The sequence below is a fragment of the Quercus lobata genome, chromosome 1 (assembly GCF_001633185.2).
Source record: "Quercus lobata isolate SW786 chromosome 1, ValleyOak3.0 Primary Assembly, whole genome shotgun sequence".
NCBI classification, from domain to species: Eukaryota; Viridiplantae; Streptophyta; class Magnoliopsida; order Fagales; family Fagaceae; genus Quercus; species Quercus lobata.
The window spans coordinates 12542930-12687108 of record NC_044904.1 but is presented as its reverse complement, the minus strand read 5'-3'; the positions used below and the strand labels follow the sequence as shown (position 1 = coordinate 12687108).

Below are 144179 nucleotides of genomic sequence, written 5' to 3'. Positions count from 1 at the left end.
AACTAATCAGGTTAGATTGAATTGATTTGTAGGTTGTATTTATGTAATTCATGTTTAGGAAAAAAAAAATAGACTTCTATAAACTATTTAGTACTTTTTTTCAATAAATTATTATAATTTATGTAATATGTTTAAATTATATTCCAAAATTTCAAACTCATCAAACTTAATTCTCTAAATAGCCAAATAAATCAAATTAACATATTAAAATAAGGGTAGTAAAATAAACTTATATATGGTGTGTTCAGTTAGGTCAAGTGGGTTGAAAAATTATCAACCCGAACCCAACCCGAGGCTCAAAATAAAATCTCAATCCACCACACCAACCTAAGGCATCAAGTTGGGTTGGATTGGGCTGGTTTCATTAGGCTAGTGAGTTGGATGCACACCCCAAAATTTTTGTGTATAGAAAATTTGAATAAAAATAACAAGAAAATTATGCACAAGTTAAAAATGAGATGATCGTACCCAGTGTATAAAACTCTTACTTTTGTAGAGTTTGAGAGAGGTCATAACAGGTAGTCGTATCCTAGTTTTCTAAAGAGATTGATTCTCTGACTCGAACATACAACCTATTGCTTTTGATGGAATGCACTTGCCAAGTTATCATTATACCAAAACCTGACCTCTAAGTTGGTAAAAAAAAAAAAAAGAAGGAAGAGAGATGGCAAGATATATATATATATATATATATATAGCGTTAATTTATGTAGCTGACTAAGTAACAGCATAACATCAACTAATATAAAATATAAATATCATTGCTATATTGTTTCATTCACAATATATTTTTTAAGGAAAAAAGTCTCTCCTTCTTTGATAGCTGTATTTTAGAATAAATAATAACTGTAGAGAGGGAAAATTCCCGACCTATCACAAGCTGACACGTCACATTATCAAGTCCACAAAATACAGCCAATTACAGAGCACCATGTATTGCTGCTAGGTTTTGCTATCACTATTCAGAAGCCAACAGAAATTTGCCAAGTGTCATGCAAGAACCAATCATGCATCAGCGCACGTGTAAGCAATGACTCAAGCAACCTCGCACGTGTAAGCGATGACTTAAGCAACCTCGCACGTGTAAGCGATGACTTAAGCAACCTCGCACGTGTAAGCGATGACTCAAGCAGTCCAGCACGTGTAAGCGATGACACAAGCAGACCAATCAGGTTGTGACATGTGTCACCAATCATGTTTCGCCACGTGTCGTTCACCCACCCCCAAACTCCTATAAATAGAAGCCTTCCTGAGACATTTAGGAGGACCGGATTCAGAAGGGAAAAAGCTCTGCTGGAATCAAACCCTGAAGCCTCCAGGAACTTCAAGAACTTCAACCCCAAAATCGGAGAACATTCGAAGCAGAATCATCCAGATCATCTGCTTAGATCCTAAAGTTTGCGGGAATCAAGCTCAAAGGTCCGAAAACATCAACAAATCATAAATCAGTGAAGCTCTACGGATTCAAGCCTCTAAAGCCCCGAAGAACTTCCACCACAAACCTTCAAATACAAAGAACATTCGAAGCAGAATCATCCAAACTATCTGCCTAAATCTCAAAGTTCACTGGAATCAAGCTCAAAAGCCTCCAGAAACCTCAAACAACCACAAATCAGTGAAGCTCCACGGATTCAAGCCTCTAAAGCCCCGGAGAACTTCCACAACAAACCTTCAAAGACGACGAACGCCCGAAGAACACACGAAGAACACGAAGAACAAAGAATTTCTATAAAGCTCATAGCCAGAGATTCATTGTAATTCTGTTCCAAAGATCTTCAATCCATTCCTCAACCAAATTGAAGGATATCTTGTGTTCAAAACAAAATCACATCATCACAAATCCAATCAACAAATCTTTTAAGGAGATCGAATCAAAGGATAACTCTTTTGTAATCACAGAGAATTGTACCACACAATCATTAATACAAATTCGCATTTGTGAAACTATTTCACTTGTTTGATTTATTTCGAACAAGAGATTTAGTCCCTTACAAATTCTGGCACGCCCAGTGGGACATCTCTGCCTTTCATCTCATTCTCCTTCAAAAAAAGAAATCAACATCACCATCTTGCTACCAGCTCCAATGGCTTCTAGCAAGAACATTCAAGCTTCAACAATAGCTACTTCAACTAAACTTGGTACGGCTACCACCAACAACTGCATTGGTGTAATCAAGTGTAGCCAACCCAAAGCAAACAATCAACTTCAATATCAAACAACCAAGGAAGCCAAGGTCCAGACAATCATCTCCTTAGACCCTCTTACAAGAAACAAGGTCATCAACAAGGACGTCTCCACCTTGGAACACCTCAAGTATGGGGGCAAATCCCCTTCTTCCTACACAAGAAGTTGGTCGCACGATTTCTCTCCCACTGAAGGGAATCCAAAAGATGAGATTTCACGTGCTCACATCAAATCACTTCCTTCTCCATCATCTTTGGAAGTTGTGGCAGTCATGATGACTAACACCTCTACCATGGAAGAAAAGATGGCCGAAATGGAACAAAGGGTTGTCCTTCTCACAAAAGCACTTGAAGATAAGGACCTCCAAATTGCAACTTTGATGAACAAACTCGAAGTGCAAGATCTTGGTGAATCAAGCCATGGTCATAAATTCACATCTACGAAAGATGACGAAGGGAGAGAAATTGAAAACACTCCCCGACGAGAACAATCTACTTCAGTTGCTTCGTTGTCAGTCCAACAATTACAAGACATGATAACAAATACCATCCGAGCACAATATGGAGGTTCTTCTACAAGTTCTCTCACATATTCAAAACCCTACACAAAGCGCATCGACAACATGAGAATGTCAAATGGGTATCAACCCCCCAAATTCTTGCAGTTTGATGGCAAAGGAAATCCTAAGCAACACATTGCTCACTTTGTAGAAACTTGTAAGAACGCAGGGACTCAAGGAAGCCTCCTTGTAAAGCAATTTGTCCGTTCACTCAAGGGAAATGCCTTTGATTGGTATACAGACTTAGAATCTGAGTCAATTGACAGTTGGGAGCAACTCGAAAGAGAGTTTCTTGACCGATTCTATAGCACACGTCGCACGGTGAGCATGATGGAGCTTACTAATACCAAGCAATGGGAAAATGAGCCTGTCATTGATTATATCAATCGGTGGCGTTCTTTGAGTCTAGATTGCAAGGATAGACTTTCTGAAATATCTGTTGTAGAGATGTGCATCCAAGGCATGCATTGGGGACTTCTTTACATTCTTCAAGGGATAAAGCCCCAAACATTTGAAGAGTTAGCAACTCGTGCCCATGACATGGAGTTAAGCATTGCTAGCCGCGGAAGTACAAACCCTCCCATACTTGAGGAAAGCATAAAGGAAGTAAAGAGGAATGACAAGAATGCAAAAGTCAGCCTCAAAGACCCAATGGTTGTTAACACTGCCGTAGTTAAGGTTCCAAGAAGAGGAGCAAAGGCAAATGAAGAACAGCTTGAAGGGTGGCAAAAGAATGAAGTGCGTCGCCTGACTTTTAAGGAACGTGAGCAAAAAGTATATCCGTTCCCCGATGTAGATGTGCCAAACATCTTAGAACAACTATTGCAATTGAAGCTGATTGAATTGCCAGAATGCAAGCGGCCAGAAGACATGGGGAAAGTTGATGACCCTAACTACTGCAAATATCATCGCATCATTGGCCACCCAATCCAAAAATGCTTCGTCTTCAAAGAACAAATCATGAAGCTTGCCAAAGAAAGCAAGATTGATCTCTTTGATGAAGTTGTTGGGTCAAACCATGTGACCGTTGCTTGTGATGTACTTCCAACTCTCAGGCAGGGGGCAAACACCATTAGAGCTTACAAATTAATTGACAATAGTGGCATAAGGATCGGCCCCATCAATGGGAAGTTCCTTAAACACTTCTACACTTGAAAATCGAGGATTGCTCCTCGGTAAGAGCTTAAACTACCCACTATAATGCTATAAGGGTACATGATGTCTTTCCATTACCTTTGAAAGCGTACAAATAAAGAAAAATGAATCCCACTCTATGTCACCATTTGCGAGTGTGGCGTAGTGGTTGGATGCCTATGTCGCCCTTGAGGTCAAGGTCTCGGGTTCGATTAGTGGTGATACCCACTATGCGCAATTGGTACCCATGAAATACCGTGGGGCGTAGGGCGAGGATTACACACGTGAGCCCTCCTTTTTTGCCAAAGAAAACAAGATTGATCTAGACTTCAATGAAGTTGTCTGGTCAAACCATGTGACCGTTGCTTATGATGTACTTCCAACTCTCAAGCAGGGGGCAAACACTAACCAAGCTCACAAGTTGATCAACAATGACGATGCAAGGATCGGCCCCATCAATGGGAAGTTCCTCAAATGCTTCTATGCTTGAAAGTGTGCCAATAAGAAGAAATTAATCCCACTCCATGTCAACAATTGCGAGTGTGGTGTAGCGGTTGGACACCCATTTCTCCCTTGAGGCCGAGGTCTCGGGTTCGATCAGTGGTGATACCCACTATTACACACTGCGCCCCTTTTTTTGCAAAAAAAAACACATAAGAAGACAAAAAAAACAAAAATCTTTTAAACTACGTGATGACTTGATCCCTCTCTAGGGTACGTAGGCAACTTAGTATCCTTTGCTGAGTTCAGTCACGCATTAAAAAAAAAAATGAAGGAACAGAGAATAAAGTCTCCTTTATTGATTGACGAAAGGAAAATAGTACAAGAGGAAAGCATGATGACATGTATGAAGGGAATTAAAACGAAAGAAATTATGACATCCATTTCAAATCTTTCAAGCTAGAACGATTATCTTCCAAAAGGACTCGTATCTTCTCTAAAGCCTCCATATCTTGGTCTTCAAGAATGGGGGCAGATTTGACTTCTTCAAGTTGTTCTTCTAAGTCTTGCACAACACTGTCTTGTTCAACTTGATGAGTCTCAATTTGAGAAAGCGATTGCTCTAGTTGGACGAGCTCGGTTTTCAGGTCAACCATCCTCAATCTAATAGCATCAAGTTCGGTCTTCAAAGATGCTTTCTTCTGCGATGCTTCAGAAAGGAGGAATTCAACTTCAGTCTGGCTTTGAGATAAGATAACAGGACTTGGTCGTTTGTTTAGAAATTCCTTCATCTTCAAATAGTCTGCGATACCCTCACAATATTTGTCAACATTCTCACGCAAGTGTTGAAGGTCCATTCCAAAACTTTCAACCCCACTATAAATTTCATGTACTTCAGCTTGTGGGAGGATGGTGTCTACAGAAAGATTCGAAAGCCTATTTAGAAGAACATCAGCATAGAAGCCCCTTTCCTATGCACGGAAGAAATATGCGCCTTGGCTTGAAACACAGAGACTTCCGGAGGTTTAGTCGGTTGCAGGGATGGGAGAGGTACCCTTTCTGTCTCAATCGGAAATTTGGACGACGTACCAACATCAGCAAACTTACACCTCCTGAGATCTGAACCCTTCGCAAATGGCTTTGAAATAGAAGACTCACTGTTTGCAAGAAGATGCGCATGATTAATAGAATTCTCTGCATCAACACCCTCCATTGGACTCTTCGAATGTCTCCAATTGGAGCCTAGGTCATTACACACCTCCTCTTCAGAAATTTTACTAGCATCCCTAACTGGTACAACAAATGGACCTTTGATGCCTTGACTGCAAGTGACTTCGTTATGTTGAGATAAGTCCTTTGAATGATTACCGTCTTCAAGACGACGTCGTGCAAACTTTGACAAAGGCTGTGGAATGTATGGGTCTTGTAGTTCCCTCTTTCCCTTTTGAGGTTTGTTAGATGTTACTAACTTAATAGGTAAGGAGGCAATGTCAGCAAGAAGATTTGTTCCTTTGGTAAAATCATTTCCGCAAACCCTTTCCCACCATTGTTTGTAGCTATGTCTGACTCGACTTCCAAAGTCAGTGGCAAAAGCTGAAATGAGTATCTTAGAATCTGTGTTGCATCGAGTGAAGGATTGGTAGAATTGGCATAGGTCTTTTAAAGAACCTGTATGAATTTCTTCCTTCAAATCACCTGGAATGTCTTGATGAAATCCAAAACGCCGACTGAATCTGTGAGGACTATATGGCTCTACAATGTGTTGATCTTCACATCGAAGTGACAAGTACCCCGAGCGAAGGCTCATAAATTAGTCAAACTTCTGAATGGATAAATGATCATTGTCAATAAAAGTCTGGTCGTAGTTTTTCTTGAAAGCAGTTCGGTGCCAAAGAAAGTTGGTGGCGTTTCGTATGTGCTTGCGTGCAGAGAATTCGTTGAACGGAGAGGCATAGCCCACACTAGAATATTTAGTCATCAAAGCATCAGATGGTTTATCATGGGTAAGGCGATTGCTTAAGAAGAAATGACCTACCCACGCATAAAAGTAGTGGATGGCAAAACTAGCTCCAGACTTGCTCGGGGTAGGAGAGGAAGAAATAATGTTAAGTCCACGATAAATGCTAGCCAATACTGGGGAAGCAAGGCCGAATGAACGACCATTAGCTATGGAACTAGCAATCTTGAAAGTGCCTGGACGGATACTGTTCTGATCCTTGATAGGAAAGACAAATATGCTCAGCCAACAGGAAAGAAGCGCCAATAAGTAGGTCTCCTCCTTTAAATCACCTTCAACTTGAAGATCCGCAAAGACCCCGTGTTCTTTATCAAGCCATGGTCCATGCTCCTTTATCTCGCCTGAGGGATTCTGACTACACTTGGGAATGGTTGTCCGTCTCGCTGGTTTTCTAGGAGCTGGGTACTTGCTATTTCCTCTATACCAAAAAGTAATCCAGTCGCGAACACTTACTTTCCCTTGTCTCTTCAGCCGGTTTTGAAGATGATGATACGTTAAGAATAGGTAGCGACAGCTGTACGGCAGAAAGGGTCATCCCTGGTCATTGATTCCATCCAGTTCTTGCGCATTGGGTACTACTTCGTCATAAAATGCACCGGTGCAAGGAAGTCCACCGAGAACGAAAAGATCCCATGGTGTGATGGAAATTTTCCCAACTGAGGTATGGAGGGTATTGGTTGACGAACTCCAACACTCACAAAATTCTTTCATAAGATTCTCATCATAATCATATGTGAACAAAGAAGCAAAGACAGCACTGTAGAGGTGGGTTACATCAAGGAGGTGTTTACACTGACTGAGCACATCTTCTAGCCAATCCCAATAAAGGGAGAAGTAGGAAAACCCTCCATTCACGCTAAAGGAAAAATCCCAATCCGCACGTTTTGCAATTATCTCTCGTCCTAAAGTGTTATACGGCTTTGATCTAACAACATTTTTGTGATGTGAAGCAAGAAGGATAGTTGTTTCCAAGTTAGAGCCGCCATCAGAAGGAACGATCTGTGACCATTTCGGCAAATTGAGAGGATAAGAGTTACGACCCCATTTTTCTGAAAATCTTCCAATTATGGGTGGACGAACAATCAAAGTCGTAGCCTTCGCATCCTTGCCATCTTTTTTCTTATAAATAAACAAAGCTGATTCTTCGCCAATCTTCGAATCTTTAAAAAAGAGCGTCATGATAGCTGTGTACCAAAAAAAAAATATATTATTATTATTATTATTATTATTATTATTATTATTATTATTATTATTATTATTATTATTATTATTATTATTATTAATTATCAAAATAAATAAATAAAATAAAAAGGAGGGTGGGCATGGTTTCTCCATACAGAGTATTATGTTACTATAGAGTATTCTGTTTTTTTTAGAGATTATGTTTGTACAAGTTAGTGCATGCCTGACTGGCTTTATATAGTGATCCACAGAAGCTTCTTGTTTTACTGTGTCACCAACTCCTTGAGAACAGCAGAGACGCTCAGTGGTTACTCTGGAACCACTCCCTGCCTGGATTGTCAAGCGTTGTCAGAACGGCCACCGCCAATGTAGACCAAGGTGGCAACAAGTCCAGCAATGCTTGCAGTCTCCCATTTCGGACCGGTGAAGGGAAGCTTCCTGTTTTTACTGTGTCACCAACTCCTTGAAGAACAGCAGAGACACTCAGTGGTTACTCTGGAACCACTCCCTGCCTGGATTGTCAAGCATTGTCAGAACGGCCACCGCCAATGTAGACCAAGGTGACAAGCAATCCAACAATGTATGTGGACTCCATTCTGGATTTCTAAAGTTTCTGACAAGATTTCACAAAGAAATCAACCCACAGAAATCTTCTAAGGACTTTGGTGTATAAAACCCAGAAAAATCTTCAGCAACGGAGCCGCCACGCACCGCCACGAGCGGCCACAAATTCCTAAACGTTTCGCGAAGTTCCTCGTTCAAATCTGCACAAATCTGAGAAAATTTTCACAAAATGGGTGCCACCACTAGATCCAACAGCCCACGATCTACAGAACCCAAAAATTTCAAGCCCAGAAACGGCCGCATCCGCCTCCATGTGCCGCCACAATCTCTCAATGAACCACGACCTAAGCCTTCAAGTTTGTGCAAACCTGCTCAGAAATTTACAAAACTGACCATACAGGGGTCTTATACGGCCTTAGATCAACAAAACCCAAAAATTTCAGGCCCAAAAGCCCAAGCACGCGCCGCCACGCGCCACCAAAAGATTTGGCAGCGCGACCTTCAGACCCACGCGCCGATCAAGACCGCCAGAGTTCGCACGTGCCACACGAGTCCTATGACATCATGGATGACGTCATCCTCCACACGTGCCACACGTTCCAGCACTGTGACGTCATGGATGACGTCATCCACTGCTGACCCGTTTGTCCAGGTTCAACCCGGACCGACCCGGAAATCTAACCCAGTCCGAACCGCCTTAAAAAAAAAAAAAAAAAAAAAAAAAAAAAAAAAAAAAACCAAGCAGACTTTTGACCTTGACCAGAAAATCAAAATTTTCAAAACAGACTTGCCCCACTCGATTTTTCGAGTACATTCCGATTTTGGGACCCGTTTCTTCATTCGAAGTTCAGAAATTGTGCAAACGTCCAATTTCCAAAAAAATTGACTTTTGTGCAAATGTTGACCAGAAAGTCAAAATTTTCAAAACGGACCTTTCCCACTCAATTTTTCGAGTACATTCTGATTTTGGGACCCGTTTCTTCATTCGAAGCTCAGAAATTGTGCAAACGTCTGATTTCCAAAAAAGTTGACTTTTGTGCAAATGTTGACCAGAAAGTCAAAATTTTCAAAACGGACCTTTCCCACTCAATTTTTCGAGTACATTCTGATTTTGGGACCCGTTTCTTCATTCAAAATTCAGAAATTATGCAAACGTCCAATTTCCAAAAAAGTTGATTTTTGTGCAAATGTTGACCAAATGTCAAAATTTTTGAGATGGACCTATCTTGCTCAATTTTTCGAGTACATTCCGATTTTGGAGTCCGTTCCGTCATTTGTGACTTGAAAATTGCAAAAATGACTCAATTCCAAGTGTTCAAAACTTAGGTCCTCAAGAACAGAATTTGAGATTCATTCATTTAATTGGGATCCCCGCAGGGTTATTCTCCAGATTTCATCAAGGCTTGCCTTTCAAAGTACAAATAAACTCTCACAAGTGTGTCTTAAAATTACACTAGGTCATTAGTTCAATCTACTATTCCCGTTCGGTGCCTATCAGTCTCCAACTTACCATTCCCGTTCGGTGCCTACCATTCCCACCTACCGTTCCCACCTACTATTTCCACCTACCGTTCCCACCTACCATTCTCACCAAAAATTCTCAACTACCATTCTTAACCACCTACCTACCATTCTTCATCTCTCTACTATAAATAGGAAGGCCGGGTTCATCAAAAACTCATCCGAAAAAAAAAGAGAGAAAAAAAAATAATACGCTGAATCATGAAATGAAGAATTGCTTCTTTCAGATTTTCAAGTCCTCCTTTTCACAACCATTTTTCACTATGACCTCATCATTCTCAACACCTAGCAACCGATTTTGCTTCATAATCGGTTTGAGATCAACCCTCCCATGGTTCGGTCGAAACCCTATTAACAACATCATTGCAGTTTTGAGATCCAAGCAAGTTTTGTTTCCCCCCTTAATGACAGCATTTGCCCATAAAATTACTCATAACAAGGTCTGCATTTTGGTTCCATGTTTCCTTGGACTTGGTTGGCCAGGAAATCCAAGTCCAGCAGACACACCTGTTCCTAACTTCAGGGCTCCTGTAGTCTCTTTCCAATTGCTTGGTCTTCCAGCAGAAGCAGTGGTTCGGAATAAACAGCAACTTGGCTGGTTTCTAAAGACCAGAATCACAAGTTAGCTCCATCTTTCATTTTTCTGTGCTTTTCCAACAAGTGGCAGTAGGTGAAGATGGTAAAAAGTGTTAGGGTATCCTACAAATTGTTTTCCATCCAACACTTAAAACAACCTCCAAGGTGCCAGCTCATCAGAATTCAGCCTTTGGTGCCGATAAATGGTCACCAAAGCCTTATTCCATGTCCCCACTACTATGGGACCCAAAGGTCATCGTTGCTGGTACCTCAAAACTCATTTTCTGGAATTACTCCAACTTAAAATCAGCTTGAAGAATTTCATAAGGTACTCTTCTAAAATTACTTTAACTTAACGTCCGTCGGCATGGTCCCATCACACAGGCACATTCAATAACTTTCCGCCGGACCTCATTCAGCATACAGTCAGTCTCGTATTCAAAGGTGTACTTCCCATAAACATCTACACCAGAAGGGTCCCAGCATACAGGGCCAGCACCATGGTGGTGTAAGTTTTGCTCATTTGCTTTACTTCATCTCCATCTTCTTCATTGCCACCACCAGCATACCCAGAATACATAAGCTTCTGAAATTACTTCGACTTAACTTGAGTGATACAATTATGCAGGCGCATTCAACCACTTTCCCACCTATCCTCGTTGTAATCCAAAGCATGATCTTCTGAAATAACTTCACCAGAAGTTCTTAAGAACACGAGGCTAGCTCCATAACCCTGCATGCTGTATCCAGCCACCATTCTCTTATCTTCCCTATCTTCAACATCTTGTGATCGCCGCCAACGATCCAAAATACTCTTTTGAAACTACTTCAACTTAACCTCTGCTAAGAAGGCTCCATCACGCAAGTACGTTCAAATACTTGCAGACCCTTTTTCAGTCTCATCAAAGCCTTTCATATGGGTGGGTCTACTCTTCAGAAATTATCTCATCCTTCTGAAAGCTCCACCACCTTCAATAGCTCCACCACCTTCAACAGCCCCACTTAAAGAGTCAAGTACCAAAAATCCATTTTTTTCGAAACTCATTCCCACACCACACTCCGAGACTGTGTGCCTGAACGAGTCTCGAGGGGGCATTTGTAGAGAGGGAAAATTCCCGACCTATCACAAGCTGACACGTCACATTACCAAGTCCACAAAATACAACCAATTACAGAGCACCATGTATTACTGCTAGGTTTTGCTATCACTATTCAGAAGCCAACAGAAATTTGCCAAGTGTCATGCAAGAACCAATCATGCATCAACGCACGTGTAAGCGATGACTCAAGCAACCTCGCACGTGTAAGCGATGACTCAAGCAGTCCAGCACGTGTAAGCAATGACACAAGCGGACTAATCAGGTTGTGACATGTGTCACCAATCATGTTTCGCCACGTGTCGCTCACCCACCCCCAAACTCCTATAAATAGAAGCCTTCCTGAGACATTTAGGAGGACCGGATTCAGAAGGGAAAAAGCTCTGCTGGAATCAAACCCTGAAGCCTCCAGGAACTTCAAGAACTTCAACCCCAAAATCGGAGAACATTCGAAGCAGAATCATCCAGATCATCTGCTTAGATCCTAAAGTTTGCGGGAATCAAGCTCAAAGGTCCGAAAACATCAACAAATCATAAATCAGTGAAACTCTACGGATTCAAGCCTCTAAAGCCCCGAAGAACTTCCACCACAAACCTTCAAATACAAAGAACATTCGAAGCAGAATCATCCAAACTATCTGCCTAGATCTCAAAGTTCACTGGAATCAAGCTCAAAAGCCTCAGAAACCTCAAACAACCACAAATCAGTGAAGCTCCATGGATTCAAGCCTCTAAAGCCCCGGAGAACTTCCACAACAAACCTTCGAAGACGACGAACGCCCGAAGAACACACGAAGAACACAAAGAACACGAAGAATAAAGAATTTCTAACGAGCTCATAGCCAGAGATTCATTGTAATTCTATTCACATCATTGTAAACAAGATCTTCGATCCATTCCTCAACCAAATTGAAGGATATCTTGTGTTCAAAACAAAATCACATCATCACAAATCCAATCAAAAAATCTTTTAAGGAGATCGAATCAGAGGATAACTCTTTTGTAATCACAGAGAATTGTACCACACAATCATCAATACAAATTTGCATTTGTGAAACTATTTTACTTGTTTGATTTATTTCGAACGAGAGATTTAGTCCCTTACAATAACAAATAAGACAAAAGGAGGTGTTTTTTTTTTTGGTTGAGAAACAGACAAAAAAGGAAGTGTGAAAGGTATATTAAAACGATATTTGGTGGTCCTCTGTACATAAATTAAACAGCCACGTGACAGATAAAATGACATAAAATGATTTTTTTTTTTTTTTTTTTTTGGTTAACCAAGCTAATAGCATAAATTAAGCAACAACAAGTCTATTACAAAAAAGCTCAGCTTTATCAAAAGCTAGCATATTATCCACCATAGGCGGCGATTCATACAACAAAAGGAAATCAATAAGTGGGGTTACTCCCATGTTAGCAAGCTTATCAACATATCTATTAGCTTCCCTAAAGATGTGGGTCACTGTGCAGCTAGGGAAGGCTTTGATCAGGTTCTGCAATCATTCAAAAGAGGTTCTAACCTGAGATTAAGAGAGGAGGGGTTGGTAAGTAAATGTACAAGAACATCAACATGAAGTTCTATATTAATATTAAGAATCTCTAATTGCCAAGCTAATAAGAGGCCATCTTTGAGGGCCCAAAGTTCTACCAATATGCTGGACATACTCCCAAGTTTTCTCTTAAATCCAACCACCCAATCTTCATTGCTATCACGTAACACACCACCTCCCCCAGCCTTTATCGAATTTCCAAACACAGCACCATCAGTGTTGAGCTTCACCCTGTTAGGAACTTTATCTGCATTGGTGTTGTATTAGCATTGTAGTGTATAGCAGCTAAGCAAGTGGCATGTGTGTGTAGTGTATAGCAGCTAAGCAAGTGGCACATGTGTGTTGTATGAATTAGTAAGGGGTTAGTCAGTGAGGAAATGACTAGCATTCTGTTAGGTAAGGTAGTTTCACAGATATATAGGAAGGATTGATTTTGTATGAGGGAAGCAATAATACTTCAAGCATTCTCTTACTCTGATCTCTCTATCTTTCTATGGAGGCCTGGTCCCCTTGAAGTGACCACATTTCTCTTTCTTTTCCATTTCCTATAAGCAGAATCATATCATTTGGTATTAGAGCAGTGATCCAAGATTGGGCAACATGACTGAGACAAGATCAAATTCCCAGAATTCCAAAAAAAAAATTGCTGCTTTATCCAAGATTACTGACAACCATGAACAAACCCTCCAAGAAATCAAGAAGCAATCACAAACCCTCACCACATTTATGCAGAAGTGGGTTGATTCTGAGGAGCAACGTCAACAATCACCACAATCTAGAGGGTATTTGGTTAATGCTACGGTTTCCAATGAAGGCCATGAACATTTACCACTTGGACCAATCAAGAATCTGAGGCTTAAGTTTCCAAGATTTCAAGGAGAGGATCCTACTTGCTAGATATACAGAGCCAATCAATTTTTTTCATATCACAACACTCCTGAGCATCATAAGGTGTTAATGGCTTCATATCATCTTGATGGTGAAGCTCTAATTTGGTTTCAAGAGGCTAAACAGGCAAGAGGGCTTGCAAGCTGGGAAGTGTTTGTTCAAGCTTTGCAGACACAATTTGGGACCATTGCCTATAATGACCCTATGGAAGCATTGACAAGACTCAAGCAGATGACTTTTGTGGTGGCTTACAAAGGTAATTTCGAAATTTTGTCTAATAGAATCATAGGGTTATCTAAGTCTCACAAATTAATTTTTTTTTTAAGTGGATTAAAGGATGAGATAAGATTGACTGTTAGAATGTTAGTTCCTAAAACCCTTAATGAAGCTTTTGGGTTAGCAAAGATTCAAGAAGAATACGTTAACAGTAGTAGGAAAGGATTTAGGGGTGTAACTAATAATGGGAAGGCTTCAATTTTAGGTGCCCTTAAATTGGAAGCTAGGGTGGAGCCAAGAACTAAGGTCCCATTGTAGAGGTTGATTGGTGCACAAATGGAGGAAAGGAGGAAACAAGGGTTGTGTTACAAATGTGATGAGAAGTGGCAAATGTGGACAAATGCAAGGGAGCTAAACTGTTTTTGTTGGAGGAAATATCCATGGAACTAGAACCTAGAGCTTCAGGTGTGCAGTTGGTTGAGATTTCCAATGATGAGGTGCTGTTAGAGCCTCAAGGTGCATTTCAAAGGAGTGGGGTTGGCAAGGATGGCATTGACCCTGCTGAGATTACTTTATATGCATTACTAGGGTGCCCTACTTCTAAGACCATGAGGGTAAGGGGAAGAATCAAGAAACAAGAAGTGGTGTCTCTTATTGATTCTAGGAGCACCCACAATTTCTTGGATGCTTCTGTGCTACCAAGATTGCAGCTACAACTTGATACCTCTCGGGTATTAGAGGTTAAAGTAGTTGATGGCACAATCATCAAGACTTTAGGTCACTGTCCAGGAGTCACTATCACTATACAAGGGTATTAGTTTGTCATAGACTTTAATGTCTTACATTTAGGAGGTTGTGAGGTGGTTCTTGGTACTCAATGGTTGAGTTCTTTGGGGGAGATTAGCTGGGACTTCTAGTTATTGACCATAAAATTTATGTACTTGGGTAAAAGGGTGTTTTTGCAAGGATTATAGACTACTCCATCAACCATTTCAGAAGCTGCAAAGGCTGATAGGTTTCTTAGTGGTTCAGAAAGGAAAGGCCTAGTGCTACATATCTCAGCATCTCCTACATCTGCTGCTGCCCCTGCTCAGTCTCAATTGCCTGATGTGCTTGCTGCTTTGTTGGTTGAATTTTCAAAAGTGTTTGCTATTCCCACTGGTTTACCACCTGTTAGAAGTCATGAGCATGGCATTGTCCTTAAGGAAGGCTCCCAACCTGTCTATGAAAGGCCTTACAGGTATCCTTACTTCCAAAAATCTATAATTGAGAAAATTGTGAATGAGTTGTTGGAGTTGGGTTATATTCAGCCTAGCCAAAGTCCATTTTCTTCACTTGTCTTACTTGTAAGAAAGGCTGATGGTAGTTGGAGGATGTGCATTGACTATAGGGTTTTAAATAAGGCAACCATTAAAGATAAGTTTCCAATTCCAATGGTAGATGAATTGTTGGATGAACTAGCAGGTGCTTCCATTTTCTTTAAACTTGATTTAAGGTCAGGTTATCATCAAATAAGAATGAAGAGTGAGGATGAGCCCAAGACTACCTTTAGAACTCATGAAGGACACTATAAGTTCCTAATCATGCCCTTTGGGCTAACTAATGCCCCATCCACCTTTCAAGCATTAATGAATTCTATTTTTAGACCCTATTTGAGAAAATTTGTTCTAGTATTCTTTGATGACATCCTTGTTTTCAGTAAGTGCTTGGATGATCATGTTTCTCATTTAAGGACTGTTTTAAGGATCTTGCTTTCTAATCTGCTTTATGCTAAGCAATCTAAATGTGTCTTTGGGTGTTCTGAAGTAGATTATTTGGGTCATATAATCTCTGGAGAGGGTGTTAAGCTAATCCTAAGAAAATTTATGCAATGCTTCAGTGGCCAATACTAGAAAATGAGAAGGCTTTAAGGGGTTTCTTAGGTTTGACAGGGTATTATAGAAAGTTCATTAAGGGTTATGGCTCAATTGCTCAGCCCTTAACTGACCTTCTTTGAAAAGATGTTTTTCATTAGGATGACAAGGCTTTGGCAACATTCACCAAGCTAAAAGTAGCTATGACTCAGCCTCCTGTGCTAGCTCTTCCAGACTTTTCTAGACTATTTGTCATAGAGTGTGATGCATCTAGTTGTGGTTTGGGAGCTTTGTTAATGCAAGATCAGAGACCAATTGCATTTCATAGTCAGGCTTTGAAAGGGAAGAATCTTCATTTGTCCACTTATGAGACTAAGTTACTAGCTTTGGCTACTGCAGTCAGGAAGTGGAGGTCCTATTTGCTTAGTAGGCCCTTTGTGGTTAGGACTGATCACCAAAGTAAAGTTGTCATTGGAACAAAGAATTGCTACTCCATCTCAGCAGAAATGGCTAGCTAAACTGTTGGGATATGCCTTTGTGGTGGAATATAAAAAGGGCAGTGATAATAGAGTGGCAGATGCTCTATCAAGGAATCCCACTTTCACTTCTGAGTGGTTAGGTCCTATTTCTAATTCCAGGACTAGTTGCTTGTTCCTGCTGTCAGTCCCTGACCCTACCTAGTTGTCCCTATTAAGAGATAGTTATTCTCAAGATGCTTTTCTTCAGAACATTATTGCTGCCATTCAAGCTGGAAATCCACCTAAAGGATTCATCTTCCAGAATGAGTTATTGTTTTACAAGGGTAGGTTCTATATCAGTCCACATTGTTTTCTCAAATCTCAATTTTTGCATCATGTCCACAGCAGCCCCTTGGCTGGTCACTCCGGATTCTTAAAGTCTTATCAAAGAGCTAAGAAGGAATTTTATTGGCCTGGAATGAAGTTTGATCTTAAGAAGTTTGTGAGGGATTGTGATGTCTGTCAGAGGATTAAATCTGACACTACTTCCTCAGTTGGACTACTTCAGCCATTGTCACTTCCCACCACTCCTTAGACAGATGTGAGCTTGGATTTCATAGAAGGTCTTCCTAAGTCTATGGGGTATGAGGTGATTTTAGTAGTTGTGGACAGATTAACTAAATATGCTCACTTTGTTCTAATTTCTCATCCCTATAATGCAGCCAAGATTGCTTCCCTCTACATGCAACATGTTTTCAAGCTCCATGGTATGCCTACATCTATAATTAGTGACAGGGATGCTCACTTCTCTATTTTGATCTGAATTGTTTAGGCTTTAGGGAACTGACTTGGCTATGTCCTTAGCATATCATCCTCAGTTAGATGGGCAGACTGAGATTGTTAACAAGTGCTTAGAACAGTATTTGAGAGCTTTCACCAGTGACAGACTACATCAGTGGGCAACCTGGCTTCCCTTGACTGAGTATTAGTTCAACACTTTCTTTCACACTAGTTTAAAGTTACTTTGTATGGTTTCCCTGCCCCTAAGCTACAAGCCTATATTCCTGGCACTACTAGGGTGGATGCCTTGGATTCCTTATTATGTCAAAGACAGGTTGTTTTGGACACCTTGAAGACTCATTTGGTTGCTACACAAGCTAGAATGAAGTTTCAGGCAGATAAACATAGGCAGGACAGATCATTTGAAGTTGGGGATTGGGTTTTTTTAAGATTGCAGCCATACAGACAGCAGTCTTTGGCTTTCGAGGGGAGATGGAAGCTTTCACCAAGGTATTTTGGTCCATTTCAAGTCTTACAGAAGATTGGTCTTATGTCATACAAGCTGGATCTTCCTCCTGAATCAAAAGTTCACCCTGTGTTTCATGTTTCTTGTTTAAAAATGAAGCTAGGACAACATGTTACACCTATTCCTACCTTACCACCTGTTGATGAGTCAGGACAGGTACTCTCAGAACCTATTGCCATGTTGAAGACTAGGACAAAAGCTTTGAGATCTTGGGTTATTATTGAGGTTTTGGTTCAATGATTGGGCTTTTCAACTGCTGAAGCTACTTGGGAATCCCTGCATCTGTTGCAGCTTGCCTCTCCTCACCTTGTGGGCAAGGTGCTTTGAATGGGAGGGGTAATGTTAGGAACTTTATTTGCACTGGTGTTGTATTAGCATTGTAGTGTATAGCAGCTAAGCAAGTGGCATGTGTGTGTGTGTGTAGTGTATAGTAGCTAAGCAAGTGGTATATGTGTGTTGTATGAATTAGTAAGGGGTTAGTTAGTGAGGAAATGACTAGCATTCTGTTAGGGAAGGTAGTTACATAGATATAAAGGGAGGATTGATTTTGTATGAGGGAAGCAATAATACTTCAAGCATTCTCTTACTCTGATCTCTTTATCTTTCTATAGAGGCCTGGTCCCCTTGAAGTGACCACATTTCTCTTTTTTTTTCCATTTCCTATAAGAAGAATCATAACACACCCAACCAGGCATGGGTTTCTTCCAACTAATTTGGATTTGCACTCTAGGCAGCTTGTTTGAATAGTCTAGGAAGAGAGCAAAAAATTCAGCTCCTTTCTTAATGCTTTGAACATGAATGTTGGCCTCCTTTCTCCCTGTCTAAAAGATGAACCTATTCCTATGGAGCTAAATCTGCCAAACAGCTTGGGTAAACACAAACTTCCAAGGTATACAAGGTTGCAAGAGAGATTCATGGGATTCACAATTGTTTTTTATCCAATCCACCGAAAGGGTGTCGAAGAAGTCCTGTCTAGCATCATCAATACCCAAATACCTCCAAACTTCCCTAGCCACACTGCAATCACACAATACATGAATAATGGACTTCATACCAACTCCACAAAGATCACAAGTATTATCAAGATTAAAACCCCTTAAACCTAGCACTTCCTTTGTAGGGATACTAGAGTGAAAGCATAGCCGAAGGAAGAATTTAATTCTAGGTGAGGTTTTTGCCTTCCAGACCCAAGGTTTGTGACTGGTCAAGTTCAAGGGGTTTAAACCCTTAGCAAGAAGATAAGCTGACTGAAGATTGAAACTTTCATCATTAGAGAAAGCCCAAATAAGAATATCTTCTTGAATAGGATTGGCAGCAAGTGGCACCCCTTGAATTTCCTTTAGGATTATTACTAGGAAGACATAGGACGAGTCTAGAACATTGGCAAGGAACTCTTTAACTGATTGCTTCCCTTCCTCTTCTAAGAGAGGTCCTTGAATTTACTTCCTAAGAGGGCCTTAGGCTAGCCAAAAATCATCACAAGCGCTCACTGCCTCTCCATTGGAGATGGACCACTTCAAGCCTTTATTAAAGATAGCACCTCCATTTTTGCAAGCTACCCAGGTACGGGAAGCACGTAATCTTCCTCCCCTTTCACCTAATCTGACAGGGGTAAGGTATTTTGAAGTGAGCATTTGTGCCGAAACTGCCTCCGAGCTCGAAGCAATCCTCCAACATAACTTAGCAAGGATGGCAGAGTTCCTAGCTTTCGTTTGAAAAATGCCAAGACCTCCTAGATTGGTTGGGGCAGTAACTTTATCCCACCTTACTAAGTGGAGCTTCCTTTTCTCTTCCGTGGAGCCCCATAGAAAATCCCTTGTAAGTTCATCAACTCTGTCACAGACTTTGGTGGGCAGCTTGCAGCACTGCATAGTATATTCAGTAATGTGGGTTACAAAAGCCTTGATAAGGACTAGCCTACCAGCAGGTGAAAGGCATTTAGTCTTCCATCCAGCCAACTTAGCATGGACTTTGTCAACCACAGATTGGAACTCATTGCGATTTCTACCTTTGTGCTTGAAGGGAAAGCCTAAGTATTTCCCCAGATTGTTGGTTTTATTGATTCCCAACTGCTGATCCATGGCAACACAAACTTCCTATGAAACATTTGGAGAGAAGAAGATTTTGGACTTCTCTTTGTTGATTTTCTGAACTGAGAGAGAGAAAAATTCCTCCAAGACATCCAAAATGGCCTCACAGTTTTCTTGATTAGTTTTCGCAAACAACAAGAGGTCATTTGCAAAAAACATGTGGGAAAAGCCAGGTCCATTCCTAGAAGCTTTCACCTTATCCCAATCTCCATCCTCACTTCTTGTTGATGAGAGAGCTAAGAAGTTCCATATACAGAATAAAAATTTACGAGGAAATTGGGTCCCTCTATCTGAACCCTCTCAAAGGTTGAAATTCCTCTAGCTGCTCTCCATTAAACAGAAGGGAGACAAAAATGGGGGAAATACAGCTTAGGATAAGCTCCACAATGGCATTATGAAATCCTAGACTAAATAGGACATTTCTCACAAAGCTCCATTACATACGATCTTATGCTTTCTCTAAATCAGTCTTTATGATCATATACCCAAATTTCTCTTTCTTCTTTTCTAAGGTATAGAGCAATTCTTGGGCCACTATAAAATTATCTGATCCTCTTCTTCCAGCAATAAAAGCTGTTTGGGAGGGAGAGACAAGCTTAGGCATGAGATGCTTCATCCTTAGGACAAGGATTTTAGACACAACCTTATAGACGATGTTGCACAAACTTATGGGACGAAAGTGGCCAAATAACAAATTATGAACTTATATCACAATTATGAACTATTAATTTTCAAAGAGATCTGAAATGCAACTTAAATATAGATAAATGGCTTTTTGGAACATGGAGTGGTCCACTAAAATAAGACATATCTTATCTTGGATTATTGGGCCTAATTAGCATTTTACTCAACTAAATTTGATCTAGTCCATCTTACATAGACCTAATCTTTTAATTTTGTGTAAAACTTAGACCCAAAATTAGACTTACTGATCTTCTAATAAAATTTCTATTGTCTACACCACAGTACTTTTCAATCCAAAATTAAGAAGGAAAGAAAAAAAGAATTTGTGTGCCTTACGAAAAGAATCAATTTAATCCTCAATTAGTCCAAAATGGACCTAAGTGAACTGAAATGGATCGAAGGAGGCTGAATTTTGACCGAAATGGACCAAAGTTAACAGAATGGACCAAAATGAACCGAATTGACCGAAGTGGACCAAAATAGACTTAATTGGACCGAATACTATGCTGATGTGATTCAAAAGGAGCGTAACAATAATAAGGGGAAATTATACTTTACCACCATAAACTATACCTCATGTTAGACTTTGCACCCTAAACTTTTTTAATGCACTTTTTACATTCTAAATTATGACATTTGTACCCTAAATTATGATACTTTGCACCCCGACATTAAGTTTGCCGTTAGCATAGATGGAAAAATATGATACCATGTGAAAAGACCTAATTGCCCCTCTTCTCAATACTTTAAAATCAAAAGATAAATTACACTTTACCACCCTAAACTATATTCCTTATTACACTTAGCACCCTAAACTTTGAATTTTCATCCAAGTTAATAGCGAACTTAACGGCAGGGTGCAAAGTGTAACATGGATCATAGTTTAGGATGCAAAATATGCATTCAAAAAGTTTAGAGTGCAAAGTATAACAAGAGGTATAGTTTAGGGTGGTATAGTGTAATCTCTCCTAATAATAAATGATATGCTTCAACTTTTAGATATTATATAGATTTATAAGACTTATATATCGTAAAATTTATACTAACTACAATATCACTAAAAAGTAATTATGTTTATAAAAGAAAAGTAATTATGAATTTGTTTATTATGTTGTTGATGCGAAGCAAATTAATCATGTCACTTTGTAAATTTTTTAGTTAGTAAAAGATAACGTTTAAATGTTCTTTTTTTTTACTATCAAAATTTTAAATAAAAGCATTCATAAGATGCTTTATTAAAAAAAAAAAATTATTGTTAATTACTATTAATTTAAAAAATTCTTAAATGACTTCATGTACTAATATATTTGAACAATATAATTAAATTTAACTCATTTAGTTATTTACTAATAGATTTTACAATTGAAATGTACCGAAGTGGCCCAAATGAACCTAAATGTTATGTTGATGTGGCAAAAGTAACAATATATGCTACACTTCAGTTTTTAGATATATATATATATATATATATATAGAGAGAGAGAGAGAGAGAGAGAGAGAGAGAGAGAGAGAGAGAGAGATTAAATTCTATAAGGATGGGATGTAAAACTCATGTTTTACACCATCCAATAAGTGATTGCCACATCAGTATTTTACTTAAAATTCAATACATCCTACCACACCTAATAACATCTCGATAAATTTTTAATTTGATTGGATTTATATATGGGTATTAGAATTGATTAAGTATGATTGTGTTTATTCTTAAATATATGATAAGATGATTTGGCATGTTGGGATTGGAGGGGTAAAACATGTGTTTTACACCACGTCCTTATAAAATTTAATCTCATATATATATATATATATAGATTATGTGTCTTCTAGTAAAAAAAGTAAAGAGTTTCCATTATGTTTCCAATGTTACTTTTTAGTTTTAAGAGCTTTATAAATCTTGAAATCTTAATCAGTTATTGCAACAACCCAGCTAGTCACTCCTTGACGAAATTCCAATGTCAAAAATATATGGTCAGTTTTTCTACATAAACCAACATGGTTACAAAACCATTAAGCAGAACCAAAGAAAACCTGGAATATGAGGTTGCACCAGCTTAGAATTGGATGAGTGGCTAACCAAAGAAGAGATGATGATGAAGCAAAAATCCAAAGAGTTATGGCTTAAGAAGGGAGACATGAACACGAGATTCTTCCATTTGTCAACACTCAAAAGGCGAAGGAAGAACCGAATCACAAAGATTAAATTGGACAATGGTTAGTGGATAAATGATACAGAAGACATTTAGCTTTATTTCAAGGAAAAATTCAGATCTCTCTACCAGTCATCCAATCCGCAATTTCCAAACAATTTGGAAGGTCTAATCCAGGCACGTGTATCAGAGGAAGAGAACAGCAAACTTTGTGAGGTTCCATTTGCAGAGGAAATTAAAAGAACCGTCTTCAATATTAATTCTTGGAAAGCTCCGGGTCCAAACAGGCTTCCGGAACTATTTTACAAGCATTATTGGGACATTGTGGGGAACTAAGTTATCTTGACAGTACAAATTTTTTTTAGGGATGGGTGGATGTTGAAGGAATTAAATAAAACTTTTATCACCTTGATCCCCAAAAAGAAAGGAGCGCACAACTTTAATCATTTCAAACCAATCAGCTTGTGCAACGTTTGCTACAAAGTAATATTGAAGATAATGGTAAATAGGATGAGGCCACTGCTAAATAGAATGATTGACCCTGCTCAGGTGGCTTTTGTTCCTAATAGAGGAATTACAAAGAATGTAGTTTTAGCTGTTGAAAAATATGACTAAATAAACAAGTTTTGATTCAACAATACAAACCCTAAAAAATTAGCAATGACAAAAATAAATAGATAGAGTTAGAAAGATCTCACAAACTATAGAATCACGCAAAATGCATTGTCTTTAAAGGTTGATTCGTGCCACCCGGAGTAGAACTCGGTGTGAATAGCTCTCTTGGCCGAACAACCCCCCAAGATTAGACTATAGTAATTTCTTCAAGTTGATCACACACTCAAGCAAGAAGAACTAGGAACAACCTTACTCTTGCCTTTCCTTTACTTAAAAAAAAAATTACTGAAGCTGAAACTTTTGCAGCAAAACAGAGCAAAGACAGAGGGGATATGCGGCTGGAGAAGAGAAAGAAAAATGATGTATGAATAGTGTGTGTTGTAGGGTTTATATGCTTACTAAGGGTCAGTTTGGGAGTTTATAAAGGAATGGAATGGAATGATCATTAAAGGAATAGAATGGAATGGAATGGAATGGAATTTAAAAATCTTGTTTGAATGTTATAAAATAAATGAATGGAATGGAATGGAAAGTAAGTAATAGCGTTTGGAAGTGACATTGAAAGGAATGGAATGGAATCATTTTATAATAACATTACTATTATACCCCTCATTTTAAAAAACATAAAAAATAATCAATGAGAACTTATTATTGCTTTGAAATGTTTAGTATTTAGTGGATGATGTGAAACTAGTTAGCCACAATTGGGTCTGTGTTAGATTATTGAATTACAATATAGTTTTGTCAAGATAATGGCATGAAAAATTGACAATAGCACAATGTCTGTTACAATATAGTTTCTGTTATGTTTGCTTCCTAATCAATAATTTAACAAATGAAGATAATGGCATGAAAAATTGACAATAGCACAATTTCTTTATTTCAATTTGAAAATATATGACAAGACATGAAGTAGGAAGCAAACATAACAGAACTTGTAGAAACATAAGAAAAAGAAAGACTTACTTGTGAGCAGTAACCAAAACTTGCAGCAGTCAAAGAATAACGTGTAACTATGTTGATGAACAACAGTAGCTTCAATGGTGTCTCATGAAACAGCAATAGCTTCACTTTGTAGCAAATAGGCAATAACGTGTAGCCATGTTTTTTTTCTTACGGCTGATTGAGAAAAGAATGGTTGATATTAAAGGGGTATTTAGGGGTTTTAACAAAAATTTCATTAAACCTAAACTCATTCCCTCCCATTCCTCCCAATTTTGAGGGAAACAAAAATTTGAAGTTTGGAGGGAAAAGGAAGGAATGAGCATTCCCTCCTAACCATTCTATTCCCTCCCACTTAAACTCCCAAACAAGAAGAGGGAAGAATATTCTAAAAATATTCCTTTTTTTCCATTCCATTCCCTCCTCCCAAATGGACCCAAAGGAAGATAAGTGGGCTGACTAAAGGGCAAGTCCTCCAACGGCTACTATGTAGATTTGGTGCCCAACGGGCTGCTCAGAAGCTCACCAACGGACACAACAAAATCAAATCAAGTTTGGGCTAAAAGAAAGTAAGGAAAAAGGTGAGGCCCAAGAATGATGTAATAAACCCAAACCCAAGCCCAAGCCAACACCTAGCCCATTGTGATCCAACTTACCACCTAAGATGTGCAAAGTCTTATAAACTCATAACAAGATTTATTCCTAACCAATGTGGGACATAAACATACCTTAAGTGTTTGAAACACACATACTCCAACATTAGCACAAGAAATGGTCCACAGTTTCAGTATTACAAAGAAGAAAAAAGGTTTTCTGGGGATTAAGCTAGATTTCATAAAAGCCTACAACAAAATAGAATGGAGTTTTCGAAAGGCAATGTTGAAGGCTTTTGGTTTCAATGAGAAGTTCATTAACTTGGTTCTTCAATGCCTATCTACTATTAACTTTACTCTTTTAATGAATTATGGTATTGTATCAAGCTTCACTCCCCAGAGGACTAAGGCAAGGTGACCCAATTTCCCCTTACCTCTTTATTCTTGGCTGTGAAGTGCTAATGAGGTTGATGAACAGGAAGATAAGTAATGGGAACTTAAGAGGAGTTAAGGTTGCTAGCTCAACCCCACCTATTTCCAAATTATGCTATGTTGATGACGTTTTGCTATTATGAAATGCTAGAATGGATGAGTTGACAACCCTCACCTGCTGCTTGGAAAATTATTGCAATTGGTCTGGCCAAGAAATAAGTATTGAAAAACCAGGAATTTTTTCCTCAAAAGGTGTATCCCACCTCTTTCTGAACCAGGTAAAATGCAACTAGGTTATTAAAAAACTATCTCAAAACTCCAAATACCTTAGTGTCCCTCTCTTTTTGTCAAATAAAAAATGCAAGGATCTCACCCCAACAATAGAAAGGCTTGATAGTAGGCTGGCATGTTGGAAGAGCAAGAACCTTTCATGGTCTAGGAGAGCTACTCTCATCAAATCAATGGCACAAGCAATACCTACCTATGCCATGTCAACCATTCAATTTCCAAAAAGTCTATGTGTCAAAATGAATACTGCGGTACGCAGATTTTGGTGGAAGCCTAAGGGAGAAAACAAACATTTCCTCACACTGATGGCATGGAATTCGCTGTGTTGGCCTCGAAAGGAGGGAGGGCTAGGATTTAGAAGTTTTTTGGAGTTTAATCAAGCTCTCCTCTTAAAACTTGCTTGGAGGGTCCTGTCAAGTAGGAACTGTCCATGCATAAATTTCTTGCGTGCAAAATACAAAGGGGAAATTGGCTCACTCACAAGACTTCAGGAAGCCCATCTTTTGTGTGGAAGAGCATTGAAGGGGTTAAAGAACTAGTTGCTAAAGCAACTTGTATAATAGTTGGAAATGGCAACACTATTAGAGTACGGGAAGACCCATGGATCCCGGATTCCCCACATTTCACCCCATCCCCAAGAGCTAGTGCAAACTTGGATGACATCATTGTGGTGTCTCAGCTCATAACAAACAATGGATCTGCTTGGGACAAATATAAACTATTTGCCTTATTCAATGAGGAGAGTGTTGCTGCTATTATTTGCAACCCAATTTCCCAAGTTGTGCAAAGGGATGTATGGGTATGGACCAAAACTAGTTCAAGAAAATTTTCAATTAAATCAGCCTATTGGCTCAATTGATACTCCCCTTCTCAGCACCAAGATAGAGTCAGAAGACTCATTTGGAAATCTAGAATTCATGAGAGATTAAAGATGCTTTTATGGAGGATAGCAACAGATTGTCTTCCCACAAGAAGCAAAATTGGCAGGTTTGTTGATTTGTCTAAAATTTCTTGTCCATTATGTCGTTGCGATGATGAATCTGCTCTCCATATCTTCTCTAATTGCTCTATGGCTAGAGGTTTATGGTTTGGAAGCAACTGGGGGATTAGGATGGATTTTTTAAATCTCTCATCTATTTCCCAGTTTATGAAGCTCATTCTATGTACAACCAATATCTTGAATTTGGAAGTAGAGGAAAATGAGATTTTGTTATTTGAAGCCCTCTTGTGCAATCAAATTCGGAAATACAGAAATAAAGTGGTGTTTAAGGGGAGGTCCCCTTGCTTTGTGGAGATCAAATCCTCATTGGAAAAAGCACTTATCGAGCATACTAGTTTGAGGCAGCAGGTAGCTTTCAGAGGAGAGAAATGAACTTTTGAGAAGTGTTTTTAGCTGAACCAAACCAACTAGAGGCACCATCAAAATTAATGTAGATGCAGCAGTGAGCCATTCTTATTCCGTTTTAGCTGTGGTGGTTAGAGACCGAAGAGAGGACTTGATATTTGCTTGCTCAAATAAAGCAAACTCCAACTCCCCTCTCCAAGCTAAAGTTGAGGCATTGAGATGGGCTGTATCTCTTGCTAACCAGATGAATTCATCAACCATCACTTTTGAAGGAGATTGTCGAATTTGCCTTAACGTCATTTCTAAGCATTGCCAGAGGTTCCAAGGAGGATTAAAACAATCACTCAAGAGACTATTGCAACACTAGAGTCTCTACGTAATCCAACAGTTTGTTGGGTCTCTAGGAAGGCAAATATGACAACTCATACTCTGGCGAGATGGTCCCTTCTTAATAATTTTGTAGGTTCCTTTGATGTTATGAACTGCCCTCCTTGTTTTGGTAATGTTATCAAGGTGGAGGCTAATTTTCTTTCTACTATATAATCTCCTTTCTTTTTGCTGTGTTTTCTCCGTTTGGAGTTTTTTTCTTCGTAATAAAAATTTGTTCATCAAAAACAAAATTGCTTCCAACTTTTCTTAGCTAATCTTCATTTGTTGTTCATCAAAAAAAAAAAAAAAAATTGCTTCCAGCTTTTCTTAGCTAATCTTCTATTGGTTTCAAAACCCTGCTGCATACTAAAAAATAAAAATCAAAGGCATTGATCTCACCTTTCAATAGATAGCCAATGAGCGCAGATCATTGCACTTCATGCTTTGCTGAAGCCGCAATGATAAAATACTATCAATTAAATTACTCGTTGCAAGTTATTTTTATTCAATCTGTGCATCAGGCCCATACTATGAATACATGTTAGAACGTAACTCATCCAGTAAGGCATGAGGGCCTTGGAAAGAAATTCTATTTCACATTATGGCTAACATTATACAAGACAAAAGATCAACCAAGTTAATAGCAGAAAACCAACTATGCGAAGGCAAATTTGAAATTTCTGGCGCATCAAAAGTTAGATCTGTTTCAAACCCAGGTGCAACTTCAGGGAGGAGCTCAAAGGAAATAGACCAGGTAAATTCTGTAGAGGCTCGTTTACACTGCACATATCCTCGGAACAAAAAGCTGAAATGGGCAAAAAGAACCTCAAAGCAAAAGTTGGTATGTTCCTATGTCAGACATTAGCTCCAACTGCTAAAAGATGCAGAATTCAAGAACCTGCATCTTTTGCCTGGGGGGCCACATTAACTTGATCTGTCACTAGTGAATCTGAATTAACTTGATCTATTGTTGTTGGAGCAGATTTTGCTTGATCTTTTGTTAGCTGGGTTGAGTTCTTTTGAAATGTAGCTGCAGGGCCAGAATCCATACACTCTACTGCTGAGGGGGTTGAATCCATCTGATCTACTACTGGTGGTGCAGTCTCTCTTTGATTAGTTGCTATTGGAGATGATGATGGTGGGGAGGGATTTTTCCGGTCCACATTACTGTCAATGTTCTCATATTCAGAAAGGAGATCCATGAACTCATTAAGCAATCGCTGGACTTTTCTATTTGATGCCATTGCCGGAAGAATATCCTCTCTTAAGAGTTTGTGCTTTCTCAGACCCTGCAAAGACCCAAAAGAGTAACTTACACAAGCCCTAGATTTCTTTCTTTTTTTGCTTATTAGTTTTGGTTGGGGAGATTTGAACCCCCTCCCCATGGGGGAAACCAGGCAGTGTAATTGAGCCATTCAAACATGAGAGAAAGATTTTAGATACTGATGCTGGGGTCAGGTAAGAAGTACGATTCTAGTTCTTTGTTGTACCATAAAGCAAGGGTGATTTCACCCTGCAACAGAAGCCTTACATTAATTGACATCTCCTTAAAAGCACAAAGTTACCCTGAATTCACTAAACCAACCTCTGTATAGTACTGGGCAGCTGCTAGGTTCACTATTACAAAGCACCAAAAAAATGCCAGGAAAAGAAAAAGGTGGTTTGTATGTGATGTGGAGTATGAAAAACAAAAAGAGAAAATTCACACTGTGTGTTTGGCTCCAGCTTAAAAAACCAGCTTATTTTTACTACTATTCATAGGCCCCACTGTACTTTTTAGTACCATTTATGAGTTCACTGTATTATTTTAGCTAACTTTTACCTTTATCTACAGTACTTTCAGCAAAAAAATTTCAGTTTTAGCAAAATAAGTGGATCCCAAACAAACCCTATATCCATGTAAAAAGAGTATATTTCATGCAAAAAGAGTAATTTTTTACATGAGTGATGATAAGCTCCATTATTTTTTTAACAGGAAATAAAAAGTTTCATTTAATTTAAAAGAACATTTATAAAAAAAAATAAATAAAAAAATAAAAGGCCAATAAAAATAACCCTATCTCAGATATTTGGAAAAAGAAAGAGCTGTGGTGGGAAGGACCGACTCTTCACTGGAAAAATCTCAAGCAATAAGAGTAGAATTGAACAATCTCATAAAATTAAAACAGCAATTGAGTTCACTCCCATCACATCAACTGCTCCATTCTACTGATGCATTCCACATTCAAAAACAATGGACCGAAAGTCAATATCCATTGGATGTTTAAACACTCGCAAAAGGGGTAGGAGTGTGTAATACTTTATCATGCCTTCCAATTGCAGAGAAACTCCAACCCTTTAAAAACATAAGAATCATCAACTATTTCTCTAGAGTCTCTAATTCTCTATGCATCATGCATATGTTGGGGCCATTTATCAAAGCAGTTCACTAACAGAGGCATTGGCTCCAATTATGAGGTGTTCAATTCAAGGAGATAAAGAATCTCAGAGCAATGCTGGGTTGATGCAAAGTATGGTCTCACAGATACATATAGGTGCATCCAATGTGACAAACAATGTAAATGCAAAATAGGGGAAAATAAGCAGAATGATTTCATATAAATCATTTGTATGATCTCAGATGTATCATACAAGTAATTTCCTAAAAGACCAAGAAAAAAGGGTACTACCATCCAAGGTATAGTAAAAATCTTACCAGAACACAAGGATCCCATGCCAGGTTCCTAGAATCTGAAGATGTATCTTCAGCCATCCCAGTAGGAGGTCCAAGAAAACTCTCACAGACTTCTCGCAAACGAGACTCATCAGCTTCTCTGCAATCAATAAAAAAAGTTGTTATGTGCACTGTTACATTGATTTTTGCTCTATAAGTTGACTATTTAATATTTAGATTCTCAATCATTCAGTTTATAACACTAATTGGCATAAACTTGGGACAATATCTGACAACAAAACTTCTGGTTCACCATTCCCCCTCAGAAATAGAGCCCATATGTCATTTTCTATGATTGAAAGCACAAGGTGCACTGCAATTGTTCTTTCAATAAAGAATGCTTAAGACAAAAAAAAACTATAGGAGTAATACTGCAGCATTATGCTTATAAGATGATTGCATCCACAGGAACAATTTTTTGAAAACCTCATTACAAACCTCTGATTCAACTGAAAACAATTCGAAGTAACCACCAATGAGAAGAAATACAAAAGAAAATATAAAGATAGTAGGTAATGGCATTTATATATATATATATATATATATTGTTAGTTTAAATGATAAAGTCTCTTGTTTTTCGAATAAGAGACCTAAGATAAAATCCCACCTACACCAAAATAAGCCCATTAGTGTCTTGGTTTAATGGTAAAACAACAATCATCACTAAGCAGACACCATAGATTAAAATCCTATCATATCTATCAAGTACATATAACATAGATGGGAGAAACAACAATTGGACAGCATCTCATCAAAGTTGATGTGGGGGGTGGGGGGCACAACCCTTTTTATGCAGAAAGGAGAATTTTTGTTGCAAATTAAACCATTCAATACAATAAGCATCTCTTATATGAAATATAATTGAATGAAAATTAAAAATTCACCACTTATCTTAACTAGAAAATAAAGGTTATTTTTTGCCTCATTTTTACTTATTGTAAGCTGATTTTTTTTTTTCCTAAAAAAAAAAAAATAAAAATAAAAAAAAATAAAAAAATAAACCCACCTTACAAATATAAGTACAAATATAGATTAGTGAAATTTTCAAAATTGTACACTTATGCTTTATAGATTTGTTTGAACAGTTTAGATCTATACATAATATTGTCAAATAAAAAATGGGTCTGGCACTTCAACTTTAATGAGACACCACCCTATCATAATTTCTCCCTATGCATATGCCACTATGGCAGCAACAATTTTAAGAAGCAAGAACCAAAGACAAATGATGAAGCCACCAGAAGAAGGAAAAGCAAGAGCGAAACAGCAGCAAAATCCAACAGGAGGGCCCATAATGTGCATGTCCATGCACATATCAACTGTAATAATGGGGAGCAATGGTACTTTTTTTATTAAAAAAAAATTGGCAGGTTACACACGCCCCCGATGGGTCTTAAAACCCATGGCCTCATCCTCCATCTTGCTTTTACAAAGGGAGGAAATGTCATTTGAAAATATAGTTCATTGGCACTTTCTGATTAATTAAATGAGAAATAGCATTATACAAGTTAAGTTACGTTGGTGTCCAACATAATATGTCAGGAGTGTAACCAAATGGAATAATAACAAAAGGAATCAAAAAACCATGTTTATGTATTGAGTCTATTGACACACAATAGGAGGGACAAGGAGGGGGAATAAGAAGACAAGCAGTTATAGGCTTATAGCAATATATTTATAAAATCCATTCACACAACTTGAACAAACTAAAAGACTGTACACAGTGTTGTTAAAAGCGTGCTTAAGCACAAAGCGCACAGGCCTGGGGGCTTTTTCCCTCTAAAGCAAGGCGCCCTCACAAAAGCTCGCCTTAAGCATGCTTTTTAGAGCTTTTTTATTAAGCAAAAAGCGCAATTTTTTGAGCTTTTTGTTTTTTTTTTTTTTTTTAATCCTGATTTGATTTTTAGCCATTAGATCTAAATATGTTTGATACAAGCCATTGATTTAATATATATAAAAACTAAGAGTGTGGTGTGCTACCATACACCTAAGCCAACCTCTTTAGATATTTTAGACCTTTAGGATTAGGACTACAACCACACAAACAAACACTCAAGTCAAACAACCCCAACCCCACTGAGATCAAGAATGGGGCCACTAGGGCAAGCAACAAGTTCACGTTCTAGTTTACAACATGCTCCTCATGATGGAGATGAAAATGATGAGGGCTACAAATCTTGTGATGACAATATGATGGTCCCTTGCTTAATGAGGATGATGATTATGTAGATAAGTATTGCATTGCATATTTGCATTGATTTTGTTAGGCAAAGATAACATTATTTAACATTCTAGTACTTTTTAGCCTTTGCCGTTTTGGTTCTATACTTCTATTTTGATTCAACCATGTTTTGTAATCATGGCTATCAAATATCATGGTTGCATATATATATATATATATATATGAGATAGGTTCAAGTTACACCTGGTGTAACTTCTTAAGAGTTACACCTTTTTTGTACCATAGATTTCTAATAAATCCAACGGTTGAAAAAATAGCATTAAATGATTATTGCTCTCCACTTTATTTTTCTAATTAATAATAGTTTTTCTCGATCCTCATTTATTACTTTCCATATACCTCATTGAATGTTGTTTAACTGTGTCCCGTCTTCCTAAAATTGCTGGATATATATGAACCTAGGCAAAAAAACAAAGACTAAAAAAGTTTAAATTTTTATTCTCTCAAAATCCTTGGGTGCCGGCCTGCTGCATATGAGGTTCTCAGCAATGAAGAAAAACGAACGAGATATGATAGAGGAGAAGACGTTGAAGACATGGGGGGCCCAAAGAAAAAGTGTGGTTATATTGATGAGGAGCCCAAAACACCAATGTGACTAATTACTGACTGGTACATGGCGGTAAATATTTAGGCAACCCAGAGAGGCTTGTTACTTGAAAAGTGTATCCCTTGAGAAAGATTTAAAGATATATAATTTGTGATTTTATAAGTACACTGTGTCTGCAGAACTGCCCCTAAACAATTCATAGAATGAGCAAGAGCCTTGTGGTTTCCAGTTTCAACGCATTATAGCAAAAACACATGACAAAACTCAAATCTATTGAAGATAAGGCGGATCTGAGATCAAAAAATAAAATAAAGAAGGGAGCAGGACAAGAAGAGTGTCTATGTAAAGAAAGCATCAGATTTTGTGGAGTGTAAGTCAATGGGAGAAGGTGGTTGAGTGTCAAAACTATGTTCTATAATAAAAACAATTTTCATTACTAAGCTTGCAAAAGTTTTTTTTTTTTTTTTTTTTTTTTTTTTTTTTTTTTTTTTTATGGAAGAAAGGGACACAGTTAAACAACATCCAATGAGGTCTATGGAAAGTAATAAATGAGGATAGAGAAAATCAGTTATTAATTAGGTAAATAAGGTGGAAATCCTTAATCATTTAATGCTATTTTTTCAACCGTTGGATCTATTAAAAATCTACGGTACAAAAAAGGTGTAATTCTTAAGGAGTTACACCAGGTGTAACTTGAATCCATCTCTCTATATATATATATATATATATATAGACAAAACTCAGAGGATATCCAATTAGATTTTAATTGAATTTTCAATTTCGCGCCACATGCTTCATTTAATATTAGCTTCTCTAAGGATATGAACAAAATCCCAGGCAGCAAAGGAGTGAAGGAGAGATTTGGCAACCCCACGAATTTTTAATTTTGTGCCAAGTGAATCATTGAGTGCAAAAATCGAAAAGTCCAAATCTAATTAAATTCTAAATTAGATTTCAATTGGAGTCCAATTTTCCGCCACATGTCCATTTATTTTTTTAATTTTTGTAGCAAGTGAATTATTGGGCGAAAAAACCGAAGAGTCTAAATCCAATTAAATTCTAAATCATATATATATATATATATAATGAGAAACTATTACATATTTTAAAAATGTATGGTTTAAAAAAAAAAAAAACACTTTGAATCACTTCTAAAAAAAAATGTATAATTGTGATTGTTTTTAATTATACCCGTGCATATGCACGGGGTTACACACTAATATTTTGCAAAGCACAAGAGAATTATATAAATTTTATATAAATTATGTAAAATGTTTTATTGTAATTTATAGGATTAATTGATCACTTGATTGTTGTATCGACCATTAATAATTTTTTTTTTAAATGAGCACTTCACATCGATCAGGGGCGTACTTGCGCTTTGCGCTAGGCTCCAAGAGACCTTTGCGCTTAAGTGCACTCAACGCTTTTAACAACACTGACATCTCAAAATCATAGGGAAAAGCTTTTATCCAGGCAGAACTAGAATATCACTCTACACCAGGGTCAATTATAGACGGGAAAAACTAAAAATTAGAAACATATTGACCAAGGGGGATGGAATTAGACCTTGCAAGAAAGCGTATATATGACAGGAGGCACTGCCGATATTCATGAGGGGACTTCAAAGCCAATGAGGATGCCAACTGAGCTTCCAAATGAGCGCGTGTCTGCACTCCATCATCAGTCACTCTGTAACAAAAAACAATCACCAGTCAATTGTAGGAGCAGCATGCCAAAATTAATTATGGGCTTCAGAATGAATTACTAAGAAGAGAACTGAAGAGGTGCTAATAAACAGATTCTTCAGTACTTTGAAAGTCATGAATCAATCTAGAACTTGTCATTCACAAATCACGAGAACTTCATTAAAGAATTCAGGATGTTTAAAAGCCAAGCATGTTCCACAAAATAAAAAAGGAAAAGGAAAGAAACACTGAGCTGGTTGTCATTCTGGAATCCATTTGAAAATGGATTAGTAATTATTCACGGCATAAAGCTTAATTCTATTACTCATGTTAATAATTTTTCATAAAATCCAAGTACTGTGCTTCTTTAAAAATAAGAGAAACTTTCACCCCTAAATTTTAACTTTAAATCCAATTATTGAGGTCCATCTCTTGACAAATGGCAGTTAAGTACAACACCCATCATGAATTCATGTTAAAAAGGTACAAACCTGCTCCAACCAGGCTTTCTTGCCACATACTTCCTAACATCCACCTGCAATGCAGCCAGCTCGCCACTCTGAACTGAACCCAAATTCCAGGAGCTAGCAAAGTTTGAAGCAGGGAAGCAGTCATCTGCAACCCTTAGCCAACACATGAGACTCATATCAAAAAGGAAGGCATGGCGAGTGGCCAGAACAACCAGAGGAGAACCGGACCTTGATAGCTTTGCAGATATAACTTTGATTGTGCCTGGAGAGAGTGATTAAATGAAAAGACACACAAAGAGTCATCCAATTAGAGGGCACAGTTGTCAAGAAATTAAAGAAAATTTCCAAAACTCAATTGGACAATACATGGTCTCTCAAGTAATTATTATAAACAATAAAACCATGGTCATATAAAAAGGCAAGAGTTTAGTGATACCTGCATCTTTTGCAGAAGAGTTAGGGTTCAAGGCAACCAGAGATGCCAATGAGTCATGAAGGAGACACTTCTGGTTATATAGATCCCAAACATACAATGATCCTTTCCTCGTGACCAATAACAGCTTCCAGCACTCATCACAATCTATAAATGTTGCTGCTGATCCCATCATCATGGTTGGCATAGCTCGTCTCCCACACTTCGTGTAAACCTTTCCAAAAAAAAAAAACAGACATTAGCATATGGTATAATATCTCTAAGCAATTATTGCAAGTTTAACTTCTATGTCCAAGCTTAATATCCATGTACATTCCTCCTAAAATTTATACAACAGAAATTTTCAGATAGAGCATTTACCAAACAGTTTGTAATAGCCTTGATAAAATTTCAAAATTCAGCAATCAGCCAAGGGACCCTACTAGTGATTGTTAGGTTAAATGATTAAATTCATCTTTTCCTAATGGCTTAAACTTTTAGGACAATCTGTAATTTAACATAATATCATAGTAGGAGGTCATGGGTTCAAACTGTCTCCACGTTACCTCCCATGAAAAAAATTCAAGTGTTGGGCCCCACTTAATAAGTACAGTTTAAGCCCACGTGTGAATGGGGAGTGTTAAATTAAATTCACAATTTCCTAATAGTTTAAACTTTCAGGACAATCAGTAATTTAACGGTGATGTCTAGAAAAGCTTGTCAATGCCAAATTCTTTTCTTTTTTTAATAAATAATGATAATAACTAAAAGGATCCCTATAACAAAATAGTTTGGAAGAGAAAGATTTGTATCTACAAGGCATTAGAAACAACATACAACTAATTCAGTGGTTCAAGATAACAAAAATCAACAGTTGGGCCTAATAAATGATGCACAGATTTGGATTGCAATCATGAAGAGTAATAATCAAAATATACCATGCAGTCCCTTAAATTATAGCTAAATAAAATGTTGAGAACATTTCAAAACTAAATACAAAACAAAACAAAACATCGAAACTTCAAGACATACCTGTAGGCATCCATCTTCACATCCAACTGACCAGAAGTTTGCATTTCCAGCTAAAACAGTGACTTTCCCTGAGATCCTATCAGACCAAAGAGTTTGAGACCCACTAGTGCAAACAATTTCTGTTTCTTTCATCATAAATGTATTTCCCACCCCAACAATATCACTTGCAGCATGTTCTCTAGGTCGAGCTTCCAAGCAAATTGGTAAGGCATCTAATCCTTCTTTCTTATCAAACACCCTGATAGAAAGAGATGTATTAGAAGCAGGCAACAAAGAAGTAGAAGCCTTAAGGTTCCCTGACTGTTCCACGTTGATGCTTCCATCTCTGCCCGTAGCAACTGGAACTTTCTCAATAATTAGGCTATCAGAAATTGTAGCCCTTGCAGTGACCCCTGAACGCTCCTTTAAATCAGAGCTTCTGCCTAGTGTCCCCCTGACAGAACTTTCTTTAAAGCCACCCTCAGTTGGAACCAACCCATTATCATCCTTTCCATGATCAGACGACATAAGAGGAAAGTCAAGCACCTGGATCTGAGCCCCGACAGAAAGATTTTCCTGCTGAACAGGCACTCCAACTGCTTCTGGAATAATCCTCTTTCTGCCATCAGGGCGTCTATATTCTCTTTGTTTTACAGGACTGGAAATCCGGGCAGAAGTTGACACCTTATTTAACCCATCACCAGCAGTTCCAGCACTCTTCTTTCCGTCATCAGCTTGAGGTTCAGTCTTTGTTGCAGCCCCTGCATCAACAGAAGATTTAACAAGTATCTGCTTTTGTTGAATGTCTGGAACAACTTTTTTGCTTGCAGTTTGCTTAACTGAAGCTTCTTCAAGCAATAACTGTGCCGGGCTTTCTGCTAAGTTTGCCTGTCGACCTCTCACATCTCCATAACGATTTCTTTTTAACTCATCCAATTCAGTATCACTTAGCCTGTGGCCAAGTTCTTTCACCTCAAAATGGAAAGTAGCCACGGACCCATCCAAGGAACAGGCAAAAAGTGAATATCCATCAGGAGACCTGTTCCCAAAAATAGAAAATGGAAAATTATAAAGAGGAAGAACAAAGAAAGAAGAATAATTAAATAATCAAGTTCAAAAAATAAATATGCAAACCAAACATAATAGGTTCCACACTTTCTGGGAAGTACAAACATACCAAGATAAATCCACAACACTTTGAGTAAAGAAATGCTTGGCCACAAAGAGAGGACGAGGACTTGCAGTAGTCCAAACAGTAATAGTGCGGTCCTGACTTCCAATTGCAATAACATTATATGGCTGTGATTCTTTGCCTCCAGTCTTAGAAGCCCCATTACTCCACCCAACAGATGCAGATTTCACTTCCTGAGCATTGGTCGAATTCCTTCTGAACATTGAATGATTAAACTTCACCACAATAACTGGGGCATTATGTCCTAAGAAGTCAAACGTCGCAGACCATTCCCCTCTCTCCAGAACGGGTGCAGAATGCCTAGGCTTCTGGTAACCATGAGTGGTAGTGATAAAATGGCCACAAGGGGACCATCCAAGCCGTCTGAAAAAGGTAGATCCGAGCTGAAAAGAACATAATCCCATTAGAAAAAATAGAAATTAAAACTGGAACAAATAAATATTCACCGATGATGAACAAACATACTGATTTAGTCCAATGACCATCTGTCCTGTGAGCAAGGCTCCAATCACTTGTTCGCCAAATAATCACTGTCTTATCGTCTGATTGGCTTGCAATGAAGGAGCCAATGGGATCCCAAGTAACGCCTTTAACCAAGCTAGAGTGACCCCTAAGAACAGCAGTACACATGCCACTGTTCATATTCCAGATGTGTATAGTATTGTCCAAACTCCCACTAGCCAATGCCAAGTCATCAGGAGACCAATTAAGATCCACCTACTTTAAGCATGGAAAAAAAACTCCCAGGTTAGATGATACACAGTGAGAACATATTCATGTAATAAACATAAGTGGCATTTCATCATACAGAAAAATGAAAGTCCTTTCTTTTGTCTACCTTCTTTTCACCATGGTGGAAAATCCATGCTTTAAAGTGAAAATCAACAAATAGTAATAGAAATGAATTCAAAAGCTATAAACAAACAATAAAAACTAAACGTGCAGCAAGATAATCTCATTCAAAAGATCACAGAATGAAAGATACTATCTTTGCATGCTGACATAGTCTCACATTAGTAAAAGCAATTTCATTACCACATCTGCAGTGTGTCCTCTCAAAGTCATTGCAACTTTCCAGTTCTCAACATCTGGGGGCTCCCCACTGCCAAACTCAGTGGTTCCTGAACCAGGCTTCCTTTCGTGAACTAAAATCACCTGATCATCAGACCCTGATGCAACATACCTACCGTGCTTAGCCCACCTAACACAGTTGACAGAACCGAAGTGATCACGGAGGGTGGCAAGAAGCCTGTGTGTGGATTCATCATTTTCCAAGTCCTTTCCAACAGATTTCATGTTCCATATACGAACCTGCATTCAATAATGGGAGGGAGGGAAGCAAGCTGTCAAATTTAAGTACAAAATAAATAATGTTGCGCAAACCACTAAATTGAAAAATATCATTGTAACTGTGACCAAAAAGGTCCAATGCAAGATCTTCCCTCATATGTGATATTTCTGGTAAAGGATCTAGAAGCATTGCCTTAGAATGATGTGCAGATTAGGTTTCTAGAAGCATTCCCTTAGATAGGGCCAAGTGGCAATCCAACCCCCAATTAGTTAGGATTAAGGCTTGTCTTGTCTAACAGAATTGCCCTGTTTGGAAACTGAGACTTATCTATATTATGCCAGGGTGATCCACAATGGAAGCCATTTTCTAACTTAGACGTCTAATGGAAAAATATAGAGAAGCCTAGAGATCTCCATATGATTGTTATTAACCTAGAGAAAGAACATGATAGGGTACCTAGAAAAGTTATGTGGTAGATTTTAGAAGAGAAAAGTGTTCCTCTAAACTATATTAATAAGTTTTTTTATGAGTAACAAAACTTTAATAAAACCCCTAAACTAAATTAATTAGTTGATTAAGAATATGTATGACAAAGCTGCAACTAGTGTGATAACAAGTGGAGGTAACACAGTGAGTTTCCAATAATTATAGGTTTGCATCAAGGATCAACATAAAGTCCATATTTCTTTGCTCAAGTGATGTATGACTACCTAGATCAATTCAAGATGAAGTCCCTTGGTGTATAGTTTTTGCAAGATTAACTCGAAGGGAGGTGCATGATTGGGAGCTGGATTCGGAGACCTCATTTTTTACCCATATTTACTCTCAGGTACCTAATGGGGAGGAAGGAGATAGGATGAGATGGTCTTTGAATGGGTCTAGTACTTTTGATGTTTGCCCGTTCTATAAGGCTATTGGTGGTACAGGGGGTATTCCCTTTCCTTGGAAGAGTATATGGCGTGTTAAATCTCCAAGAGGGTTTCTTTTTTATGTGTACTGCCACTTGGGATAAAATCCTCATTGATAATCCCAATAAGAAGGTCTCTCTTTAGTGGGTTGGTGTTGTTTGTGTAAGTGCAGTGGGGAAATAGTGAGTCATTGATTGCTTCACTGTAATTTTACTAATGCCTTGTGGTGTGAAGTTTTCTCCATGTTTGGGGTTCACTGGGTAATGCCAAGGACAGTTTCATCCTTATTATTTGGGTGGAGGAATTGGTTTCACAAGCACTCCTCGATAGTTTGGAATTTGGTGCCATCTTTTTTGATGTGGTTAGTATGGAAGGAGCACAATTCTCACACATTTCAGAATGTCGAAAGATCTCTCAAACAGTTAGTCCAGGCACTCTCCCTTCCCACTGAGACACCCCTCCAATCTGGAAGTACTTGTTAGAATATGTTATCTGAATTTCCAAGCCAATAAGGTAAGAATGCACACATTTGGGACCCACAACTTTTCTAGACAACCAAAACAAGGTTCAAAAAGGAAAAATCAGAAGTCAAAAAACAATAAAATCAAAGCTTTTAGAATCAATTAGGAGATTGTGTAAGGCAATGAGAGAGTAAACTACACCCAACACACTTGCCCTGGCCTCCACTTTCATACCACTATCATCATTTTTACCTCCAATATCACTAACCCCACCAAATATGTTATTCCAGTATTATATCCTCCAACATACAATTTAACCGCCCTTACCAAAGATACAACTGCTTTAAGGAATTGCCAAAACAGTCACCAAGTTTTGAAATATTGGAAAACTTTCATTAACATAAAACACATCCATATGAGCCCCCCAAAGGTTTACAATACCAACTATGTTTGATAACATGAAGAGAAACAAGGAAAAGAGAACATAACTTCAAAGACAAGTTACAGTTCTCAGTTTCTGAATGCCATAAAAAGGATATTTTAACATTCAAACCTGATGTCTCTTTTCCTAACCCAAATTCCTCAACAACCAAAGAAGCACAAAATATGTAAAAGCAGACCAGCTAGACCGAATAACTGTATTGGACTAAGTTTAGTATGTTGTAGTCCTAAAATACAAACAATGAAAACTCAAAGTTTGAATGTCTCCTCTCTTCCTAGATTTCCTAAGCAACTACACAAACCAAGAACTTATAAAAATTCTCTCGTGAAACAAAAAAGCCAGAAACAATGAGAAAGGCTCTGCTACTTAAGCAAAAGAAATAAATCTGTGCTCAGTAAAGTATGTATTTTTATTGTCCCCAATCCCAAATGAAGAACCTAAAATTCAAAATCCAAAGCATTCCCCTCTTCCTGAATTTTCTCAGCTATTAAACAAAGAACAAAGGATCAGATAAAAAGCCATACCTTGTGGTCACCACCACCAGTAGCAAACCTAAGCCCTCCAGGCTGGACATCAATGGAGAAAATTTGCATCCCCTCATGCCTAATCCAACTGGGTTTCTCTGCAATCATCTCTGCTTCTTGCTACTAAAACCCAACACAGGCTTTTGCAGTATAATTTTCCCAAATTCGCAGCTTCACAGCAAGAACGCCCTTAATTGAGTAATTTGAAGAAAACCCAATAAGTTTCCAAAGACCAAAAACCAAGAGAAACCACCAAAAGGGTATCCAAATTTATAGCTTTGGAACCAAAGAAAAGACTAAAAAGAAGCTATATCAGAAAAACCCCAGATGAGTGCATAAAGCTAAAAGCCCCCCAAAGACAAAGCCTTTGACCTAGTTCTTTGAAAACCCAGCAAAATGCTATGCAAATTCAGGGTTTTGGAAAGAGAAAAAAAGGGTATCCAAATTTATAGCTTTGGGGCCAAAAGAAAAGACTAAAGAAGCTAATAAAAACCCAAGACAAAGCCTTTGACCTAGTTTCTTGAAAACCCTTCAAAATGCTATGCAAATTCAGGGTTTTGGAGAGAGAAAAAAACCCTTAATTTGAATAAGCAGAGGAACCCTAAGAATTTGAGAGCAAGCAAAACCCTAGGGTTTGAAAAGGACAAAACCCTACCAAATAGAAAGTGACTCTCCAGTTGGGCGCTGGAGAAGATCAAGGTATAACTTCCTTTTTAACGGTCAAATCTAGAAGAATGTTGCAAAGTCTTTATAGATACGAAAAACAAGAGTAAAGTGCAAAAGAGACTGAGGAGTGAGGACAGTGAATTTTAGGTTTTTTTTTTTTTTTCTTTTTTTCTTTTTGGCCTTTGGGGAACAATGTCTCTTTCTTTTTCTTTCTTTTTCTCACTTTATTTTAAGAGAAAAATTGTGTTTAGAAACTACTTATTTTCACAATAACTTTATTTATATTGCTAAAACTAACTTAGTTCCAAAAAAAAAACTAAGAGTTAAACTGTTTGAAAAAATTGAGACGGCTTCCAAAAAAAAAAAAAAAATTTTGAGACAAAAAATATATTTATATAACTTTTTATATTATTAATTTTTTATTTAAAAATTTTTTTAATATAAAATTTATTGTATTAATTAAATTTTTGTGTTTAATTTTGATCATATCTCATTTTTATTGGTAATAGATAATCCATCTATCTTTTTATGATGTTTATGATTATCAACCTTGATAGGATATTATTCACTATAATTTTTTTTTAAAGATGTAGAAACAAGATATACATGCATTGGGAGAAACAATTCCTTTTTATTAATATGAATTATTATATTACATATTTGAAGTTTGAATGTATAAGAATTTTCACTGTGTATTATCTCGTTTTCTTCTATCTTTTTTTTTTTTAATGAATTTCTTCTTCATTTGTAAAGTTGTCATCTATATTGTTGTTCAAGCTCTTCTCTATAATGTAATCATTGTTTTTCATTCTAAATAAAGTTTGATGTTTTCCCATAAAGAAAATTGTTAATTTTTTTTTATATTACTTCTAACAAGATTAAATTAATCTCTCTCTCTCTCTCTCCAAATTGACTTCTAAACATTATTTACCAAATAAAAGAGGTATTGCATAATATATAATTATTATATCACATAAAAAAAAATTTTGAAAGTGTAAAAAAATAAAATGTAATTTATTAAATGCATAATTGCAACTTTGAACACTTTATAATAGAATATACCATGTGAGAGATTAGTTAACAAAAATTATAAAGTCTTAAGCTATTAGGGAAAATAGACTATTAATAATGATTCGACATACTTGTAACATTTTTTTAAAACAATGCAAACTTTTAAAAGAGTTGGATATCTATTAATCTAATATTTTGGAGGCATTTTTTGAAATGGGGAAAAGTGCGAACAACCAACCTATTAAAAAAAAATCTAAATATCATAACACAGTTTCTTAGGCCTTCTAATAATGGGCCTTAAACCTAGGCCTAGAGTAAACCGCATCTAGGAGGGGCTAGGATTTTGGTTAGAGCATTAGCATTGGAGAATGCTAATGCTATATCTAAGACCAATTTAACATTTTAAGCTTTAAAATCCTTTGCATCAGACAGTGCTAAACTCAACTATTGCAAATATTTTTGCAATAGTGCTACAGTACAATTCTAAAGTTAGAATTGTACTGTAGCAAGTATTCTAAAAAAAAATACTTTTTTATTGCCTTATGCCCAACGGACCCTCCTTCAACAACAGGACTTCCTACTGTCCAAAATCACAGAAAATTCCAGACCATGCCCAACGGACCCTCCCTCAACAACACCGTTGGACTTCCTACTATCCAACAAAATCACAGAAAATTCCAGACCAAACTCGCTGCCTCTCTCTCTCTCTCATGAAACCAACATAAAACCCCACTCTCTCAACCCAACTCCATCACAAACAACCCAAATCAATAACCAACGTCCTCCACTGCGAGCTCCGCCACAAACCCAACTTCAGCTTCAAGCACAGAACCCAATCATCGATGAAACCAACGTTTAAGGCTCAAGCACCAAACCCAATCGCACCACCAAGCACCACAGTGGCTCAGTTTTTCCGGTGGGTTGCAATCCGGCGGTTCTGTGGTTGCTTTTTTTTTTTGGGCGTGGCTGACGGCGTGGGTCACTGTGGTGGTTGTGGTTTTTTTTTTTTTTTTTTTTTTTTTTTTTTGCTGTGACAGGTGCCTAAAGGGGTTGTGGGTCGTGGTTGGGTCCGGTGATGATTTTTTTTAATGGGTTTGCTCCGGTGGGTTTCAAATCGGCGGCATGGGCTGATGGGTTTTTGGTGCCGTGGCTGTGGTTGTGGTTGTTGATGGTTTGAGGTGCCGTGGCTGTGGTTGTTGATGGGTTGAGGTGCTGATGGGTTGAGGTGCTGTGGCTGTGGTTGTTGATGGATTGATCGGTGGCTTGAGTTGATCGGTGGCTTGGGTTTTTGGTGCCGTGGATCGGTGGCTTGAGTTGATCAGTGGCTTGGGTTTTTGGTGCCGTGGCTTTGGTTGTTGATGGCTTGTGTGTTGCTAGAGGTTGAGGGAGAAGTAGCGGAAAAAAAAAATGGTTGGAAAGCCTAGGAAATATGGGTCTGAAAAAAATTGGCAGTTATAAAGAAATATTAAAAATTAATATTTTAATAGAAATAGAGTTTTGGGATGTAGAAGTATTGTAAAATAAGATGGTATAATGATAAAGTGGGTTTTTAGAATGGTAAAATAGGATAGCATTAGCATTTTCCAATGCTAATGCTCTTAGGGGGAAAGATTAAGATAAAATACTTAAGAAAAAATTAAGTGCAAAAATGTTTATTTAAGAAAAATTAATTTTTTAAACAAGATATTTGATTAACATAAAAATATAATCTAAATGTAAATTATAAATTCTTTTCTTGTGCTTGGTTTCAATTTATTTTTTTAGCCTAGTATTAGAGTAAGTATAATAATTATTATGCAAAAGGAACTTCATAATTTAAGCTGACTATAAATATATATTTCAAACAAGTAAATAAATAAATAAAAATAATCAATAATACTCATTAATATATGGTTAAAATATTAATATAAATATAAGTCATAAAAAAATTTATTTGAATACTTAAAAGTAAAATGAAAATATTAATTAACTTAGAAGTATTGACATTATGATCATATACTCAAAAAATTTTAAATGTTCTATGCGTGCCTTGATTTTATAAAGATGTTTTATAACATTATTATTTGAATTAATTTAAAAATACCAATGTATGATTTTAGATTTTAATTCCAATTTGATAGCTAATTGCAAAAAACCTTTAAAAAACATATAGCATTGTAAAAGATTATTTATATACATACATACATACATATATATATATATATATATATTCTCACAAAATGCATGAAGGCGTTTCTTATGGTTCAGAACCCAGAAAAGCAACATCCCTTCGAGAATGTGTCCCAGCAAAAATAATATTTTCCAGTGGTAATGTGGCCATCACCTTAGAAGAAGTTTTATCCAGGACCTTACATTTCACAAATGGAGTGTACACAAATCTATCACCCTCCATTAAAATCATCCTAGATAACCTTCAGAGGGCCTTTACCCAAAGCAACCATCGTCTTTTCCAAAGAACCCTTCTGATGAAGAAGCAGATGAAACAGTTAACCCTACAGCTGAAATGGTACAGGAACCATCCAGTGAGAAGTTCTTAGATACCATCAGTAGGATTAACTTCCAGAAATGACACTCCAAAGTTAGGATTGTCATTAGCAAAGATTTTGAATTTGAGGTAGTTGCCTTAATAAACTCAGGCGCTGATCTCAATTGCATTCAAGAAGGAATTATTCCCTCCAAATACTTCAAGAAAACCAAAGAAAGGTTGACTTCTGCAAGTGGAGGTAAAATGCAGATCGAATTCAAAATCTCAAAAGCACATGTTTGCCAAGACAATACGTGTTTCAAAACCACATTTGTTCTTATCAAGAATATGACAGATAGGGTCATCTTAGGAAACCCTTTCATATGTCTGTTATACCCTTTCACCACGGATAGTGAAGGAATCACTACCCATCCTTTTGGCCAACCAGTTAAGTTCAAGTTCCTTAAGAGCCCAGAACCTGGAGAGATTACCAGTCTCCAAGAAGTCTCTGTCTCTAAGACCCTTAACCTCATCAATGCCAAAATATCCTCATCAACATTTCCAAACAATCCCCATCAAGCCAAGAGCCTTGATCAATATGCAATTTTTATCCCATTTATGATTGATAATTCTTTTAATCAAACAGTCTAAAAAACCATGCATAAAAGTATTTGCTCCATGACATTTCATGATTTTAACAAAAATGCTTTTGAAAATAACCATTTTGTTAATACATGGCAGGAAGAAAAGTAAAAAACCCATTTGTTATATATATATATATAATTTTCAGCACATTTGTTAGGAGATATTGCTATAATATAATATAAAATGTTAAAAAAAGAAATATAAAAATCATTGACCACATTAAAGGAGTTAAAAGCTATTTTCAATTAAGAAATTTTGAGTTTGTAATTGTAGGGTTATAATTTGGAGCCCAAGCCCAAAATGTATGGAGTCTTGGTCCAATGAGCCCAATACAATGAATTTGTAGAGAATGGGTTGGAAACTTGGACCTTAGCGAATCAGATGATCGACCAACAGGTCTTGATGATAAAGAAAGAAAGATAACATAAGTTTAGTAGGGAGAGACGTCTTCGGATTTTGCCTGAGGAGGTTGATTCTTAAATAAAGTTCGTAATACTTTGTTACAAGTCTGGTCTCCAGATTTGCTCCCCCCCCCCCTATTTTTTTCCCTTCTCCTCTATTTTATATTATCCTCCTCTCATTTCCACCGTCCACGTGTAGATTTAGATTAATAGTGCTGATACTTGTCCCATCAGCCCCTCCCCAAAGTCTTTGGGAGTGGTTGTAAAAGCTGAAAAGTATAGTTCAGTTAGTTGCAGAACATTTAATGCAATAGTAGCAGTTTTCTCTTAGATATTTCCATGCCTTCTTTTGTCCTGTTCTTTTTTAATACTTATCCTCTTTCATGGAATGGTCGGAAGTGTCATTCTCAATGGCAAATTGTTCCCTTTGTCCTCAGCCTTGCCTGGCTGAGGAGGAGTTCTTCCTCAGAATGGCCCCTTGGCCCAACATATATATAGGTATGGGCTCCCTGATCTTTCACCTCCACAGTAATATTAATAAATAAATAAATAAACTGGAATATCTTTTTTTTAAAGAACCAATATTTATGTTTATATGTTTTTTTATTAATATTTACAAGAAACAAAATTTACAACTTATTCTCATTGGAGTGGATCATAAAAGATAAAACAGTACAAACAATTCAACTGTTTGTTTAGTTGTGCGTTAACATCAAGGAAATGTTGGTTTCAAAAGGCTTTACTATTGAGCAAGCTTGCAGTATATGTGATCGTCCAAATCCATAGTGCATGCTCTAAGACCTGATGGATTCGATTAGGCATTCTTGTTTATTTTAGCGTCATCTTTCTCTTTGTCCCTTGTTGCATTATATATACAAGAATTGTTCTATACTCTTACCATCATAACGTGCCATGGATTGTAGCATTTCTTATTAGAAAAAGAAAATGTAACTCTATGCCATGTTAGAAAAGACATGGTGTAGCTTTGATGGCATGATGAAATATATGAGAAAATATGAAAAGAAAATAAGGATGGCAGTGAGAGAGAAACATCTGACATTTGATTCCCGCCAAATACAACACATAATGCAATGCGGCACAAACCTCCACAAAGCTATATTGTGATGCCTGCTGAAATTTCCCAACCAAGAAGTAAACAACTCAAAGACCCTTTGCTGCATAACCCAATGAATATCAAACAAGCTAAACACCACTATTCACAACTCATATGCTATATGACAATGAAGAAGAAGGTGATCCACGAATTCTCCACATCTTTTGCACATACAACACCAATCTATCACAATAATTTTCCACTTTTGAAGATTATCTAAAGTTAAAATCTTACCCTAGGCACCAGACCATGAAAAGAACGCCACCCTAGGAGGGACTTTCGTACGAATTAGAAAATAAAAATGAAAAGATACAATGCTCTTTCTACCTGTTACAAATTCATAGCCGGCATCTTCAAACCATTCCCAAGGAATCATACATGTAATTACTTGGTGCATGTGAGACGAGAGGATTACATTTACACGTTCGAAGAGTTTTGAACACCCATGTTAACCCAAAAAACTAAAAATAAAAAGACATTACTGTTGTTGTAGAATAAATGGTAAATCATTGCTTCAACAGGTTTATTTTTTCTCTTTTTTTTTTTTTTTGATAAAAAACTAAAAGGACTTTTTTTTTTTTGATAGGTAAGTGTAAAATGTGCTCCCCCCTAGGTCGAGGGTTTTACATGGAGTCGCCACTTATTTAATTTAAAAGGAAAAACAAGAAAACCTTTAATGAAAAATACTTCTGTTGTATTAATGTATATGACAATTTACATCGAATTTTGTAACAAAAATTTACAATGCTTTTTGTCCTAGATACAATCTAAGAAAAGTAAATTACATTGCTTTATTTCCTAGTTACATTCTAAAAAAAAGTAAAATTGTAAATACAAGAGCATTGTCTAGAACCCTTGATCTTGGTTCGGAGGCTAATTTACGAGATGGGAAGGGATTAAGCACCCATCTTGCCCGGTGAAACCGGTCTCCTAGGTTAAGGTGGCCAATGTCATGTCATGTCAAACAAATACAAAAAATATGTCATATAAACATGTGATTTGCAGGAAGTGTAAATAAACATATGTTAGGGGTATTTGACATAAAGAGAAAAAATAAAAAATAAAATAAAACTTGTTAGATAACAAAAATGAAGGTAATGGCATGTTCATCCAAGAGATCAATATAAATAAAGAATTCCTAGTCTAGACATGTTCATCTAAGCATGTGAGGGAAAAAAAAAATTGTCATGTTATTTGTCATCAACATAATTGCAAAGAGAAGCAAATAAAAATAAAACCTTTAAGCATATTTGATCATCCAAGCAATTATGAAGAGAAGTAAAGGAAAAACCCTAGACATGTTTATCTAGACAAAATCAAAATACTTTGACATGTTTGTTCAAGCATTTAAAAAAGTAAAACAACTACCTAGACATGTTCATCTAAGTATTAAAGAGAAAATTGTGTTTTAGCCTAGAAGTGCTCATCTAAGCATTCAAAAGAAAATTGTGTATTGGCCTAGAAGTGTTCATCTAAACATGTAAGAGAAAACCAATAAGACATAGGCATGTTCATCCAAGCATAGAATAAAAGAAGTGAATAATGATTTGTAAGCATTTATTCTAGCATGTATAAAGAATTAAAAAAAGTTAACTACTTACCAGCATAAATTAAAAGGGGAAATGATCACCTAAAGGGCTAGGAAGAAAGCAAGGAAGTACTCAACTACAACCAAAGTAAGAACAATGGTTGCTCAATAGCTTTTTTTTTCTGCTTTCTCACTAGCTCTCTAGAGGGAATTCGGGGTCTAGAGAATGGAAGAGGTCTTCTATATTTATAGGGGAAGGGATGGCTTAGCTTTAAAGCTAAATTATTAGCTTTCTTCTGAAGCTAAGGGAGGAGATAATCTGTTTAAATGAGCTGGGGACGGATTTGGTGTTGATCTCCATTCAAATTTTGAAATGATGCTGCACCTGCTTCGTATTTTGCCTCTAATTTTCCGTTCAAAATTCCAATTGATTCAATATGGGTGTCTTTTGAAAGGAAATTCAATTATCTACAACTTTTTCAGAAATAGAGAAAGCCAAATTTCAACGTTATCCATGCCAAAAATGTGTTTCAAATTGCTGCTGAAAATAGTAACGTATTTTGAGCATTTTTGAATTTTTTTATAGGCTGTATCTGTTTTTTTACCCAATTTGTTTTTCAAAAATATTTCTTCTGAAACAAAGGGAAAGGATAAGTCTATTAGATAGGCTTGAACAGATTTGACGTTGAACTCTTTTGGAATTTTGAGAGAAAATTGAAGATAATGCTGAATTTATGTTGTCTTCTGCACCTGTTTAGTATTTTGGCCATAACTTGCTGCTCAAAATTCCAATTGATTCGGAATTGATGTTTTTTGAAAGGAAATTTAATTCTCTACAACTTTTATAGAAATAGAGAAATCCAAATTTCAACGTTTTTCTGACCAAAAATGTGATTCAAGTTTCAGCTGAAGATAATGACGTTTTTTTTTAGAATTTTTCTTTTCTTTTTTTTTTTGAATTTTTCATGGATCATATCTCCAGAATTTTTTCAAAAGAGCAGATAAGATGCCATAAAGAAAAGCATTTTTTTTTTCTTTAAAAAAATGAAATAAAATGAAATCCAATCAAAAATCACACTTGATTAATTTTAAATTAATTCTTGTGAGAACCAATCAAAATTAAGTGTTTAGAATAGGACGCGATCAGGCCCATCGTGTAGGCAGGCCATGATCATTGAAAATTGCTTGTATGATAACTTTTGATCAGGTGGTCCGATCAAAACCCATGACATACCATTATGATCGTTAGAACATCAAGATTTGTTTTGTATCACAAATCTAAAGATCTACCGGTTGGTTAAATGCAAGTTATAAAATTGGGTGTCTACAGAATGCCCCTCATTGATAGAGCTTGAAAAGTGAATGTCAATGTAAAAGAAAGACACCAAATTTTGCAACTTGAAATTTAACCGATGTGTGATGAAAATTTGTTAAAGTTTTGGGAACTTGTTGGTTTCCAAAAATTTTGATCCAAAAATGTGTAGGCAATTTTCTCCAAAAAAAAAAAACTTTGTCGGGCTTTTTTATTTGAAAACTCTGTTAGGTTTTCTTGTAAAGATCTTGGCAAATTTTCTAAAAACTTGTTTGTTTTTTGAAAATTTTTGAACCCAAAATTTGTTGAGAATCTTGTTGAATTTTCTTTTGAAAATTTTGATATTCTTACCAAAATTTGTAAACAATGTTGGGCATTCTTGGAATGATCTTGTCATGTCTTTTGGAAATTTGATAAAAACCTTGTTGGGTTTTCTTATGAAGATCTTGGCAAATTTTCTAAAAACTTGTCTGTTTTTTGAAAATTTTTGAACTTGAAACTTGTTGAAAATCTTGTTGAATTTTCCCTTGAAAATTTTGATATTCTTATCAAAATTTGTATTTGTGAAAACATGTTGGTTATTCTTGGAATGATCTTGTGATGTCTTTTGAAAATTTGATAAAAACCTTGTTGGGTTTTCTTATGAAGATCTTGGCAAATTTTCTAAAAGCTTGTCTGTTTTTTGAAAATTTTTGAACTTGAAACTTGTTGAAAATCTTGTTGAATTTTCTCTTGAAAATTTTGATATTCTTACCAAAATTTGTAAACAATGTTGGGCATTCTTGGAATGATCTTGTCATGTCTTTTGGAAATTTGATAAAAACCTTGTTGGGTTTTCTTATGAAGAAGATCTTGGCAAAATTTCTAAAAACTTGTCTGTTTTTTGAAAATTTTTGAACTTGAAACTTGTTGAAAATCTTGTTGAATTTTCTCTTGAAAATTTTGATATTCTTACCAAAATTTGTAAACAATGTTGGGCATTCTTGGAATGATCTTGTCATGTCTTTTGGAAATTTGATAAAAACCTTGTTGGGTCTTCTTATGAAGATCTTGGCAAATTTTCTAAAAACTTGTCTGTTTTTTGAAAATTTTTGAACTTGAAACTTGTTGAAAATCTTGTTGAATTTTCTCTTGAAAATTTTGATATTCTTACCAAAATTTGTAAACAATGTTGGGCATTCTTGGAATGATCTTGTCATGTCTTTTTGGAAATTTGATAAAAACCTTGTTGGGTTTTCTTATGAAGATCTTGGCAAATTTTCTAAAAACTTGCCTGTTTTTTTTGAAAATTTTTGAACCTAAAATTTGTTGAAAATCTTGTTGAATTTTCTTTTGAAAATTTTGATATTCTTGTCAAAATTTTTATTTGTGAAAACATGTTGGCCATTCTTGGAATGAATTTTTCATGTCTTTTGGAAATTTGATAAAAACCTTGTTGAGTTTTTTTTGTGAAAACTGTGTAACATTGTCAAGCGTTCTTTTTCTGAGAGATGTTTGAAGATCTTGCAGGATTTTCCTCGACTTTTGAAAAAGATGCTAAAACTTTTTGAAAATCATGTTTGATTTTTCGAGAAAGTCATGAAAACCTTGTTTTGAAAAATTGTTAACAAACCTTGTTGGGTTTTTTGAAAATTTTGTTCACAAACCTTGTCGGGTTTTGAGAATTTTATTAGAAAACCTTGTCTGGTTTTTTGAGATAGATGCTAAAATTTTCTGAAAATCTTGTTTGTTTTTTCGAGAAATTCATGAAAACCTTGTTTTGAAAATTGTTTCGACAAACCTTGTTGGGGTTTTTTGAAAATTTTGTTCACAAACCTTGTCGGGTTTTGAGAATTTTATTAGAAAACCTCGTCTGGTTTTTTGAGATAGATGCTAAAATTTTCTGAAAATCTTGTTTGTTTTTTCGAGAAACTCATGAAAACCTTGTTTTGAAAAATTGTTGACAAACCTTGTTGGGTTTTTTGAAGATTTTGTTCACAAACCTTATCGAGTTTTGAGATTTTTTTTTTTTGAAAATTTGTTAAATAAAGTATGAAAAACTTGACGGGTTTTTGTTGAAAATTTGTAAGAATTTTGAAAAACTTCCAGGTTTCCTTGAAAAAAAGTTATGAATTTTCTGAAAATCTTATTGGATTTTTTTTTGAAAACTTTTTTGTGACTCTCAAGAAAAAAAAACTTTGTCAAACCCTAGAGCCTGAGATGTTGGACAATGAATGCAAGAGACTCCTTAGTCGAGCCTTGTGTGATGTGGGAGACTTCTTAGTTGATCCATGTGAGATGTGAGACTCCTCAGCTGATTTGGTGATCTGGACTTGAAGTTGTTATTGAATGCTGAGAGATTTTTGCTTAAGTCCTGCAAAGATGAAAATTTTCCTTTATCAAGCTTGTTAGAAACAAGTTAATTTGAACCAATGCCCCTAGTATAAACATGCTTGCATAGAAAAATAGATGAAAAGCTTGCAAATGAAAACTAATGGGCCAATGCTTAATGCAGATAAAAAAGGGGCCAATGCCCCTAGTTTAAAGCTATTTGCAAACAACTTTGGGTCATTGTCTTGATTTGGTGCCTATTGTTTACAGAGCCCTTAACAGGTTGCCTACGCACTTTTCTTCAGAAGGACCAAGTTAGACATAGTTCAAGTCTGTAGGGAAGACATCTAGTCCACCCAAAAGATGATCATGGCTTCCAACCAAACCTTTCATTGCATTTTCAAAATGGACTTGATAATGAAAAATTTTGCTTTTGAAAGAAATTGATTTTCTTCTTGAAAAACCATTTGGTGAATAGTGGTGCCTTTTGAGAAAATTCTTTTTCTTTCCCAAATGACCATGAGATAATCCTTTCAACGACTATTTTAGCATATCATACTGTTTAGGAGTCAAGTCAATCTTTTTGACTAAAAAGGAACAAAGTCATTGAATGCATGTAATCAAATTTGCTTCTTCTTTTTAAACACTATTGGATTAGGTCTTCAAGGACAATCAAAGAAATGAAATGTAGAGATGTTTGAGAGTCATGTGATTTTTTTTTTTTTTTTTTTTGAGTGCTTCAAGTTTGGGAGACACTTTTTTTTTTTTTTTTGGGATAGAAACAAAGAGGAGTGCCCCAAATTTGGGAGTCACATTTGTTGGAAACAAACAAAAAGGGAGTGCCCTCAATTAGAGAATTCTTTCAAGTCATTTGAGAATTTGAGAAACTGTATCATGGAGATTATTTGCCAGTGGGGCTTGATAACCTCAAGCATTTTTCCTTTTTAATCCAAGGGAAAATATTGCCAGAGTTAAGGGTGTGCCTATGACTAGCAAAACTTCAAGGAGGGCTTTATGCATGGGTTGTAATGTAGGCTAGGTTCAGGTTATGAAAGAAATGATATAAAAAAGGCTCAAAATCCCCTGTAGATATTCCCCTCAAGTGTGCAATACTGAAAAGTTAGGCATTAGAAGGATTTTCTTGTTTCTCCCTTTCTTGACATTGTGCTGATATTCTCATCATTCTTGTCATCTACTCACTGGTCATCATGGATCATTTGTATCAATGTTATATCATGCTTGTTTGCCTTGTATTCTTCTTAGGCAACTCTTTTTTGAGCTTTCAAATTTTCTTCTTTGATTTGAATTTGTGCTGAGGTCTTTGTTGTGATTGAATTTTTCTGCCTTTCTCTTCATTGATTTATTGTATGAATGTGCTTTCATGCTTGTTTTTCAAATCTCTAGAATTTCATCTTGACAAATCTTTCCTCTTCTTTTGGAACTTGTGACTAGGCCGCCTTTTCAATTTTCGACCTTCTTTGTTCTGCTTTTTTTCTCTTCTTTTGAAACCTATGACAAGGTCGCCTTTTCTTTTTCTCTTCTTTTGGCAATTGTGACTAGGCTGCCTCTTTGATTTTCGACCAATTGGACTTCTTTTGTCCTCTTTCTTTGATAGCAAATGAATGAATGATTTTTTTTTTTTTTTTTTGATATGACCGTGCTTGAAAAAGCTGCCTATGTACCTCTTTTAAAAGAAGGATCAAGTCATCCATAGTTCAAAATAATTTTTTTTGTGCCTTAATTTTTGCCTAGACTACCCTTTCAGGTTTTCAATCTAGCAGGCTTTCTCACACTCGATTTTTTTTCTTTCCTTTTGCGTATACTGCCCTTTTAGGTTTTCAATCTACCATTGTTTCTTTTTTTTTATCCCTAATTTTTGCCTAGACTGTCCTTTCAGGTTTTCAATCTAGCGGGATTTTTTTTTTTTTTTTGGCTTCATGCTTTCTGACTTAATGAGCTCTCATCTCTTTCCGTATGATGGAATCTCTTAGCTTTCAACTTGATGAAGTCTTGTCTTCTCATCTTGATGGAGTATTATCATCTGCATTCTCAAATGTGATCTTCATTTTTTCTTCTAATCTTGATGGACTCTGCTTTTCTTGATGTCTTCATTGAAGCTATGAGATTGTCCTCCTTAGCATAAAATTTGAGTATGCACACTCGAATTTTCCCACCCTAGGTTTAGGTTGTTATGAGTTCATGAAAAAAAGGATAACTGTTTAATAGTTCAAATGGGCTAGCAATGGATGATAATTGTAATGGGTGTCAAGGAATAATGTGGCTAATTCAAAGATGGCCTCCTATCCCTAGTAAGGCTTGTTTATAGGCACGGTAACTCAAACTCTTTTAGTAACTTCCTCTTGGAATAAAAATTATGAATGCTTCAATATTGTGACACAAAAAATGTTCTAAGATTTGGATTGAGTGTACATTGTTTGAGAATTTCTGATCGGTGGAATCTTTTTTTGTTGAGATTTCCTAATAACTGGATTTTCTTTGATTGCCTTTAGGACCTTCTCTTCTTATGTTCTAAGTGATTTAGCAAAGATCCTTACATGAATCAGATGAAATTAATTCTCTCTTTGTGCACATTGATTGGTTGGCCCATTAAGCATTATGATTTGCAAAAGCTTTGCCAAAGGAATTCTCATGTAGTACTTGAGGAAAATAACATTTGAAAATTTTGACCTCTCACACTCTTTCCAAGCGGACTGGGCTTTGATGAGAAGGTTAAGCCTTACATTATTTTTGAAAATCCACCAAAGGGCCCAATGCCCCTGGTTGGAAGATTTTTTTTTTTTTTGAAAGTTTTCCTTGATTTTATTTTATTATTTTTTTCTTTTTGAAGAAAAGCATTTTTGTAATATTTGAAGGATTATCATGAACAAGTCCATTTTGACAAAAATTGTAGGCCTCAAGAAAACCATTTTCAATTGGGTTTTGAAAGGAGTCAGAAATGTCACTAAAGATCCCAATGCCCCTAGTCCAAAGTTTTCTTTAATTTTTATTTTTTTGAGTTTTTTGAATTTTTTATTTTTTTAATTTTTGCATCAAACACAGCCTGAATAACAAAATGCATCAAACAAGAAATGAAATTAAAAAATGGAAACAAGTAAGGAACAGACAAAGCTTGTAATTAAAAAATTATTGAAAAACCCATTATGGCTTGGCAACTCATGAAGTAGAGTTAGATTGATTGGTAGATGCTAGTGCAGCAATGATTTGTTGGTCCATGAGATCTTGGATAATCCCACTGTTATTGATGGCATCTTCAATTTGGGTTCCAGCAACAATTAGGGTCTTGAAGTTGGGAAAGTATCGAGCAAATAGATACTTGTTGTAGGTCGGGAGGAGATTCTTCACAATCATGTTCAATTGTTCTTCCTCATTGGGCCTAACGGTCACCTGGGCTGCTTTTTTCCTCCACCTTGTGATGAATGCATGAAAAGATTCACTGGAATCTTGCTTGGTTGTCTCAAGGTCTTGCTAAGTGATGTCCACCTCAGTATTGTACTTGTATTGCTTGTAAAATTCATGGCACATATCTTCCCAAGTCCGAGTTCGAGAATCCTCCAAATTTAGGAACCAACGTAGGGCAACTCCGGTGAGTGTATTTTGAAACATTTGGGCCAGTAACTCTTCATCAGCTCCCAAGGGTTGCAATGCTCTTATGTACATTTTCAGATGGGCTTTAGGGCAGCTCATGCCATCAAACTTGTCCAATGTTGGCATCTTAAACTTCGGTGGGGCCCTTGCTTGAGGAAAGAGCAAAAGTGAATGCAGATCCATAGCTTCTTCAACCCTTCTAGATCTCATTAGGAGCTTTTCCATTTGGTCCATTTGTTCAACCATCTTCTTCTCATTTTCAGTCAACACCAAGCCATGGCTTTCTTTAGAATTTCTGGGTCCATTATCATTTTGGGCCCTAGAGGATTCATGAGAGTTCTTGTTCCCCATTTGTTGGATCAATGCTTGGATGTCCTTTTGGAGTTGGGCTTGACCTGCTACCAAAGTGTTGAGTAAATCTTGAGTGGTGAGAGGCGGTTGTTCCCTGTGATCATTCATGTGTCGATCTTCTTGGTTGTTGGCCATTTCTTAATTGGAAGCCTTGGTTTTGATGTTTGCTAAGGCCTTGCACTTTAAGATTGGTAGCTTTAATCTTGATGTCTTTAAGCTTGATGATCTTGAGCTTTTAGATATGCTTTGAACTTGGTGGGCTTGAACCTTGATTGAGATTCTTTGGTCTCAACCAAAATGCATAAGTTAGATTTTTTTTTTTTTTTTTAAGAAATCTTAAACAATTATGATGGGCCTAAGCATTGGACTAAGGCACATCATGGATCAAACAATGGCCAAACACATTCATGGGATGCAATGTATTTTATAGGATTGACCTAAAGATTAGTTCTATGGCTTCTTACATGAAGGTAAAAGGTAGGCTAATAGGTTCCCCAAAAGCTAGGACGTTGTACCTCCCAACTTGTGACGTATGAACGCCGCGTTGGTCCAAACAGTAGAGTTTGTCCTTTACGAAACACAAGAAAGATCAAGCGAGTCTTAGGCGATGGGGTGGTAGGTTCACCACTGGGTACACGAATCCAGGAGGACCGCGATCCATGGCTACAATTACCGTGGTTTCCGGGCAAAAACACAATTCATATCCAATTCCAATTATGCAAATGATGTTATGGCAAGCAAATATGGCATGTTATTAAAAGCAATAAACAAACAAATGACATGGTTGGCCACCATAACCTAAACTGGAGTCTAGCCTTCAACATCCCCAGCGGAGTCGCCACTGTAAAAATGTGCTCCCCCCTAGATCGAGGGTTTTACATGGAGTCGCCACTTATTTAATTTAAAAAGGAAAAACAAGAAAACCTTTAATGAAAAATACTTCTGTTGTATTAATGTATATGACAATTTACATCGAATTTTGTAACAAAAATTTACAATGCTTTTTGTCCTAGGTACAATCTAAGAAAAGTAAATTACATTACTTTATTTCCTAGTTACATTCTAAAAAAGGTAAAATTGTATATACAAAAGAATTGTCTAGAACCCTTGATCTTGGTTCGGAGGCTAATTTACAAGATGGGAAGGGATTAAGCACCCATCTCGCCCGGTAAAACCGGTCTCCTAGGTTAAGGTGGCCAATGTCATGTCATGTCAAACAAATACAAAGAATATGTCATATAAACATGTGATTTGCAAGAAGTGTAAATAAATATATGTTAGAGGAATTTGACATGAAGAGAAATAAAATAAAATAAAACTTGTTAGATAACAAAAAAATGAAGGTAATGGCATGTTCATCCAAGAGATCAATATAAATAAAGAATTCCTAGCCTAGACATGTTCATCTAAGCATGTGAGGGAAAACAAAATTGTCATGTGATTTGACATCAACATAATTGCAAAGAGAAGCAAATAAAAATACAACCTTTAAGCATATTTGATCATCCAAGCAATTATGAAGAGAAGTAAAAGAAAAACCCTAGACATGTTTATCTAGGCAAAATCAAAATACTTTGACATGTTTGTTCAAGCATTTAAAAATGTAAAACAATTACCTAGACATGTTCATCTAAGTATTAAAGAGAAAGTTGTGTTTTAGCCTAGAAGTGCTCATCTAAGCATTCAAAAGAAAATTGTGTATTGGCCTAGAAATGTTCAACTAAGCATGTAAGAGAAAACCAAATAAAACATAGGCATGTTCATCCAAGCATAGCATAAAAGAAGTGAATAATGATTTGTAAGCATTTATTCTAGCATGTATAAAGAATAAAAAAAAAGTTAACTACTTACCAGCATAAATTAAAAGGGGAAATGATCATCTAAAGGGCTAAGGAGAAAGCAAGGAAGTACTCAACTACAACCAAAGTAAGAACAATGGTTGCTCAATAGTTTTTTTTCTGCTTTCTCACTAGCTCTCTAGAGGGAATTCGGGGTCCAGAGAATGGAAGATGTCTTCTCTATTTATAGGGGAAGAGATGGCTTAGCTTTAAAGCTAAATTATTAGCTTTCTTCTGAAGCTAAGGGAGGAGATAATCTGTTTAAATGAGCTGGGGACGGATTTGGTGTTGATCTCCATTCAAATTTTGAAATGATGCTGCACCTGCTTCGTATTTTGGCTCTAATTTTCCGCTCAAAATTCCAATTGATTCAAGATGGGTGTTTTTTGAAAGGAAATTCAATTATCTACAACTTTTTCAGAAATAGAGAAAGCCAAATTTCAACGTTATTCATGCCAAAAATGTGTTTCAAATTGCTGCTGAAAATAGTAACGTATTTTGAGCATTTTTGAATTTTTTCATAGGCTGTATCTGTTTCTTTACCCAATTTATTTTTCAAAAATATTTCTTCTGAAGCAAAGGGAAAGGATAAGTCTATTAGATAGGCTTGAACAGATTTGACGTTGAACTCATTTGGAATTTTGAGAGAAAATTGAAGATAATGCTGAATTTATGTTGTCTTCTGCACCTGTTTCGTATTTTGGCCATAACTTGCTGCTCAAAATTCCAATTGATTCGGGATTGATTTTTTTTTTTGAAAGGAAATTCAATTCTCTACAACTTTTATAGAAATAGAGAAATCCAAATTTCAACGTTTTTCTAACCAAAAATGTGATTCAAGTTCCAGCTGAAGATAATGACGTTTTTTGAGAATTTTTTCTTTTCTTTTCTTTTTTTTTGAATTTTTCATGGATCATATCTCCGGAATTTTTCAAAAGAGCAGATAAGATGCCATAAAGAAAAACATTTTTTTTTATTATTTTCTTAAAAAAAAATGAAATAAAATGAAATCCAATCAAAAAAACACACTTGATTAATTTTAAATTAATTCTTGTGAGAACCAATCAAAATTAAGTGTTTAGAATAAGACGCGATCAGGCCCATCGTGTGGGCAGGCCATGATCATTGAAAATTGCTTGTATGATAACTTTTGATCAGGTGGTTCGATCAAAACCCATGACATACCATTGTGATCATTAGAACATCAAGATTTATTTTGTATCACAAATCTAAAGATCTACCGGTTGGTTAAATGCAAGTTATAAAATTGGGTGTTTACAGTAAGAAAGTAATATTATTAAAAAAGAAGAGAAGAAAAGATACATAGAGTTCATGAGTAGTGAACAAAGAACAACATAGAAACAAAGAGAAATAAAGGAATCAAAAACCTATTCTAAGAGACAAAAGAAAATCAATAATAGTAGAACAATCCGAAAGACCCCAACACCAAAACCAATCGAAGAGAGTCCACTAGCACAAATCTAACAACTAAACGGATTTATTGAAAAAGAAAGGAGTACATCAACAAGAGTGGGCTTGCTCCTGGAGAATAACATTAGAAAACTCAGCAGGAACAGCACCAAGAGCAAAACATACTCCAAATCTGTTACATTTAGACCAAGAAACTAAAATATGAGCTGATCTAAAACTAGTGTTGGTGTCACGTGCGGGGCATGTGCTTAGGTCATGAAAAAGGTATTACTACATTAAGATAAATATGGTACATTTTGTCAAATGTAATTTCATATCAAAATTTACATAGTATATATGAATTGCAATATAATGACATTGAACAAAAGTGAATCATTTGCAATATAATAACATTGACCAAAAGTGAATCATTTCTATGGTTATCGCATCATTTTTAGGACAACCTTCTCTGTTTACCTAATATTTTTGTTTTGGTAAAAGAGGAATCTTTATTGCAAAAACAGAAAACTCTATTTGCATAATCAAAGAGTTTTGATATAAACTTTATTTATATCATGCCTCCCCTGCCAGATTTCATATTCCCCACACTACCATTTTTCATAAACTCAACCTTCAATTACACATTTTTTTTTTTGATAGGTAATATGAGTACTATTATTGATGAAAAAAGAAGAAAGAAACATACAAGGTGTTCATGATGATGAACACAGAAAAGCACTAACAGTAAACAAAGAGAAGAAATCAAAAGGCTTCTAAGAGAAGAACCTTCAATAATACATTTAGCGACATCACAACCAAAAGTAGTGTAACAAAGTGAACACTAATAGTTAAGCTGGACCAAAAGTAGAAAATATCAGTTCCAGGAAAGCAACAAGGCATCAATCATGGATCTAATAGAACATTAAGTAGAATAAATTAACATGTATCTTATAAGCTAAGGATCGCAATAACATCGAAATCAAGTTTTATACAACAACTCACAGAAGTAGCCAAAAAGGCATACACTAAAGTTGTAATTGTATGAAGAACTAAAAAATTTATGTGATCTAAATGTGTAAAATGTGATGGAAAAGATGTAATGGTAGGCAATGTAAAAATTATTAGCGGACGTACACACAATTGCAAGTAATAACTCTATCAAGGTGACTTTAGAATTAATTGTTACTGTGGGGTCTAACAACAAGTAGTAACAAGTCATTGTAGAGCAAATGTTCTAAAAATAAGTTGTCTACAATAAGATTTCTTTTTTTTTTTTTTTTTATGGGGAATAAGAGAATTTCATTCAACTGAAAATGAATTACAAAGGAGAAAAAAAGCTTGAGCTTTACAAACAGAGATCCTCAGTAAGAAGATGCCCAAGGAAACTTGGAAAAGACATTTTCCAAACCTGTGAAACACCAGAATTCCCAGCTGCCTTTGCAAGCTCATGGGCAACTCTGTTGCCTTCCCTTTTCAGATGTTTAAAAGAACACCAAGAAAACACAGCAACCATTTCTCTGATGTTTCAGATTATGTGCCCAAGCTCACCACCATGGATTTCATCATTAATTGCTAGAATAATGGATAAGGTGTCGGACTCAAAGATAGCGTGGGAGACTTCCATTTCCGCTGCAAGAAGCACACCATCTTGCATGGCCAGAGCTTCTAAGATCTCAGCCGAGTATGATGCGGGTAGAACCTTGTTTGATGCTGCTATAACTTCACCCATATTATCGCGAACGACTACACCGATGCAGGATTTCCTCCCATCTTCAAAGGCTGCTGCATCAGTGTTAATTTTAATGAAGCCCGTAGGTGGAGCTTTCCGCTTGGACTGAGGGATGGACTGAGAAAATCTTGGACAGGAGCAAGCTGCCTTGAATTCGGCCAAGACTCCACTTGCCATTTCCCAAGCATGTATTGGAGGGGAACCCAAGTCCTCATGGATTGCTTGATTGTGATTCCACCAAATAGACCAAGCAACGACAAAGAAAAGCTCTTAATCATTCGGGGAGCCTTTTGCAATAAAATCTAAGGCAATATCCACCAAGTCACCATAAGAGGAAAAGAGGTCCACAGGACAATTTTACCAAAATGCCCAAGTCATTTTTGCATGATCGCAATGAAGAAGTGCATGGGCTGTGGTCTCAATGGCTTTGTCACATAGGGGGAAGAAGCTAGAGCAATGAACACCTCTGTGGTTTAGATTTTTCATAGTTGGAAGACCGTTGACACAAGTCCTCCAAGCAAAAATTTTGATCTTCGGAGGGACTTTTTGCTACCGTATCCGCTTCCATAAAAGGGACCATGAGCTGCTTGAGGTGCTTTCACCATCCTCCATTGAATCCACAATACATGAAGCTATATGATATGCACTTTTAACTATAAACTCACCCCTCTTGTTGCCTATCCAAATAAGACAATCTTCGGGCAAATTATAGTTTAATGGGATTTTAAGGATGGTGCTGGCTTCATGGGGCAGAAAAGTAGCATTAATTACATCAATCTTCCACCATCTAGTGTCAATGTCTATGAGGGAAGACACCTAAGGAAAGTCTCCATAGCCAACTTGGGGGGAAATCACCTTGTGGGTTGATGGTGTTGGCAACCATCTATCATCCCAAATATGGATTCGCCGGCCATTGCCTACCCTCCATCTTGTGCCCCTTTTAATAACCTCAAGACTATTGTGGATGCTTCGCCAAACATATGAGGGGTTACTCCCTTTTTTGGAATTGAGGACATCATCAAAAGGAAAGTATTTTGCTTTGAAAACTCGGGCCACTAGGGAGTTAGGGTTTGTGAGAATTCTCCAACCTTGCTTAGCTAGCATGGCAAGGTTAAAGGCTTAAATGTTTCTGAAGCCCATACCTCCATGGAGTTTAGATCGACACATCTTCCTCCAACTAACCCACGCAATCTTGTTCTCTTTGTCCTTTTGCCCCCACCAAAAGCTCCTCATCATACTTTCCAAGTCTTGGCAAAGAGTCTTAGGGAGTTGGAAGCAACCCATAGTGTATGTAGGCACTGCTTGAGCCACCGCTTTGATTAGGATCTCCCTCCCACCAATTGAAAGGAGTTTACCCTTCCAACCGGCAAACTTTTTTGCCTGTCTTTAACTTCAGCAAACACCTGAGCTTTAGATTTCCCAATGATGGAAGGCAGCCCTAAATACTTGTTATGTCTGGAATCTTGCATTGGGCCGAGGATGTTTAGGATGCTATCCCTTAATTTTTGTGAAGTGTTCGGGCTAAAGAAAACTAAGGATTTGTCAGTGTTAATTTTCTGCCTCGAAGCCTCTTCATATCTGTTTAGGATACTGACAAGTGTATGACATTCTTGCTCCTTTGCTTTACAAAACAAGAGGCTATCATCAACGAAGAAAAGGTGAGTAATTAAGGGGCAGCCTCTACAAATGGAAAATCCATTAATTTGCTGATTCATAGCAGCTTCATGAATAAGAGCTGAAAAGCCCTCGGCGCAGAGGAGGAAGAGGCAAGGGGAGAGCAGATCCCCCTGTCTAATGCCCCTTGAGGGAGAAATGTTCCCACAGGCTTCCCCATTTATAAGCACTGAATAAGAAACATAAGAGACACAATTCATAATAATATCAATCCATTTTTCCACAAAACCCAATTTCTCCATCACACCTTTAATAAAGCTCCATTCTACCCTATCAAAAGCTTTGCTCATGTCCAATTTGATAAACATGTAATTTTCTTTTCCTTCTTTTTTATGGTTTAGATAATGCATGAACTCGAAGGCAATAAGAACATTATCCGTGATCAAGCGATTAGGGGTAAAAGCACTTTGGTTTCGGATATGATGTTTGGTAGAATGTCTTTAAAGTTTAAACCTATTGGCAAGGACCTTTGAAATGATTTTATAGGTGGTGTTACAGAGACTAATGGGACGGAATTCTGTCATTCTAGCTGGCTGGTTGGTTTTTGGTATGAGGGAGATGTTGGTTTTGTTTATTTCAGTCATGGGCAGATTTGAATTCAGCACATTTAAAACCATGTTTATAATGCTAGGTCCAATAATGTCCCAATAATTATGAAAGAAGATCGCGAACATATCGCCAGGCCCAGATGCTTTGGTGGGGTGGAGTTGTTGAAGTGCCTTTAAGACTTCCTCACTTGTGAAAGTTTTGGTGAGCTTATAGTTCATTTCATCTGTGATACGCCTAGGGATTGCATTAGTGACTTCATTGATTCCGGCGGGAGAAGATGTAGTATAGATTTTCTCAAAATAAGCTATGACAGTGGCTGTGATACTTTCCTTACTTTCACACCAAACACCCTCCTCATTCCAAAGCCCCAAAATGGAATTCTTCTTCCTCCTCTCCGAAGCACGGGCGTGAAAAAATTTCGTATTTCTGTCACCTTCCTTATACCAATGGACTTTGCTACGTTGTCGCCAAATGGTCTCCTCACTGTCTAGAAGGTCATTTATTTCCTTTCTAAGCTGATTAATTTCAGCTCCTCTGCTGCCTTGCCGATCAACCTTTGTAATGGAGTTAAGAGTTTTTCTTTTCTCGGCTAATTTCTTTGGAATATTGCCTACTACATTCTGATTCCAGCTTGCCAGTGCACTTGCACATTTTTGGAGATTTGAAGCTATCCCTTAAAGAGTGGCAGAGAGAGTACCGGAGTGCCATGCAGCCTCAATCACATCATGACAATCCTCCCTTTTGACCCACATAGCTTCGAAATGGAAACGACGTTTACTTCTACGGGATGGAGGAGGAGAGTCAGTGATGGCAAGAATGTAGTGGTCAGATGTGGAATCAGCCAAATGGTGAATAGTAGGGTCCTTGAAGTGTCCGAGCCATTCATTAGTAGCAAAAACTCTGTCAAGACGAAGCGAAATCCTGTTACTCCCTTCCTTCATGTTGCACCAAGTATAATCTGGGTCACAGTATCCTAGGTCCTTAAAGCCACAGTGATTTACAATTCTACAAAAGCCATCCATTTGATTTTAGGAACGTTGAGCTCCACCATCTTTTTCAGCCATTGAAAGGATTTCATTAAAATCACCACAACAAAACCAAGGTAAATTAAATTGACTATGTAGATAGGAGAGGATTTTCCAAGATTCTTCCCTGAGGTAGGTCTCCGGGTATCCATAAAACCCGGTGAATCTCCAAATAAGACCAGTGTCTATCTCTGTAATTATCGCATCAATGTGATGGTTAGAATAGCTCTTAATCTCCAGCTTTGTGTCACTGGACCAAAGAAGAGCAAGCCCTCCACTTCGGCCCCTACTCGATACACATAATCCATTTGTAAAACCAAGTTTGAATTTTATTTTTTCCATACGTCTGCATTTTGATTTAGTTTCCGAGAGGAAAACTAAGTTGGGATTCCAGCGCCGCACATAATCGCTGAGCGTATAAACTGTCCGGGGGTTCCCAATTCCCCGACAATTCCAACAAAGGGAATTCATTGTTTTCAGTGGTGTGACCATTCTATATTTTTCATATCTTAGTCTATACAAAGTGAATCCAACCAAGAGTAAAAATGCCCATTGAAACAAACAAAACATCCAAACAGAACCAAACAATAGATAATTCCAAATTCAGAGCCTAGAAGCAATAGAGAAATACAAATCAGAATTACCTTTAAATGCCGGTGAATCGCCCAACAAATGATCCTTGCAGCAGTTGCATCAGGCAGAAAAGCCACCGAGAATCACCAGCACTAGATCAAAACCCACCCAGACCAAGAAAACCCACTCTCCAGAAGAACTTTGCTCATACGGCGAGAGAGAAAAGCTCCAAAATGACCGGGATTTTTTTAAACAGATGCCGACCCACTTCCTTACTAAATTTGATGATTGAGGCACTAAAACCAGCAGACAAAAAAAGAGACAAATGTGAGAGATATGGGATGGTGGATGGTTGATATGCAGCTGAGAATTTTGGGATTTAGATTTAGGGATTTTCAGAGAAATAGCAAAGAGACCACGAAGGGAACGGGTAGAGAAGACCCACACGGTGGTGGAGAAACCCACCCACAGATGGTGGAGAAGACCACACAAGGTGGAGGAAGAGTCACACGGAATGTGTGAGAGAAAGCTCCTACTTGGGAGAGGTAGTTTGCAACTGGTCGATGAGCTTGTCTACAATAAGATTTCTACCAAAACTGTCATCTACATGAATGATTTCAATTTGATAATAACTAATGTCTCATTTAGTTATTGCAAAAGGTAATAATGTGGCAATAAATTATTAAATTCTAATAATATTTTTAACGGAGCTATTTCATTGATAAGAAATAATCATAAAAAACACACACACAAGGTGCAAAGGGAAAGGATACCAGTGGAAAGAAATGACAAATCCGATAGCAAGTCAGCATGCTATGAAAATCAGCAATGTGAACAGCACTTGTCTTGATTAGATCTGCAAGGCCTTTCACACCAGATTATTTATCCAAAACCTCCACTATAACCACAAATAACTCAGCGTCCTTGAAGATATATCATCAAACCCACAAATAAATCAACATTCTCATAGATATTTCATCAAAGCAAACATTAATGCTTTTAATTTTTTTATCTAGAATAAGGATATCAACAAATCATGTTAAAATCAAAACTCAATCCAATTGAATCATATCCAATAAATAATATATATATATATATATATATATATATATTAGATGTTATATCTTCGAGGATGCTGATTTAATTGCCATAGATGGGCTGTCATAAAAATTTGGCCACACACACAAAGATAAATAAATTAAACTGAACAAAAGAATCTCCTTATGAACTGACAGAAAGCTGCAAATATGCTTTAAATCTCATAGCCATTGCCATGACAAGAAGCTAACCAAATCCAAACACATCAAAACCATCACTACAAAGAACTAAAAAAAAAAAAAAAAAAAAGGCCCATTTGGGCATTTTTCACAAAAATATATGTTTGCACTGTCAAAAACTCCAATTTCAAATGCAAAAATTTCCTCCAATCCTAATCCTATTTGCCAACACTCACAACTCAACAAAATCATCAACACGTCATAAAATCCAAGAAAATCAAAAGAAGAAGAGAAAAGAACCATATGGACATTCGCCTTCATGTCTTTGAATCTCAAAATCCCTCAATAATCTGACACCATTACGATTTTGTTTTATGAATGAGCAATTGAGAAAAGTAGATCAAGAGAACATAGTCCAATTGAAAGAAGAAATGAAATAAAGCGATATATATATATATATATATATATTAGTCTATATAAAAAGTGTGAATGGAGGTTTGATATATATTAGTCTATATCAAAAAGGTAATAATATATACGTTTTAAATATCAACTACATTACATAAATATTCTATTACTAATTGAATTGAAAATTTCAAAAACAAATGTTTTCAAACATATATGCAGCCTAAAAAACATTAAAAACATATTTGCCCCCCAAAGAATCTGTCCCATGGGAAGGATGGATAAGGAGAGGAGGGAATCTAAGAAGTTCTAACTCAAGCATTGACTGACGGTTGGAATTGGAAATGTCCTCTCATGGGCATGATTTTGTGTTCTTCAAGAAAAATTCTTTTTGCCATGAAAATCAATGCTTAAACTCAGTAGCTGTGATTTCAACTCCAGAGGCTAAAAATACTTCACACAAGAAGCTGATTTTTAATTACAACCTATGTGCATTGATAATAACTTAATTTTGCATATTTATATCATTGTTAAAAAGCATTATCATACTTATTTTGAGTTAATTCATGCATTTTATATTTGGTTTTGGAATAATGCTGAATAATCAATTTTGTGCTTAATTGAATTTTATTGCGTGAATTTGTCTTTTGTAGGAGAATGGAATTAAATAAGTGGATTTGTGCAAAGAAGAAAGCTAATGGACTTTTACAAGGGCCATGATGAAGTCAAAGAAGGCTAACCCAATTAAATTTAAGTCCAATTGGAGCAAGAAATCAAAGGAAATTTACACCAAATCCAAATCCAATTCGGATCAGAATTCCATATGTTAGTATTTTTGGCATAATTTTCAGTTTAGATGTCCAATCGAGATGATTCAAGTTGGGCTGGAAAGGGCTACAACTTTGTAGTTTACCAAAAGTCCGAATTATGACATTAAATGGACCAAAATCGTCGGTTAAGTGAAGCCTAAAAATTTGGAATTTTCTACTAACAGGAATTCAACTTGTAATAGAACTCATTGACCTATTTAAAGGCTCTTTAGAGCAAAATTCAGAGGAGGCTGAGGCTAGTGCTAGGGCTGGGATGCAAAACAGAAAATTGGAGCAAGAGGCATTGCCACATGTGGCTTCTTTGTAACTTTTTCTCCATGATAGCATTGTGATTATTTATTTCTCTATTTTATTTGTCTAGTTTAATGTTTAGTATGTGATTTGATTTTTCCCACAATAGTTGTTCTTTAATGATTTAAATTATTCTTACTTCATATCAATTGTATTAATTAATTGAATGCTTGATTTTTTATTTCTTGATTTTAAAATTGGATATCTCTTGTGATTTGTTTGGCTATAGATACAATTGATGATTTGATTTTATATCTAGGAAGCAAAGAAGAGCATACTTTAGATATTTAAATGGGAAAAATTAATGATTGTAAATATATGCTGATAAGAATTAACAAGGTGGGTTCCAAAACCTTAATTCCTTTCTCTAGATTGTTTACATCTCTTTAGTAATTTATATTATATCTTTGCTTAGTTTAATTATTTGCTTAGAATATTTAATTGCAAACAACCAATTTTTATTAAACTAAATTAGGATTAATCTGGTTAAGATTTGATTAATTTTTCTACGTTCATTTAAGTCTTTGTGGGTTCAACCTTGTTCTTGTCAAACTATATTTTGGTACGGTTCGTACACTTGCGAGTACTTTAAAATTTCACAACAACAACTCTTTGAGGAAAACAGAAAACCTATCACATTGACTATGACGACACAACAAAAACATATACATTTTGCTTAGTATCTCCACCAACGCAATGGATTCCAATTCTCCACCAAACTCTAACTCTCCTTCTTTTGATTCCAAAGAAAACCAGCAAAACACAGAAAATTGAAGTCAAATAATAATTGATTGAGAGAAAGAATTTGCTCCCTCTTCAAATTAAAGTAAATTTCAGGGAAAGCCGCAAAAGGGCGAGAAAAGTCTCTCTCACTGAATCCTTCACGACTTTTGACTCATAGTGTGGTTTTGGATTCAGCGGTCACGCGTTTAAGGGAGAGACAAAATTTACTGTTCATGAGACAAAAAATATTGTTCACGAATCTCACGATACTATTCACACATTTAACAATTATTTTACTACAATATTTTCAGTTTTCAGCAACAATAAGTTCAATCCAAACGGACCCATAATCACTGTCAGTGCTAGTTCATTGATGGTGCAAGTGCCATGATGGTTAAAAAAATGATGGATTATGGATTCAGATAATACAGAAGGAAGAATTATGATGTATAATGGATTTAGATGTGAGAGAGACCGTCGGCAATCAAGAGGATGTTGAGAGCAAAAAGCAGCAAAGCAATTGGGATAGGATAGGAGTAGTTATGCCTCTTGCTTCCCTCTCTTCTTGTCTCTTGTTGATTGAGGTATACACGTCTCTCTCCCTCTCAACCGTACAAATACAGAGAAGACAATACCAAGCAGGTTGAGCACGCCTCTCTCTCTCTCTCTCACAGTCCCTCTGTATGTCTCACAGTCACAGGTCTTCCTCTTTGGTATCATTACAAAAAGACCCAAAAATGTCTTACAAGTTACAACCCTTCAAAGACCTAAAGGTAATAACGTAATAATAGCCCTTATAACAACCCAGCCAAAATGCGTTTACTAGAAACGGTGCATTTACTCGACAAAAATTTTCTCAACATATCACTGTTCAAACCTCCATTCGCACTTTTTATATAGACTAGTAGATATCACATCAACTTTCCAATAATGTGGATTCTAAATGAAAGAATGTAAAAACTGAGAGACTTCAACAAAAATATAAAGGTTACCATCTCCTAAAAATCTCCAAAATTATTGAAATCCAGTATAAAAACAGAAACAACTGCAAGCAGAGCAAAGAACACATGAGAATTAATTGACATGTGCATGCTTCAAGAAGGAAAATTATAGGGAAGGGTGGTCTTTTTTATCTTTTAAGAAAAATCATACACTAGCAGAGGATGCTCAAACCTTTGTATAAGAATACAAAATCATATTAGTAAGAGTAATGACTACTGTGAGTCTGTGACTACTACCAAATGCAAAATTAACGAGCTAACTAGCAATCACTGATAATACTGTCAGAAATATTACCCATAGTTGACACCTAGCAACAAAATGTTGGAAATGAATTAAATAAATAATAAAAGAAGAGCTACGTCCACAACATTTTCCACAACACTTTCACAACAAATCATAGGTAATAAGTTGTTATTGGTTCTAATTTAAATCCATCACTTAAATTATTTTTTTGTCCACCTATAACAGCCAATAACAACCTACTACTTAGAATTTGCTGTGAGAATATTGTGAACATAGCATTTCTCAAATAATAAAGCAAGCGTGGATGCAAGAATAAGTTCTTTATAATATAGGGTCTGGCTCCCCTACATTCTTGAAGTCTCCCATTTTCTCCCATTTTAAAACTGATGATAGACCCGTGGCAAAAATAAAATCCATGAGTTACAAAGATGCCATACCAAATACAACTTTTTTCTCACCTAAGAAGTCTAACCACCCTCTTTCTCTTTCTCCCCAACAAGACTTTCCTCTCTTATTTGCCTCTCTCTTCTTCTCCATCACCACCGCCACCTGAGCATCATAGGCACCGAAATCAAAGCTTACTGGGAAGGAAGGGTAAAACAAGACAATGGATTAGGAAATTAAAAAGAGCAAAAGATCTTTTTAATATAAATAATACCCACTGCCAATGTTACCACAAAATCAGTCACAACATTAACATCTAATTGAAAAGAACAATTCAAAAGTTTTTACAAAATAAAAAATTTCCACAACCTGAAAAGAAACAAGAAATACAATTTGATCAGAGAGAATAAATTATTAAAAAAATAACCCAAAATGGACAAGATGTGAGTCTGTGCTTGGGGAATTTATATCATTCTTGGCATGTTAGACAAGGACTTGAGTGGTGTGCTTAGCCACAACGCCATTGGCTTCTATCCAAGAGAAGGTGGAGTTAAAGACAACAATGGCAAACTGCACACCTACCTACCTCTCACAGTATAGCTTGCTTGGCTTCCCATAAGGTCACAAAGATCTTTTGCTCTTTTTAATTTCCTAATCCACTATCTTGTTTTACCCTTCATCTCTGGCAAGCTCTGATTTCGGTGCCTATGATGCTCAAGAGGCGGTGGTGATGGAGAAGTAGAGAGAGGCAAATAGGAGAGGAGGGAGAGAGAGAAAGAGGGTGGTCAGACTTCTTAGGTGAGAAAAAAGCTATGAAGCACGGGTGCGTTTCGGGACTTGGGTGCGGGTGCTGGTACGGGTGCGGGACTCGGCAATATTTGAAAAAGGTGGGTGCGGGTGCGGCGAGACTTGGCGATTAAAAAATTATTAAAAATATTTTTAATATATTACTAAGCATGCTTTTTTATATAATAATTATAGAAAACTCATATTATAATAATAATAATATTAATAATAATAGTATAGAAATAATAATAATAAAATAAATAGATAATAATAAGTAAAACAAAAAAAATAGGAGGCCCTCACCTGTAGCTTCCCATTAAAAAAGAAAAAAAAAAGAAAGGAAGATGTGGCTCTCACGTTTGGTCAGAGAGGCACAAAAAACAAAGAAGGAGTTTTTGTACTTACCAAAAAAAGAGAAACAGAAGTTACAGAACACTTCAAAAAAAAAAAAAAAATCAGAGAACAACTCAGTAGAACACGAAGAAGCAAAGATCCAGTCCAGTCCAGTCCAGTCCAGAAGGTTTTTTTTTTTTTTTTCCTTACCGGCCGATTTCCTTTTTCCGGCCGAAACACGCCAATATTCTGCCGATACGATCCGATTCGGCCTGAATTGGCGCAAATCCGTCCAGTTCGGCGTGCGTCGAAGCCGATTTGAGCCGTGTTGACGCGAGTCGGAAAATCCACGTGGCACGACACGGCACGGACGCGCGGTCTGCAGCGTCCCTCCCGCGTAGCCGCATCCTGCCGCGTCGGACGCGGGTGCGTTGGGTCCGGAGCCGCGTTCGTGCATCCCAGGAAAAAAGTTGTATTTGGCGTGGCATCTTTGTAACCTTTGGATTTTATTTTTTCCATGTGTCCATCAGTTTTAAAATGGGAGAGAACAGGAGATTTCAAGATTGGAGGGGAGCTAGACCCTATAATATAAACAAATTCCTTTTTAGATTCAAACAAACTCTTATACAAATGTCAAAATGCTCAATTCACTTAAGTTCTTTGTTCAAAACATTAACATGGCTGCTAAAACATTTCTAATGCTTTTAATAGTTACTGGTCATCTCCACTTTCCAGTACAAGAAGGTGTTGCACTATATATTTATTTTTATAATAATTATTTTATGTAAGTGTGCTGCCCTATTTATTTGCCAAAAAGTGCAAGATATATTTAGCAAGAAAAACAAAAAGTGGAAGCATGGAACCTAAATCTACCATTTTTATTAAAGCAAGATGTAAAATCCCCTCAGGAAATAAAAGAAGCACAATACGAATGTTGCATCAAATGAAATGGGTGCAAAGTTTAAGTAACAGCACCTAATAGCAAAACTGGAACACCAGTGAACACCATAACTAACTCATACAAGGAAAACAATCACTTAGCCACAACAAGGGAAAGGAATTAAGAAGAAGAGGATTTAAGAACATCTAAAGAAATTCCCCATACACAACACAAAACTCTGTTTTGGGCAGAATTAGTAAAATAGCCATTCCCTTCAATTCTCCTTCTAACTTCCCATTTCACTTTTTGTAGGATTTGCTCTAAGGCCTGGTATTATTTTGAAAGCCTCAAGAGTATATTTAGCATAATATGAATGTTTGTCATAACAATCTGTAATAAAGCAACTTTAAAATATATAAAACTTTGTTTTTTGTTTTTGATAAACAATATATAGGTGGAGGAATGGATCCACCTAAAGTCATGTATCATGCAGTAGTTAACTAGATATGCTTACTTGTACAGATTGGCAAACTTGCATTGCTTCCCTATCTTCCACTAGAATTTACATATGACTTGACAATCTGAATGAATCTATCATCTTAAATAGGAGCAAGGACGAAAATTGGAGTTACCACCTATATCAATATAACATGGAGTCAAATTATGATCTCATGACATGTTCAATGTAGGAAGAGGATGATGATTATAGCAGTACTGGGAGAAGACAATTTGACCCTCAATTTGACTATAAACCCAAAACAATCAATCGATGTGCTGGAAGGACTAATGTACTGGCTAATTACTTCAAACCATCAATGAAACATTGCTAAGAGTAGCATTTTGGTAAACAAGCAAAAGTATCTGGTTTACAAGAAAATATAAGGACATGAGATCAAACCAATACAGGTAGCAATCACATACATAAAAATCAAGCATCAGCAGTATCTGCAGGCTTCGTTGCACTGAAGGGATCATGATTTGGACCGACATCCTGCCCTATATGGCGCTGCACCAATCTCTGCAAATCAGCCATAACCTTGTGCTCACGCTTGGCCTTCTCTTCGTAATTAAACATAGCCAACGCCCTCTTATCCTCGGCACTATAAACTTGGTTTTCCTTCCTAATACGAATAGCATTCATCCTCTGGTGCCTGCTACCGCTCATCACATAACCAAGACCCTCGAACTTCTGAATCTCATCTGCAGATAAACCCACTTCTCCTCTCCTTGGAATACGCTTCCCTTGCTGCACATACTGAGCAATGGCATCACCTTCTCCGGGCCTAAGTGCGCCACCATAACTGATATGCCCTTCGGCTCTAGGCAAGGGCATTGGCCCAACCACTGGTTCGGTATCCAGAGCCGGCTTCTTCTGTGCCTCGAAAATCTCCTTAAAATTCAATGCCTCCGCAATGCTTTCAGCTTTCATCTCCCCATCCTCCTCTATCATCATTGCTGCCTTTTCAACTTCGGAACCCTCTGAATTCGAAACCTCAATGTCCTTCTCTGTATCCGAGAGATTCCTACTCCGACTCCGCTTCTTCTTCGACCTTACTCGATTGCTAGCATCGGAATCATCACTCTCATCGGAATTGCTGTACCTACTCTTTCTCCTACTACTACTCCCTTTTCTTCTACTGCTTCTTTTGCTACTCCTATGGCGGCTCCGATTCCTACTACTGCTTTTCTTTCTTTGCTTTCGCTTTTCTTCTTCTTCCTCCGATTCACTCTCGCTCTCGCTCTCATCAGATTCGTATTTACTACTCTTGGAAATCGAAATCGAACTCTTCCTCTTCCTCTTCCTCCTCGACCGCGAATCATCGGTTTCCGATTCCGATTCAGACTCGGAATTAGACTGACTTTCCGATTTTCCTTTCCGATTACTCACCTTCGCCTTCTCTTTCGAGCTTGAATCGCTCTTTTCACCGCCGATTAACTCGTCTTCTCCACCGTACTTGTCAGAGATCTCGTCAGCCTTCTCGTTATCGTTCTCGTTCTCGTTCCTAGGCGGACTCGGCGTGCAATTCCAAATACAACGAGTGAGCGCTCTTCTCATCTTCTGCCTCTTGAGCCTCCGGTACTCCTCAGGGTTCAGCCCCTTCAATTCCTCATCAGACTCGGACTCGGACGGGTTTCCATTACGGTAATCGCGTCCAAATCGCTTGGGCAAAGAGTCTTGGGCTTTGCTGGACCTAGGGTTTGGGCTTGAGCTCCGTTCTTGGTTGTGGTTGTGGTGGCGGCGGTCGTGGTTGTCGTAATAGCGGTCGTAGGCGTCATAATTAGGGCTACGACGGTGGTGGCGCCTGCTGTATTCGAAGGAGTTATCGGAATCTGGAGAGTAACGGCCGTTATCGCGGTCAGAACTGTGTCGTTTGTCAGGGATTTCGATCGTCGACGCTGGCCTCCCCATTTTGATCATTCAAGGGATTGTTGCTTCTGTTTGCCGACGCTATCTGTAATGAGTGTTTGATTTGGGGTGAGAAAGGTTGGACTTATTAACTGTGGGCTTTGGGTATGTTTCATCTGCATCATGGCTGGGGCTTGGGTTTGGGTTTGAAATGTGGCTGTGGGCTACGAGCTTCTTTGGATTATTGAGAAGTGGGCTAAGGCCCAACTCCTCCTTACCTCCAAAATAAAACTAATCAAGTATAATTTATTTTATACAAATTGATATTACATAACAATTGTTATTTTTATTCACATTTTATGATTTTAAACATAATAATAACCATTAAAAACAACCCAAACCAACTGAAAATAAATTATTGAAAATGACATTTAGAAACACAAGCAAAATTAGAGTAACACGTTTTGTCCCAAAAAAAAAAAAAAAATTAGAGTATAACATGGGAAAAAAAAGTTAATAAAAAATTATTCACTAAACTTAAGAGGTACTTAAAACGTCTAAAGAACATTTGATTTTTTTTTTTTTTTTTTTTGTGGATTTTAAAAGCTTGTGGGGGTGATTGTCAATGTAGTGGCAAAACATAAAATGAATGGGAGAGAGTGTGACTGTGTGAGAGAGTTGTGTATAAAAATAATAGTAAATAAAAAAAATAAAAGAAAGAAAAAAAAATAGAGAACGAATTGGGGGGAGGGTAACAATAATGTAAGACATAATAGGGAAAAAAAAAAAAAAAGAGAGACGGAGGGGTAGAGGAGAGGTAAGGAATGTAGAAGCCAAGATTGAATAAGCATTAATTAGAAACATGTCACTCACGTGATGTATGTATTCATTTGGGATTAACTTATTTGACTTTTTGCTAATTGTTTTATTGAAAGTTGATTAAAATATACTTGCACTGAAGTTGAAAAAATGATGTAAGCAAAATCAGATTAAAAAAACTAAATGAAAAATCCAATGGCCAACAAAAGATTAGCAAAATTAATTGTTAATCTTCCATTATTATATATTGTATAAATGTTGAGGATTTAGCTAGCTCAAATAATAAAGTTTGTTGTCATTAAATGAGAGACCTAGGTTTAAATCCTAGTAACCTTGAAATCCATTTAGTGTTTAGGGTTGATGATAGAGAGAGCAAGTATCATGTAGCATAAGTCATAAGTTTAAATCATATTATATTTATGTGGTGTCCAAATAGTTCAATTGATAAAGTTTATTGTTCTCAAATAAGTAACTTGGTTTCAAATCTCACATACATTAAACCAATTATTGTCTTAGCTTAATGATATATAGCTATCATTATAAAGCGAAAACTATAAGTTTATTGTAAGGGATAATTACACATAACCCACCTGTGGTTTGGGCGAAAATCACTTTGCCTGCCCGTGGTTTGAAAAGTATCACTTAACCCACCTGAGGTGTGTTTCCGTCACTCTCCATAACCCACCTCGGTCTCTGCCGTTACAAAAACACCTTTTAACCCCAAAACAGAACATAACGCGAATCAAAATCCCAAAAACTCAAACACTTTTCGAGAGAGACACCCAAGGTGCAATCAGGCTTGTTCTTCGTGGTTTGGAGCATGTGGAGAGGGAGAAAACACTTGTTTTGCATCATCGAACCTGGGCAAGGTATGTGTGATGTTTTTTCATCTGCATTTGAGTCTGTTCCTGATTTAGGGTTTCAGATCTTGTTCAAGTGTAAACTTACTGTGTGAAAGTCTAAATCCAAGAATCGTGTTATGTTGAGATGTCTTCATCGAGTGGTAATTTCTTGGGTTCATGTGGACATATGTGCAATGAGCAGACTTGTGTTTTGAGAACAAGTTTGAGTTTGCACAATTTTGGGAGGAGGTTCTTGGGTTGTAGCCGTTATAAGGTTGGTCCTAAGTGTCCTTTCTTTGTTTGGATTGATAACACAACCTGTCCTCGTGGGAATGAAACTGCACCTTTGGCTCTAGAGAAGATGTCTAGGCTTCAGACTGCTCTCCAACTTGCAAATGAGAGGGAAAGGACAGCTCTGGAAACGGCAGAAGAAGCTAGGCAAATAGCAGAAAAGGCTCTTGAAGAGGAAGCCAAAACCAAGGAGAGGGAGAGAAAGGCTCGAGCTGTCTGTGCAAAAGCTAAGGAAAAAGCCATTCTTGCTAAAGAGAAGCAAAGAATGTGGAAGTCTGCATGCATTTTGTCATGGATCTTTTTTGTTATTGTTATGTTGTTGCGTTTTGGCTTAATTGAGTTCTCTGGAGTGAAGAGACCTAGATTCTTGCCCCTGAAGTAGTTAATTGGTTAGTAGAGATAGTTATGGCAATGGTGTTAATGAATTTGCATTGTAATAGCACTAGCCTACTGATGTAATGTTTTGATGTGTCAATGAATGAAGAATTGGTCAATTATTAAGTATTTTGTGCATATCATAACAACCATTCAATGGAAGAAGTAATGGTCAATTATCAATTTGGCTGTGCATACCATAACAACCATTTCACAATAAAAACTTCCATACACTATATTAGAAAAATATACTTGGACACAATTTGTAGTAGCAATAAATAAACTTCCATATAATTTGGCTGTGCATACCATAACAACCATTCCACAATAAAATCTTCCCATACACTCTATTAGAAAAATATACTTGGACACAATTTGTAGTAGCAATAAATAAATTTTCATATAATTTGGTTGTGCATACCATTCCACAATAAAAATAATATACTTGGACACAATTTGTAGTAGTAATAAATAAACTTCCATATAATCTAGTTTGGACAAATATTGTTCCATACAAACTGTAATATATAACAATAACAACCTGGAGTGTATTGTACCTTAATTACAAAAAAGCACATTCCAAGGCCAGCAGTGATTGTTTTTTACACTAATTGATAATTACAAAAGGCTAACAGTGATCTTCACAAAAAAAAAAAACCAAAAAGGCCCACATGTTCCCACTAGCTTTACTCCCAATGCTGGCATGCGTACCCACTAGCTTCATTCATTTCTTGCCTTTACACTTTCCTCTTTCCACCCACTGGATTCATTTTTGGTGGCCTTTGTGCAGTAAGCTGTCCTCTAGTCCTCACACCACCAGTGCTCCCACTTGCATGTGAAGGCTACAAAATAAAAAATAGATCCACTTGTTAAAAAATATCCCAAGCTACACAACCATCCAGGACTAAGTTACCTGTGAAGAACTTGGTAAGGTATCCCAGGTCTCCCTAGGTGTGTGAAACTCTGGTTGTGAGGAAGAGAACCATCCTGCTCTCTTGTGAGATGGCCTAGGTTGATTTCCTTGCTGTGAGGATGAAGGCTGAGTGGCAGACATCATGTTGTAGGTCTGGGTAGGCTGCTGAGGTGCAGGCTGAGGTGCAGGCACCCCTTCCCTTGCCTGCAACAAAACCCAGTTTCAATACAGTGTCTATTGTAAGTTTAAAAACAAGTTTTCTTTTTTTTTTTTGCCATTTAAATCCTAATAACTTACAGCTTTTTCTCTTTGAAGTCTTTGTCTCCTCTACCATGGTGTCTCCCCAGTGATGCCAGCCTTGCACCCTCTTGAGTTATGCCCTTCTTTTTTGCATTTCCCACATCTTACAGGTCTGTTCTGTCTACTTGCTTTGTAAGGGTTCCTAGGCTCATCAGAAGCCCTCTTTCTTTGCTTGGGTGGTCTGCCTAGTGGTTTGTATATGTGAGGTGCCAGGGGAGCAGGCTGTCCAGTCTCAGCCCATTCTGACTGGCCAGGCATGGGAGGAAGTACCTCCTTGTATATCTCCATGTAAGTTTCTTTGAAGTAGCATGGGTGGGTATAGTCTTCTGGTGTCTCAATGTTTGTATAAATGGCTGTTATGGCATGTTTGCAGGGAATGCCATTTAAATCCCAAGACCTACAGCTACATGTCTTCTTCACCAAATCAACTACATGCCTCTCATACTGACTGCCTACCTCATAAAGGAAACTACCAGCTGGGGTAGCACTAAATGCCTTACTTTCAACCTTTAATTTCTCCAACCTATCTTGTATGCTTGGACTCAACTTTCCAGCATACTTCTGTATCCCTTCCCTTTTTGTGTAAAGCCTAGTCATAAGTCTAACCCTAATCCACTCCAACATTGCCAAGATAGGCTTGTCCCTAGACTTCAATATCATTGCATTAAAAGACTCATTCAAATTATTTACCAAACAATCTGTTAAGGCCCTAGGAGTGAAGTGTGACCTTGTCCATTGTGCAGGTGCAATGTTTGCAAGATACTCATATGCCTTTTCATCCAAATCCCTTATGTACTGCATACATCTCTCAAACTCCCTTACTGTTGTGGCAACAGCACACCTCCACAATGCATCCTTCAGCTCCAATCCCTTGTGATCAATTTTGAAATTATTGTAGATGTGTTTCACACAGTATCTATGCTCCACGATAGGGAATAGTGTCTCTATTACAGGTATAAGCCCCTGTAAATAAGCAAATAAACAAACAAAACAAGTTAGTTTAGCAAACAAAGTCAACTATTCAAGTGTAACTGAACAAAACAAAACTTGCATACCTTTTGCCTATCAGAAATGAAGACCAACTGAAGCTCCTCTGGCCTCCCTATATCATCAGCAAAAATTTCCAAAAATCATATCCAAGACTCCCTAGTTTCTTGTTCCACAACAGCCATGACTACTACCCTAGTTTCTTGTTCCACAACAGTCATGACTACTAGAAAAATGTTGTCATTTGCATCTTTGGCAGTGGCAGATAAGATTTGCCCACCAAATCTGTGCTTTATGTGACAACCATCTAAACCTATAAATGGCCTGCATCCACCTAAAAATCCTACCTTCTGAGTATTAAACCTAATATACATCCTCTTAAATTTTGGCTAGGAAGTCTCCTCAGTCATTTCTGTCTGCAGTATAACCCTACTCCCCTTGTCTACAGTGGTTATCATTTGTGCATAGTCCCTAAGGACACCATATTGCAGTTGCTCATCTCCATTTATCAAATCCTTTGCCTTTCTCTTTGACCTATACACTTGGTTTACACTTAGGTCAACAGATAAATTTTGTATCACATGGTTGTGTACACCACTCACCTCCCAATTTGGATTTTTGCTAAAATCTTCAATGAACCTCTTAGCAACATAAGCTGATGTTGCTTGGCTGTTTTTGAAAGACTTGGGACAAGTACAGTCATCAGTCAAGGTCTTAATTTGAAATGTTAGCTCTCCACTTATTTGAGATGCATAACATCTCCACCCACACCCATTCTTGCAGTGAACTGATATCTTGGTCCTCTCATTAAGCTTGAATTTGATGTCAATAGGTTTTTTGATTGTATACTCCCTCAAAGTAGCTCTGAACACCTTTGCATTAGGGAACTTCATCTCCTTCTTCAGTACAACATTTCTCATGTCACTCTTAGCATTAAACTCTACTTGCTCAGGTACCTGCTCATCATCAGACCCATCCATGCTTACCAGGTCATCCTCAAGGGCTAGCTCAGCCCACTCAGGGTCTGTGTGGGGTGCATTGCTTGATTCTGGGGCTGTGTGGGGTGCATTGCTTGATTCTGGGTTTGTATTGGGAGCAGAACCTTGTGGAGCTGAGTTTTGAGCAGCAAATACATCATCACCAAAGCCATCCCCCTCTAGGCCTTCATTTAGCCAATCATCATCATCATCATCTCCTTCAACATTCTGTTCTTCATCTCTTGCATCAATGTCAACATCCTCAACATCTTCTTCATCATCACTCTCATCATTATTCTCATCATCATTCTCATCATCTTCATCATCATCACTATCCAATTCTATTTCAACCCTTGCTGCATCACCACTTACATCACCACCTACATGACCACCTACACCATCTGCCACTCCCCCTCCATCACCACCTACACCACCATCTGCCACTCCCCCTGCATCAGGATACTCAACTGTCAATGGCTCCACATCTATGTCAGTATAGATTATGATTTTTTCAGCATACCATGCCTTATGAAGGTTAGTCATGTTTACGACATCTGTATCTGTTTCTGTGTCTCTTAAATCATGCTGTAGATCACCATCAGGAATTAAATACTTATATCTACTGTGTTCCTTAGGAGCACCAACTAGATGGCATAAATCCGAATTTCAAAGTAACTCAACTTGTCAGGGTCAATCTCTGTCAGTAAACGTATAGACCCACCCACATATTGTATGGTTGGCTCCTCCACAAAACATCCCCCAACATGAATTTCAAGGTCAAATGTGAAGTCAACCATCTGCAATTAAAATAAGTATTTTGTTTACACACTGACATGCAGAAAGTGACAAGAAGCCAAAAGAGACAACAAGCCAACAAATTGACAACAACACACGGACAAAGGACCACATAAAGCACATGCAAAACCAGATTCCCAACAAATTCATAGGGACCACACTACCCACAATTCACAAACAAGTGCAATCATTGACAAATAAACTTGATTCTTTCAGGTATATGCATTATAGAAACAACCATAGCAAAATGCATATCCTAAGCGATTCTACACATAAATAGCAAAATGCACATTTAACATACAAAAAAAATTTTATTGTGCAGATGAACAGCAAAACCTAACTACGTGGGTGAGTCACCATAAAAAAATGACATCAAGAACCCAAATGCAGATGAAAAACAATCACACATACCTTGCCTAGGTTCGATGATGCAAAACAAGTGTTTTCTCCCTCTCCACACGCTCCAAACCACGAAGAACAAGCCTGATTGCACCTTGGGTCTCTCTCTCGAAAAGTGTTTGAGTTTTGGGGGTTTTGATTCGCGTTATGTTCTGTTTTGGGGTTAAAAGGTGTTTTTGTAACGGCAGAGACCGAGGTGGGTTACGGAGAGTGACGGAAACACACCTCAGGTGGGTTAAGTGATACTTTTCAAATCACGGGTAGGCAAAGTGATTTTCGCCCAAATCACAGGTGGGTTATGTGTAATTATCCCTTATTGTAAATATATACACAATAAATTCCATTGATGAGCTTGTATGTTGTGATTGATTTACAATAATAATATGTTAATAGTGGTTCCATGTAAAAAATGATATTTTACCAATTATAACTTGTCACCTAGATGTTGTGGGAAAAAGTTGTAAAATTTGTTTTGCACCATCATTGGTTAAAAAATGTTTTATAGCTTAGTTTGTGTTTGTTTTAACTAAAAACAATTTCCGATTTGTAAAATATTTTCAAGTGAAAATATTAGGACTATAAAGAAAATATTTACAAGTGTTTGGTTGTATTTAGAAAATGCATCGAAAAACAATTTCATGTATGTAAAAAAAAAAAAAAAAAAAAATCATCTCAACACAAATTTTAAATTTGCAAGGGGTCTTCATTCTAGGGGTGGGTTGCGATCTCTAGAGTGGTGGTTGCAACGGTGTTAGGTGGGTGAGTTAGATCAAGAACAAGAGAAAGAGAGGTAAGGTCTCTAAGGGTGGGTTATGGTTGTGTCAGAATGGTGACTAGGTTACAGGTGGGTTGTGGTGGGTCACCAACGATAGTAGGCTGGAGAGAGAGAAAGAAAGGTGGCATGGCAATGGTGGAGCTAGCGGTTGCGATTAGGCCATGGCAATGATGGGTGGGGTGGGTGATTGGGGTGAGAGAAAAAAAGAGATTGGGATATTTTTCAAAAATTGTTTTACCGAATTGGAGGGGCGTAAACCAAGTTACATGTCAAAGGGGTTATTTTACCCTCAACTTTAAAAATATTTTCGTGTTAACCATTATTTTGAATACCAAACACCTCCTTTCAAAAAAAAAAAAAAAAAAAAAAAACCAAACACCTAAAAAAATAGAAAAAATAGTTTAAAAAAAATATATTATCAGTCTAATCAAACGGAGCCTTGAAGAACAAAATATTTAGCTAAGAACTCGACCTTAAGACAGTGACTTACAGTGACAGACTTCAGAGGTAGAAATTTATTTCTTCTTCGTTAAAAGTTTTGGCAACCTTAAAACGTGAAGTACTTTAAAACTTAAAATAAGCCACCTGCTATAATCTAAGATTCTAGCCACACAAAAAAAAAAGGATTCTAGAACGTATGCTATTATTTATAACGTTAACAGCCAAAGAGAGCATAGCATGACTCTGTGTTCGTCTTTAAGGACGCTCACAAAGCAAACACTGAACACACTTAAACTCTTTCATTTCACATACCACACTAATCTTCTGTCTTATTCCCATGCCAATGCCATTGCCTTTGACCCCTTGACTTCAGATTCCAGCTTCGTTCACCATGCACACCACCCGTTCGACAAAAGTACTCAGAAAGACCTTTCAAACTATAATCACTTGCTTTTCGAGTACTCTCGCACTCATTGCAACCAAGAGGCTCTCAACATCTTTGTGGGTCTTCATCATTCGAGTTTACCTGTTGATGGGTCGACCATGTCGTGTGTGTTGAAGGTCTGTGGATGCTTGTTTGATCAAAACGTGGGCAGGCAGGTGCATTGTCAATGTATAAAATCAGGGTTTGTGGAGGATGTTAGTGTTGGGACTGCTCTGGTTGATATGTACATGAAAACTGAGAATGTTGGAGATGGGAGGAGAGTTTTTGATGAGATGGGTGAGAGAAATGTGGTGTCTTGGACTTCATTGCTCTCCGGTTATGTACGGAACGGGTTGAACGATTTGGCCTTAGAATTTTTCTTTTTAATGCAAGGAGAGGGTATTAAGCCTAACCCTCTTACTTTTGCAACTGTTTTTGGAGCTTTGGCAGATGATGTTATGGTTAAGAAGGGAATTCAAGTCCACACAATGGTAATAAAGAATGGTTTTGAGTCTACTGTGTTTGTGAGCAATTCTTTAATTAATATGTATTCAAAGTCAGGGATGGCTAGAGATGCTAGAGCTGTGTTTGATAGTATGGAGAAGAGGAATGAGGTTTCGTGGAACGGTATGGTTGCAGGCTGTGTTACAAATGGACTTGACTTGGAAGCTTTTGAAATGTTTTATCAAATGCGACTTGCAGGTGTGATGCTTACACAGATGATATTTGCTACCATGATTAAACTATGTGCTAACCTTAAAGAATTAGGTTTTGCTAGACAGCTTCATTGTCGGGTTTTGAAAAATGGGTATTGCTTTGATCACAATATTAGAACGGCACTTATGGTAGCTTACAGTAAGTGCAGTGTCATGGATGATGCATTTCAACTGTTTTCTATGATGCATGGGGTTCAGAATGTTGTGTCATGGACGGCCATGATCAGTGGGTACTTACAGAATGGTGGAACAAGGCAAGCAGTGAATTTATTTTGCCAAATGAACAGGGAAGGTGTTAGACCCAACCATTTCACTTATTCTACCATCCTTACGGCTCAACCTGCCATTTCTACTTTCCAACTACATGCACAAGTCATTAAAACTAATTATGAGAAATCATCTTCAGTAGGAACTGCACTTTTAGATGCTTATGTTAAGATGGGCTGCATTGATGAAGCTGCAAAAGTATTTGAATTGATTGACGAGAAGGACATTGTGGCATGGTCAGCAATGGTAGCTGGATATGCTCAAAGAGAAGACACAGAGGGAGCAGTTAAAATTTATCTCTGGTTGGCAAAAGAGGGTGTCAAACCAAATGAGTTTACCTTTTGTAGTATCGTTAATGCCTGTGCTGCACCTTCTGCAGTGATAGAGCAGGGGAAACAATTCCATGCTTGCTCAATCAAATCAGGATTAAATAATGCTTTATGTGTAAGTAGTGCTCTTGTAACCATGTATGCCAAGAGAGGAAATATTGAAAGTGCAAATACAGTTTTCAAGAGGCAAGGTGAGAGAGACTTAGTTTCATGGAACTCAATGATCTCTGGATATGCACAACATGGTCATGGGAAGAAGGCTCTTGAGATATTTGAGGAAATGAGAAGGAGAAACTTGGAAATGGATGACATAACATTCATTGGGGTGATTTCTGCATGTACTCATGCAGGCTTAGTGGATGAAGGCCAAAGATACTTCAACATGATGGTCAAAGATCACGACATTGATCCAACAATGGAGCATTATTCTTGCATGGTTGATCTATATAGCAGAGCAGGACTGCTCGAAAAGGCCATGGATATCATAAATGGGATGCCATTCCCTGCAGGTGCAACTGTGTGGCGAACTCTCTTGGCTGCTTGCCGTGTTCACCGCAATGTAGAGTTTGGAAAACTTGCAGCAGAAAAGCTCATTTCACTTCAGCCACAAGACTCGGCTGCATATGTCTTACTATCTAATATTTATGCTGCTACAGGAAATTGGCAAGAGAGAGCTAAGGTGAGGAAGTTGATGGATGAGAGAAATGTGAAAAAAGAAGCTGGGTACAGCTGGATTGAAGTTAAGAACAAGACTTACTCATTCTTGGCTGGTGATCTTTCACATCCCTCTTCAGATCTTATTTACTCTAAACTTGAAGAATTAAGTATTCGGCTGAAGGATGCCGGATATCAGCCTGATACAAATTATGTGCTTCACGACGTTGAAGAGGAACACAAAGAAACCATCCTTTCTCAGCACAGTGAGAGACTGGCAATTGCTTTTGGATTAATTGCTACACCTCCAGGAACTCCTATCCAGATTGTGAAGAACCTTAGGGTCTGTGGAGACTGTCACACTGTTATTAAGTTAATATCAATGCTTGAAGCCAGAGAAATTGTTGTCAGAGACTCAAACCGATTCCACCACTTTAAAGGAGGTTTATGCACATGTGGGGACTATTGGTGACAACAAATTTGGGAAATGGGTTCTACCTGAAGTTTTCCAAGGGTTTCTCACATCAACAAGACAATTCTTAAGCAAAGGAGCCACATAACTTCTACACGCTCACATTGCAAAGAGTAGCACAAGAATTAATATCCTAAACTGTCAAGGCTTACAAAGCAATATAATTGATATATCCTAGAGTAGATTCTTGTAGTGATTGTGAATTTGATGCTCGTTCACATTAAAGAAGAAGTTCATATATCAAGCTTTAAAAATGTATGAAGGATGACTACATGAGTGGATACTTTGAAACTTTTTGTGTCATTATGGCAGGAGGTTGATATCTTCACTCTTTTTGTCTGAAGGTACTTTTTTCCATTCTGCTGCTAAGTGCTAACACATTGGTTTGAGACATGTGGCAATTACCTTCAGGTACTTGGGAATGGTACCTTTCATACGATTCTATTTAATGGATTTTCTAAGTGTAATTTGGTCAATATGTCAACTTAAAAAATCAAATATATTTCTTTTCAAAAGTATGGAATAAGATAATGCTAGATAATCTCTTCACATGCATACTTTTGAGATTATAGGGCATAGGATTAATGGGAGTTATATTGATTTGAGGAACTAAATGTAGTTAACCCTGTTTCACTTCCATTGTCTTCAGTATTTATTGTAGGTGATTACCAAAAGTTACCTTACCCTCTTCTTTTCCTTTTATGTATCTAATCTAAGCAGTCTTGTCTTTTGTTATTAGGATTACTTCATGCTGAAGATGCTACCATAGCGTGGTTAGAGGGAAAAAAAAGGTATCCCCTTTGGAAACTTAAGGTTAAGGCAAAGCCCAAGAATAAGAGCCCATGGTAGTTAATTAGGTTATTAGTATTTTATTTTATGTTTTATATTGTTTTTCTAGGGTCAAGGAAATTTTAGTAATTTTTTAATTGTTGGGCATGGGCGATAGTTGTGGGCCTTGGTTTTTATTTTATTAATAAGTCTTATTTAGTTTATGAGTCTTTATGCATGAGTTTTGATTCAATTCAATTAGGATTTTTTTTTACTATTCAAAGTAAGTCCTAGTTCTATCATTAGTATATCTAAGTTTGTTATTGTACTCAAAGAAGGGGGAGTTAATCAATAAAAGATTTAGTGTTTTGAGTATTGAGACGTGTTGGCCTTATTGTTCTTTTACATCTCTTTTTGTCCTTTTTGATACGTTGTCACTATTCATATGAACTGTTCACGCTGTTGTTCTCAGATTGTATGCATAATTGATTTCTGTTTCTTCTTAACTCTTTTTAACCCTAAATCAATTCTTTTTTCTTCCCTACAAACCCTAGTCATTCCTGAACCCTAACCCTGCTTTCCAAAAGTTCTAAAACTTAACCCACCACAAGCACACATAAGCAAATTCTTTAATTTGTCCTACATCACATGTATTTTGACTACCAATGCTGCAGATACATGGAATGTAATCTGTAACTTTTACATTGCCCTAAAAATGTTGGCAGGAATATGTTCATAAGTGCAAAGGCAATGATGCATACTATTGATGTTTCCTCAATGACAAGATGTTTCTAACATTTTTTTTTCTTACAACCCACCAGAAGAGGGGGGGGGGGGGTGTGGAGATTTGAATCTAGGTTCATAAATGTAGTTAACTCTGAAAGACATCTTTTCCCCGATGATTTGAGGAACTAAATGTAGTTAACTATGTTTCACTTCCATGGTCTTCATAAATGTGCATCTTGTTTCCTCATTAACATGAATCTAGGTTCTCCTCCATTGGGGAACTGGGAAGTGCCACTAAGTAATAAGGCTCTTGGCAGATATTTCTTAACAATTACTATTTCTTGCGGGCAAAGTGATGAGGTAAAATTCATATTTCATGTTATGATTTGAGGGTATCATGAATGGAAGTATGAAGCCTCCAATGGTTTTGGAAACTTTATAGTCATTCCACATAATATTCTTGACATTTAGCTACAAAGATGTGAGAGTATATATTCTAAGTTACTTGCTCATAAACCTTGTTTATGTGAATTTAAAACTTCCATGCCAGTTGCTTTACATTTTGCCTCTCTCTCTCTCTCTCTCTCTTCCTGAATGAAGCCTGTCTCCATCTTAAACCCTCTTCGAAAACAAGATGTTCCCATATGAAACCATGGCTATAAGAACTGACATGTTCATTTCTCACATTACACAACAGAACTATACCTCTTCACATACTTTAAAATCTAAAAGTTGCTGAAATAGAACTTCATAGCTGAAAGAGCAAACTATTTTAGATAGAAGGATCATACCATATTTTTGGATATATGTAGCGAGAGCAGTGGATGAGATAATGACTAAAATAAAATCAATATTGCGAACATATGTAGTTGATCACTTGTTCCTACGCAGAAACCACATTGAGACCAAAAGGACTCCTGACCTTATGGATACCATTGCTCCATGTCAAGGACCCAAACACAGAGCTCCCATTGCTGTTCTTGAAGGGGATAAAATCAACCCTTAAAGACATCTTTTCCCCGACCTTTGTAAACTTAAGTTTAGCCGGTGTAACTTTGACTTCAACACCAGTTGGGTAATCAATAGATGCAACATATACTGTTGGATCTTTACCATAATTTGTGACTGTTCTACAAAGTGATAAACTTCTGTTCATATTGGCAACACCAATTGAAGGGTAATTAAAATTGTAGGAAGGTGTAAGAGGGTTCTTGCATTGTACTAGTTCCCCTATAAGGTTCTTCAATTGTGTAGGGCTTGCTCCAGTGCTACATAGAAAATTGATGATGTCATGGGAGTTGAAATCATACACAAGTCACAGATTTAATGCTCCAGTGGGGCTAATGTGTCCGGATCCGTAGTCAAAAGGCGTGGTCTGAGTTCCATTTGGATCTCTTCCAATTGCATGTTGAGTGTTATCTAGGACCATTGCTGTGGTAATCCATAGATTTTGTACGATCAGAAACATAAGTAAATTTGTAATTATCCGACATTATAGTGTAAAACAACTTACCTGTTGTCATTATTGCTGACATTATGGCTGCTGGACTCCAGGAAGGTTGGTACAATTTTACAATTGCTGCAACTGTAGAAACATGTGGGCAAGACATTGAGGTGCCGGAGATTATGTTCTAATCGACAGATCGTTCAGCAGTTGCTGTAGTTGCTACTGGAGACCATGCTGCCAAAATATTCAATCCAGGTCCTGTGATATCTGGCTGCAATAGAAATTATGCATCTTTCGGTAAGAGTTTATGGAGATAACTTTTCTTTAGCTACGTATGGTGGTCAAGATATTGCATTATTTCTATCCCTTTTTTACCATCATGTTGGCATAATCTTTTGTTTCTTGACGTATTTTGAGTGAATGTGCACAAGTATAAATTGAGAAGACTAAATAAACTTACCTTAATAATGTCTGGAGTTATAATATTTGGCCCCATGGAAGAAAATACAACCACCTCTGGTGCAGGTTTGATGTTCAGAACTGTTATAGTTGGGGAGATTTTACCAACTGGATTCCTGTAATGACAGAAGTAGTTGCAATCAACTTGAACTATTGAATTATTATTATTTTTTAAATAGTGAATCCACGTTTAATTAATTTTCAGTTGCATTTATTTTGGAGCTTTTCCATTCTTTCATTGACAATGTTTTTAACATACAAAGCTTGAAAAACTCACTTTTCTGAAATCATTTATGCTTGAAGCTCTTCTACTTCTTCTTGACCGATTAAAGTGCCTTGGATGACGAACTGAAAGCCAACATCTTTGATAGATGGATCAATGAGTATCAATCCAACAGCACCAGCCTGTCTTAAAAAAATGCTTTTTTCTCTTCGGTTATCAGTAAAGGTTTCAATCGTGCACACCACGATTTTCCCCTTAACTAGGGTTTGGTCTGGCGTATTGTTCTTGCAAAAGCTGATACAGAAAGGAAAGGAACCAAGGTTTTTAAAACAAATAGATCAATGATGGGATGGCAATTTAGAGGTGTTGGGTTGGTTGAGCATCATGAAATCAGAAAATATGTGTACAAGATGATTAAACTATATGATGCTTATGACTACAAAATTGGAAAGTCTTAGTTTAGGATAATAAATTTTTTGAAAAAAAAAAAAAAATCCTTATTACTTGTCAAAAAATCATTTTAGTATGAACATTAAGATGCTTAAGAAAAAAAAATCATATAATTTAGGAAGAAAATAAAAAAATATGTACAAGACTTCCATATTGGTAGAATTTGAATTTGCATAAAATGTAACTGAATTGATTTTAATAGATTGACCACAGCTGAGTAGAAACTAAATAACAGAGAAACTGTTATTTTCCCATCAAACACAGAAGATACCTGGCATTCTTTGCTGTAACTCCAGGAGCAGCTGCAGCACTCCCAGCTATCAAACCATAATAAGTTTCCATCTTGATTGGGTTTAAGGAGGAACCCTGAGAGCATGGAATTTCCATTTTAAATAAAAATCTTTCCTATATAACTTTATATTTGATAAAGAGTTGGGGTGGAATATACCAAATTTACCTTTAGAACTTTTGAATTTCCAAGATAAACAATTGAATGGAATTCCCTGTCCACTGAGCTTGCAGCAACAGTAAGAATCCAAGGAGCAACATTGGTTGCAGTACCTGGGAAAGCTGAGTTTCCGGCTGAAGCAGATACTAGAATTCCTCTTTGGAATGCATGGAAAGCTCCAATCAAGATTGCATTTTCAAAATAACTAGGCTGGGGAGGATCAGGGCCAATGGAAATGGAAAGTATATCAACACCATCACTAATGGCATCATCCAGGGCAGAAAGAATGTCAGCTTCACTGCACATGTCAAACCAACAAGCCTTGTAGATGGCAAGTCTGGCACTTGGTACACCACCCCTTGCAGTACCTCTGGCCATACCAAATAGGCTGACATTAGCTACTATGGATCCAGCTATTGTTGAGGCAGTGTGAGTTCCATGCCCATCACCATCTCGAGCTGACCGGAAGAAAGGGAGGTTAAAAGATTCAAGAGGCCCAGACTCTGCTTCAAACCCTTTCGAATAGAACCTGGCGCCTATAATCTTCCTGAAAATTCCAACCCAAATGACAATGTAAGCCCCATGGTAAGTTTGCATTCATATAATAGCTGTATGGTTGTACCAGATATACAATAGAATTGGTTGGTTTAAATACTAAACCTTGTGGTTGTTCTAATTCAGTGAGAATGTGGTGTGTCAATCATGGAAGTGGATTCTTTAGTGTTTAAAATGTTTGGTACCTGTTGCAGTTGGCCAATCTAAAATGTTCACCAGTAACACATTCTCCCTTGAATTTCTTGGGTTCAGGACTCAATCCTTTATCATTGAAGCTCTTTGATTCAGGCCAAATTCCTGAAAGATACATTAATGTGAATTCTATGTTTGTAATAAAATAAAAGAAGAGTTTAATGAGAAATTAAGATATGGATCTTTACCTGTATCAATTACACCAACAATGATATTTGAAGTTGATTCCATTGGCATTTGATTATATTGTTGTGCAGAATCTATTCCTAGAAATTCCCAGGAATGTGCTGTGTGGAGCTTATTCATCTTGCTCTGAAACACAGAAACAACCAAATCTTTATCTGCAGCAGATGTAAGAGAAATTCAATTAGAGCATATCTATGCTATCACCAATGGCTTTTGATGCTTATTATTGCTGACCATGTGTTAAACTGTACTTAAACCCCCCAAGAAAATGTTCAAATTTTGAAAGAGGGGTGAAGATGCATTTGAATTTGGAGACATTCTATTTTACCTCCATTGTGGATGTAATGATCAGTGTTGGATCATGCATTTCACTTGTTTTACCAAAAACAAACGAATGAATAAATATATAAAATCAGGTACCTGCAAGTTGTTGTGCTTGCTCTGGTGTGAGCATAGCTGAGAAGCCTCTGAAGCTTTTACTGTAATGGTGAATTGCCGATTGTTGTGCTCCATCAAAACTGAAATTAATTATGTTAGTACTTTGACAACACTCGGTTATGAAAATCTGTAGTTTTCCTATGATCTTGTTATTTGATGTCTCATAATGGAAATAAATATGTAGTAGTATTAGCTCCTTATAGTCCTTACCTGCCTGTAACTGAAGCAAGTATTTCATGGTTGGCTCTAACCACAGATTCCGAATTGGGGTGAGAGTGTTCCCCCATGTAAACTATGTAATGCTGCAAATTACAAGGAAAAGGAAATAAAAAATAATTTTTTTAAAAAGTAAAATAAACCTGTTAGTTAAAGAACCATATGCCTGAACAGTGCCAGCATTGCCAATGTAGAGTATTTCATTCTCACACCACTCAAATTTCTTTAAAAGGAGCATTATTAGATTTCATGGTTGTCCCATGCATGCTGTATTCAAGTATTTTGTTTTCTTTGGGGCGTTTTTTGTTTTTTGAGTAAGGTTAGGGATCAAAACCGAGCTAAAAGTGCCCCTAAGCCAAGAGGCTCTTGGAATTTTTTTTTTTTTTTTTGGGGGTTGGGGGGGGGGGGGTGTGGAGAGAGAGAGAGAGAAGGGGCTGGAACACAGGTTTTTTTAGAACTGATAAAGTCAGCTATGCCTGTAATTTTCATAATGTTGACAAATATTAGAAATTGTTTTCTTTTTGTTAAAAAGAAAAAGGAAATCGAAAGGGAAGTCTCAATATGGACAACTACAATTAGAGGATTGAAGGATATAAAAGAGGATGTGATCCATAATTCCACATCAGCATTCTTGTGTGTTTCGTATAGTATATGACTAACACATTTGGTAATTAATTCTTCATTGTGAAAGAAAATGCACTCTTGAAGGTTAAGGCATTTTCATAATGTAAAACAAGAGCCTCCTTTCATAGTAGGAAAAAGGGCTAGAACTCTTAGTACTAACTCTTACTAAACTATTACGTTGTCTATCTCCCTCATCCCCTACCTCTGCATCAGTAGTGGTTGCATGCACGAAAGCAAATCTAATGAAGAACAGAATAGTGAGAACTTTAACCAGTCTCGTGATTTATGTTAAAAATTGCAAGATTGCAGTAGCCAAAAAAGGGAAATGATGATGCTTGTGCAAAATAATTCAACCCCTTTTTATAGCCCAAGCAATACAAGTTCAAATGCCGGCATGATGCTTCTTTGGTTTAAGTTTTCATATAAGCTGAGATACTCGGATGATACACATATGATTGTATGTGTTTAACAATTTTGAAAGCTTCCATATGAACTCTTTTGGCTTTTGGCCGGCTTATGCTGTTTTGAGAATGAAAGGGTCAAATATGACATTCAAGTTTCAACCAAGGTATATTATAATACATTAATGAGGAGTATTATATACTTAAGGAAGAGCATCTTGTCCGGTAATTGTAAGTAAGCTATTGGATCATATCAGAAAGTATAAAGAATATGCTAACTGTAGGATTACATATTGCAATTCGAAATGCAATTTATGTAGAATCCATAAATTAGCATACAAGACATATCATTAATTATATAATTGTCATTTATTAATGACGAGCTCTATACTTTCGTTTGTTCATAACCGGCTAAAGACTGTATACTTGATCTCATCATTAATGTTTTTTAGACTCGCGAAGAACTTAAGATGTGAAATATTTGGAAGTTTGATGTCTAGAATTTTAAGCCTTAAAAAGATGGTTTGTGTATTTCATTATGACTGACTAACTGTAATGGGAGGAAGAGTGATATTGCTTGAGTTAAAAACCAGCATAAACACAAAGAAAAACTAGATTAAGGACAAGTATAGATCATTGAGGCAGTGAAAAACTGAAAATAGACTGGACAGTTCATAGATTAACAGTAAACGTAGCCCCTTGAAAAATGATGGAACATTTGGATGTAAGGAAAATGGTAGAAGAATTCATTAAATTTCTACATTTGCGTACTGGTTATATGGCACCCTCCATCCATCCTACTGAACAATATTTTCCAGCAGCCATAGCAAATGCTTTAGATCAAACCTTAAGATCAATACACTTTTAAATCAGAAAATTAGTATGCAAATACAAGAGGACCAAACATCAAAGGCAATCAGCATCACATATGCCTCATGTTTAGATTCTAGGGTCATAATTCTGAAACTGTTCTTTACACAATTTGGGACAAGTAATTCCAAAAGTATCAAATCACAGTATTTCCTTCGGAATACAGAAACAGGGAAGTCAAGTCACCTTCCCCATGTGAAGAAGCTTAATATAAAGGATACAATTCACTGGACCCAGCACTGATACATAAATATATACAAATCACACCGATGTTCTCACAACTAGTGTGTGGATCAACGTGATAAAATTTTATCAAATTATTCAACCTTCCTCTCCAAACTCCTTCGTGAATCTCTCATGGACATCAAGGTCAGATTTACTCACTGCAGGCCTCTGTCTTGCAAGCACCGTCATAAAATCTTCATTTGAAATAGGGGGTGGAAGGATCTGCATGGGCGTTAATCAGAAACAACCATTTGGTTACTTTGTAGATAAATGCATATCTTAAGATTCAATTCCTAAGGTGCAGTATATCAGGTTTGTTTAATAAAACTCAAACACATGTCTACATTGATCAATACAGTATGAACAATATTATATTTCTCAAGGAGAATCAAATTCAATCCAGTTATGTGTTTGAATTTAATTGGAGTACCTATTGTATTGTACCAAAGGAATTGTATCTATGTTTTGTTGTAACTTGTCTTAGAGATCATTCACGGCATTTGGTAACCTGTGAGGCCAAAGTGAGTAGAAATTGAGCCCATATCATGGATTCATGAATTGAATTTGATTCAATACATGTTTTGGGAATCACAACTTCTAACACGATTCATGAATTCATGTGAACTGGCCAACAAAGGACCAAATCCCATCAACTTCGCTCATCTTTCCAGTTTCTATTTAATTAAGAATTTTTTTAAAAAAAATCCTCAATAAATCACAAAAAACTAAAGACTTCCAATTCAACTTATATCTAGTCCAAACAAATAATTGAATTGTGAATATTTAAAAAAAAAAAAAAACAATTGAATTGAAAAGACATTGAATTAAATTAAATTAAATTTGAATTCAATTCAATTGCAAACTGGTTCCATAGTGATTTTGGGTTTGACAAATGATCCATAGAGTTACCACTAAGGTACAAGGCTCTTGGCAGAGAAGAACAGAAAACTAAAAGCGAGCAGTGAAAAAGGTAACTGTTATTCATATCTAAACTATCTGCCGATACCTTTGAAGCATGTCCTTGTGCTGCCAGCTCCAGCATGGTAATTTGAACAGCACCTGGCTGCTCTGGTCCACATGGAACCCAAATATCACTAGAATTCTTCACAAAGAACGTTGCATCTCGTGTTTTACGAACAGGTTCCAGCATGGCACCTTTAAACTGCCAAATTCAAGAAAACAATATATGGGGCACTGTCACTGTGGTTAGTTATTTCCAATTGACTTCCCTCACAATATTTATAAAATAAAAGACAACTTGGACTAAAGTTTATTGCATAAAATACCAAGTATCTTCATGTATGCAGCAAACTTACACAAACAGAAATATCTGAACCTGAAAAGCCCTCTGTCCAGAAAGCTAAGCTTTCAATATCACTTTCTTCTAAATTGTGAGGAGTACCATCTAAATGCACCTGTAAAGGTTAAACAAACATCATAAAGTTTTCTGGAACATGAAAAATAATGCTCATATAACCAGATGATCTTTTCTTCTCTTGTTTTACTGAAGGAAAAAAAAATTCAAATGGTGTCCGTTACTCTGAACATGTGCTTTCGGGCCTGATCATATGGTAGAGGAATGTATATACGCTTGTCAAAACACTGTCGGATGGCCTGCAATTAGTAATGCTCAGAAACATAACAGTTCAAATTATTCAAGAAACAATTACAAAAAGCAAACTTCTCATGTTCCCCTTTACCTCATCTAGAGCATAAGGAGTATTCGTCGCGGCAAGAATGAGAACTTTCTGATCGTTGTGCCCTACACCCTAAAGCATCACAAAAAAAATGTCCTGTCACTTCAAAATTAAGATTTTATCAAACCATTCTGGAAAATTTATAGCATGGCTTGTAAAATTGTTATTGTGACAGCTTATGAATTTTTCACTATTAACTTCTCTATTATTTGGAGGCACCAAAATGCTCTTCACAAAGTAACCAAACTTTATTACTGGTATACCTTTCAAAACCTCAGTAATAAGTACCATAATCTTTAAGCAATATCATAGAGGAATTCTTTAGCTTGAGGGCTAGAATTACGTAAAACTGACCAATTTAAGTGTAAAGCTTGACCATCCACATCCATAGGAAAATAGTACAAGGGAAGAATGATAACTTAAAAATATCTTTAAAAAAAATAAGAAAAAGAGGAGTTCAAAGGGCAAAAGAAACAAAGAAGACTAGATGGTCTGAGTGTAAAATGCTTTAAAATAGTAAACCGCCAATAAGTACCACAATAATTATTATAACATAGTTAAAACCAAAAATGACTAGAAATATTTCCCTTAAGTTAATTTAATACACCCTCCTTTAATAAGTTTCTTCTTGACAAAACCATAGTTTTAAGAAATGCATAACTCAGTCGCCTACAGTTAATCCTTTCATTTCTCAATCCTGGACTAGTACTCTTTACTTCAATTTCCACTACAAGTTCATAAAATCAGTTGTTTCTACACTAAACTTGGCCTAATTGTAACTTTGGAATAATCCCAAATCTGACCAGAGAGTATACGGCCAGCAACAATTAAAGCTACAAAAAAAAAAAAAAAAAAAAAAAAAAAAAAAAGACAATAGAAACTAGCCAAGCCCAGTTGAACTCTGCCCAAACTTGGTAAACTAAACCAATTCAGGCTCACACTTGGCTCACAATATCATGGAAAGCCAGGTTTTACACAACAAAGCTTGTCTTGTGACAAAGGTAAGCACAACATATGAAACAGCCAAATACAGGTGAAAGTACTCAAGAGTCCCCAGTTTCATAAATATATAGCAGCAAAAGTTCAATGTAGGCAACTTAACAGACATCATGAGCCCAAAAATGAAACCTAACATCCGAGTGATAATCAGGATGATGAGGTGACATGGTAACAACTTATAAGCATAGACCAAGAATATCATACAAAGATGTATGTAAATCCGTCATCAATCTATGAGCTACAGCGCTGTAATTATTACACAATCTTTACAGCACTAAACTATGCTAGAAATAAATTGATGATAAAAAGGTATTAATAAAAATTTACATTATATGATAAGTGACGGACCATTTTATGATGCCTATCTTCTTGCCTCAAATGGACTCTATAACCATTATGTGAAATCACTTTCGCACATCGACAATTAGCTGGAAAGTTTTTTCCTTTTTGTTAATATACGTAAATGATTTACTGGAAAGTAATACAGATGCAAGTAGGTAACATAATTTAAAAAGAAAAATTTAGGCAACAAAAAATATAAAGTTCTTGCCGTACAAACAAATACCTGCATCTGCGCAAGCAGTTCTGTTTTGAAATGTCTAGAAGCTTCACTCTCATTGCCTCCTTCATGTTGGCCACATAAAGAATCTATTTTATCAATAAAAATGATTGAAGGAGCACTTTCACGAGCCATTTGGAAAAGGTTTGAAACTAGCTTTTCTCTTTCATCCATTGGCTTAGAAACCAGGTCCAATGAAGAGACACTATTGGGTAAAAAAAAAAAAAAACTGGTAACACATGCCAACTTCTTAGCCAATTATATGAAAAATACAAAGAAAATAAATTCAACAAAGAAGCAACATGTAAATACATGCAGAAAAGCACACACACACACGCATCAGTAATAAATTGACACAATGTGCTCATCAATAGCTAGACACAGGAACATGCAATGTAAAGTTGTAAAAATTTTAAGAAAAGAAGTACGCTTGTAAAAAGGAACTCATGTATCACAATCAAAATATGTGTGATAACTGCAAGATATGACTAGCAGCAGCAACAGTGGATGCTCCCTAGCTCGCACAGAAAACACATATTTGAGCAGAAATTTCAAATACGCAAATAAAATGGTTAAATATGTGACGATGTGTATTAAATTATTAATCATGTTATACCTGAAAAAGGTAGAAGAATCAACTTCGTTTGCAACAGCCTTGGCCAAGTAAGACATTCCACATCCGGGTGGCCCATACAACAAAAAGGATCTCCATGAACGTGGTTGTCTCTTGCCTAAAAGAGAGCAAGTAGGTAAAACATTAACTTTTAGAAAATAATCAAAGAATATATGGTACACCAATAATATTGACATTATTAAAAGAAGAAAACAAAAATTGTACAATGACAAAAACTAAGGGCCCGTTTGGTATATGTATTTAAATACATGTTTTTCAGTTTTTAAACAACATTATACATTTTTCTACACATTTTTTTACATATTTCTACACACTTTTTCACCTACACGTATTTTCAAAAAATACAAACAACGTTACTAGAACAACGTTACCAAATGGCCCCTAAGTTGTAGGATGATAATTAACCTTTTTTTTTTTTTTAATTTTAAAAAATGAGTGGGTTTTGTATTCTTTCCCCCACCTCTAAGAAGGCCGAAAATTGAACCCAACTGAAACCCGACATTATTTCACCAAAAGAAAATTGTTACAAGAGTGTTGATTAAGTAAATTAGCTATTATCATGAAAAAAAGATGTTAATAAAACACGACAAAAATATACTTTTGATCCCTACATTTTGAGTCAACTCTTATTTTGGTCTCCATTTTGATTTCGCTATTATTCCATCTTTAAAAACAAAAAATTAATTCTATTTTGGTCTCTACCGTCAACTTATTAACAAAAACTCCTAAGTGAGCAGACAAAGTGTCCTGTTAGCACATTAAAAAGTTATGGATTAAAGGATAGAGATCAATTTTGTAATTTACCAAAAAAATAAATGAAAATATCAATAAATATTTTTTAAATTAATTATTAAATATTAAAAAAAAAAATCAAAATCAAAATCCAAAAGAGATTAGTAGCAAACAAACAGATGTGTAATTAATTAAACTCAGTTGGAACTATATATCAACTAAGTACTAACCGATAAAGAAATGAGGGAACTTGAGGGGCAAAATGAAGGCCTCCTGGAGGGCCTGCTTGGCAGTATCGAGTCCGGCAACGTCGCTCCACTTGACTTTGGGCTTCTCTTTCACAATGGCCCACGACTCCAATTCAGCTCTGATCTGCTCTGCGGAAGTGGGCCCAGGCCCAGCTTCTTGTTCTTCTTCTACTACGTCTCCCTTAGTGGCCGGGCCAGGGCCGAAGTAGTCATCAAGCACGCTGCGGATCTCCCCGGCGCGGCGGAGGTACTCGGAAAACTTCTGAGTAATGGCTTCCTTGATCTTAGGGTTCTTCTCGTACTTGAGATGAGTCTTGAAGTACTCCAAGGCGTTCATGTACAGAGGAAAGGCCTTGGCGTAGTTTCCGGCATTGTCTTCCTGTACGGCTTGCTTCACGTACTCTATTGCTTGCTCTTTGAAAATTCTGTACGTGTTTGGACTCTCACAAATCGCTCCACTTGACGATTCAGCTCTGATCTGCTCTGCGGAAGTGGGCCCAGACCCAGGCCCAGCTTCTTGTTCTTCTTTTACTTTTACTTCTACTACGTCTCCCTTAGAGGCCGGGCCGGGGCCGCTGTCATAGAGCACGGCGTGGATCTCCTCGGCGCGGCGGAGGTACTCGGGGAACTTCTGAGTAATGGCTTCCTTGATCTTAGGGTCCTTCTCGTACTTGAGATGAGCCTTGAAATACTCTAAAGCGTTCATGTAAAGAGGAAAAGCCTTGGCGTAGTTTCCGGCACTGTCTTCCTGTATGGCTTGCTTCACGTACTCCATTGCTTGCTCTTTGAAATTGCTGTACATGTTTGCTTCACGTACTCTAATTTTTTTATATACTGTTATCATGTTAACAGTGCTCTTTGAAAATAATTGTAAATTGTGAAAATATATAATATTTCTCAATCACAAATATGGGAAGCGGTGGAGTTGTGAATGTCAACTCATATGATATGAAATGATACTGGGTGGAAAGATCTAAGCATGCTAACATAATTGATGTAAAAATTATTGTGTGTCTACTGTTTATTTCTGTTTATTTAGTATATATTATGAGGAAGGGTAACCACTTTGCCTTGAACCTGCGCACCATGTATTTTTTATTTGAGTAATGTTAGAAATATTAAAAATTAAATTTTGGGCTAAAATATAAACTATATCTTTAAAGTTTAGCAGATGTTTGGATTTTATATTTTGAAATTTTAGAATTTGGATTTTGCTTGTTCGAAGTTCTATTTTGTTTGCATAAGCAACCATCTCGTCCATATTTTAGGTTACAGTACCACATAAATTTGTCACATGTATTTAGTTTGTCCATTAAAATGATACCACATCACTTTTGTAGCCTAAAAAATTAAATAATAAAAAATGACATGATATAATAAAAATGAAGTTGAATTATTTTATTAGACAAAATAAACACGCGTCACAAGCTTATGTGACACTTAACAAAAAATATGGATTGAGAGATTGTTGATACAAACATAATAGGGATAGAATTCAAATTTTGAAATTTTAAGATGTAAAATCCAAACACTCTAAACTTTAGGGGTGTAATTTGTAATTTAATTTAAATTTTATTATATAGTCATATATAAATTGGTGACCAATTTGTGTACCATGTGGTAATGCTAAGAATTAGGAGTGGTAATTTATGTTCGCGTGTCTGGTTCGTGTCGTGTCAACTCAAAAGTATCTGATTATATAGGTCAATATTAACTTGATATGTTTATTAAACGAGTTAAGATTCCTCAACCCTAACATGACCCATTTAGTAAACGGGTTAGTCGTGTCAACTTGTTTATCAGATTTTATCAAAATGAAAAGAAAAAAAAATAATGAAAAAACAAACGAATAAATATTTTTAATATAAAATTCGGAATTAACGAATAATTGCATCACAAATAGTCATTCAAAACTAAAACATATCTTAATAACACAAATAATTATCACAATATATTAAAGAAAATAAACCACGACAACTAATAAGTTTATATACCTAGGGTTTGATGGGTATATTGGTAAAATGTCATTAATTAAATCGGTCTAATGGGTCAAACGGGTTCCATATGTTGAACACTAACTTAACCCATTTATTAAATGGGTCGGTCATGTCGACTCGAATATGACACGAACCCAACCACCCCTACTAAGAATACTTGCAACTGACTCATGTTGGACAATACAAAATTTAGTTGAACGATAAAATGAACGAACTATTTTGAAATCTGAATTGCTTTCTTTGCTTGGGTTCCACAAACAATCCATGTTGAATATTTTATTTTTAAAATCTATTCTGAATTTTAGGCTCAAAACGTGCACGTTGAAATCATTACGAACCAGAATCATATTACTTTTATCAGCTCACTTAACCTTTTCCAAAATTTAATAAAGTAAAGAATTAAGCATTTTATTTTGAATGTTACCTTGAAATATAACTGGTCACTAGATTTACATGCAAATTGTTGGGTTTAGACCCAGACAAGACATTGTATTTAATCAAATTAATGATTATTAGATCAGTTATGCAAGCATGTTTGGAGAACAAGGAAAAGGTTTGAATTGAATCATGTCAATAATAATAATTAATATATTTCAAAAATAAATATAATAAGCATAGGTTACGATGTTGACAAAATTCTACGATAATTTTATACATATATATATATTACTGTTCCATATTTCCGTGCCTGAGTACAGGTTACAAGCTAGTTAGATTAAAGCCTAAACGTGATGACTCCAATTCTTTCTAATACACTCTTTAGGGAATTCAATGGGCTTTATTATGCTTATAATCGGGTATTAATAGTATATATCTCCATCGATCTCAGATTCTCAAGAAACTATTTATTCAAGGGAAAATAAAAGAAAAATAGCGTGAAACACAGTATTAGAGAGCACTTTCTATATATTATCAGAGAAGAGAGCACTTGCTATATAATAGCTCGCAAAAAGGTAGATGCAGCCAATGGACGTTGGCAATTATAGTCAGAAAAAAAAGATTGAAAGAAGAAATAGACCACCTACGATCGGAGAATTAACAATAACAGCAGTGAATGTCAAAACAAACAAAAAAACACTCATTATCTAATTAGAAATTGAAAAGGAAGTCATCAAAGGAAAAGAACAAGGATGTAATAATCAGTCACAAGATATCAATGAAACTTACGTACCGGCACCGACGAGAAAGTAAGCGGCACGGTATCTCTTTCTCTCCCTCAATGAAGATAAGGAGACTGTATTTGTTTTTTTCGTGGCAGCCAAAAAAAACTCTTTCATGGGTCATGATTGAAAAATTCCCAGTTGTTTTATAACAATAATTATTGGTGGTACAATTAATTATTGTTATAAAAGAACAGCGAGTTTTTTAATGGCGCAACTTCAGGTGAAAAAAAAAATGGTGCTACGTGACTTCTACAAGAAAAGTTTGCTAAATTACCATATATACCCTTCTTCATTTTATTTTAATTGGGAGAGGGTACTCAAATTACCATAAATACTTTTTTTTTATGAATTTCTTTTAGGAATTTACAAATGTATGCCCTTGGGTATATATTAGTAAAATGACAAAATTTAGGTATAGTACCTTAAATGCTGTTCTCTAAGTTTCTTTCTTAAGATTTAGCCATGTGATTACTTAATTAAAAAATACACTTCCCTCCTATGAGAAAAAATCCACATAACAAAATCTTAATAGGGAACTTAAGAAATAACACTTAAGTGTTGTACCTAAGTTTTACTCTTAGTAAAACTATTTTAGGAAGTTTTTTATGAAAAAATGAAAAAAGTTGTCAATTTTTTTTACAGTTTTTTCAATTCTTCATAAAAAATTTTCTAAAATATATGATTAATGTATACCCTAAGAGCATATATTAAATGGCCAATTCATTTTAAGTTGGGATAAACTTTGGGTACTTCCCACTAAAAAATTAACTTGGTTATATACTTTGAAAATTTAACTATTGAATTTACATGTTTTTTTTAATGTTTTTAACATGTATATCAAATTTTGTACCAATTATACGTTATTTACTATTCGATCCATAAACTTATTTTTTATTCATAATTTTAAATTACAAAAATTTGAAATTTAATATTTGATTGATGACATAGTTATTGATTTTTGATTTTCTGAAAATTTTGCAAGCATTAGAATATAAGAAGAAAATGTAATTTAATGGTGAATTTGTCAAAATTTGCATCCAATAAAAAGATATTGAATAGAGTTGTAACTCAGCCCAAAAAAACATCTAAAACGATGAATCGAAATTGAAGAGGAATCAATTTTTGAAGCTTTCTCATGAAAGAAGGCAAAGAGGTTTCCCGTTTCTGCCTACAGAGCGAGAACTAAGATTATTATATAGTTTCTTTGGGTCATAAAATAATGTCAGTAAAATGGAATGAGTGTAAAAATTATTAGTCCTGGATAGGTGGAACTCTACCATGTGTGTTTACAACTTAATTAGTTTTAGGTGATAAAGCAGTGTCAATTATGAGAGATTACACTTATTTATTATATTTTCCTATTTCTCAAGTTTAGCATTTTCATGACAATCAACATATGAATTTTTTTTTTTTAAAATTTGTTTTAGGTTTGACAATCAACATGAGTTGCATGAACGTGGATTGTGATAGACTTTTTCTGGGGAGGGTGTTTAATAGGCGTTGAATTATTGGTGAAGTTTGTATATGCCAATTTGTATACTGCTGTACAAGTTAATTACTTAATTAGATATTTCAATTAGTCAACTTAGACTTTAATAATAATAATAATAATAATATAGGGACAAAATTTAGCTATAAAACGGGTTGTAGCCCAAGGCTACAATCTTATTAAATAAAATAAATATTACTGCATATTTTGAAAATATAACTGTTAAATTTCATATTTTTATACTCTTAATACACATGTCAAATTTTGTGTCAATCGGATAATATTTACTATATGATCTATAAGCTTATATTTTATGAATAATTTTAAACTATAAAAACTTGTAATTTAAATAATTTATTGATGATATAACTATTAATTTTTAATTTTATAAAAATTTTGCAAGCATAAAGGATATAACTCATATAAGAAGAAGATGTAATCCAATGGTAGATTTGTTAAAATTCACCTTCAATAAAAAGATATTGAGTAAAGTTGTAGTCTTAGATGACAACTAATTTTGTAATTAAATTTTATCCATAATACACGTCAGTGCGATTAACCATAAGTCATGTGCATTGCATATGACAATACACTTACTTTCTTCTTATTGGTAGTTAAAGTCCAAGGCTCCAAACATGTTTGGGGCTAACCTTTTCATTTTTCCTTATCATCAAGCTAAGAAACAAATTGGCTTTTGGTATTGACATGATTCAAACCTCAAATCTCTTACTCTATGACAAGAGGTTTTACTAGTTTAACTCATTGGAATTTGGACCCACTAATACTAAATATTTGTTTCAGCATTATTTACCAGCTTGAGTGTGAGATATTTATAACTTACCAAATCAACCTACCTTTTTAAAAAAATTTTGGGCCAAAAACCTAGTCCTCCCTCTTAAATCTTACTTTATGTCAACTAAGTATCCATCATGGCAAAATAATTTTTCGTCATCCATTTTTTCAAAAGTTTTAAGGTCATATTTTCTATATATTGACTTGTTCTTTGATAAAACCCACTTTACTTGTATTTGGGTAAATCTAAGTTGAGTTTAATATACCAACAAATATGTGAAGTTTATTTTACAAGTGATATCATTAAAAACGTGAAAATTGATCCAAGAAATAAGTGAACAAAAACTGTTTCATTAAAGTTCGACACTAGGCTTGACACTAGCATTTATCGAGGATTAATATAAAAGCTTGACACAAGCTCAATTTATTGAGCTGACGAATTTCAAAATATAACCAACAATGTTTTATTCTAAGAGGCTATTTATTTATGGGTTTACATAATCCTAATAGAATTAGGAAAGCGCAAGATTTGTGTAAATCTAATTGGAATAGGAGAGCTTATCTAAACGACCCATTAAGCTCCTATTTAAATAAGGAGATGGAAAAAGAAAACCCTAACCTTAGAAAGCTTCATAATGTTTTCTTTTTGAAATTTTAGCCTCCTCCTACAAAAGAAAGAGATCTTGTAGTGTTTCTTGTACGCCTTTAGGTTCTATAACCAAGCAAAGTCTCTAGCACCAATATTAAAGATCTTATTGGTGTTTCTATGTGAAGTTGTTGCAAATCAATTGCAACAATCAAATGGTTGCTATGGAATTAGTCACGTATTAGGATCCGTGCAAAGGAAGAAGTCTTCTACAAGATCAAGTCCAATTGGTAATTGGAGCAAAGGTTCAGCTGTAAATTGGTATTTTGGGATAGACTTGGTAATGGTAAAATTCATTATACTTGTAACTGTTTGTTCTTGATTAGTGGATTTTTAGGAGTGGTGACCTAAAATTCACTGATGGAATTTTTGCCTTACCAGAGATTTTTTCCATTCATCAACAAATCACTGTATTTATTTAATTTATGCTAAACTTAGTTTATTTTGTGTTGATGCCTCCACAATTTGCATATAATTTGTTCTAATTAATTAACTTGAGTAATTGAATTAATTAACTGGGGTCAAACTATAACCCAAAAAAGAAGAAGCCACAATCAAACAAAAAGATAAGCATTTTCTATTAAATGTAAATTATTTAATTTTTCTGTTAGTATGTATGAAAGTTTTGAAGATAAAAATTAGAGTTGAAATCTATTAGATGGCTTAACAAAATTTTCTTTTTTTCTTTGACTTAGTCTTCTAGTCCACCCAACCTACAATTTCCTGAATAAATATGTTTTTGTCAGAAATGTCACCTACTTGATAAACTTTTAATAAGCAGATCCACCTCCCTTTGTCCCTTTTTGTTATGTTTTATTTTGTGTTTGCATATTCCATGCATGTCAAAATTTTCGTGTAATTAATAATTATCATTTAATTGCTTTGTATTTTGTTTTAGTGGGCTAATTTGTATCTGAGCTATTCAAGTGCTAAAAATTGGAATTGCTGAAAAAAGAACTTTGGTCGAGTGATTTCCATCTTGGTAGTTTGACACAACTTTAGCATTTGAATTCAGTTGGTGACAATTTCGCCTGATACTCGATCAACCTTTGTTTGACCAAAATTACCAGAATAGCAGAGAATTCTATTATAAACTAGGAGAAATTGAACCAAAGACATTAAAAATAAACTACGGCATTTGAGTTAAGTATGATGTGCTTTATATTAGAATCTTTTCCCCCCTTCCTTATGTGTGTGTTAAAAAAAAAAATCCCACATTGATTAAGAAAGTGTATTATGTGTAGTATTACTTGTTCCACCTTCAAAAGTTATCATGACTCTTGAATGAAACATTAAGATATTAGGCAAATGGTAGAAGATTCATAGCAAATATAGCCCCTCGAAAAATGATGGAGCATTAGGATGTAAGGCAAATGGCAGAAGATTGTTATATGGCACCCTCCATCCATCCTACTGAACAACATTTTCCAGCACCATAGCAAATGCTTTAGATCAAACCTAAAGATCAATACTCTTTCAAATCAGAAAATTTGTATGCATATTCATGAGGACCATCATAGGCAATCAGAATCAAATACACACCTCATGTTCACATTCTAGGATCATAATTCTGTAACTGTTGTTTACGCAATTTAGAACAAGTATTTTTTTTTTCAATTATTATTTTATTGATTAAACACAATTCGGGAGGCATTTTTTGCCAAAATGCATGAATTTTGGAAATATTTAGGGAAAAAAATCAGGTCAAACTTATTCAATAATGTAGCACATTTTTAAAATTCAAGTTTGTCAAACTCAAGTTTACCAAACTTAAGTTCCAAGCATTATGACAATTTGATCAAATATAATGCTTGGAGTTCGAGTTGTTAAACCCGAGTTTCACTTGAAACTCAAGTTTATCAAACTTGAGTTTCAAAAATGTGCTACATTATTGAATAAGTTTGGTCAGGTGTTATTTAACAAATTTTTCCTAAAATTATACTAAATAGGAAAATTTTCCCAATTTGGGACAAGTGATTTCTGAAGTATCAAACCTCAGTATTTCCATCTGAATACAGAAACAGGGAAGTCAAGTCACCTTCCCCATGTGAAGAAGCTTAATATAAAGGATACAATTCACTGGATCCAGCACTGATACATAAATATATACAAATCATACCAATGCCCTCACAATTAGTGTGTGGATCAACGTGATAACATTTTATCAAATTATTCAACCTTCCTCTCCAAACTCTTTCCTGAGTCTCTCATGGACATCAAGATCAGATTTACTCACTGTAGGCCTCTGCCTTGCAAGCACCTTGTCAAAATCTGATTTTGAAATAAGGGGATGGAAGGATCTGCATGGGTGTTAATCAGAAACAACCATTTAGTTATTTTGTAAATAAATGCATATCTTGAGGAATAAAACTTAGATATAGTTTTTTATGAGCAGTATATCAGGTTCCCAATAAAATCCAAACACATGCTGCATTGACCAATTCAGTACAAACAGTACTATATTTCTCAAGGAGAATTGAATTCATTCCAATTATCTGCCTTGATTTAATCGGATGTAAGGAACTGTAACTAAGTCTGTTGCAACTTATTTTAGAGGCCATTCACAACATTTGGTAACCCATGAGGCCAGAGTGAATAGAAATGAAATTCATTGAGCCCGTATCATGTTTTTGAAACAAAAATGAATTGAATTGGATTCAATACATGTTTTTGGAATCCCAACTTCTGACATGAATACATGTGAACTGGCCAACAAAGGACCAAATCGCCTCAAGTTTGCCCATCTTTTCAGTTCGTTTCTATTAACCTTTTTTAAAAAAATAATTAAAAAAATAATAATATCCCCATTCAATTCACAAACAACAAATGAATTCCAAATCAACTTACTCCAAACAAATAATTGAATTGCAAAAAAAATTTAATTTGTTTCATTAACGAATTGAATAATAAATCTGGATTCTAATTCATTTCATCGCAATGACTTTCATCCAAACAGAGTGATTTTGGGTTTTGACAAATGATCTAAAGATGAATTCACCATAAGACCATTGTGTGTCCACATGATACAGAGAAGGTCAGAAAATTAAAAGTGAACAAAGAAAAAGGTAATAACAAGTAGTCATATCTAACTATCTGCCAATACCTTTGAAGCAAGTAGTCATTTCCAATTGACCTCCCTCACATTATTTATAAAATTAAGGACAACCTGATCTAAAAATTAAAAAAATAAAATATTAAGCATCTCACATATCCAGCACACTTACACAAACAGAAATATCTGAACCAGAAAAGCTCTCCGTTTTGCGAGCTAAGCTTTCAAAATCACTTTCACTTAAATTGTGAGAGTATCACCTAAATGCACATGTAAAGGTTAACAACACAACAACAACCAAGCCTTAGTCCCAACTTTTTTAGTCAGCTATTGATACTCAACATGAAAAATTTTGCTCATATAACCAGATGCCCTTCTCTTACTCTTATTTTACTGGGGAAAAAAAAAAATCAATTGTGGTTTCCATTACTTTGAACATGTGCTGACGGGCATTTGCTTCTGGTAGAGGAATCTATATACGCTTGTCAAAACGCCGCCGGATGGCCTGCAACTAATAATGCTTAGATACAAGCTACATAATGGTTCTGCTGATTCAAGAAAAAATTACAAAAACAAAATTCTCGTGTTCCCCTTTACCTGGTCTAGAGCATAAGGAGTATTCATAGCTGCAAGAACAAGAACTTTCAGATCATTGTGCCCTACACCCTAGAGTATAAGAAAGAAAATGTCCACTCAAATTATGAATAATTATATTGAAAAAATTTAGAACTTGGCTTGAAAAGCTGTTATTGTGACAGCTCAGCAAATATCATGCCTTCAGGATATTAACATAGTCCCCAATTTTCGTAAATAGCAACAAAAGCTTAATGTAGGCAACTTAACAGACATTATGAGTACCAACATGAGACCCAACTTCCAAGTGATAAACAGGACGATGAGGTGAAATTGTAAAAACCTATAAGCCCAGATCAAGAATATCATATAAAATTTTATGTAAAACCTTTATTAATCTATGAGCTACAATGCTGTAATTGTGTTTTGCTAAAATACGATAATGCAAATTAATCTATGAGCTACAACACTGTAATTGTTACAGTGTTACTTATCATCTTTATAACACTAAACTATGCTAGAAATAAATTGATGATTAAAAAAGTTAATAATAAAAATTTACATTATGATAAGTGGTTGACCATTTTATCTATCTTGCCTCAAATAGACTCTATAACTATTATGTTAATTCCCTTTCACACATCCACTACTAACTGGAAACTTTTTTTCTTCTTTTGGGCAAGTAAACAATTAACAGAAAAGTAATCAAAGATATAAGTAGGTAACATAAATTAAAAAGAAAATTTAGGCTGCAAAAATATAAAGTTCTTGCCATAAAAACAAATACCTATATCTGCACAAGCAGTTCAATCTTTACCTGTTTCAATTACACCGGACAATGATATTTGAAGTTGATTCCACAGGCATTTGATTATATCGTTGTTCAGAATCTATTCCTAGAAATTCCCAGGAATATGTTGTGTAGAGTTTATTCATCTTGCTCTGAGATTGAGCTGAAGATGCATTGTGGATGTAATGATCAGTGTTGGATCATGTATTTTATTTTGTTTTACCAAAAACAAACAAACAAATAAATACATTAAATCAGGTACCTGCAAGTTGTTGTGCTTGCTCTGATTTGAGCATAGCTTGCCGATTGTTGTGCTCCATCAAAACTGAAATTATAATGTTAGTACTATGACAAACTCGGTTATGAAAATCTGTAGTATTCCTATGAACTTGTTATTTGATGTCTCATAATGGAAATAAATATGTAGTAAAATTAGCTCCTTATAGTTGTTTTAAGTTAGTGCCTTGCCTTCCTGTAACTGAAGCAAGTATTTCATGGTTGGCTCTAACCACAGATTCCGAATTGGGGTAGAGTGTTCCCCCATGTAAACTATGTAATGCTGCAAATTACAAGGAAAAGGAAATAAAAATATTTATTAAAATAAAAAGGAGAAGAAAAAGAAACCTGTGTTAGCTAAAGAATCATGCCAAAATGGTCAAATACCATCTTTGACTGAAATATTTAGTAGTCTACTACTATTTAGGAAATATTTAACAATCTACTATCTTTTTAAAACTCGAGTTTGTGACACACGAGTTTGACATGGAACTCAAGTTTCAAAAACTCGAGTTCCATAAAAAAACTGTCATGGTGGCACCCGCTGATCTAGATTATTTTAATTAAAAAGGCCACGTGTTGTAATGTGTTACTAAGTTTATAAAACTTTTTTTTTTTTTTTTTTTTTTTTAAACCAGAATTTCATTAAAACAAACCATAAAACTGCACTGAACAAAACTTTTACAACACCTTACTTCTTGACACCTACACTATGACTGACTTGTGCTTTTTACACACTTCACTTCACCTATCCTTCGCTTCACAAATCACGCGGCATGGGCATCATCCTTGCTTTCTTTACAACACTTCACCTGTCCTTCACTACACTTGCACACACCTAACTTGTGCTTTCTTTAGTCTAATTCTTTTCTTCACTTCAGCATGTCCCACACGCATAAGGCCACATCAATTTTTAAAGAAACTCGAGCTTCAAGAGCTCAAGTTTCATATTTGAGGGAACTCGAATTTTTAAAACTCGAGTTCCATGTGAACTCGTAAATTATAAAATGCCAAATCAGCTTCCGCCACTGTGTCACATTATTTTGGAACTCGATTTTCTTAAACTCGAGTTCTATGTAGAACTTGAGCTTTATGAACTCGAGTTTTAAAACAGCAGTATATTGCTAAATATTTTACAAACAATGGTAAATCGCTAAATATTTTAGCCAAAGTTGGTATTTGGCCATTTTGACCATATGTGTGAATAGTGACACCAATGTAGAGTATTTCATTCTCATACCTCTCAAATTTGTTAAAAAGGAGCATTATTAGATTTCATGGTTATTCCATGCATGCAAGTTTTTTTTTTTTTTTTTTTTTTGGGGGGGGGGGGGGTTTTTTTTTTAAGTTTAGGGATCGAAAGAAGGGGGTGGAACACATTTTTTAGAGCTGATTAAGGTAGCTATGCCTGTAATATTCATAATCTTGACAAATATTAGAAATTGTTTTCTTTTTGTTAAAAAGAAAAAGGAAATCGAAGGGGGAAGTCTCAATATGGACAACTACAATTAGAGGATTGAAGGATATAAAAGATGTGATCCACAATTCCACATCAGAATTCTTGTGTTTCATATAGTATATAACTAACACATTTGGTAATTAATTCTTCATTGTGAATGAAAATGCACTCCTGATGGTTAAGGCATTTTCATAAAAAAAATGCTATGTAAACAACTTTTTCACAACAAATCCTAAGTGATAGGTTGTTATTGATTATTACGGATGGACAAAAAAGTAATTTAAGTTATGAATTTAAATTTGTAGTAGTAATAATTTACCCTTAATGATTTGTGATGAAAATATTATGGATATAACACTTCTTTTTTCATAATGTAAAACAAGAACCTTTTTCTAAAAATAAAAATAAAATAAAATAAAAAAAGGCTCCAACTCTTAGTACTAACTCTTACTAGACTATGACATTGTCTATCTCCCTCTATTGGAACAATAGGTGAAGATAATGATCAAAATTCAAATGAGCCTTATCAAGATAACAAGCTACACCGCAATGAGAGATAATAGGGATAGAAATTCAATTCAATTCAAATACTTGTACTTATCTGATTTACTCAAGTCATGTATATCTAGTGTACTATATATATATATATATATATATATGGGTAAAGAGGAAAATGCATTAACGAAGAATTAAGGGGGAAGGGGATGTTCAATGATGGTTCTGTTATGATACAGACCCTCTTTGTCCGAGCTTAAGAGCTCCAAAGATCCACGGGCGGATCATTATACAAAACAAAAATCCTATCTTGCTTAGTTCCTAATCGGGCCAATAGGTCAACACACATATTTGCTTCACGAAAGCAGTGATCGATCCAGACTTGGGCTATCTGGGAAATCAGCTGCCTGCAGTCATCAATAAGAGGCATAGCACACATATTAGCATTAGATGGATTGGATAGGAGCTGAACAATTGCGCTAGCATAAGGATGAATCTCAACAGCAGTCAAATGCATGTCATCTAGTGTACTATATATATTAACAATAGCAACAGAGAACATTCATTCGGCCACCACTACTGCTGAACTTCCATGGCTTCAATCTCTCCTACGGGAACTTGGCTTCTTTCTTCCTCGCCCAACAGTTCTTTGGTGTGACAACATTGGAGCCACCTACCTCACTGCAAATCCTGCTTTTCATGCTCGTACAAAACACATTGAAATTGACTTTCACTTTGTTCATGACCGTGTTGCTACTCGATGTCTTGATGTACGGTATTGCTCCACTAAGGATCAAGTTGCTAACATCTTTACCAAACCGTTGATTTCTCATTGCTTTGAGCTTCTCTGTGACAAACTCAATGTTCATTCTACTCCGTTTCGTTTGCCGGGGCATATTGGGACAATAGGTGAAGATAATGATCAAAATTCAAACGAGCCTTATCAAGATAACAAGCTCCACCACAATGAGAGATAATAGGGATACAAATTCAATTCAATTCAAATACTTGTACTTATTTGATTTACTCAAGTCATGTATATCTAGTGTACTATATATGTTAACAATAGCAACATAGTACATTCATTCGGCCAAAAGCAATTTATTACTTTACTATTTTACCCTTGTCCCCTACCTTTGCGTTGGTAGCGGTTGCATGCACGAAAGCAAATCTAATGAAGAACAGAAGAGTGAGAACTTTAACTAGTCTCATGATTTATGTTAAAAAAATGCAAGATTGCAGTAGCTGAAAAAAGGGAAACGTTGATGCTTGTGCATAATAATTCAATCCCTTTTTATTGCCCAAGCAATTCAAGTTCAAATGCCGGCATGATGCTTCTTTGGTTTGAGTTTTCATATAAGCTGAGATACTCGGATGATACACATGATTGTATGCGTTTAACAATTTTGAAAGCTTCCATATGAACTCTTTTGGCTTTTGGCCGGCTTATGCTGTTTTGAGAATGAAAGAGTCAAATATGACATTCAAGTTTCAACCTTTTGATAAATTGGAATACATTAGTGAGGAGTGTTATATACTATAGGAAGAGCACTTGTCCGGTAATTGTAAGGGTGAGTTTGGAATCAGCTTATAAGCTTAGCTTTTAGGTTTTAGCTTTTATGTATAGTTTTTTAAAACTTCACTTTTTTCCACATTTTTTCAAATTTTTTAAGCTACAAGTATACTTTAGCACACTTCAAGCAAAAAATTTTCAGCAAAAAGCTAAATAAGATGTTGACTATAGGACACATATTGCAATTCGAAATGCAGCTTATGTAGAATCCATTAATTAGCATACAAGACATCATTACATAATTGTCATATATTAATGACGAGCTCTGTTCTTTCATTTGTTCATAACCGGCTAAAGATTGTATACTTGATCTCATCATTAATGTTTTTCAGACTTGCAAAGAACCTAAGATGTGAAATATTTGGAAGTTTGATGTCTAGAATTTTAAGCCTTAAAAAGGAAGATTTGTGTATTTCGTTATGATTCTGACTAACAGTAATGGGTGGAAGAGTGATATTGCTAGGCTTAAAAAACCTGTATAAATACAAAGAAAGTGTAGATTAAAGACTGAGCTTTTAGCTTTTAGTTTTTATGTACAACTTTTTAAAATCTCACTTTTCTCACATTTTTTCACTTTTTCAAATTTTTTCAAAGTACAAATATACTTTAGCACACTTTTAGCAAAAAGTTTTCAACAAGAAGCTAAATAAGTTGTCAATTATAGTTTATTGCAATTCGAAATGCGACTTCTGTAGAACCCATAAATTAGCATACAAGACATATCATTATATAATTGTCATTTATTAATAATGAGATTTGTACTTTCATTTGATCATAACCGGCTAAAGATTGTATACTTGATCTCATCATTAATGTTTTTCAGACTAGCGAAGAACCTAAGATGTGAAATATTTGGAAGTTTGATGTTTAGAGTTTTAAGCCTTAAAAAGAAAGGTTTATGTATTTCATTGTGACTGACTAACTGTAATGGGTAAAGAGTAACACTCGTATAAACACAAAGAAAGACTAAATTAAAGACTCAGATTTTAACTTTTTAGCTTTATGTAAAGCTTTTTAAAACCTAACTTTTCCCTATAAAAAAAAAACCTAACTTTTCCCACATTTTTTCACTTTTTCATTTTTTTTTTCAAAGTGCAAATATATTTTAGCACACTTTTAGTAAAAAGCTAAATAAGTTGTTGACTATAATTTATTGCAATTTGAAATGCAACTTCTATAGAATCCATAAATTAGCATACAAGACGTATCATTATATAATTGTCATTTATTAATGATGAGATCTATACTTACATTTGTTCATAACCAGCTAAAGATTATATACTTAATCTCATTATTAATGTTTTTCTAACTCGCGAAGAACCTAAGATGTGAAATATTTGGAAGTTTGCTGTCTAGAATTTTAAGCCTAAAAAAGAAAGGTTTGTGTATTTCATTATGACCGACTGACTGTAATGGATGGAAGAGTGATATTGCCAGAGTTAAAAAAAATACCTGTATAAACACAAAGAAAGACTAGATTAAAGACAAGCATAGATCATTGAGGTTGTGAAAAACTAAAAATAGAGCGGACAGTTCATAGATTCCCCCTTAAAAAATGATGAAACATTAGGATGCAAGGCAAATGGCTGAAGAATTCATTAAATTTCGACATTTGCGGATGGGTCATACGGCACCCTCCATCCATCCTACTGAACAACATTTTCCAGCAGCCATAGCAAAATCCTTTAGATCAAACCTAAAGATCAATAAACTTTTAAATCAGAAAATTAGTATGCAAATAACAAGAGGGCCAACCATCAAAGGCAATCAGCATCACATATGCTTCATGTCCACATTCTACAGTCATAATTCTGAAACTGTACTTTACACAATTTGGGACAAGTAATTTCAAAAGTATCAAACCTCAGTATCTCCATCTGAATACAGAAACGGGGAAGTCAACCTTCCCCGTGTGAAGAAGCTTAATATAAGGGATATAATTCACTGGATCCAGCACTGATACATAAATACAAATCATACCAATGTTCTCACAACTAGTGTGTGGATCAACGTGATAACATTTTATCAAATTATTCAACCTTCCTCTCCAAATTCCTTTGTGAATCTCTCATGCACTTCAAGGTCAGATTTACTCACTGTAGGCCTCTGTCTTGCAAGCACCTTGTCAAAATCTGCTTTTGAAATAGGGGGCGGAAGGATCTGCATGGGTGTTAATCAGAAACAACCATTTAGTTACTTTGTAGATGAATGAATATCCTAAGGGGTAAAAACTTAGATACAGATAAGTTCTTTAAGTACAGTACATCAAGTTCAACAATAAAATTCAAACTCATGTTTGCAACTTTGCATTAAACAATGCAGTACAAACAGTATTATGTCTCTCAGGGAGAATTGAAATCATTCCAGTTGTGCATTTGAATTCATTTGGAGAACCTAATGTATTAGGTCTAAGAAACTGTATCTAATTCGTAACCTATTTTAGAGGTCATTAACAACATTGGTAACCCATGAGGCCAAAGTGAATAGAAATGATATTCATTGAGCCCATATCATGTATTTGGAACAAAAATGAATTGAATTGGATTTAATACATGTTTTTGGAATCTCAACTTCTGACATGAATTCATGTGAACTGGCCAACAAAGGACCAGATTGCTTCAAGTTTGCTCATCTTTTCAGTTCATTTCTATTTACCTTTTTTTAAAATAAAATAAAAAATTTTAATATCCCCATTTAATTCACAAACAACAAATGTATTCGAAATCAACTTTACTCCAAACATAAAACTGGATTGCAAAAACAATCTAATTTGTTTCATTAACGAATTGAATAGTTAATCTGAACTCTAATTCATTTCATCACAACAAATTTCATCCAAACAAAGTGACTTTGGGTTTGACAAACGATCTAAAGATGAATTCACCATGAGACCATTACATGTCCAAATGATACATAGAAGGTCAGAAAATTGAAAGTGAACAGAGAAAAAGGTAATAACAAGTATTCATATCTAACTATCTGCAAATACCTTTGAAGCTTGCCCTTCTGCTGCCAGATCCTGCATGGTAATTTGGACAGCGCCTGGCTGTTTCGGTCCACATGGAACCCACATATCATTAGAATTCTTATAAAAGAACATTGCGTCTTGTGTTTTACGAACAGGTTCAAAAAGGACATCCTTAACCTGCCAAAGTCAAGAAAAAATATGAAGGGCACTGTGGTTAGCCATTTCCAATTGACCTGCCTCACATTATTTATAAAATTAAGGACAACCTGGTCTAAAAGTTAAAGAATAAAATATCAAGCATCTCACATATGCAGCACACTTACACAAACAGCAATATCTGAACCTGAAAAGCCCTCTGTCTTGCGACCTAAGCTTTCAAAATCACTTTCAGTTAAATTGTGAGGAGTATCGCCTAAATGCACCTGTAAAGTTTAACAACACAACAACAACCAAGGCTTAGTCCCATATGTTTTAGTCAGCTATTGATCCTCAACATCAAAAATTTTGCTAATATAAAAAGATGCCCTTCTCTTCTCTTATTTTACTGAAGGAAAAAAAAAATTCAATTATGGTTCCCATTACTTTGAACATGTGCTGACGGGCCTTCGCTTCTGGTAGAGGAATGTATATACGCTTATCAAAACGCCGCCGGATGGCCTGCAATTAGTAATGCTTAGATACAAGCTACATAATGGTTCTGCTGATTCAAGAAAAAATTACAAAAACAAACTTCTCATGTTCCCCTTTACCTGGTCCAGAGCATAAGGAGTATTCGTAGCTGCAAGAACAAGAACTTTCTGATCATTGTGCCCTACCCCCTAGAGTGTAAGAAAGAAAATGTCAAGTCAAGATATAATTAATTATATTGAAAAAAATTTAGAACATGTCTTGAAAAGCTGTTATTGTGACAGCTCAGCAAATATCATGCCTTCAGGATATTAACCTAGTCCCCAATTTTCATAAATAGCAACAAAAGTACAATGTCGGCATCTTAACAGATATTATGAGTCCCAAAATCAATCTATGAGCTACAACACTGTAATTGCTACAGTGTTACTCATCATCTTTACAACACTAAACTATGCTAGAAATAAATTGATGGTGAAAAAAGTTAATGATAGAAATTTACATTATGATAAGTGGTTGACCATTTTATCTATCTTGCCTCGAATGGACTCTATAACTATTACATTTAATCCCTTTCACACATCCACAATTAACTGGAAACCTTTTTTTTTTCTTTTTTTCTTTTTTTTTTTCTTTTTTTAATCTTTTGAGCTAGTAAACAATTAACTGAAAAGTAATCAAAGATAAAAGTGGGTAACATAAATTAAAAAGAAAATTTAGGCAGCAAAATTTAAAGTTCTTGCCATACAAACAAATACCTGCATCTGCACAAGCAGTTCAGTCTTGATACGTCTAGAAGCTTCACTTTCATTGCCTTCTCCACGTGTGCCGCATAAAGAATCAATTTCATCAATGAAGATAATAGAAGGCTCACTTTCACGAGCCATTTGGAAAAGGTTTGAAACTAGCTTTTCACTTTCACCCATCCACTTAGAAACCAGGTCCGATGAAGAGACACTATTGGGTAAAAAAAATAAAAAACAATTGGTAACATATTCCAACTTCTTAGTCTAATACATTTATAAAAAACAAAAACAAAAATCACTAGACACATGCAAAGGGAAGAGGCGTCGCAATGCACACATGCATATATATATATATATCAGTAATTGACATAACATGCTCATCACTAGACAGGAAAATTCAATGTTACCATTTTCAGAAAAGAACTGCACTTGTAAAAGGAACTCATATAACAGATCTAACAAGGGCAGGCTTTACAATTTTAGAAAAGAAAGGTCCCAAAAAACTGGAATTCGTAAATTGGGATTGTAAAACCAGCCATTCATTAAAATCAATTCTAAGGATTCCCTAAGGAATTATAATTATTTGGCAGGAAGTATCCTCAAAACAATGTAAGACTCCAGGCTGCTATTCTTGGTCAAACTGTGAGATCACAGCACCTGCAAGGGGGTTCAAATCTAAAACAGATCTCTAGTCACAAACCACTCAGGAAAACCCAAAACCTTGACCAAGTCATACAATCATAATTTTTAGGCTTGGCCATCACTGATTGAAAGGCCATAATCTTGAGTGGATACATTTTTTGATAAGTAAAGAAACTTTTTTTTTTTTTGGTTTTTTTTTTGGGGGGGGGGGGTTCCAAAGGAATGACAGTTTTTTTTTGTACACAAGTAGTGTACTCAGGCACCTACAAGAGCATCACCTAAATGTACAAACATCTAAAACTCAATGAAATTAGAAACATGAGTGGCTGCTCCAAATAGCCATCAAAACATGCCAAGTGTGAAGCAACATAAACTTTCAGTCCTAAAGAGAATCCTCAATCTCTTCAAAATGCAAACATTACATTCTCTTTGAACAGTCCACATGATGCACAAAGAAGCTACAGTCCAGATAGCAGCACTCCTGTGGCTAATAAAATGCCCCTTCCAGCAAAACAGCATGTCAACCACCCTCCTGGGCATGACTGATGAAGACAAAAACATCAAGGACCAAAGCTGGGAAGTAAACTCACAATGAAGATGCAAGTGATCAACAGACTCGTTGCTTTTCTTAGACAGACAGCACCACACAACAGCACAAATCTTTCTCCTGCAGAGATTATCCGTTGTCAGAATCCTACCTCTAGCTGCTGTCCATGTAAAGAAAGCAACTTTAGGAGGAACCTTGGCTCTCCAAACACTCTTCCATGGGAAAGGATGCGGGCTGCCTTGAGAAAGAACCTTATAATAAGACACCTAAAAAACATGCTTCCTTGAAGGAAGCCAGCCTACCTGATCCTGCCCACACCCCCACCAAGCATATAAGGATATCGAAGAGCAAGAAAAGAATGTTGAGTCTCCAGCACCCAATCCTGAAAAGGCCTAAGGGATGTCACATCCCAAAGCAAAGAGCCATTACTCCCCTGCATAAGATACCCTAACAAAGCTTCTTTGTGTTGAGTGATGAGAAAAAGAGTAGGGAAAGCATCACAAAGTGGTACATCCCCACACCAAGGGTCATGTCAAAAACAAAAACACTGTCTATCTCCTACTTAAAACTTAATACAAGAAGAAAGTGTGACCATCCCATACAAATATGTCTCCAAAGGCTCACACCATAAGGCTCCTTAACAGTCCCAGACACCCATTTACCTCTCCAAACCATACTAAGTATGCATTGAAGGCTTATACATATAAAGGTAATTAGCCAAAGGAAATTGTACAGAATGGGACAAGAAATTCAGGGGAACTCCAACCTCTGTCACAGATTACTTGAGAGACCTTGATTTTGACAGAATCAGGAAGCTTGTATACTCAAGGCATTCAAGAACAAGGTAAAGATACTTAAAATGCTTTTTAAGATCTGTATGGAAAACATCAAGGATCTGTAGATGAATATATTGTCATGCACCCCAGTCTTAAATTTTCACATTTTTGTAAAAAATAAAAATAAAAATCATGTATTCTAGTGAAGTAATGGTCTCAACAGGCAAGGCAGCAAGGGAGCTATTAACAGGATCACCAACTCATTACATCAAATAGAAAGGAACAGAACTGTAACAGAGTCAATCAAAAATAGGTGGAAACTGCAATATATGACTGCCAGCAGCATCAGTGGTTGCTCACTAGCACAGAAAAAGCTATATAAGGAAAAAAAAAAAGTGAAGATTCATGATAAGTGGAAATTTCCAATACACAAATAAATGGTTGACTGTGTAACAATGCAAATCATACCTGAAAAAGGTAGAATCGGCTTCGGTTGCAACAGCCTTGGCCAAGTAAGACTTTCCAGTTCCAGGTGGCCCATACAATAAAAAGGCTCTCCACGGTCGTCTCTTGCCTAAAAGAGAAGTAGGGAAAACATTAATTTTTAAAAAATGAATCAAATACATATGCTACACCAATAATATTGACATATGAAGCATGGAGAAATCATATAAAGACTAAAAAGAGTAGTGCTCCAAATCACTTCACTTTATTTTACCATCAATAGAAACCATATAACAAGACCGGAAGTTCTAATCATGACAAAGTTTTTCTTACACAAACTAAAATACTTAAATCACAATCACATCTACTAATCCAACAGTGGTGATAATGTTGGTTGTCATCATTGTCGTAAAATGGTTTCTAGTGATTGCAATGGTAATTATATTATGGGAAAAGTTAACGGATGCCCTCATGGCATTGGTTTAGAAGATATTTTTAGAAATTTTTATAGGAAAAGAAAAAAGCAATTGACTTTTTTGACGGCTTTTTATATTTTCCATGACAGTGGTATAAAAACTTCCCTAAAATGGTCCATTAACAAATGCCGGGCACCAGTTAACAAGACCCTTATATTATATATTATGATTGATAAGTTACAAACGCACCCAATGGGTCTTGAACCCAAAATTTCACCCTCCACATCAGGTGCAAGTTGAGCAAGAGTTCATTGGCCGCAATGGTAATTATATAACAAATGCAAATTACTGCTTATATCAAACGAAAAGCTAATTAAGCAGATTGAAACAGCTTCACATTCCAAAACCAAATTTCCAATTTTGATATGAATGAAGACATGCTTAATGTGCCCTCCTACCTAAAATCTCACATCTATGAAATCAACACTGAATTGAATACACAACATTCAAAGAAAGCAATGCATCCAATCCAATCAAAACAAGTAACCAAAAAAAAAAGCTAACCAGTGAAGAATTGGGGAAACTTGACAGGCAAAATGACAGCCTCCTGGAGAGCTTGCTTCGCGCTCTCGAGACCGGCGACGTCAGTCCATTTCACGTTAGGCTTCTCCCTCACGATAGCCGAATTCAACCCAGCTCTCAGCTTGGATTGCTCGGGGTCCTCCCCGTCTCCGCCGCCTTCGCCGTCCTTGGGCTTGGTCTTGGGCCTGGTAGCGACCGCAGCGTCCCCGTTAGACGCCGGTCCGGGGCCGCCGTCGTCAAGCACGGCGCGGATCTCCTCCGCGCGACGGAGGTACTCGGTGAACTTCTGAGTAATGGCTTCCTTGATCTTAGGGTTCTTCTCGTACTTGAGATGAGTCTTGAAATACTCCAAGGCGTTCATGTAAAGAGGGAAAGCCTTGGCGTAGTTTCCGGCATTGTCTTCCTGTACGGCTTGCTTCACGTACTCTATTGCTTGCTCTTTGAAATTGCTGTACATGTTTTGGACTCCTTCGCAAATCGCATAGGCCGGGATTGAAATTCGATGAGAGAGAATGAAAAAAAAACGAAGAAGAAGAAAAAGGAAACCCTAGAATTTTGAGAGGATCATTTTTTATTTGTACAGAGGAAGCTTGGATTTGAAGGTGGGGTTAGGGAATTGGAGGATCGGGATTTGATTTTGGAGGTTTTATAGGGAAAACTTTTTTTTTTTTTTTGGGTATGATCGGATTATTGGATTTTGAAGGGGGAGATAAGAAAAAGGAAGAGAAGGGAAACGAAAGAGAGGAGAGGAAGGAACTTTCTTTTTCTTTTTTTTTTCGTTTTTTTTTTCTTTGGTCTGTCAATGGACGCGTTTGGGAATTCGGATACTTTTTTTTTTTATAATTACTAATTACCAATTGGATAGATTTTTTTTTTTTTTTTTTTTTTTTCCTGGATGGATAGAAAATGAAATTGTGTGCAACATTGTGTATGTGTTATTGTGTTTATCCTATGAGAGTATAGGTTCATAATATTTTCAGAATACTTTTATATAAATATTAAGAAACAAAGTAAGTACTTATAAATAAAATAATAACTTGAATGATGATTTTAAATTAAAATTAGGGGCAAACTATCACTTAAAATTTATTAGGAAATTATTATTATAAACAATATTTTAGGAATCAATGAGGTCATTGAGGCGGTAAGAAAATGGGGGTTCCGTGGAAAGTAAGGTTGTGAAGGAGGGATGCATTGGCAAAGTCAATATTTGCTTTTACTTGGGTCTTCGTTTTTTGCTTCTTCTTCTTCTTCTTTTCTTTTTTTTTCTTTTTTTTCTTTTTTTTGGTCTCTAATAAAGTTAGATTAGGAAAAAGAAACACGACGGCAAAGAAAATTTAATTATATTATATTAATGAGTGTCTTTAAGACAATTATTAATAATTTATTTTGGGAAAATTTTTACACTACTTTCATAAAAAAATTATGAAAATATTGTAAAAAAATTAAAATTACTTTTTTACTTTTCCCATAAAAGTTTTTAAAAAATACATCTTAAACTTATACTCTTAGAGTATCGGTTAACTTTCCCAATTTAATTTATCAAAATATGTTATCTAAGTAAAAAAATAAATAAAAAATAAAAAAACAAAACCTAATACAATCTATTTATTAAATATTGTAAGGACATGTTTTAGTTCCCAAGCCCAAAAATGAAAATGACAAAGGCCTAAAGAGCCCAATACAATAAATTTATAGAAAGTGAGCTAAAAACTGAACTTCAATGAGTTTGACAACAATTATAGTAGGTTAAATGATGCTAGAAAGTAAGAATAAACGGTTTTAGGCACAAAAAAAAAAAAAAAAAAATCCTCCTCGACAAAGTCTGAGGAAAGCAATTCTTATATATTTTTCTTAGACTTAAGGACAATTACAATTCTTGAGTGTACATTATTTTTTCTTTCTTCTCCAGATTTTCTCATCCCCCCCCCCCTCCCGGGAATAATGGGATTCCTCTTCTTTATATTTCCATTCTTTACTTCATCTCAGCCCTTCATGTGTAAATCAAATTGCTGGTTCTGATCCTTGTTCTATCAGCCCCTTCCTGAAGTTTTTGTGGGTGGCTGTAAGGTTGAATGTTACTGTTCAAGTATTATTTCCACATTAATGCAGTCAGAGAGTTAGCTGCAGAGCATTTAATGCGGAGGTAGTAGCTTTCCCTAGATATTTCTCAGCTTTCCTTTGTCTTATTCCCTTTTAGTGCTTATCCTTACCAGTATGATTGTTTGGTGTATTGTTCTTGATAAAAGGTCAGACCTTTGATCTCTACTCTACTTAGCCGAGGAGGTGTTTCTTCTCAGACTACAATCTCTATCCTTTATGATCAGACTTCTCCCATAGCCCACCAATTTGTGTGTCCTCGTTAGTGTCTGCTTGTCCTCTAACGACTTAATCTTCTCGAACACAACCCATGGCCCAATATCCATCTCTGGCCCTTTATCCCTACAAATATGTTATGTGGATTATGTTGTTTAACCCACTTAATAATCCTCCTAAAAAAACCCACTTAATAATAAATGATGATATTGTTAATGATTTTTTTTTATAGGATTATTAAATGGGTTTTGTAATATGGTGAATATATGGCCTTATTATAATGGGATAAACATTGGGCCTATTTTAAGCATTGGCCCAAACAGAGGAAACAAATCTAGCATTGACTAGCTCATTCTGATAATAAACGAATATCCTCGGATCATTGGTCAAAACCAATGACCTTTCAGGGCAAGTGCCAAGACTATGTCCAAGGAATGTCCAAATTACTGAGGTAAATTCTAGAGAAGGCATACTTTTCCAAGGTAACTTCCAAAAATTTCCTGATGATTCTACAATAGCCTCTGCATTAATAAAGGTTACATGCTTGGCACCACCGCATTTAATGTAGAAGGACAAACTTGAACAGTAAAAAAGGTCCAAAAAGTCTCCATTCATGATAAAGAACTAGAAAATGAGAACTCGATAAGACCAGAAGTTATCTAGGTGGACACTTGAACAGTAAGAAAAGGCCTCGTAAGTCATCATTCATGATGAAGAATCAAAAAAGGAGAGCTCGATAAAACTAGAAGTTATCTAGGTGGACAAGGACAAAATACGAAGAAGAAGAAGAAGATGGCTCATAAAAAAAGAAGAAGAAAAAAAAAAAAACATTCCAGAGAGATCCATGTATTGCATCATACCATTTTTAATAAAGAATAGTTCAATTTCTATATATATAAAGAAATTATTATGATTTACATGTTCTTATCCAAGTTTCCCATTGTGGATCAATACCAACCCATAACACAAATTAGTTGTATCGTGTGTCTTGCTTAGTATCCTAAATCATAGAATTAACAAACATGCCCCAATAGTTTACATTCATGTCAATCTGTATCCAATTGCCCTAATCTTAACAATACTCTATAACATGAATTACTACTCTATAAATATGAGCTAAAGCATTCAGTCATTTGTTTATTTTATTTGCTGAGAAACGACCAGTCATCCATAGGGTGTGATTCAACCCATAAACTTGATGAACCCAAATGATGCTACAATTTGTCCTTTTTTTTTTTTTTTTTTCTTTTCATGAACTGATTGGTGGGGTTATTTATTTATTTATTTGTCGAGGGGATTTGGCAAAATTTCAAACCAAATAACTCAACCCAATCTATGTTTTTAATAGTTTACAAAAATATATGCATTTTAAATTTGTTAGGTTAATTTATTGTAGATTTTTAGACTTAGTTTAAATTTGTTAGTTTGACTTATTTTAATTTTAGTTTGACAAAAATTGGATATTATACCTAATTGCCCAATTTTATTTTACTAAGCATCACCGAATCACCGAATGGCTCCTCCATTTACATAGATTGGGTATTTAAAGCTACCGTGGGTTGCGTTGAAAAAAAAAATTCTCAACCCAATGAGGTCCAATAAGGTTAAAAAATATCTAAAACCAACACAACTTGACCCATGCACACTATGGTCATACATGAAACGGAAAATAACTGTCATTTACCTAATCCAAACTATTAGCTGTAGATTAAAAGAAATATGAAAATGATTTTTAGTTTCAACAATGCTATCACCAAAAAATTTCATAAATTATGACTAGAGTAACGTTACTTTTACACGAGATTACTATTAACATCACTTTTATTATACACCAATTATAGTTATGTTACATTTGTGAAAATATAGTAAAATTTATTGTCGCATTAGTGCATATATATATATATATATATATATATATATTACTTTGAAAGCTTGCATTATTATTACTTTGAGGGTAAAATAACATTTTTTGTAGTGCCCTACAAACAAATAAATATAAATAAAAATAAAAAAGAAAGAAACGCTTGGTCGTTTACTTGAGCTAAACGACCTGCCGTATAAGAAAGAAGCACAAACGACTGCCTTTTCTCCTTTCTCTTGGGCGAGGCAGAGACTTTCGTTGTCAGTGTCACACACACAGAACACAGTTACTATTTGAGCGTTGGGCGGCGGTGGTGGTAGAAACTAGAAAGAAAATCAAGAATATGGGAAAGCGAGAGAAGAAGCAGAGGCACCAACAAAGGAATCCTCATCGAGGAGCCTCTTACTATGCTGCGGAACAAGACGATGACTATGATTACCAGCTAAGCCTACCCTCTTCTTCTTATTCCTCTGATTCCAAGCCTTCTGTTCCTGAAGAAGAAGAAGAAGAAGAGGAGGAGAAGGCGGAAGAAAAAGAAGAACAAGAACAAGAAGATGACAAAAATGAAGAGCACCCATCAAAGAACATGCCTTCAAAATTTGATCTTTACCAGCAATCCGTACAGGTTTGACTCATTCACTAGTTCATTCAATACCCTGTTTTGTTTGCTGAGAAAAATGTGGGAAATTTAGGATAGCTGAGAATTGTATGTATATATTTTTGACTTTCTGCAACAGAATTGTGATATTTTTTGTTTTGGATGCAGTCTCCGAAGGGAGACATTAGCTATATGCAGAAGTTTTTTTTGATGTATGTGGGTGGGAGGTTGCCTCTCTATCTCCAAGAAGATTTTTGTGGAACCGCTCTTCTTAGGTACATTCTCACCCTATTTGGTTTGCTTGTACCATTTTTCCCATTTTCTGGTTTATGAAATTTTGTTCAAGAATTTAATTTATTGGAATCACACATGTTGGAAATACTCCTACCCAAGAAATAGTGGTACTTTGGAATGCATATCTGCAAGGTTTTATTGAATTATTGTATCCTATGATGTTAAGTTTTTACCAAATTGGTGCTTTGTGGCGAGGGCATTGGTTTTATGCATTGTTTGTAAAGTCTTTCAATGATTCAAGGGAGGGTTTATGCAAAGTGGCATTGTTTGGCAATTGTTTGACATTTCTAAAGCTGGTATTGACACAGGATAAACCTGAATGAATCAACAATGAAATTGAAAGACAAGAAAATAAAGGATTGGAACCTAGGCTTGCTTGGAGTCAGCACCAAAAGCAGTTTTTCATTCATCAAAGTGATTTCCTTTTGATAGGAGTACATAGTTTGCTTATATAGGGATGCTAGACCCTAATTCTAACTAGCTTAGGAATCCGTACATATTGAATGACAAAAAATCCCTAGACTTCAAATAAATAAATAAATACTAATTAACTTGATTAAATACTAGGGCCTAGCGAAGAGCTTTGTTGCTCAATTGGTTAGTACTTCCTGGTGTTTCCAATAGAGACTTCCAAGGTTCAAATCCCCACACCCCCAATTATCGATGTATCAAAAAATACAAGGGCCTAATAATAATACAATTGATGTCCAAAAAGAATGAAACTAAATCAAAATAAATTGTCACTTTTGCTTCCCCCGTCAGGTATGCGTGTCAGTACCATTCTCCATTTTGTGGACTTTGATGTTAAAAATAAGCTATCAAATGTTTTATGACCCTATTGCTGTCTTAGTCATAGCTTAAGATTATTTCATGGAGATTATTCTCCTGTGGCTTATATGGAGTAAGCTATTAATAGTATGTTATGTATGCTATTTAATTTGAAGACAAAGATGGTAGCTTTGCAGCCTAAATTGTATTCTTGAATTTGTATGAGGTAACTTTTGTATAGGTTCTTACTTTCATTTGGTTAACCTTCTGAGTCCAACTGTGATAAATGTTAACAAGTTTTGCTTATGATAAATATAATATCTGTCTTTTTTTCCTCTCCCGCAAGTAAATTTGTAATTTGAGTATTGCCCATTCTTAAGCAATAGGTCATTAATTTGTTTTCAGTTGCAATGCCAAAAGCATGAAAATACCTAACGAATTCTATATGTTTGACAGTGCAGAATGGATCCGCAGTAATTCAAGAAGGACTGCTGTGGGATTGGATTTGGACCTTGAGGCTCTAAATTGGTGCTTGGAGAAGAACATAAGTAGAGTTGGGGCTGATGGGTATTCCAGAATATCCCTCTTTCATGGCAATGTCTTGCAACCTCTTGAGGCCAAGCTAGTCAACTTTGAGCCTCAAGAACTGATAAGTAACATTACACTGCAAGAGGGCAAAGATGGTTCTGAGACTTGTGCATTGGAATCTACTGTGCAAGTGGGATCTACTGCTGATGATAAGTACATGAAGAGTTTGCCACTGCCTCCTAGAGACATTGTTTGTGCATTTAACTATAGCTGCTGTTGTCTTCATAAACGTGCAGAGCTGGTTTTGTATTTTAAGCATGTCCTTGATGCCTTGTCAAAGGAAGGTGGTATATTTGTGATGGATTTATATGGTGGGACATCATCAGAGCACAAGCTAAGACTTCAGAGAAGATTTGCCAATTTTACGGTATAGTCTTTCTGCTCCAAATAGTAATGACATTAATAGTATCAGAAGGAAGATCGTAGATATAAATGTAGTTGACCAAGTTCAGGTTCAAAGGAGATCTAATAATCTAGTCTCCAGAGCTGTGAGTCCAACTGTGTGCCACGAGAAACATTTGGAATGATATGAAACATAATCAGGCAAAAAAATAAAAAAATAAAAAGAAATGAAATTATTTTGATCAGAGGTCCTTCGTATTCTAGTTTTACATCTGTATGCAATTTCCGCTGTTAATTCTACTTAGGATCTTTTCTACTGCTTTTTTCCTAGAATTCTCTTTTAATCTTTCCTTTCTTGTCCCCCCTGTTTGTTATGGATCTTTTATCAAATTGGTGAGATATCCAAAATACAGCTTATATGACAGCAATCATCATTAAGCTAGAGACGTTTAATACATGAGAGTGAAGTGAAATCTAAATATCTCCTTATAGCTTAATGCTATTAAAGTTGCTAAGACATGGAAGGAACTAATTTATTATTTTGTGTTCATTCCTGTCCAGGGCGCAACATAAATCAAAATATAGCAATTTATCTTATTCTTCATTGCACAGGTCTCTTTGCTTATGGTTTAGAATTTGCTATTGGCATGTGCAGTATGTTTGGGAGCAAGCTGAATTTGACGTTGTTGAGCGAAAAACAAGGATTAGCCTCCACTTCCTTCTCCAAAAGCAGCAGAAAAAACTTCGCCATGCATTTTCATACAGCTGGAGGCTGTAAGTTGTGTTATTTATTCTATTAAATTGTGTTCTAGATATGAAAGGCGTAATGATCTAAACAGCTCAGGATTTATTGTTAGTAGTGATCTTGAATAAATTTCAAAAACGTTATAAGTTGGTTGCTCATGTGCCAGGTGGTCATTGCCTGAGATTAAAGACTGCTTAGAAGAGGCTGGATTCCGATCTGTCCATTTTTGGCTTCGAGAAATGCCAGATACAGAAGAAATCAGAACTACAGAGGGATTTGGTGAAGGACGTGATGTGAAATATGAAGAGGTGAAAAGTTTTCAGCAACAAGATGCTTGGAATGCCTACATTGTAGGTGTTGCGTAGCTCATTGTTTCAAGTAAACGTTAAGGTGATATAGCTGTCATGAGCCGAACTTTAATATTTCTCCATTTCAAATTCACGATTCAGATTAAATATCAAATTTTTAAAGACACCAAGCACATTTGTTAGATTGACTCACATGGGTGAAGAACATGGTCCATGGATTCCCTTTTTTGGAACTTTGTTTTTATTTGTTTTTGTTGATATAAAAAGTAAAATCCCCCCTCCCTCTGGGCAGCAGGTTGGGGAAAAAAAAACCTTCATTTACTTCTATTTTAGTTCCATTTCCAAAGTTAGCCTGCAATGTAAATGCTTTGTATGATAGATTAGTATTACTTCTGTGAAACAGTGAAAGTGGTTTGAGTGGTGTTGCAATACTGATACTTGTCACTGTAGATTTGAAATTTCCATGTTGACAACCCCAATGTTGATGATCTTTAGTTTCCAGGAGCAACAGAGATTGCCTTTGAATTTGAAAATGTTGATCTGACAACTGAGCAAGATGGAAAGATCACCATTTTTGATGGCAGGGTTTTTGCGTGGACCCTTATTTGTTCCATAATGAAAATTGAAATATACAGATGAGAAGGGGATGTAAAAGCCTTAAACTCCGCACAAAAAAAGAAACATGGAAAAGGCCTATTATTTTTACCAGTGAAGCAAGAAAATTATAAGAGAGTTCCCTTCCACTCCTTGCCTTGGACTAAAAATAATTTTATATGTGTATATATATATATATATGAGAAGAGTAAGACTGAATCTTTTCGAGACTGATTTGTCCTATTAGTTCAAACAAGACTTTAGCAAGATGTGGAAGGTCAAAATTCTATTTTAAAAAATAGGAGAATTTATAGCTTAAGCAACGTTAGCCAAGTCTTCTCGACTATCGGCCAAAAAAGGTACTGATTCTCAACTTGATTGGGACAAGAACATTTTTGTAAGAGAGGAGAATAGCTTATTTATCTCTGCAAAATTGGACAACTTTTGGCCGTATAATTTGTAGTAGCATGTATCTATTGGGAAAAATAACTATTGCAAGGCCCTTGTTATTTACATTTAGATTGAACATATATATTTATTTTTTTCTTAGTTTTGATTAACATAAAATGGAAAAGAATTCCACCTCAAGTCTCTTGTGAATGTTGTTTAGGAAATTAAAAAAGAAAAAAAAAAGGAATGTAATTATTATTTTGGATAAACTAAATTAATCTCCCTAGAAAAATCACCTCTATTTTTTAAAATGACACCTAACCTTGAAGTTATTACTTTTACTTTATTTTCTTGAAATTCCTAATTATGTAAACTATCTGTTTATTAAACAATATTTAAAATTTAAAATTAATGTTAAAAATGTATATTTTAATTGTAATGACAAATAATTACTAATTAGTATATAGAAAATAAGTGTTAGTATTTATGATCATTGGAAGAAGTTTATCACATATTACCAAACATTGAGAAAAAAAGTTTAGTAAAACACTGAAACTAATACTATCCGAGAGTATAATATATGTGTAATCCTTCATCTCATATGAATTGTGTATTTTACCATAAATTTAATTAGTGAGATACACAATTATATGAAAGGGGAGAATATGCATTTATAATACTCTGAAAATATTGAATAATTATCTATCCTTAAGAGCCTTATAACTTAATTAATTGACAATAATCATTACTATTTTGTTCATATATAGACTTTTATAAAAAATTTAAAAAAAAATTGATTTTTTTAACAATTTATATATATATATATATATATCAAATAAGTCATTAACAAACTGTAAAGGTCAAGACATTGACATTTTATTTTGGCATGAAACAAGAGGTTGACAACTTGACATACAACAACACCACATAGCATTATTCCTAGGAGTAATGTCATCTAGTAACTTTTTCACCAAAAGTGGCCCTCTATAGCATGAAATGAAAGAAAAAATACCAATTATCATCTAAATAGCTATAGGAAGCCGTACGCGCCACACACAATGAACGGCCCAGATTCCTCTACTATACCTTTTCCGTCTCATCCGCAACGTACATCCCACATTCGCCGTCAATTCGATTACGACGGTCCAAATTGGCGTCTCCAATTTAAAATTAAAAAAAATTAATTAATTTAATTATTAAATTAAATTATTAATCCTAATACCACTAGCGTACCTTAAACGGCTTCTAGAAACAACAAAAGAGAGCCGTTAATTAATTTAAAGGCGTGTTATAGTGACAGAAACCAATAAAACCCAAAAAGAAAGAAAAAAAAAAAGAGAGTTTGTTATAATTTAATTTACTTGAGAGAGAAAGAAAAGAAAAGAAAAGGAAAAAAAAGAAAAGGAAAGAAAGAAAGAGAGAGAAGGTGTGTGGAATTTTCTTTAGAGGACCAAGGAATCTCCTCAAGGAGCGTCTGCTAGGAGGTGCTTTTCTTTTTTCCCTTCATATCTTTTCCCCTCTGAAGAGAGAGATTCCCTTGGTTTTCCTTTTCCCTTCTTCTTTCTCTTGACTTCTTTCCCAAACATCTATTGTTTTTTCCTTCTATATCTACATCTACACCTCGATAATTCAGATCTAAATCAAAAAACAAACAGGTAATTTTTTTTTTATTGTGTTCTGTTTGTTTTGAATTTTTTTTTTTCTCAGAGAAAATTGTTTTCTTAAGGAATTTATTTTGTTTTTGGTTATAGAAAAATGGCGGAAGAGCATCGATGCCAAGCACCAAAGCTATGCGCGAACAACTGTGGATTTTTCGGGAGTCCGGCGACGCAAAATCTCTGTTCCAAATGTTACCGAGATTTGCAGCTCACGGAGCAGCAATCCTCTTCGGCTAAGCTCGCTCTCAACCAATCCCTCGTCGCCACGTCGTCGTCGTCGTCGTCATCCTCATCATCAACAGCCGACGTTACTATATCTTCCTCACCTCCGTCTCCTCCTCCGGTTTTCGTCGTTAAAGAGACCGAATCGAAGCCGGACGAGTCGGTTACGGTTACTACGGCGGCAGTGGCGGTGGCGAACAGGTGCTTGACGTGCAGGAGGCGCGTGGGGCTCACGGGGTTCAAGTGCAAGTGCGGAATGACGTTCTGCGGGACCCACAGGTACCCGGAGCACCACGGTTGCACCTTCGATTTCAAAGAGATGGGAAGAGAGCAGATCGCCAAAGCCAATCCCGTCGTCAAGGCCGAGAAGCTCGACAAGATCTGAGATCAGATCTCTCATCACCGTCAAATGGGGGGTAATTTGGTAATTTCAAGTTTGACCCCGCCAGCTCTCTATTTCTTTGTGATAAAAAAAAAAAAAAAAAAGTCCCCGCGGGGTTGTTAAAAAAAAATTGGAATGGGTCATGGGTGTTAGTTTGCGGGCCGCCCGGGTGGGTGGGTGGGTGGGGCATAATGATGGGTCAGGGGTTGTGCATATTGTTGTTGTTGTTGTTATTTCTTCTTATTTAAGTCCTTGTTATTGTCATTTAATGCGTGTACATTTCTAATAATTATAGCTATTATTTTTAACTTTTTCATTTTCATTTTCGTTATTGGAATTTGGTTTTACAAAACTTTTTTTTGGTACCACAAAAATAATGATGGGAAAGGATAATAATAATAATTCTATTAAGAATCTCAAAAAAAAAAAAAAGGAATGGATAATAGTTAATTAATTTAAGGAGTGGGAATTGGGAAAAAGTGATTGGACCACTAGAGATTAAAAAGAAAAGTTTTTGGACCACAACTACAGTGGAAATGGCAATTGTTTAAGTTCAAAGCTGGCAAATAAAATAAGGGATAAAATGTGAGTGGTCGTAGATTTTTACGTTTTTTTTTTACTACATGAGGAGTCGTTATTAGTTTGGTACAGCTAAAAAACACATATCAGAATACACTCAACTTGATAACTCAGCAAGTTGAGGTATACAAATATTCTTGACCTTCCTGCTTTATTGTCAAGTAGCCCTAAACTACGGAGTAATTAACCAGTAATTAGGGTTGTATAAACAATTGATTTAATAACTCAGACCCACCTGATTGATATGACCTATTTTGGATTATTTTGGCTAATGCTTTGGTTGGTGTTGGGTTTTAGTTAGTGAAATCGAACCAATTTCAGTTGGCTATTGAATGTTGATGAGTTGGAGGGAGTTAAATTGTTGAACCAATTGCGTCTTGTCAATCATGGGAGGATTAGATCTAATCTAAGCATTGTCGTTTGTTGCCACCATTGTAAGAAATCAATTCTAAAGTCTCAATTGTCAATTGCCGCCATCTTTGTGAGGCTATATCATATGGGGGAGGTCAGATCTAGGCATAGTTTGTGCCTTCCATTCTCTCATTGTGCATTGTTCTGCCTCCCTCACTCAATAGAACTCATCGATTCCAATTGACAACTCAAAACAGAAGTACGACCATAGAGTCGAGTCTTTTTCAATTAGATGGTGGATTAATAATGCCCAACTCAATTGATGTTTTATCATAGATGACACCAATGCTATAAAGCCATGCATTTATAATCAGTACTAGGGATGTCCAACCCACACCTGAACAGCTGGATGCAATTGATTCGAAATCTACATGTTGGATGATTCACCTTTTAAGCAACGTGGTTAGTTGAGTTGTGAAGTCTGACATTGGATACTAATAAGAAAAAGTGAGTGATCATTATAACATAATTAAATCCAAACCCATTGGCTTAAACTTTTGGTTTAAAAGATATCCATATATGTTATATTAATATCTCAATTGGAATCTTTCGAACAAATAATCAATTATTGAAAAAAGCTTAAGATGAACTTTATATGAATGCATTTATTGTTGTAAAATAGAGAGAGAAGATTAACCAAATGAAAAGTGTGGTTATAAATTTCCTTTCTTAATTAGATTTGGCTTGGGTTCCCTTGGCATGGAAGGAATTTTTTTTTCTTGGTGTGAAAGACAAGTATTTCCATGATATGGAAGGAAAATGGTTTTCTCATGGAAGAAGTAATTGTTTATTCCTTGTTCATTAAGAAATAGAATTGAAACCTTATAAATAGGCATTGTTACAAAGGATTTGGTGGCTTTTGCCCAAAGGTTTTCTTATATGGAGTGAGGAGAATGCTCTAAGAAGAACCTGAAGTGGGTTTCTTCAAAGAGTAATTTGGTAGATTTTTGGGGTTGAAAAATATCTATGGTTGTGTTTAGAGTTTGTTGTTATGTGAGTGTGTTGGGGCTTTGGGTTTGTGAGTGTTATGAGATATGATTAATTGTAGCTGAAATCCATGTCATTGATGGTGGACTTTGGTTGTGAGATTTTGACATAGACATGAAGTTGGCCAAATCAAGTTATAAATATTGTTGTTTTGTGTAGATGTTTTATTTTCTTGTTCGTATAAATGCGCTTCTGTTAGTCCCAAATCATAGAAATTAATATTAGAGTTTCCGCTATTTCACAACAAAGTGGAAGGAAAACGAGTGAGTTGACAATGTATTTGCAAGGTTTACATGTCTAATTTGGGACATATTTGGTTGAGAGGATGAAAATGTGAGAAATATAAAATATAGGGTAGAATAATGGGAAGTAAGAAAGTGCTTTTTGTTTTTGTTTTGTTGTTTTACCATATCTTTGTTTAGCCGGAATAGAAAAATAGAAAAAAAAAAGAATATAATATTTCTTTGTTTGGTTTGTATAAAAAATGAAGCAAAAGGAATTATAATTTATGTAAATGATTTTTATGCCCCTATTATATTTAAAAGTAATTTTCATAGTACTCAACAAAAATTGTATTAACAAATGAAATTTTTTGTTGTTGTTGTTGATAATTTTATAATTAGAAGGGAGAAATTACGGTAAACTTACATGTGATTAGGCTCATTTTAATAGTGTCTATTTGTGGTTTGAATTTTATCACTTTACCAGTTTACTCACTCAGTCTCCGTAAGCCAACTCAACTTCTAAAGAAATTTGAAGGCTATTACTTTAAATGAATTGTACACTAACATATTGCAATATGAGGGGAAAACCAACAATCAACAAAAACAATTGGGTGTTGTTGGAGCTGTACAAATTGCCCTAGCAAAACGAGTTGGATACTTGGATTGCATAAAAATCTAGAATGTCAAATAACAACATTCCCATATGGAACAGTTCAGTTGAATCCTGCACTAGTCTCAATTTAGCTTTATTTATTTATTTATTATTTTTTTACTGTTTCAGAATTGGATGCTGTCGTTGTCTCCAAAAGTTCCAACTTTTAGGACTTATCTTAGCTCATACCAAAACTCTAATTTTTGACTATGATTTATGGAGCACACCTATGACAATTGTATAAATATATTATTATAAATTTTATATTTCAAATTATCTAGAATATGATATGCTCTTCTAAATTTTTTTCCATGACTCCCACTAATTTAATTAAGTGATAATTCAATCATCAGGTATTACATTAATCCACCTTAGTGCATTTCAAATATGTTGATCAGGGAGCTCAGCTAACACATGTTTATAATGGAATTTGCTTTTGGGGGACAATGGACTTTAAATAAGCATGTAAACTATCACTGAGTAGTAATAAAGATTTTGTAAATTTATTTAAAAATGATTGCTATTCACAAACCCAAAACTTAAACAATCCTTGCTAAAAAAAAAAATAAAAAAGAGAGGACTCGGTACATTTTGAAAATTAAAATTGCTAATCAAATGATAATGCCAATGGACCCAACCCAAATTGCCTATTATTCTCTTGAGCAGTTTTCTTTTTTCTCATTCCATTCCTCCAAGTTCTGTGAGAGTTCTATACATTATCGTCCACTAAGGGTGTGTGACTGTTGAGCCATCTATGTCCCTGGTGTGGCCTTGTTGGTCTCATTAAACTTCACATATGTTTCTCCATTATACTTCTTGACACTGTCAACTGGGCTATTTTTGCTTTTGTCAACTTTATACTTCTTATATATGTCACCTTTGTAAAAATCTTTTGTCCTCCATGTCAAAATTAGGGAAGAAAGAATTCCTACGAATGTGACACAAGCCAAAATTGAGAAGGATAACCTGAAACAATGGTCACCGATGCAGTTCGGCTCTTTTGGATAAGTCCCATCAGGTCCAAGTACAGCATCCTTCAATGCCTCTCTTTTGTAGAAGGATTTAACGAGCATTGAATTTAGTAAGAATCCCCCAAGTGGGCTTACCAATTGTGCACAATTGAATAGAGTGGAGTAGTACTTAAGGCCAAAGAGCTCGGAAATGATTGTGAAAAGCAATGTGACTTGTGCACCATATGAAAACCCAACGAGCAGTGATGACATATAGTATGAACCAGGGATTATTGGAAAGGCAATGAGGAGGGTTCCAATGCATGAGATGAAGAGTGAAAAAGCCATCATGTTGGTTCGAGGAAATTTCCATTTTAGTAATAAAAGTTCTGAGACAAAACCAGCATAGACCCTCCCAAAGTAATTCCATATGCTTATAAGGGTTATGATAGAACTTATGGTCCGGGATTGTAATTTCTTAGCCTCACCAATGGCCCTGAAATTATCTATGACTGTTAAGCATGTCCCGAGTCCACATAGTGACATAATGAATATATATAACATGTCAACACTTAGGATTGCTTGTAGAATTGTGTAGTCTTCTCCTCTTTCTGGCTTGTTGAAAATGTTTGCGAAACAAGATGAAAATTTCTCATTGTTTTCTTGCTCATGGTTGTTATTACTAGATGAATGTTCTGGCAAAGCTTGTGGTTCCTCAGTGATTACCTCGGTAGGAAGATTATTCAATTGCCTTCTCTTGAGCTTCCATGAGAGTGCCTCTTCTCTAATGACAATATAGATAGGGAGTACGAGCAAGGCAGTAACCATTATAGCACTTTCAACGTTGAATGCTTCAGGGAAATCAATGTATTTCCTAAGTAATGTCACGACCATGAGAAAGATTGCAAGTAAGATTGTCATATAAAAGAAATGCAAAAACACTCTCAGCTCGTATCGTTGCCTTTCAGTCTTCATCAACCGAATTGTGAACATAAACAACAATGCTACCATCGCTGGCGCCCATCCAATGAGTAAAATAAGGGAATCCAAATCATTTCCATAGATTCCAAGGTGAAGTTGTGTCAAAATAGCTCCGCTAAGTCCAACAAGACCCTTTAGAAGACCAATCACAACCCCTCGGCTTTCGGGGAAGTTCTTGACACAAGTGACAACAGCTGCTGTATTTGTGAAATTCTGAGAATCAGTTCCTATTGCAATGAAGAGGCACATTTGCCAAATGTGTGGCTTGGCGATTTTGCCTTTGACTGCCAACCATATCATGAAGTAGCCTCCAAAGTTCATGACTGCACCAATGAAAAGCATGAGCCATGATGGTATTACCTCACCAATTAGGCCTGCCACGATTGCCACATGTGCACCAACGTCCTTGTAAAAGCTCATCGTATTGATATCTGCCTCGTCATATCCAAGAGCATCTACAATTGCTTGAGAATAGTTTCTAAATATGTAAGTTGCACCACCCCCCGCCATAATAAACAAGGAGGCAAACACCGTGAACCATCGTCCTTTTATCACTTGCACCAAAAATTGGAATAGCCCACTGCTACTCAATGCTGGCCCCGTCATTATTGGTTCTATAGTATTGTAAATTGAATTAACAAAGATGGTCAGCGTAAAATTTAGTCACTCTGTTACGAAAGCAAAGATGGCTAGAAGAGTATGTTGTCAGAGAAATGAGAGTTTTGTGTTTGCATTAATTGGATTGCAGATGTTGTGTTTCTAAATATTTAAAGACAGGAATGGATTAGGATACAGAGTTTTTGTTCAAAAGCTTGTTAATATAAGAGAAAAATATGTTGAACCTTAGATATAGGAAAATTTGTTTGTGGTTGAAGCTCAATCAAGAAGGTTTTTGTTGAAACGCATGAGAAAACATTCAGAAAATAACAAATATCTTCAGTTTTAATCCTACGAACATAGATCAGAACAGGAAAGGGTCATATGAAAACAGTTTTAACCTTACAACGGATCAATTCGACTTAGTCTATGAATCAAATTTAACTGTCTACCAAATTCTGAAATATATATTCATAGCTTCTGTTTTACTTACTTTTTTGTAATGCATAGTTTTTAACTGTTTTGCTTATTCATTAAAAAAATATATATAATTGGCTATATTACGGCATTATTATTATTATTTTTTCTAAATGGGTAATAATAGGTTTACATTGTAATATCAATGTAAGATTTATATTGATTGTACAATGTAAATTAAGAATTTTCCTTTTTTTTTTAATCCTAAAAAATAATTTAGACACTATATATGTGAGTTGGATTTAAGTTGTAATTGATCCATAACTAATTCAAAATGACATAGTCATATATGTATGGATTGGATTTAAGTTGCACTTGATCCATCTTGAAATTTTTCAAACATTGACGGTAGAGGAAGAAAATGTAATCTAACTAATATTTCAAGATGATTAAAGATACTGTATCGTTTAAGACGTTTTTATTCCACAATAGTAGGAGTAGAGGTATATGTTATTCTTCACGCATGTAGGTATTAGCTAGTTTCTCCACACAATATATAACATTATAACCCAGAACTAGCTAAAAAAATGGAGTCCTAGGAACAGACGACATGAGTGAGCCCCTAGACCATAGTTGTTTTAGAAAAGGAGAACATTGATTCTGGTTATATTAGTAAACCTCTAATGCGCCCTTGCAATTTTTTCTAAAACAAGAAGTACAAAACTTTTCTTCGAGTCCTGTGTTGACAAAGATCAAATAGAATTGTGCTGTATCCTCAATCTCTTTCCTGAATATTTGATAAACGTTCTATCGATATTCAATAATTGGCCAGATGACCCCTCAGGCCCTCATCCATTAGTGCATCCATTAAGTTCGAAATTCTGTATATAAGAAAAAAAGGTTCGAAGAAATGGACTCTAGTTAGCTCAACTGGTAAAGTTTTTGATGGTTAAATAAGAGATTTAAGATTTAATTTTTGCTTAAACTAAAAACCGATTAGTGTTTTGATATGATGATAAAAAGCTATAAAAAGAGTTTACATAACTAGAGTATATCTTGAAAAGTTTAATTTGGAACCACAGTGATAATTGAGGGATGGATGACACTTGTGTCCAGTGGTCAGTTCCATTGGACATGTTGCAATGTGGACACGTGTTTAATCTTGGACATGTGCCCGTATCCCATCGTGTCTAGTGGAATTGGCCACTAGACACAAGCCATTCCCTTGAGGGATATTATTTTTTTGAAAATTTTTACAAATGACTTACCAAGATTAAATGCTAACTGATTTTTCAAATAACTTTTATCACATATTCACATTATTCAATTCTTGTATATTTCACGTGTAGTGCACTTCCAATAATCTACCACATACTATGAATGGTTTATAAAATTTTTTCCACATAACCATAGAGTAATACTATACAGTACATACATAATTTTTTTCATAATTTTTTCTTGATGAATTAATAATTTGTTAATCTTTTTCATAATTTTTTCTTAACTAATTAATAATTTGTTATTTACGCAGGTCAACCATTGACACAATTATCGTCTATCATCGACTTAACAACTTAGCTGTTGTCTATTTGTTGATAAAAAAAGTAACAAAGATTATGTAAGTTCTTCATTCTTTTTTATTTTTTAATGAAATTTAAATTCTTCTTTCACAATTTTATTATAACGTGTAAAGACCAGTGTAGTTGATACTGTATCGGTGCCAGCCAGTATGTACCGTACCAGTACGTATACCGGTATCGAAACGCCAATATTTCTTATTAGTTTAAATACCGGCCGTACTGGCCATGTACTATCCATACCGGCCAATTTCGGGTATACTGGCTGGTATAGAAAAAAGCTTTTTTTATTTTTTTATTTTTTTAGGTTTGTAATTTTGAATTTTTGTAAGGACAGAATTGTAACTTATTTACATTAATTTATTAGTATTATTTGTTTTCTTAGTATACAATGAACAATTAAGTTTTCTATTTTATATATATATATATATATATTTTTTTTTTCTTTTAATTGATACTAAAGTCTAAAACCATAAATAATTTGTTCTAAATTGAGGTAATATTTTATGGTAAACTTTTATATTTATTATAATACACACACACACACACACACACACACACACATATATATATATATATATATTTATATATTTATTTATTTATAAATATAAAAAATAATGGTAAACCCGAAACGGTACACCGGTATTGACCGATACCAAAATTTATCGTTCCACTGGTCAAACCGGTACAACCTCTGGTATGAGATTGACTCCCTTGGTAAAGACATAAAAGTGACCAAAACAATCTTAGACTCACTAGATGCCAATCCCACCAAGTATACTATAAAAGTAGAGGTTAGGCCGGTATATGTGATTGAATCCTAGTGAAGAAGAGAAGGGGGGAAGGATCCCTCCAATTCTCTTATATTTTTAGTTGAATAAAGTTTGACAACAAACTTGATTATAGCCTAAGAGTAAAATTTAATCCGCTCAGTATCATTTTATTGGATGTGAATTTTGACAAATTCACCGTTGGATTACATTTTTTTTTCTATACTTGCAAAATTTTCAAAAGATCAAAGATCAATAGCTATGTTATCAGTCAAATATTTAAATTTCAAATTTTTGTAATATAAAATTATGCATAAAAAATAATTTTATAAATCTAATTAACATAAAATTTGATATGTGTGTTGGTGAACATAAAAACATATAATTCAACAGTTAAATTTCTAAAATATGTAGTGTGGGGCCCAATAATTTATGGGCCAGGCCCACTTGCTCGTGGGGAGTCCAAAGGCCCAAGCCGAAAAAGGTAATGGCCCGGAGATGCAGCCGAGCACAGTTTCGTCCTCGGCAGACCCAAAGCTCCATTGAGGGTAGGGGTAAAAAAAAAGATAAAGGAATAAATATGGAAGGAGATCTAAAATATCTTGGGAGGGTTATCCCCACACTACCCTTCCCAGATAAGGCTCTGCACCTAACAGAGCCGTACTCTTCAGCTTTATCAACCATCCCCCACAATTCTGGGATTAGACTGATGGGACAAATATCGGTCTAATAAAGGTTGGCCCTACACGTGGACGAAGGACAGCGGACGTAAGCTAGTATAAAAGAAAAAGTAAGTGAACCTAGAAGGGGGACTCCATCCCACCTCCAAAAAAGAGAGACTACATGGGTGAAAATACCTCAACAACACCTGAGATCACAGAAAAAACCCATTGTCGGGTAACCAGGGTAAGACCTTAATGGTCCTCGGATCAAGTCCGAGGAGACCCATCCCATGGGATGCGACGCCGTAGGGCTTAAATGTTCAAGCCCAAATCCTTTTTCTACACGAATCCCTTTAAAACCAGGACCGGGTATCGCCCCGTGACCAACGGCTAGCTTTTCAAGCCCACTCTCTACAAATCATATTGTGAGGGATCTTTCATGCGCGAGCCCAACATCCTTATTGGGCCGCCAAAGAATTGTGTCCTTACAATTGGCGCCGTCTGTGGGAAAGCTTGCGCGTTGGCGCAGGTGGCGGTGGAGTCAGCTCTCTAGCAAGCAGAAATTCCTGGGGCTTCCTCCGACTCCGGCGACATACAGTTGTTGCTCCGGCATAAGCTTCTGCTAGGGGCTACGCCTTGCAGTGCCAAGGGCGCGGGCATCTCTCGGGGCTTCCGGCCTCAAGCCAACTTTCCCCGCCCTGGTATAGGGGCTTATGGTCGAAAAGTAAACCGAATAAAAGAAATTCCACAAGTTTTGGACAGAACCAAGGCCTTGCATGGTCCTCGGACTCAGGCCTATGGGGAAACCAAGTACAAAAAAGAAAATCCACAAGTTTTGGACAGAACCAAGGCCTTGCATGGTCCTCGAACTCAGGCCTATGGGGAAACCAAGTACAAAAAAGAAAATCCACAAGTTTTGGACAGAACCAAGGCCTTGCATGATCCTCGGACTCAGGCCTATGGGGAAACCAAGTACAAAAAAGAAAATCCACAAGTTTTGGACAGAACCAAGGCCTTGCATGGTCCTCGGACTCAAGCCTATGGGGAAACCAAGTACATAAAAGAAATTTTACAAGTTTTGGACAGAACCAAGGCCTTGCATGGTCCTTGGACTCAAGCCTATGGGGAAACCAAGTACATAAAAGAAATTTTACAAGTTTTGGACAGAACCAAGGCCTTGCATGGTCCTCGGACTCAAGCCTATGGGGAAACCAAGTACATAAAAGAAATTTTACAAGTTTTGGACAGAACCAAGGCCTTGCATGGTCCTCGGACGCAAGCCTATGGGGAAACCAAGTACATAAAAAAAATTTTAATTTTACAAGTTTTGGACAGAACCAAGGCCTTGTATGGTCCTCGGACTCAAGCCTATGGGGAAACCAAGTACATAAAAAAATTTTTTTACAAGTTTTGGACAGAACCAAGACCTTGCATGGTCCTCGGACTCAAGCCTATGGGGAAACCAAGTACATAAAGAAACTGTTATTTGAACATTAAATTTTATCCGAGGAGAATTCCCCGTTAACAGTTGGGTTAATCCCTAAACTGCACGGGTCCCCAACACCAAAGGGATTGATGCAATATAGTGCAATATATTACCCAAAAACACAATCGAAGTCCCTCATTATTCGGCTACACTCTCGGACGAATTATTCAGAGTTCATCGATCTCGGTCATTTGTTTCGCATACATCGCTCAGTGCTCGGCCGTTATTCCGGTTAGTTTCCAGAGTTTAATTTATTGATAATTACCATTACGATACTTGATAACATCGATAAATTTAAAGACGTGCGTGTATTTAATGTTCATGCACTAAGTAGTTGCTGCAGAAAAGAAAAGTATTTAGAAAGAAATAAACTTATCTTTTATTAAGGCATAGAAATAGTACAGTGTACAATGAAAAGCTGAAATAAGCTTATGCTAAAGCTAACTACATGAGTGAAAAGAAAAAATACAAGAGAATGAAGGTAAAGCCGAAGAAGAAGCACAGATGAGAGGTTGGCTATTGCTTCAAGACCTTGTTCTTCCTCAATGCTTTCGCATGCCCATAACTCAGGTAGCAAAAGAACCCAGCTTGGAGCCTCGCACCGCTGAAGGAAAGGTGCAGGGAGCCGGAAGCGGAGGAGCCTTCACCAAAAATTTGCCTGCAACAAGGCAGAGGTGCTGATGGCGGAGAATTTTTCTTCTGACACACCAAAATTCTGGCATGAACAGAACCTGCTTCGGATTTTGACTAAAAGAAGGAGAAACGCCCTTTCCCCTGTCAAAACGGTATATTCCCTTAAATTTATGTCTCCTTTGCCCGTGCATCACTCTTTTGAGTCTCAGGAGGACACGGCGCCTCTGTGGCGGAGAGAGTTCCTTTTCCCCAACACTCGCCTCAAACATGATGTACTAGGAGAGGAGACTGAAGGATTTGTGCGTAGGTGAAGCAACTTTCTCTCCTATTTATTTGAAAAGATAAGGTGGTGGCATTTAATTCACGCAGCGTCCCAAGGAACGCTACAGACAAAATGTCTCCGGCTCGATTTCCAATGCCGTCTGCAACCCTGAGATTAAAGGAGTCTCGTGAAGGTGCACCTCGAATACTGGGACGCCAAAAAGTACCGCGTGACCTAAGACTATGAAAATACCTCCTAATTTGTGGGCCCAGTAAATTCGCAACCCAGGCCCATTCTGCATGGGGGCCCAGGGACAGAACCAAGGCCTTGCATGGTCCTTCGACTCAAGCCTATGGGGAAACCAAATACAGAAAATAAATCTTACAAGTTTTGGACAGAACCAAGGCCTTGCATGGTCCTCGGACTCAAGCCTATGAGGAAACCAAGTACAAAAAAGAAACACTACAAGTTTTGGACAGAACCAAGGCCTTGCATGGTTCTCGGACTCAAGCCTATGGGGAAACCAAGTACAAAAAAGAAACATTACAAGTCTTGGATAGAACCAAGGCCTTGCATGGTCCTCGGACTCAAGCCTATGGGGAAACCAACTGCTCGGACGGGGAAAGTCCCCGGCTCAAATACTGTAAAATGTTAAGGCCAATAAAAGTGTTAGGATGATGGTGGGGCACTCCACTACTCGGTAGCCTAAGGGGGCTGTCCATTTTTGCGGGTGATATGACTTCGAATGATTACTTCCTACACCGCATAGAGCATCCAGTTCTAATTTCGGCATTGTTTTGGGCAAGTATCGTTATTCACAGGTACACATTGCTATGTCAAGCAATTCTGTTAAAGTTATGGTGACATCTTTTTATTAGCAAGTATTTTGGCCTTAGTTGTCATCGATTCAAATGCTATATTGTTATGCCGAACAGCGTTTGCAAATTTAAAAAAAAAAAGAGAACATAGAGACAGAACATGCGAAATAAAATAACAACAATTTTTATTAATACGAAAAGTTATTACAACGTACAAAAGGGGGCTCAAACAAGCCTATACAAAATGTGAACTGCCTAAGCAACGATAACATCCACAGTACAGATAAGTAAACAGTCAGGCGTCTTTTAAACTCGTCTTCAAAGTCTCTCCAATCTCTGCCTCAATACTGCTCATATTGCGATAAGAACCTTCTTTGGAAAAAGATGAAGGAGAAGGAAATAGTAAGGAAGAAATCAATGAAGAAGATAGAGGAGATGAATGAGGAAGATGGAGGACATGAGTAAAGAAGGAGGAGAAGAAGAGAGAAGAGATGAAAAGAAAGAAAAGGAGCAAAAGAGGGAGAAGAGAAAGCACCAGAATGGATCTGGTGCTGGGAAGACTAAGAAAGGGAAGCGGA

At 36.0% G+C, this 144179-nt stretch overlaps 8 protein-coding genes and 1 pseudogene across 19 annotated transcripts; 3 read left to right on the top strand and 6 right to left on the bottom strand.

Moving 5' to 3' along the window:
• Positions 1 to 27498: 27498 nt before the first annotated feature.
• On the bottom strand, positions 27499 to 41741 carry LOC115979638 (protein HIRA). Of its 2 annotated transcripts, XM_031101694.1 has the most exons (10): positions 40957 to 41741; positions 38366 to 38641; positions 37796 to 38047; positions 37316 to 37713; positions 36160 to 37177; positions 35152 to 35362; positions 34737 to 34977; positions 34127 to 34249; positions 29751 to 29868; positions 27499 to 28344 (listed from the first exon to the last, which is right to left on the bottom strand). In XM_031101694.1, the coding sequence occupies exons 1-10, from the start codon at positions 41062 to 41064 to the stop codon at positions 27946 to 27948; spliced, it is 3144 nt and encodes a 1047-aa protein (XP_030957554.1). In that variant the 5' UTR covers positions 41065 to 41741; the 3' UTR covers positions 27499 to 27945. The 2 variants fall into 2 exon arrangements, with proteins under 2 accessions (XP_030957554.1, XP_030957559.1); XM_031101699.1 differs by lacking the exon at positions 40957 to 41741 and having other exon boundaries at positions 37796 to 38050; positions 38366 to 38457.
• A 28350-nt stretch (positions 41742 to 70091) lies between these two features.
• LOC115979606 (NKAP-like protein) lies at positions 70092 to 74763 on the bottom strand. Of its 6 annotated transcripts, none has more exons than XR_004089116.1 (3): positions 73178 to 74763; positions 72771 to 72891; positions 70092 to 70454 (listed from the first exon to the last, which is right to left on the bottom strand). XR_004089116.1 is itself a non-coding variant. In XM_031101662.1 (2 exons), exon 1 carries the CDS (start codon positions 74673 to 74675, stop codon positions 73185 to 73187), a length of 1491 nt encoding a protein of 496 aa, XP_030957522.1. In that variant the 5' UTR covers positions 74676 to 74763; the 3' UTR covers positions 70092 to 70454; positions 73178 to 73184. The 6 variants fall into 6 exon arrangements, 2 of the variants coding, with proteins under 2 accessions (XP_030957522.1, XP_030957542.1); XR_004089117.1 differs by having other exon boundaries at positions 70092 to 70422; XR_004089115.1 differs by lacking the exon at positions 72771 to 72891 and adding an exon at positions 71587 to 71957.
• A 7785-nt stretch (positions 74764 to 82548) lies between these two features.
• On the top strand, positions 82549 to 88514 carry LOC115979571 (pentatricopeptide repeat-containing protein At2g27610). Of its 5 annotated transcripts, XM_031101647.1 has the most exons (4): positions 82549 to 85634; positions 85724 to 85790; positions 86119 to 86170; positions 88428 to 88514. In XM_031101647.1, exon 1 carries the CDS (start codon positions 82755 to 82757, stop codon positions 85377 to 85379), a length of 2625 nt encoding a protein of 874 aa, XP_030957507.1. In that variant the 5' UTR covers positions 82549 to 82754; the 3' UTR covers positions 85380 to 85634; positions 85724 to 85790; positions 86119 to 86170; positions 88428 to 88514. The 5 variants fall into 5 exon arrangements, with proteins under 5 accessions (XP_030957507.1, XP_030957500.1, XP_030957488.1 ...); XM_031101640.1 differs by lacking the exon at positions 85724 to 85790 and having other exon boundaries at positions 82549 to 85723; XM_031101628.1 differs by having other exon boundaries at positions 82549 to 85790.
• Positions 86284 to 91558, bottom strand: LOC115995209 (annotated as a pseudogene).
• Positions 91559 to 93403: 1845 nt separating this feature from the next.
• On the bottom strand, positions 93404 to 99278 carry LOC115979208 (protein SUPPRESSOR OF K(+) TRANSPORT GROWTH DEFECT 1-like). 2 transcript variants are annotated; one of them, XM_031101222.1, is made up of 8 exons: positions 98459 to 99278; positions 97479 to 97593; positions 96869 to 97067; positions 95308 to 95376; positions 95147 to 95221; positions 94924 to 95022; positions 94614 to 94769; positions 93404 to 93829 (listed from the first exon to the last, which is right to left on the bottom strand). In XM_031101222.1, the coding sequence occupies exons 1-8, from the start codon at positions 99276 to 99278 to the stop codon at positions 93704 to 93706; spliced, it is 1659 nt and encodes a 552-aa protein (XP_030957082.1). In that variant the 3' UTR covers positions 93404 to 93703. The 2 variants fall into 2 exon arrangements, 1 of the variants encoding a protein (XP_030957082.1); XR_004089019.1 differs by lacking the exons at positions 93404 to 93829; positions 94614 to 94769; positions 94924 to 95022; positions 96869 to 97067 and having other exon boundaries at positions 95196 to 95221.
• A 15212-nt stretch (positions 99279 to 114490) lies between these two features.
• On the bottom strand, positions 114491 to 121312 carry LOC115979563 (protein SUPPRESSOR OF K(+) TRANSPORT GROWTH DEFECT 1). The gene is made up of 8 exons (XM_031101617.1): positions 120512 to 121312; positions 119556 to 119661; positions 117135 to 117333; positions 116499 to 116567; positions 116332 to 116406; positions 116073 to 116171; positions 115771 to 115926; positions 114491 to 114941 (listed from the first exon to the last, which is right to left on the bottom strand). The coding sequence occupies exons 1-8, from the start codon at positions 120984 to 120986 to the stop codon at positions 114816 to 114818; spliced, it is 1305 nt and encodes a 434-aa protein (XP_030957477.1). The 5' UTR covers positions 120987 to 121312; the 3' UTR covers positions 114491 to 114815.
• A 3631-nt stretch (positions 121313 to 124943) lies between these two features.
• LOC115979551 lies at positions 124944 to 128780 on the top strand. Its single transcript, XM_031101610.1, has 5 exons — positions 124944 to 125331; positions 125473 to 125579; positions 126823 to 127321; positions 127952 to 128070; positions 128208 to 128780. Exons 1-5 carry the CDS (start codon positions 125050 to 125052, stop codon positions 128404 to 128406), a joined length of 1206 nt encoding a protein of 401 aa, XP_030957470.1. The 5' UTR covers positions 124944 to 125049; the 3' UTR covers positions 128407 to 128780.
• Positions 128781 to 130704: 1924 nt separating this feature from the next.
• Positions 130705 to 131906, top strand: LOC115979123 (zinc finger A20 and AN1 domain-containing stress-associated protein 3). The gene is made up of 2 exons (XM_031101122.1): positions 130705 to 130988; positions 131085 to 131906. The coding sequence occupies exon 2, from the start codon at positions 131089 to 131091 to the stop codon at positions 131596 to 131598; it is 510 nt and encodes a 169-aa protein (XP_030956982.1). The 5' UTR covers positions 130705 to 130988; positions 131085 to 131088; the 3' UTR covers positions 131599 to 131906.
• Positions 131907 to 135200: 3294 nt separating this feature from the next.
• Positions 135201 to 136985, bottom strand: LOC115995201 (protein NUCLEAR FUSION DEFECTIVE 4-like). The gene has a single exon (XM_031119666.1). It carries the CDS (start codon positions 136983 to 136985, stop codon positions 135201 to 135203), a length of 1785 nt encoding a protein of 594 aa, XP_030975526.1.
• Positions 136986 to 144179: the final 7194 nt, after the last annotated feature.

Excerpts from the sequence above, each read along its gene's own strand:
- LOC115979638 (XM_031101694.1), bottom strand. The coding sequence starts at position 41,064 with ATGATTGCAGAGAAACCCAGTTGGATTAGGCATGAGGGGATGCAAATT. Across the intron at positions 37,714-37,795 it reads ATGGTCATTGGACTAAATCA|CTCGGATCTACCTTTTTCAG; the intron begins GTATGTTTGTTC and ends TGTTCTTTTCAG. Across the intron at positions 34,978-35,151 it reads CTCTTCTGCAAAAGATGCAG|GCACAATCAAAGTTATATCT; the intron begins GTATCACTAAAC and ends CACTCTCTCCAG.
- LOC115979123 (XM_031101122.1), top strand. The coding sequence starts at position 131,089 with ATGGCGGAAGAGCATCGATGCCAAGCACCAAAGCTATGCGCGAACAAC.
- LOC115979208 (XM_031101222.1), bottom strand. The coding sequence starts at position 99,278 with ATGTACAGCAATTTCAAAGAGCAAGCAATGGAGTACGTGAAGCAAGCC. Across the intron at positions 95,377-96,868 it reads AACTGCTTGCGCAGATGCAG|GGTGTAGGGCACAACGATCA; the intron begins GTATTTGTTTGT and ends GTGATGCTTTAG. Across the intron at positions 93,830-94,613 it reads CACAAGGACATGCTTCAAAG|ATCCTTCCACCCCCTATTTC; the intron begins GTATCGGCAGAT and ends ACGCCCATGCAG.
- LOC115979571 (XM_031101647.1), top strand. The coding sequence starts at position 82,755 with ATGACTCTGTGTTCGTCTTTAAGGACGCTCACAAAGCAAACACTGAAC.
- LOC115995201 (XM_031119666.1), bottom strand. The coding sequence starts at position 136,985 with ATGACGGGGCCAGCATTGAGTAGCAGTGGGCTATTCCAATTTTTGGTG.
- LOC115979551 (XM_031101610.1), top strand. The coding sequence starts at position 125,050 with ATGGGAAAGCGAGAGAAGAAGCAGAGGCACCAACAAAGGAATCCTCAT. Across the intron at positions 125,580-126,822 it reads TGTGGAACCGCTCTTCTTAG|TGCAGAATGGATCCGCAGTA; the intron begins GTACATTCTCAC and ends TATGTTTGACAG. Across the intron at positions 127,322-127,951 it reads GAAGATTTGCCAATTTTACG|TATGTTTGGGAGCAAGCTGA; the intron begins GTATAGTCTTTC and ends TGGCATGTGCAG.
- LOC115979606 (XM_031101662.1), bottom strand. The coding sequence starts at position 74,675 with ATGATCAAAATGGGGAGGCCAGCGTCGACGATCGAAATCCCTGACAAA.
- LOC115979563 (XM_031101617.1), bottom strand. The coding sequence starts at position 120,986 with ATGTACAGCAATTTCAAAGAGCAAGCAATAGAGTACGTGAAGCAAGCC. Across the intron at positions 116,407-116,498 it reads CTCCTTATGCTCTGGACCAG|GCCATCCGGCGGCGTTTTGA; the intron begins GTAAAGGGGAAC and ends TACTAATTGCAG. Across the intron at positions 114,942-115,770 it reads CAGAAGGGCAAGCTTCAAAG|ATCCTTCCGCCCCCTATTTC; the intron begins GTATTTGCAGAT and ends ACACCCATGCAG.